Source organism: Schistosoma haematobium, chromosome 3 (genome assembly GCF_000699445.3).
Source record: "Schistosoma haematobium chromosome 3, whole genome shotgun sequence".
Taxonomy (NCBI): Eukaryota; Metazoa; Platyhelminthes; class Trematoda; order Strigeidida; family Schistosomatidae; genus Schistosoma; species Schistosoma haematobium.
This window is the reverse complement of record NC_067198.1, coordinates 3,337,402-3,478,372: the sequence shown is the minus strand read 5'-3', so window position 1 is coordinate 3,478,372 and position 140,971 is coordinate 3,337,402. Positions and strand designations below refer to the sequence as shown.

General features: G+C 37.5%; 6 protein-coding genes across 10 annotated transcripts; 2 read left to right on the top strand and 4 right to left on the bottom strand.

Moving 5' to 3' along the window:
• Positions 1 to 204: 204 nt before the first annotated feature.
• Positions 205 to 20,005, bottom strand: RTDR1_1 (Radial spoke head 14; the record flags this gene model as incomplete). 3 transcript variants are annotated; one of them, XM_051218932.1, is made up of 9 exons in its annotated part: positions 205 to 528; positions 2,222 to 2,284; positions 5,391 to 5,502; positions 9,172 to 9,288; positions 16,795 to 16,943; positions 16,983 to 17,197; positions 17,232 to 17,318; positions 17,363 to 17,468; positions 19,868 to 20,005. In XM_051218932.1, the coding sequence occupies 9 exons, from the start codon at positions 20,003 to 20,005 to the stop codon at positions 445 to 447; spliced, it is 1,071 nt and encodes a 356-aa protein (XP_051068706.1). In that variant the 3' UTR covers positions 205 to 444. The 3 variants fall into 3 exon arrangements, with proteins under 3 accessions (XP_051068706.1, XP_051068707.1, XP_051068705.1); XM_051218930.1 differs by lacking the exon at positions 5,391 to 5,502; XM_051218931.1 differs by lacking the exons at positions 205 to 528; positions 2,222 to 2,284; positions 5,391 to 5,502 and adding an exon at positions 8,050 to 8,225.
• An 8,031-nt stretch (positions 20,006 to 28,036) lies between these two features.
• UBASH3B (Ubiquitin-associated and SH3 domain-containing protein B) lies at positions 28,037 to 54,766 on the top strand. Its single transcript, XM_051212791.1, has 12 exons — positions 28,037 to 28,158; positions 28,191 to 28,444; positions 28,480 to 28,533; positions 28,561 to 28,744; positions 28,777 to 28,978; positions 30,568 to 30,791; positions 35,839 to 36,227; positions 38,670 to 38,736; positions 44,788 to 45,274; positions 45,596 to 45,819; positions 49,268 to 49,505; positions 52,122 to 54,766. Exons 2-12 carry the CDS (start codon positions 28,332 to 28,334, stop codon positions 52,391 to 52,393), a joined length of 2,454 nt encoding a protein of 817 aa, XP_051068704.1. The 5' UTR covers positions 28,037 to 28,158; positions 28,191 to 28,331; the 3' UTR covers positions 52,394 to 54,766.
• Positions 54,767 to 61,391: 6,625 nt separating this feature from the next.
• Positions 61,392 to 133,755, top strand: XPO7_1 (Exportin 7). 2 transcript variants are annotated; one of them, XM_051212787.1, is made up of 21 exons: positions 61,392 to 62,915; positions 62,946 to 63,252; positions 63,289 to 63,368; positions 63,576 to 63,722; positions 63,760 to 63,853; positions 63,896 to 64,062; positions 76,647 to 76,724; positions 82,674 to 82,823; positions 85,179 to 85,409; positions 91,233 to 91,637; positions 95,052 to 95,492; positions 98,543 to 98,735; positions 98,859 to 99,115; positions 101,059 to 101,277; positions 102,869 to 103,073; positions 106,636 to 106,947; positions 109,930 to 110,147; positions 113,640 to 113,778; positions 120,306 to 120,787; positions 123,472 to 123,599; positions 131,008 to 133,755. In XM_051212787.1, the coding sequence occupies exons 7-21, from the start codon at positions 76,707 to 76,709 to the stop codon at positions 131,174 to 131,176; spliced, it is 3,567 nt and encodes a 1,188-aa protein (XP_051068701.1). In that variant the 5' UTR covers positions 61,392 to 62,915; positions 62,946 to 63,252; positions 63,289 to 63,368; positions 63,576 to 63,722; positions 63,760 to 63,853; positions 63,896 to 64,062; positions 76,647 to 76,706; the 3' UTR covers positions 131,177 to 133,755. The 2 variants fall into 2 exon arrangements, with proteins under 2 accessions (XP_051068701.1, XP_051068700.1); XM_051212786.1 differs by lacking the exons at positions 62,946 to 63,252; positions 63,289 to 63,368; positions 123,472 to 123,599 and adding an exon at positions 128,698 to 128,825 and having other exon boundaries at positions 61,392 to 61,426.
• On the bottom strand, positions 66,190 to 67,942 carry MS3_00004824 (uncharacterized protein). Its single transcript, XM_051212790.1, has one exon. The coding sequence runs from the start codon at positions 67,489 to 67,491 to the stop codon at positions 66,613 to 66,615; it is 879 nt and encodes a 292-aa protein (XP_051068703.1). The 5' UTR covers positions 67,492 to 67,942; the 3' UTR covers positions 66,190 to 66,612.
• Positions 126,065 to 128,473, bottom strand: C1QBP_3 (Complement component 1 Q subcomponent-binding protein, mitochondrial; the record flags this gene model as incomplete). Its single annotated transcript, XM_051218929.1, has 5 exons — positions 126,065 to 126,211; positions 126,281 to 126,354; positions 127,904 to 128,127; positions 128,163 to 128,307; positions 128,344 to 128,473. The coding sequence occupies 5 exons, from the start codon at positions 128,471 to 128,473 to the stop codon at positions 126,065 to 126,067; spliced, it is 720 nt and encodes a 239-aa protein (XP_051068702.1).
• C1QBP_1 (Complement component 1 Q subcomponent-binding protein, mitochondrial) lies at positions 131,194 to 133,755 on the bottom strand. Of its 2 annotated transcripts, XM_051212784.1 has the most exons (5): positions 133,572 to 133,755; positions 133,391 to 133,535; positions 133,132 to 133,355; positions 131,507 to 131,580; positions 131,194 to 131,464 (listed from the first exon to the last, which is right to left on the bottom strand). In XM_051212784.1, the coding sequence occupies exons 1-5, from the start codon at positions 133,699 to 133,701 to the stop codon at positions 131,438 to 131,440; spliced, it is 600 nt and encodes a 199-aa protein (XP_051068698.1). In that variant the 5' UTR covers positions 133,702 to 133,755; the 3' UTR covers positions 131,194 to 131,437. The 2 variants fall into 2 exon arrangements, with proteins under 2 accessions (XP_051068698.1, XP_051068699.1); XM_051212785.1 differs by having other exon boundaries at positions 131,194 to 131,437; positions 133,132 to 133,535; positions 133,572 to 133,727.
• Positions 133,756 to 140,971: the final 7,216 nt, after the last annotated feature.

The window sequence follows — 140,971 nt, the reverse complement described above, 5'->3', positions numbered from 1 at the left end:
CTTGATGAATACTCAGATTTGAAACAATCTTATCGTGGATGCGTACTGCTGAAGAGTCCCATACTGAGACGAAACAACCGTTTAATCCTTCCAGGTTTTCCATGATGATCTATCTTTAATTGATTTATGATCTCAACTATTAAATCACTATAATCTCCACAAACCCTCTTTCTGATGATGGTGATAATAATAATCTCATTATATCACATAAAATGAATTATATTATTATAGATAATCTGATGCATACATTAATGAAGAAATATATTAGACGGTATTTTACTCTCATTAGAACTGTATTACCCTATAAGAGAGATCTCACTATATGATAAACGAAATATTATGAAAGTATACGTAAACATTCCGTTTGTTTTTTGTTTTTTTTTTCATTGTGTCTTATTAACTATAGTTTTTTCGGGGGTGGGGTGAGGCGGTGTGGAAGGGGAATTAAGGTTGCCAAGTGATAACAGATAGAGCTATTTTTGCATGTTTCGCTACAGCAGCATTCATATCAGTTACATGTGGTGATATCTGAAAACAAAACAAAAAAAGAATTAAAATGAAATGATTATTTTAAAGAGTTTTGTGGAAATTAGTTTTTATTTGTTACTGATTCATTTCAGTTGGAGATACTATTGAAAATCAGAGAGTTGTGGACATTTGTTCTGTATGACAATGATCAAAAATACCAACCAATGACTATAGGGTCTTGTAGTGAATGTTTAACTAATAGAACCACTAAATCAGCTTCTGACTGAATAATTTCAGCGTCATCCAGTTTATGAATAGCATGCAGACCAGATTGAAATGAAACAGCTAGATGATCGTAATGTGGTGTATGCTGCTTATACTGACGGATATAGGCCCCTTGCAACGGTGTCCTCAGGACTGCACTAAATGTAATGAACATAAACTTACTTACTTACTTAATTACGCCTGTTACTCCTTGTGGAGGAGGATAGGCCGCTCACCAGGATTTTCCATCCAACCCTGGGGAAAACCAATTTATTGTTTCCGTAAAATAGGAAAATCATACATTACATTCATTATTTACACATCTGTCATCAGTTGTCTTTTACATAATTTATCATTCTTCTAATTCTATTGTTATCCCAATTGCTTTCCGTTTCCCTTCCTGGTCTCCTTAATTCAGTCTTCTGGCGACAGACATTCTACTTCCGATTGCTCCCACACACTACTTATATCTGTCAGCGTAAGCAGTATACACCACAGTAACGCTATAACACACAAACTTAATAAAGTTGAAATTACATCATTGGATGATGATTTACTGGTTTTAATGGCCAGTAGTTCTCTGCGAGACCTGAAAGTTATTAAGTGAGTCCCTCACAGAGTCTTTGGGAAGTGGTTTCAAGCAGCCTTAAACCAAGACAAATCATCTATCTACTACTTCGTGATTTTTAATGGTAGTCCATACGAAATTAACCAGTAACGAATGTAACTCGTGAGCAGTATCAATAGTTGAAAACGTTTTCAAATGTTGTACTCAATTATTTTCAGAAGAAACGGTAACTGTTAAGAACAATTGATAATCTCTGACAAGTTTATAAACCTGACTGCATAGAATGCGTACCGTACGACATAGATGTGAAGGCTTGGTTTAACGGTTTTGAATTGAAGTTAATGTTAACACCTCTGAATATCACTATGGACGACGTAAATTCAAACCTCATGATGAGAACTAGTCTTCTGAATATTTTGCGTGCGTTTTACTGATGTGTTGCAACTAAAATGAAACCCAAATATAGGCTACTCGGCTGTTTTACCCGATAATGTAACATTAAAAACTTGAAGCTTAAAACAAATGAGGCAGTTGCCCACTGAATACAATGGTGGACAGTTGCGCGATTTCGTGGGTTGATTGAAGTCAGACATTAACACCATTGAATGCCGACCGGCTCAGTGGTCTATAGGTTAAGTGCCGCCGCACGAGACTTATAGGTACTGGGTTCGAACCTCACAAGCAGGCTTGTGGATGTGCACTACTGAGGAGTCCCACACTAAGACGAAACGGCCATCCAGTGCTTCTAGGTTTTCCATGATGATCTATCTTCAATTGACTGATGATCTTAACTATTAAAATTACTATAATATCCACAAAACTCCTTCTGAAATATTACAATCACTAATCCTAACGAAAATATACATTCACATAATGATAGAATGAAAATTTTATATTAAAAAAACAAAATATGAAACACACTTTATTTAAATGATCCAATAGAATCCTTCGACCTTCAGGTGTCTCAGATAAACAAGTTAGAACCTAAAATGAATGAATAAGATTTTCAATCCTAGAATGTTCAAGTGGAATGCGTAGGGAAATTCACTTCTATCAAGAATCAACTATATAAATATTCATTTCTATCATAACTATAGGTTAAATAAAGATTTGAAGTAAACAAAAAAAAACTGTGAAATAAACAGTTTAATTTTACTGTATTTTGGTTACGAAGAAGAAAATGCTCCACACACTCAGGAAGTTGTTGTGATGCTGTTTAAAGAAGCATATTGCTAGGTCCCGAGAAACATAATGAATGGTAACTTTGGGATCTATTGATGGATCAGTACTAAACGTATATTTCTACTGCATAATTATTAAGTAACTAAACTATGCATATTCATATTTCTCTTATTACAAGCTTTATTTTGACCTATAAACTATTATTATACGTTTTACCATTCTTGAGTTATACCCAGTATACTAATTACTACCTCCCTCATTCGCAACCACATCTGGGTAATTCTTGTACAAATGTTGTTTCATATTTTATGGGTACGTTGTGGTCTGCTTGATTGGTATATAAACAGAGTATGTTTGAAATATAATGATTCATATTGCAGAGGCTGGAACTGGCGTTCTGGACATAACTGGTTGGGCTAGGCGGAAAGCAGAGCCAATCAGACTATAGACTGCTCGCACGTGTTTTATGCGTCATTGATCCGATCTATGTCACAAGTTATAGCATATATGAAACACTTATAGGATGGAAATCTCATGGATTCAGAATCATCAAAACATCTTTTATGTGTGATTTTACTGCTAAATTAGTCAGCTATAATTAATAATGTAAAACTAGATTTATATTGGATCGGAAATAGAATAACTGTCAAAAAAGATACGAACGATATTCAGCAAGATCTATGATAAGGAGTGTTATTTAAAGGAACTGATATTCATTCTGAGTCACTGAAAACAAAATACTGAAATGAAATAATGAACAGTGAATAATACTTTAATTTCAACCCATAAGATTAGTGACCTCATCAACCACTCAAACATGTTTATCTAGCAGCCCAGGTTGAAACTTAACGTTGGTCATTGACTTGTGAATAATGTTCCAAGGTCATATATGATCAAATACCCCACTGCACAAGCTAGTGGCTACTTGGACCAAGTAGCTAAATGGATAATGCAATGGCGTTTGAAGTGAACAGTGCTGGATTCGAGTTCTAGAGTGAACGTCAATTCTGGGACTCAGGTACATCCAATCGACGAGTGCCGAATAGGAAGAAACGTGCTTCATGGATTCCACTGCTAGCCACTATCTATCTTGACTTATATTACTTGGCAATATTAAGGCAATTTGTACAAGTTGCATATATACCAATAAGTGACTGATCAATGGGAAGATTCAAACAACGAATACAAAAATGAATCCACAAACATTCTTTATTTCTCAACCTTAAAAACAGACAGAAAGACATCTTCTATACATCACACAAGACTCGACTCGACAAAAGTAAAATATACTTTCTAAACTGAAACCATCAGATATTAACCCAATAGGGATAATGAAAATTTCAAGATCAATGAAATGGTCATTCCGCTCAACTATTGCATATCATTGTGAAGGAGTGAAGTTAAATTTAAGCTCTATCTCTTACTGCTTTGTTTGATCAACTTTTTTTCTGATTAGTTATTGTTTGATTTAGGGATTGTGTCATTATTTGGTTGTTCCCCTTTTTTATGAATAAGAAATTAAATGAATACTGTAATTAGCTTAAGAATCACTATCTCAAACATGTTAGTATAGATTGTTAATAAGTTTATAGGTATCAATGTTAAGATTTGCCTTGATAGTTTCAAATAATTATCAGTATAGGATGTTAATCTTAACTCAACAAACTTCACAACCCTATACTGATAATTATCATTTGCTCACTAATGACTAGCTTCAAGATAGATTTCTTGGAATTCCAGTGAGAAGCTGTGATCAGTGGAGTACAACCATGTCTGTTGTGAGATAGTAACCCCCTGAAGACAATGGGGAACAGTCACGCAACATCGTGGAGTGATTGAAGCTGAACACTGACACCGTTGGATGCCGGCCGACTCAGTGGTATAGAAGTTAAGCATTCGAGAGCGAAACCGAAGATCCCGGGTTCGAGTCCCATGTGCGCATTGCCGAGGAGCCCCGTACTAGGACGAAACGGCCGTCCAGTGCTTCCAAAATTTCAATGATGATATTAATCTAAAGTCTCAAATGAATTGAGCATCGGGCAGAAAGTTTACTCTGAAGAAGTGACGTACATTAAGTGACGAAACATCAGAAATAAAATTTCTCTTCTTATTAGGATATAACAGAGCAATATATTTATTATGTTAGTATAGAGTTATATATAAATAAATGAACAATATTATTTTTTATTACACTTACATCTAGGATATACTCTAACATACAGCAATATTTGTGTACATATATGGAATATATCAGACTAATCTAAGCAATATATGAATGGATATTATAGTGACTTCAATGGTTAAGATCATCAGTCAGTTGAAGCTAGACCACCAAGGATAACCTGGGAGCACTGGACGGACGTTTCGTCCTATTGTGGGGCTCCTCAGCAGTCCGCATCCACGACCTCGCCCCGTGCGAGATTCGAATCCCGGTGTTCTAGTGAGAAGTAATGACCAGTGGAGTTCAATCAGGTTTGTTGTGAGATAGTAACCCACTGAAGACAATGGGAGATGTGTCGATCGATTTTGTGAATTAGTTGGAGTTAGACATTAACACCTTCGGATCCCGGCCAGATCAGTGGTTTAGATGTTAAGCGCTCGCGCACAAAACTGATAGATCCTGGGTTCGGATCGCTCGAGGTGGGATCTTGGATGCGCACTGCTCAGGAGTTCTACAATAGAACGAATTGGCCCTCTAGTGCTTGCAGATTTTCCATGGTGACCTAGCTTCAAGTGACTCATGATCTTAACTATTAAAATTACTATAAGATCCATAAAACCCCTTCGAATATAAACTTCATTGATTAATTGATTATCTTAGAGGAAAGCCTGACTCTCTAAAATCAGTCATCAATAGCAATTAATAATCATTAAATTTCATCTGAACTAAATGGATAATAATTCTTACCTTGAAAGTATTAACTCTTACTCGACTACATTTATCATCAATCAGATTAAGAAGTAAAGGAATAGCACCAGCATTTAAAGTAGTATAACGACCATGATTTGTTGTACATATACTTGAGAAATAATATTTTAAGAAGAAAGAAAGAAAATACAATCTATCAATTGTACTCTTATTGTTGATGTTTGTTAGCGGGACATAGACTGTATTAAAACATACTCAATGTACGATTGCTTTGATGTACGCTGATTGGCTAATTCTAATCTAATAAGCATTAGTCGATACTTGCAGAATACTCTGGAATCTTCCCATGTAAAAACTATAAATATACTAACGTTTTCCCTATTGTGATACTTACTTGCTTCTTACTTCCATCTAACCTTGTTATTTGGAATATAATCTCTTTCCTGTTCAACCGTGTTCTGATTTGGGGACTTGTCGAGTGAATCGGTGTCCGAGAATACTAAGCAATAGGAATAGCTGGGACATAACCGTAAGAAAGAGATTATAACAATGTTATCATCAAAAACTGGAGGATTTTATCTATTCTATGTTAATTTTCTACAATATGACATAATAATTGATGGTAGTGTCAGCTACTTATGTTGTCAGATATAAGTAGTATATAGTATCAATCAGAAATGAAATGACTAGCAACAGAAGATTAAAAAGATTAAATTGAAAACAATAAGAATGTAAACAAAGAGTAATTGTAATAATAACAGGTGAATGAAGGAACTATAAAGTTTATAAGAGAAAATTTGATGGACTATATACAAATGAAGTATTTCATGTATGGTTTTCATATTTTATGAAGACATTCTGTAATCTTGCGCTAAACAATAAATTATTCTTATATGCAAAGATGGATAGTGGCTAGCAGTGGAATCCAAGACATACGTTTCGTCTCATCTGGGACTCGTCAGGTGGATGAATCTGAATCTTAGTTGATGTTGACTTTGGGACTCGAACCCAGTACTGTTCACTTCAGACGCCATCGCCTTATCCACAAAACGCGCGCCCTGGATTCAATTGCTAGCCACTATCCATCTTTACTTGTAATGCTTGTAAATTAAGGCAATGTCGAGGCAATATGCACAGTATGCCAATAAGAGACTGATCAATTGCAGTCCTAAACATCAGTGGAAAGATTCAAACAAACAATACCAAATGAATTTAAGAAATTAGTCTTCCCACTTGAGTTCTCAATCATTACAGTTATAATCATTACATTTAAAGCAATTAGTCCCTTTGATAAATTTTGATAACGTAATAAAAAGACGAAGATTATCAGAACTATGTGACGATATAATAGCGTGATACATTTCGAACAATCCTATCATTCATAATATACTTGTTAAGAAGTCAACTAGACCAGAAATGAAGGGTAAGTGGGAAACAAAGATAATAAACAAAACAATGTGAAAACAATTTGAAACCTCATCACTTTGGATAATAAGATAATATTATCAGGTCACATATACATAGAGAGGGGGAATCATGATCTCAAAACTAGGGTGTGTGTGAACATGTACCTAAATGGTTGCAGAAAAAAATAGAATCAAATGATCCAGTAAGAGTAGAGGGTGTTTAAATTTTCGTATGGCCGAGCCTTCAATAAATCTTAGTATACACTCTTTTACACTTTTTTGCCATTTGATCACACAAACAAGGCGGTGAAACTGTTTAGAAAGTGAAAGTTAGTGATACGCCTATTTGTTTAGTTATTCAATTACCTGCGTAGACTGTTTCACTCGATGGCCAGAAGCAATACCTACCAAGGACATCACCACTGAAACAGTGGCCCGCACCTTCGTCGAACGATGGGTAGCAAACTTCGGCTGCCCTTCAACCGCAGACGTCAGTTTGAATCTGAACTTTTCCGTTGTCCGACCACACTTTTAGGAATCACTCGCTTCCGAACGACCGCCTACCACCCACAAGCAAACGGGTTGGTAGAACGCCTTCACCGACAACCAAAAGCTTCACTATCAGCTACAAACATTTCTCAGTGGACTGACGCTCTTCCACTCGTCTTACTAGGTATTCGCAATGTATTGAAAGCTGACATTGGATACATTGCGGCTCAACTGGCTTATGGAACGACACTTCGACTTCCAGGAGAATTCGTGGATTCTTCATCTTCTTCAATGAAAATGCATTTAACCTCCTGCACGAACAGGCTTACAAACGCAATGCGTTCAGTTAAACCTGTTTCCACTCGACCTCAATCAACTGATGTTTTCGTTCAACCTGACTTACGATATAGTACACACGTCTTCGTACGTCGAGACTCACATCGACGACCTTTCGAATCAGCAAACGAAGGACCCTTCAAAGTTGTTCAACGCGAACTCAAGCACTATATAATCGATAAGAACGGAACCAACGATAACATCAGCATCAATCGCCTCAAAGCAGCGTATTTAAAAGAAAATCCTATTCATGTTGATTTCCCTTCGGTACAATAATACTTCATTCGAAGGCCAACGCGCATGATGATACTTCGGCAGTATCAAAAAATAAACTTAAAACGACACATTCTGGAAGAAGAGTAAGATTCCCAGAACATTTGAACGATTATTGAACGTAAGATATTAGTTGACATTTTATATCATCTCGATTTCTCTTCGTACTATATGTAATATGGAGAAAAAAACAATTTTAATATGTTTATATATTTATATTTTTATTCCAAAAAAAGCCATTTTGTAAAAATCCTTTTTGCGTTATTACGTGTGCAAGAGTTTATTTTCCTTTTTCGCCCGCTTTGTGTTTTTACGCACGTACGAGTGTATTTCGACATGCACTTACATATTTTTTTCTTTTCCAGGACGGCTGGAAAAGATGATAAAAAGAACGATGAAGTTTATGATGAACCGAAAATTTCATTGTACCTTTTTTATTATTAAATTGTGCTTCATGATCCCTTATAGTAAGGAAAGACGACCAGACACTGCTAAACCCAGCAAGCTATCAGAAGAGTGCTTACCAACGACAAACTTGTTGGGTTTAAACTTTAGGCTGGCCACATCTTAGGGTTATCACTATCCCGCTAAGGGGGGGAGTGATCTGTAGCGGTAAATAAACCCCCAAAATAAATAGCTTTGTAAGTTTTCGACATTGGATGCTAACCACATTAGTTTTAATGGACTCACCTAGCTGAAGGCGCTCGGTCATGCATCCACACCAGATCACGAGTGGGAACGCCGTGCTCAACATCTCCTGCAATTGCTAGCCAGAGTAGATCATACGACTCTTAATATATTGATAACCTGTCAAATATATCTTCGAACCTGCTCGCTTCTGTCTTTTGATTTCACTTGGTGGGTACAATTCATAGTAGAATATGTTACTGATTAATACGTTGTCAAACTCCAAATACCTGTGCCATCTTCACTTACATAATTGAAATTTCACTAACTAGTCATGATTGTAATTAAAATGAATTGGTTAACTTGAATTACAATTAATATTGGTGAGACTATAATTTATGAACGACCTTTGAGCGACGCTTGACTGACCTTGAGAGTGTTCACTTAATAACCACGACCAAATCAGTGTTATAAACTTGTGTGAGGAATCAGAATTATGATTTACAGTTGGTGATTAAGGTTAGGAATCGGATATAGGGTTTTCATAACGAACTGATATCAGCTATAATGCCAAAACTCTATTTATCCAATTGAAGGAATTAATTTCGCACCATAATTCAAGATCTGTTATCCATAAATTATAGTCTCTCCTCAATATTCATTTACAAATGATAATAATTATGACTTACAAACCTAATGCTCCAGCAGAAAATGCTTTCAAATCTTCACTTGGATCGTTTAGCATAGAAACTAATGCAGGAATTGTTTCATTATCCAAAGCTTCTTGTTTACCTCTTAGATTTACACTGTGATTTAAATGAAAAAAGAAAAAAGAAATATAAATTGAAATAGTGAAGATTTGTAGCTCATGTGGATGATTTTAATGGAGTTTTGTTCAGAAGAACGATGAAAGCTCCACGACCAAACCATCCAGCTCACAAAAGAAAACTCCATCAATATATATATTTATATATATGTTATGCATTAACAACATTTTCTTGAGTATTACTATTAGAATGAATTCAAATTACATTTCACACAATAATTATTCTCAATTTAGGGGTTGCGGAGATTGTTAAGTTTTTGATTGAGATCATGAACCTATTGATGTTAGACTACCATTGAAAACCTGGAACCACTGGACGACCGTTTCTTCCTATTGTGGGACTCAGCAGTGCGCATCCACGATCCCGCTCGCGGGATTCGAACCCAGGGCCTTCGGTCTCGCGCGCGAATGCTTAACCTACTGAACCACTGAGCCGGAATCCAATAGTGTTAATGCCTAACCTGAACCAATCCACGAATTTGCGCGACCATCTTCCATTGTACTGAGGTAGACACCTATTTCTACCCGACACGGATTAGCTCCACTGGTCTACTCATTTAAATAAATCAGTAGTATATTCATAAATGAAATTTTCTAAATTTTGCAATTGATGTGTTTTTGTTTATATGTTTACATTAATATGGAATTTTGTACAACAGATTGCTCCATACAGATAATGACAATTTGTTAACAGTTATTATTTCATAATTACTGTATTTGTAAAGATGATTAGGTTCTAATATTAAAATATAAAGGAAAAGTAATTACACTAGTTGAAATCATGAGTCAATTGAAGCTGTACCACAATGGAAGACGGGTAAGCACTAGACGGCCGTTTCGTCCTAGTATATGACTCCTAAGCAGTGCGCATCCACGATCCCGCCCCCGCGAGATTCAAACCCATACTAGGACGAAACGGCCGTCCAGTGCTTCCAGGTTTTCCATGGTGGTCTAGCTTCAATTGACTCATGATTTCGACTAGTGACATTTCTAAAATCTCCACAAAACCTTTTCTGAAAAGTAATTGTTTCCTGTACAGTTTCTTACAATTATTGAAGTCGCGAACCAATCTAACTTAAACAATCGTTAAAAAGCTGAAAGCACTAGGCAGGTGTTTTGCCTATGTATGATACTACTTAGTATTGCGTATCCAAAGCCCCACCACTGTGGTTCTATACAACCTCTATACTGGTAATTATTATGTGCTAACTGATGGATAATTTTGAAACGAAATTCTCAGAGTTTTAGTAAGAAATCATAATCATGAGTCTAAAGATTATGGGTTCGATTCCTGTGAGTGGGATTGTGAATATCCACTAAGGAGGTCCAAAAATAGAACGGAATGGCTATTCAGTGCTATTAAGATTTCAATGTTTGTTTAACTTAGGTTGGTATATGATCTCAATAATATTTAACAACCTCCACAAACCCCTTACTGATACTTTGATATTTCTGCGTCAAATTCAACATACGTTTGACGGAATATATTTGTTTTATGATATATCTCGTTATTTGTGTATAATTATCAATCGACTTATACTATCACCACTTTTGGTATATTATTGACGACCTGTTTGAATATTTGGGCTATCTGTTTGCTGTCATTTAGATATTTCAACAAGTTATCTGTTTTCTTGTTCAATTTAACACATCCTTATGCCTATTGATTCCATAACCTATTCAGATGCGTTTCTGAAAAGTTTACAAACTTTCACTGTACAAGTTACAAAAAATCCTAATCAGAGACATAGTGGTTGCTGGTAATAGGTAGCGAAAAAAAAGTGAACATTATTCAGATGTTGATTCCTGAACTGCTAACATTTAACTGGCGATCATCAGGATCGATCAAGAAATAAGAAACGGAAGCTTGTTGAAATAATTTATGTTGAGAATTTTATATTATAGCAAAAAGATAATATTGAATAGAGCCATTAATAATAATAATGAGTATGAACTGGAATCACGAGCAAATATAGAAATTCGAACAAATTTCTGAACTGACTGAAAGACTTCCTTCCTTTCCTAAACTGTCTATTTCATCATATAATAAGCGCTTCACATAAAACATTTGGTGCTGTTTATCTGTAGTTATATAAAATTAAGTTCAGTAGATTTTACTTATGCAGAGTGCATTATATGAACCAAATAATTCTAAGAAAACTAACTCTTGCTCATCACTGGTGTCATAAGAGACTGTTATAAAATCAATTTCAATGGTATCTTGGTTAAATGCTTGGAATGAAGTGTTGCTATCAGCAACATCCTAGGAATTGTTTATAAAATTCATGAGAAAATCAATAAACTAAATTATGGAGGAAAACAAATGATATAAAGTGTTGTACTTCCCCTCTAGCCTGTTATAACTACGTGATACTTAACTCACATACTTACGCCTGTTACCTCGCATGGAAGATCATAGGCCACCCACCAGCATTTTCAATCCAACTCTGTCCTATAAATCCTTTCCAGTTGTTTTTAGTTACTATTCATCTTTTTCATTTCTGCTTTCGATTCTCGTGTGTTTTTGGCCTTTCTTTTTTCGGTTTACCTTCAGAATTTTAAGTTAGCGCTCGCTTCATTAAGCAGTTTGGTGATTTTTTAAATTTATGACTTGTCCACTTCCAGTGTCTTTTCCTAATTTCCTCTTCAGCTGAAAACTGGTTTGTTCTCTCCCACAGCAGACTGTTGCTGACGGTATCCGGTCAATGGATTTTGAATATCTTGTGTAGACAACTATTTACAAATACTTGTACTCTTTTGATTATGGTTGTGGTAGTTCTCCGCGTTTCACTTCCGTATAGTAGGACTATCTTGAAGTTCGTATTGAAGATTCTCACTTTGATATTGGCTGACAGTTGTTTTGAGTTCCATATGTTCTTCGACCATAGTGATGCTGCCATTATCTTTCCAATCCTCACCTTTACTTTGGTATCCGGTCCTCATTGTTCACCGATGATGCTACCCAGGCGCGTGACTGTTTCCACCTCTTCCAAGGTTTCTCCATCAAGTGTGATTGCGTTGGTGTTCTTGGTGTTGTATTTGAGATTCTTGCTTTCTCCCTTGTGCATGTTAAGGTCTACTGATGCAAAGGTTACTGTTACATTAGTTATCTTGACCTGAATTTGTTGCTGTATATGAGATAGAAGGGCAAGTCATCTGCAAAGTCCATTCATCTAGTTGCATCCAATTCATCTACTGTATCACGTGGTTCCCCTGAGTTGTGGGGGTTTTGATAATCCAGTAAACCATCAGAAGAAAAAGAAAGGAGGAGAGTAAGCCCAACCCTCCTCTTTTACCCGGGCTTTGGACCGGCAGTAACTCTAGAAAAGCTACATGCGGAGTTTTGATATTTAATTAGTGTGTTGTTAACCCTAAACCTATTTGACCCTCTAACCTGAGATAGTTTTACATAAATTATCCAAAACATATCCATATGGATTTAGCAGATCCGTTTATGATCACGCTTAATGGAAGTTAGCGACAAAACTAAAGCATAGGTTCCCTTCTAGTGTGTTGGTTATTTCGCAAAATGACTTACTGCACAGAACAGTGTAGTAAATACTACACTTATTTTTTTATTTTAAAATGTCAAGATCACCTCTAAATGCTGCGATTTAAATACGAATACGTGCATATAACTGGTGTTCATTATTTCATTGAGGATGTTAATTCTCACTGACTGGTTAAAATATTTCAAAAGTGCAGTTTGTTTATACCGGCTATCTTGTTTTAGTTAAAGCGACAGTTTGATAGGTTTAATTTACCAATTATTTTGCTTTCATTTTGTTAGTGTTTGATGAAATCCTTCAGCAAAACACTGCAGTCAGCTGTATGCCATGAAGCCATACAATTAATCTATTCCCTACTTGTTAAAAAGCACGTAAACTAATTCCGCAATTTTATACAGTAATAAATTAGGCCAAGCTTATAACCTCCAACTAGGAAAACAGGGCGATGTTTATACATACTGTATACTAAATACAACTGAATTCAATATTCACAAACAAGTGAGCGTCACCACACAAAATATCTGATCTATGGAGGTATCAACTCCGCCTGTAGCTCTTCCAGAGTTACTGCCGGTCCCAAGCCCGGGTAAAGGAGGAGGGTTGGGCATGGAGTTAGCGTCCCCAACCCGTAGGAAACTAACTCGCCGAAAAAACGATTACCAGAAAAAATAATTCAAACCATATAAACTCTGCCCTGAAAGTTAGGTCTTCATTTAGACGAATTATGACGCTTCATGGTGAAAGCCAAGTTCCTTCGGAAGCCACGAGGCCGATGCACCTTCTAACAACCAGAGCGAACATTTTTATAGGTACATGAAACGTCTGAACAATGTGGGAGATTGGGTAGACCAGTCAAATAGCAACGGAAATGAGGAGATACAACTTGGGAGTACTGGGAATCAGCGAAACCCATTGGACCCAAGCTGGACAACAAAGGCTAAATAAGGGAGAGATGCTACTATACTCCGGTCACGAAGAGGAAAATGCTTCACACACTCAGGGAGTTGCCCTAATGCTGTCCAAAGTAGCACGAAATGCACTTGTAGGATGGGAATCTCACCAATCCAGAATAATCAAAGCATCATTTTAAACAAAGAAGGAGGGGATCACAATGAATATTATCCAACGTTATGCACCCACCAATGATAGCAACGACGACATTAAAGATCAATTCTACGAGCGGCTGCAGTCAATCATAGAGAAGTGCCCAACAAAGGACCTCACAATTCTGATGGGAGATCTAAATGCCAAAGTTGGAATAGACAACACTGGACATGAAGATATCATGGGACGACATGGACTGGGAGAGAGAAACGAAAATGGAGAAAGATTTGCAAATCTGTGTGCATTCAACAAATTGGTCATAGGAGGCACAATATTTCCACACAAACGTATACACAAAGCTACATGGATTTCACCCGACCACACAACAAAAGACTAGATAGATCATATCTGCATCAATAAAGAATTCCGAAGGACAATGGAAGATGTGAGAACCAGAAGAGGGGCTGATATAGCTTCAGATCACCACCTAGTTGTAGCCAATTTAAAACTAAAGCTAAAGAAAAACTGGACAACTGGACAAACAGCACCACAAAGGTTCAATACACCCTTCCTTCGAGATACTAACAAAATCAACGAATTCAAGATAGCTCTCAACAACAGGTTCCAAGCCTTACAGGATCTACTGAAGGAAGAAGAAACTACTATGGAGGACAACTGGAAAGGCATCAAAGAAACATTAACTTCAACGTGTCAAGAGGTTCTGGGCCTAAAGAAACACCATCATAAGGAGTGGATCTCTAAAGAAACTCTGGACAAGATCAAAGAAAAGAAGAACAAGAAGGCAGCAATAAACAACAGCCGAACACGAGCAGAGAAAGTCCAAGCACAAGCTGAATACATAGAAGCAAACAAACAAGTGAAGAGGAGCATTAGAGCCGATAAGAAGAAATACGTGGAAGAACTAGCAACGACGGCGTAAAAAGCTGCCAGAGAAGGAAATATGAAACAACTTTACGATACAACGAAGAAACTATCAGGGAAATATAGTAAACCAGAGAAACCGGTCAAGGACAAAGAAGGCAGGCCAATCACTGAAATTCAAGAACAGAGGAACAGATGTGTAGAATACTTCGAGGAACTGTTGAATAGAACAGCTCCATTGAGTCCACCGGACATCGAAGCAGCGCACACAGATCTTCCTATAGATGTCAATCCACCAACGACGGAAGAAATCAGAATGGCCATCAGACAAATCAAGAGTGGGAAAGCAGCAGGACCCGACAACATACCAGCTGAAGCACTAAAGTCAGATATCAAAGTAACTACAAACATGTTCCACCTTCTATTCAAAAAGATTTGGGAGGAGGAACAAGTGCCAATGGACTGGAAAGAAGGACACCTCATCAAGATTCCAAAGAAAGAAGATCTGAGCAAATGTGAAAACTACAGAGGAATCACACTACTGTCAGTACCAGGAAAAGTCTTCAACAGAGTGTTGCTGAACCGGATGAAGGATGCAGTAGACGCCCAACTTCGAGATCAACAAGCTGGATTCCGTAAGGATCGGTCGTGCACCGACCAAATTGCAACACTACGGATCATCTTCGAACAATCAATTGAGTAGAACTCGTCACTGTATATCAACTTCATTGATTATGAAAAGGCATTTGACAGTGTGGATAAGAGAACGTTATGGAAACTTCTTCGACACTACAGAGTTCCTGAGAAGATTGTCAATATTATCCGGAACTCATATGACGGACTACAGTGCAAGGTCGTGCATGGAGGACAGCTGACAGATGCATTCCAAGTAAGGACCGGAGTCAGACAAGGCTGTCTACTCTCTTCCTTCCTCTTTCTTCTGGTAGTCGACTGGATTATGAAGACCTCGACATCTGGAGGAAAACACGGAATACAATGGACTGCTCAGAATCAATTAGACGATTTGGACTTCGCAGATGACCTAGCCCTCCTATCACGTACACACGAGCAGATGCAGATGAAGACAGCCAGTGTAGCAGCAATCTCTGCATCAGTAGGCCTCAGCATACACAAGGGGAAAACCAAGGTCCTCAAATTCAAAGCGGAGAACAGCAATCCAATCACTCTTGATGGCGAAACTCTGGAAGATGTAGAATCCTTCACATACCTGGGAAGCATAATCGATGAACAGGGAGGTTCAGATGCAGACGTAAAGGCGAGGATCGGCAAAGCAAGGACAGCATTCCTACAGTTGAAGAACATATGGAACACAAAACAACTTTCAACCAATATCAAAGTGAGAATCTTCAATACGAATGTCAAGGGAGTTCTACTGTACGGAGCTGAAACTTGGAGAACTACAACAACCATCATCAAGAAGGTGCAAGTATTTATAAATAGCTGTTTACACAAGATACTCAACATCCACTGGCCGGATACCATCAGCAACAGCCTTTTGTGGGAGAGAACAAACCAGCTTCCAGTTGAAGAGGAAATTAGGAAAAGACGATGGAAATGGATAGGACATACATTACGCAAATCGTCAAACTGCATCACTAGGCAAGCCCTAACTTGGAATCCTGAAGGGAAGCTGAAAAGAGGAAGGCCAAAGAACACATTACGTCGGATAATAGAAGCAGATATGAAAAGCATCAACAGGAACTGGGACGAACTGGAAAGGATTGCCAAAGACAGGGTTGGATGCTGAATGTTGGTGAGCTGCCCATGTTCCTTCACGAGGAGTAACAGGCGTAAGTAAGTAAGTATGGAGGTATCGAAAGACAAGTGATAATTACAGAAATAAGTAATAGTGAGATAAGTGGTTGTTATACGAAAAGTTACCCTATGTGATGAAAACCGATAATTACTTTTTGTCAAATAACTTCTAATGAAAAACGTATGTACTGTGCTCGACACACAATTTAATTGCAGTGATTTAAATCGATTAAAGATATCAAAAAGCATACTTCAGAAAACATCAAAGCACTTACCATAAACGCAAAATATTTTGAGCTGCACGTGTTCTGATTTTTGTGTTTGAATGAGTGAGAAGTTTAGTAAACAGTGGTATCCCGCCAGCGTTTAATCCTTCTTCTGTTTCAAAACTGAAGCAGTGATATAAAGTGTTCAACACAATAATCTAGATTTAGAGGAAAAAACATTATTAAAATATACTAACCTTAATTTCATCCACTTCTTTCTCAACACATTTCACTAATAAGTCAATGTATTTTGCTTCAATGATTGCCTGTACACCTGTTAAATTCGTAGTCAAAAGTTCGATAGCTCTGTGCGTATTTAGTCTGATTACATCAGGTTGGTTAAAATCTAGAAGAGGCTCGAAAGACTCCAAAATATTATGTCTCAACGCAACGGTTCGACCTATCGCGTGTTCTATTTTGAAAATGAAAATTATTTCACAACCTACGGCAAATGATTACAAAACATTCTGTTGAATATCCCCTACAAGGTATGTCGGGGTCTTTTAGCAAAAAGCTCAACAAACAAATAGTGCCTATATAAAGTAGTTTTATTGAGAAAGTAAAGTCACAGTATTACCTTCATTAACTGCTTCTTCGATATGCTCAGGATCATGCAAATAATCACATAAGGCTTTAACAGCGCGTTGGCGTGTTGTTAGATCCGTATCTTTCAATTCTCTATTCTTTTAAATGTTAATAAAAGTTAAATTGCTAACAAACAGTACATACGGATATTGCTTGGTAAAAAGTATGCATGGTATGCATGAATTTATTAAATAGGGACAGGGTTTTTCAAATTAAATGAAAATTGATTAACTGAAGGAAATTATGTCACATTTTACATCTAGATTCACTTAACCCTATAATGAACATTTCGAGGATTATTTTCCACAACCTTAGGGGTAATATAAATATCAATCCTATAACGATAATAAACAGCGACAAAGATGTTTGATTCCGGCAGAAATTGAAATTAGGAGAAGGCTTGATAATTAAAATTCTTTACGTGGTCGAAATCAAAATTAACAAACTAAATCCTATTCCTGCTCTGACTTTTATTCCATCATATAAATTGAACCTATACAAATCAAACTGATCCTACTTCTATACTGCTGGTTGTGTTCTTGTATACTTCCGCATGATTTAAAAAAGCTTAATTTCCGCTTTCACATTAGTTACGAGTCTCAAGAAGCATTTGATTCAACTATCACAACCCGATTTAGACCTAAACAGAACTTCTTTCTACAATTTTATCAGTTGTCTGCAAGCTGAGATTTACGTTTTGTGAATTTTTAAACAACAAGTAAAACACTCAGATTCCATAGTTGGAGATTAAATATGTTTGTGACTAGGTCAACAAAAATTATATGAATACAAAATTTGACTATCAAGCAGTCGGTCGCTCCAAATAGTTCAGGATTACCCACCTCCGTGTTTTTAAAGGCAGCTATTCTAAACACTGACTGGTCTTAAATTCAAACTGGAACGTTTCGGAACCCACTATACAGCCTTAGATTGAATAAGTAACTTTATCCATAACAGGAGACAAAGGGTAAGGGTTAATGGAGCTCTGTTCTCGTGGGTACCTGCAAAAGGTGGAGTTCTTCAAGGTACAACTCTCGATCCTCTTTTCTTTTTACTTTATGTAAATAAATTACCAACTGTAGCAGTTATCCGCTCTACTCTTCACCGATGACATGAAAATTTGGAAACCCATACATGATATGTCGGATAGAATAGTATTACAGGATGACCTTAGCTCATTGGTGGCATGGGTGGACAGATGGTCACTAGAAGAAAATCCTGATAAGAGTGTAGTGATGCAAGTAAATAATCATGATGATTCGTATCACTACACAATATGTGGATTCGTGTTACCCAAAGTAAGAAACTAAAGATTTAGGAGTAATATTAAGCAGCGACCTCAAAACTATTAGTTACCGTAAGGCTGCTGCTGCAAAATGCCATAAGGTATTACGAGTTATTCATAGGTCTTTTCAGTATTTGATTGATGAAGTGCTTAGATTATTATACCCAATTTACGTGAGATCACATTTGGAATATGGGATTCAAGCAGCGAGTCCTTGTTTCAGGTATGAAACAGATATGCTGGAAAGAGTTCAATGCCAAGTTACTAAGATGGTAAAAGGTCTATCTGGCCTATCTTATGTAGACAGACTGAGACACCTCAACGTATTTCCATTATCTTACCGTAGAATACGTGGTGATCTCATATTGGCTTATAGTACACTGAACGATGACTTTGCTACTAACATGTCTTATCTTTTTCTTCCGTCTAGGACTTATCATTTGAGAGGACATTCGAAGGAAGTTAGAAAACCGAGATCAAATCGTCCACATCTGGAGTTTCATTTCCCGCACCAAGTAGTCAATTACTGGAATTCTCTATCAGAACACGCAATATCAGCACCTTCTGTTGATATATTCAAAACGAGATTGGACACCCACAGTGTTAAAAACTGCAAGGATTAATATAGGTCGATAACCTTCTATCTTGATTACTTAAGGCTGGTATGGCATAGAAAACCACAAAAGTATATGTGAACTCAAACTTCCAAATCTTACAAAACAAACCAACGGTTTTTTTTCAAAATGTATATGAGCGAACTAAGTTAAGAGGTATTTAACAATAAAACCAAAAGCACGCGTTTTTCAATGTTCCAGGCTTATCATCTAAGTGTGTCTACGAGAAAATACAAACGCCTTGAACAAGCATAAATGAAAAAGGAACGCAAATTTGCTTCAAACTACAAGGCAGTCAGACCAAATCAACAACGCAGAAGTTTTTGCGTATATATAGAGTAAAAACAGTAATAATAGAAGTAAAGCCCAAAATCCAAGACCTGTTTTCTCATATCTGATTGATTCGTCCCCAAATTATATTCTCGACATAAATCCCCAGACACTTAAATGTTCTTTACGAAGCCTAATAATCTACTCTCCCATCATCATGACCTAATCCATTTTACAATATCTCGTACAGAAGAATTGTTTTTTTTAGTCTATATAGATATGGGAATACAAACATTATCCAATAGGAATTTTGAGTATTGAAACGTACAATTCTTTTTATGGCTAACCTCCCGTAGGCTAAAGTGGCCTTCGTTGGATCAACGTTTGGAGGAGGTTTCAAACTTATTATCGCCAATGCCATTTTGATTGTTCGCCACAGGAAACCATGGTGAGAATGTAAAGACATTCAGTATCCAATATCCAATAAACCAATGTACTTGTAACGAGCTTCAAATCTCACATCTTTTTCACTAGCTTATATAAACCGAGTGATTTCTTTAACACCGCTTCCTGTTGTTTTCGTACAGTTCCATGTATTTTATTGTGTCCAAATGGTTGTAGTCTAACCATCCGCACCTGTCCCATCTTGTGGAGCCACCGACATATCCAGTTAGCCTTGAACTTCTCATGGCTGGGGCAAGTCGCCTATAGAACGACCATGTGGGTGTTACATCCTGCTAGCTGAGGCTTATAGATAAAGTACTGAATCCTCCAGCTAGAGGTGTCTGGTCAAAACCCAAGTGTGATACGTTTAGCATCACCTGTATTACCTCACCTTGTTGGGTGTTAAAAGCTGTTAGTGACCTCCAAACCAGTACTCTGTGCGGTTCAAGCTGAAGCATCAACAGTATGCTCGGGTCACCTTGGTTATTTCGGTACAGTGTAGTGTTGCGATTTTGAAGTGACCTTTAATGTATACTACCACTTCGCCTCCTGTTTTTGTGAACTTAGCTTATCTGTAATGTGTCATGCCTTGTAAAGTCACTTCTTCAATAAGGATGTCGGAAGATAGCCATGTTTCAGTAGGGACTAAGATTTTCACACCTAAATAAAAGCACGTGTTTTTGATTTTTTTTTCTAGTATACGTTTTATCCTTCTTGCGTTGCTGTAGAAAAACATGGTGTTTTCGCCTGTGACTCGACGTCCGTATATAGCAGCATCTGTCCTCTGGCTTTTGAGCAGATTGTTGTTTAGAGCGAGTAGGTCAGTCCCTTGAGATCTGGCTGCTTCAGGTTTTATGTCTCTACACCGCGTGTCACTAGCGAGAATGTTGTCTTTGTGTTCTTTACTGTGAGTGGAACATAAATGTCAAAAGACACCAGGGTTTGCCTGACGGGATGTTTAGTGGCTGCTTCACCAAACTAATTCTCATAACGTGAGAGAAGAGGCCGTTAATATAATTAAAACAAGTCTAAAGGGGGTGAGCTAAGTTCATCCTTTCCCAAAAATTAAAGTCTATCAAGACCGAAAATTGATGTCGTGAGGTGAAAGGGACTAGATAACATGAACATGTTAATATTCAAAGCACAATGACGACCTGTGCTACGTGGTAGCAAACGCTAATGCTGTGTACCTTTTTTCATAGGCCTCATCCCTACTACCAATTACCAGCTCAGCCAGCACACTGTACAGCATTTTTTCCACTGTTCTTTATCAAATGCTTCCCTACTATCCAACAAAGTAATCTGCAATACTGGGACATTTAGTGAAACCAGAAAGATTTTTCTAAATTATTTATCCCCCGTTTTCAGTGTGTTACCACTTGCCTTCCAGATGCCCACCCACTGTTCCTTACTGTTAACAGATACTGAGATATTAACAACAGTAGGTGATTTCGTTGGTTTATACGCTTGGTTTGTGGCTCTCATGGTCACGTATTTGGTTGATCCTGTGTTTGACAATTTGGATATACTGATAGGGATAGCTGCAACTGCTTCCAGTAGGCTATTATGCTTCGTTTTCTTTGGTTCTGTTAGCATACTTTCCTACACAATTGGCGAACATACTAGGACCACTGACAGGGGTAATTAATCATAAACCTGTATTTGAAAAAACAAGTTACAGTTCATCCACTGCCGCGTGATTCAGTCCATGGCGTGCAAGTGATTAATTCACGTTCATCATCGTGCGTTAGAACACGCTGATCATGTCTCCACATTAATCCATTAAATGAGGAGCCTGTAACCACTTCGGTCGAAGGGAAAATTCAAAGACTAAGGGAAGACGATTGTTCGAAGAGGCGAAAAAATTGATTCGCTAATTAGTAATGTAGACAGAGTGAGGAAATGGAAATGGAGAAATAAGAAAGACTGAAATAATTTAATGACACGTGATAATTGCAGCATAAGGTTAGTTGCGAGACATCCATCAGGCATTGTGTTGTCAATAGCCTTACAATTCATAGTCAGGTAAACAGCTCGAGTGAACAGAAGACTGCAAGCAATGTCTCCTGCAATATGTTTCTCCCAAAACACCAGCTGATGTCTCCTCAGCGACTATAATAATTACCTCCCAACTTCCCAGGAGCTCAGCATATTTGTGCAGGTTTAACTTATTGCGCAACTGATGCATTAGTAAAAAGGCCCTGACCTATGTTAAGCATTTTATTTACGCGAAGTCACGATTTGGTTAGTTATTTAAAAAAAGTGATCATTTGTAACGCTACGGATTTTTAAGAACTGACAGAAGAGGGTTTTCTCCACTAATTGTGAGTGAATAATTAAACAGAAATCTCGAACCCAATTTAAACAATACTTCTGATTTTATCGCGTGATGTTTGGACACCTGTTGATCCTCGTTAAGTGCTTTGTTTCTGCACATATTTTTCCTCATTTGTTTGTTAACCGTTCCTTCCATTATCTCTTACAGTATTAGAAGTAATACATTCGGTCTACAGCAAATTGAGTCTTTCTTATATAATCTCCCAAATTCTGGGGAGAGTGCATTCTGTTGTTAATGATTAGGATCCTGGTGAATCCCTAAGTAAATAACACACCTATAAATTCGCGCACTGTTCAAGGATTATGCAATAATCTTGATTTCATTGCATGTTGTTTGGATGTCTGTTGATTAACTAGATTCCCTTGCAGTTTGCAAAGTATTGGATACCTGAACAACAACCGCTAAATGTTTATTTTACAATATAGACAAATGAAACGGGAAGATTTTTTAAAATATTATCTCATGTCGTACATATGAGAAGCCAAACAAGCCACTTAGATGAACAGCAAATTAAAATGCAAATCAAAACTTATACTTTACAAAAATATCTGGTAAGCAATATTATTTAGCATTTTGTAATCTAGTGACCACTATTCGACAAAGTTCTAGTTCCCATAGATAGTCGCTATATTTCAGTCGCTGTGATTTCGACTGAAATAGTCTCACTTTAGTATAAATAAACACCTCCTAACGTATTTAGTGGAGAACAATTCGATTGAATTCGGACTAACTTCATCGTACAACTACTTTCGTTTATATGATCTATCCAGTAAGATTTTGTCAAAGTCACAGTTTTTATGGACTGTCAGTTTTGAACAGATTACAACATCTGGGTACACATAGTGACGGAAAGAAAACGTTGAAAATCTCTCCACAGTACTTCATTGGGATTTATTGTTTTTTTATCGAAATCTTTCTCCAGGTCTCTTTTAACCTCACTTTATGCTCTTCTGTCTTCCCCTTCTGAGCATTTATTACGTGGTTTTGGTTAAAGACATACCTTTTGTCACTTAATTTAGCTGATACATGACGCCGGACCATTGCTAATAAGGTTGTAATTGACCAAACTCAAGGTCACAGCGTAGTCCAGTATATTATTGTTAACCTTTGACTGTCTGCTTAGAAAGGTGCCGGAGCCTTCGAAGATGTATAACTGTCACCATCCTGTTGGAAGTACTTTTATCGATTCTCAGGTATCGAACTCTTGCTTATTAACGCGTTAGTTTATGTTAGAGAAACCATCGAATGTATAACACAGACTGTACTGTCTGAGGTATTTTGCACCTTATTTAAATAGAACGGTTTGAATTGAACACAATGTGTGCTCTGATATAAATAAATACGAGTCACTCAAAAGGCTTTGTAAGATATACATAAGAACGTGCTTTGGTCTAATCGAGTACACTTTGGTTCCCTTGTTCTAGGTTCAAACCGAATATTGACATTTCTGTCGTTACACTCATGGTGCAAAACTAACTTCAGTGGATAGCCCATATATGTACTGTACAATTGAACAATTTGTGTTGGATGAAACCTTTCACAACAATATAATACAATTTCAAACTGCATATCTCGAATGCGATTTCATGCTTCTGACGTGTTAAAGTTTTAGACTTATTACCATCAGCATTATTTCTTCATATTATGTTGAATAAACATCTAGTATGGTGTTACAAATGGACTAGGGAAAATCGGTGAAATCGAGCATCAACACTTTTCGTCAGGAATAGAAGATTAGTTAGAACGTTTCGATGCCCAATGGTTTTCACATATCTTTAGGAGAAGTAGCATTTCAACCCATTCTAGTAATGCTATTGATAGGGAAGCCTATAGTTAAATAAAAGATTTATGCCCCGAAAAACCTGTTCAGCAAACTAAAGATATTACTTACAGATCATTTTCACGTAAAGCACAATTCAATAAATTAGTTCGTGCTCTGAACCAGACTGATAGAGACCTCATACTTCAGCTTCACACACAAAGTCTCAAGTGCAGTTTCAGTGAACAGCTGCATAACCAACCTAATGACTGTCTGGTTACTGGTATAAACGACCCTCAGCAAAGGAAAGTCTGAAAAAAACCATTCCTGCACTTTTCACATAGCTAAAAAAATTTTGTTTTACTAATGAAGATGTTCCTAATGACCCCTTTGACGCTGTTAAGAAATAACATGATGTTTTATCATCGAGTGTGAATAAATCTTTCTTAGTGAAGAAACATCAGACTTCTGACAATAACAGTTCCGATTAATTAAGACGAGAAAATTATTTTAATAGCAGTTCTTTCGTATTTGAGTGATAAATTCTGCCTTTCATGTGGTATGCTACAAGTTCTTAGTCCATGTCGATTTCGTCACGTTGTAAGTGTTAGAAGTTTACATATACGAGACGTCTGTCAAGAAATCCAAGTAGTTTATTACCAAAACACTAAATGATGTCGGATCAAGATCAGAAAATTTGGACCGATGAGTGGATTCATCGTAGCTCACTACAGCCTGCAGCAGTATTTCACATTTAATACGGAAATTAATTGAGAACAGGCAATTCACATTTATTTACCGTTGATACTGGTAGCATGTAGTCAATTGTTTCCAGGGCAAACCACTTGTTTCTCTACAGTGATGTCCATTTAAAACCTACAAACAGTGCGATTACCATCGTTATTGACCGTAGAATACTCATCATTGATAAATTTTTCATCCCATTGATCGAAGAGAACAGTTATATAAATAGTCTTTTCCTGGTTAGTGCGTAAGGGCCGACTGTGCTTGTGCTAAAGGGCCTGCGACTTCTGAACGTGTCTGAAGACCTGGTAAAACGATAACGGATTCTAATCAATCTCTCATATTCATGAGCCTTAAAGACATCTCTGAATTTATCCTCAGTCTTGGGAACAAAAATAACAGGACGTTGTGCGGAGAGTTAAACAGGAAGCCCGAATTTCTGAAAATAGAGCCTCTGACGGTCACATGGCTCACTCAGGGAAAGGACCGTAACCATCAAAATCACCAAAGACTTCGTGTGACGCTCACTAACGCTGCCGAGGTAGAGGATGTCCTATTGGCTAGTCACTCAGTGAAATCAGATAAAAATGTAAGCATATCGTCTGATATACCTTATTCTGAGCTTAATCTCATTAGGAACATCCTAAGAAATCTCGCTAGACGACTTTTCGTGGAGGAAATAAAAACATATAAAACATATTGAATAAACAAGTGAGGAGACTGGCAATGAAGGGGAAGGATTTTAGACCCCGGTTGATGAAGATAAACTTCCCATCCTCATACATGGAGGCCTTAACTCTCGAAGCATTTCGTGCCAACAGACACTGATTACCAAGTGGAATCCATATGCATTCGGATAAGCCACATGATGCTAGGATCAAGCATAAAGGCAAATTGGAGCTGACCATTACACTTGTGTGCTGTCAAGACCACGAAAACAAACTTAGAAAAAACAGAGGCGACGAACTCGGGAAACCCTGTGTAGGTAGATTACCTGTCCATACACATAAAGCTCATACAGATAAAAACGGAGGAGAAGCTCACGCGTTCCAAATTTAAAGCATGAACTGCTTGCATATGAGCGCCGCAAGATTATCGAATAAAAAGGATGAGCTTCGTGAACTCAGTAATGATAAGACACTCATCTGATAGTAATGTCTGAAACATGAATATCTTCTAAATTTACGGACCAAGAGCTAGTAATACTCGGGATTTCTCTGTTTCCCAAAGACAGAAAAACAACAAGGAGAGGGCGGTGTATCCCTATACTTGCGATCTTGATTTGGGGTACATCAAGTGTACAAACGAGGGCTTATCAATCTTGATGAATCCATATGGTGCTCGGTAAGATTGTCTCCCACCTCTAGGTATCCAGTTGTAGTAATATACAGAGTGCTCACTGCTGACATTGAGTACGACAATCGTATGCTGGAAGCATTATCCTGCTCTACTCGTCTCGGATTCATGCATATCATGATTCTAGGGGACATCAATCTTCTCAAGGTTAATTTCGTGGAAAACTCTACTGAAGCTCGGATTTTAAACCTCACTGAGGATCTACGATTATTCGAAAATGTGACGTCGGTAACTCGTTGGATAAACGGTCAGACTGGGTATTTACAAACGAAGAATTTTTAATTGACAACCTCCTCATTTTTGCTCCCCTAGAGAAAAAACGATCATTCCGTCATAGCCCTAATTTTTATGAGCGAAACTAATCTGAGACATCCTGTCGACAACAGGCGCTGAAATTTCAAATGGTTGGATGTGTTAGTTTTACAGGACGATCTACAACAGGTGGACTGGGAGGTTTACCCTCAACTTGACGTGGATACTCATTGAGATTTCTTAATACCATCTGTTCCGCCAACAGTCTCCAAAATATACAAGCACCCTACAGTCATCTGGAATCGCACTGCCTCAAAAAGCACTACTGGGAGGAATACAAACGAACTGGTAACAACAATGCATACAGGCAATCAAAAAAAGTAAGTAATGTATTCACAAAGGCGATAAAAGACAGGTTTCAGTGCCAGAAAAAGCTTATGGATAAATTTGTCTCCAATTCGAAAAGATTATCCCATCATGCAGCCTCTCTTCGACAAAATAAAACCACAGTTTCCAACTGCTAGATCTTGATGGCCCGACCAACGACAGCGGTGACGTCGCTAACCCTCTGGCAGAACAGTACTCTCGGAAAATTCAACAGACCCGCACCAACGTTATTGCTGAATACTTCACCTGCAACCTCACAGGAATTCCAGAAGTAAGCCTGATTGCTGATTTGTTGTACCGCAAAAAGTGGCTTTTAAGAAAGACCCTTCTCCTGGCCGAGATATGGTCCATTCTACTACGCTGAGGGAAGTAGCTTTAATGTTGGCAACTCTGCTTGGAGTGATGTTCTCAAATTTACTAGTTCAAGGCTGGCTCACATCACACCAATTTTCAAAGGGGGTCGACAGGGAAAAACTTCAAGTTATGGACTGGTAGCACTTCTCTCTATACCCTCGAAAATTCCGTAGCCCCTGATATATGACGGTGTACACGACTACTACATAAACTTCTTTTCACTCCAACAGCACGATTTCGAAAAAGGTCACTCTTGTATAACTAACCTGCTGGCTGCGGTGGACAGCTGGACGACCATCCCTGGTTGCAAGAGGAAGGTTGACTCCATTTATCTTGACTTCTGAAGGCTTTTGGTGGGGCCAATCATATATGTCTTACCAACGATTAGGTACCAAATCCCATTTAGTGGAGTGGATCACTTCATATCTAAGAAGTTGACATTTCAAGATCAGGTTAATTTTCGATTTCCCTCAGGCTATGGAATGTCCTAGTGGGGTCCGTCAGGGTTCAGTACTAGGACCTCTTCTTATCATGATTTATATATAAACGATCTTCCACAGGAGTTATCGTAGGATTTATTAATTTTCTCTGATGTTTAGGAACTCTGGGGATAAGTATGCAGCTAAGAGGCCGGACTTTACCTTCAGGTGGATCTGATTCGACTTCAAAGGTGGGCAGATAACAACGAACTTACCTTTCACACTTCAAAGTCGTACACATGTTGCGGACTATAAATACAACTTAGGTGACCCCCCTATAAAAATATCTCTTGTTGAAAAAGATCTAGAAGTGTTTGCACCCTACGATCTAAAGTCTTTCGCTAACTTACGCAAACCTCATCATTTGCAGTATCTTAAATGACCCTTTGTAGGTCGCTCATGGCGCAAGGTTTCGTTGTTGTCGGTCTTTGCTCTCAGTTATCTGACTGCTTAACTATAGCTGCTGTGTTATTACTAATAGTTGTCAATCCTTTTCACTAATAAGCGTAAGTCCACTTTGTGCCTGCTCAGTTGTCAGCTTACTTAAAACTCACTGTGCTTTCGTCTTCCAGATTCTCTCACGCTACGTAGCGTGAGTGAACAGTACTGTTCACTCTTCCAGTGCATAACATACAACCACGCTAAACGCGAACCTGCCAAAGACCTAACTTTACATCGGATGGCTGATGAAATTCGCGATCCACCTCCCGGCCTTTCAGACTTAGCGGTTATTAATAGAGGTCAGAAAATTATTGATGAATTAAAAAAGTCAGACTTTCCTTCGAAATACGCGTACGTTTCCAAATTCCTCATATATAGCACCCTAGACTCTATGCTGCTGTTTTTACTGGCTTTCGTTCAGTTCGTCTGGCAGCTGAATGGTAATTTAAGTCTTGTAATTGTTTCAGGATATCATCCCGCTTAAATGATCCACTTTTCATCAAAGATTTTGAAGTCGATTTTCATGTACTCCTAAGTCTGGGAGGAAACTTTGAATCGGACGTCTCGTCCTTTTTGTCAGCCGCGCGAGTCGCTTTAGGATGGGACTATGTTTGTGATCATCGGGCGCAAATTCCTTTGCTTCATCTGAGAGTAAGTATACTAGATTGAATAGTGATCTTCAGGTCAAACCCCATGATGCACTTCATTTAAAATCCGTTTTCGTGAAATCGTTCGGTCTGTCGATTCCTCTTCTAGTGACTGATGACAAGCCCCTGGAGTTCTTAGTAAATACGGACACCTCTGTTGTATGCAAATTTTCCGACTCCAGGATATATACTCTGCTTCAAAAGCTTTCAGAAACCTTTCTTGAAAACTTGAAAAAAGGTAAGAAGGCAGAGGATATCTGAGTATTTCTTCATACTAGTAATCCTTTATAGCATTTGGAACCCTTGATATTTTGGTTCATTAATTTGCTGGGGCTATCAAAAAGAGCTTCTAAGCAACTGTTCATCCGATAGAAGCTTCCAAAATCCAGAGAAGTCCACCAGACTTTCTATTAGAATCGCCATTATGTTACCGATTTCGTGGTTGTTTGGCGAACATGCCTTGCTGTGTCGAGACAGACTTCCTCCTGTATAATTATGTCCATGAAATTCCTGTCCTCAAGGTGACCCAAAGGGGTATTTTACCTACAGTAATATTCAGAGAGTAGTACTTAGAGAAAATCAAGGCTGAAATTAGGAAACGTCCTTCAGTAGAAATAGTAGTTTTAGCCCATGAAACCTTTTTACCGACTCAACACAGGGTTTGAACATTTCTCAGCATGCATTTTGAACCTGAACTTCAGGCAATCAGGAATAACACTCATAAAAACGTTTTTTGAGTTGTCCTCCTTACGTTAGCTCTGTTTTTCAGACCTGTCGGTCTAGAAACTAGTGAGCAATAATGTTATTTCTGTGGTCGAGTTCCTACTTTACTTGTTTTTACTTGGACAACATTACTGGAGGTTCAACCTAACCATGAGATTAACCTTAGTAAAGCGACCAGCACAACTTTGTCCTCTGACTATAATATTTTTGCTTTTGGTTCCTCATCTCCCCAACCAAATTACCTTTATTTTTAATGTAAAAGTTCAGAATGAAAGGGCACCAAAAGCACCAAATCGATTTAAAATAATATTACTGTAAAGAACAAGTGTTTCATCCAATGTGGCTCAGTCGGGTTGTCGCGATAACTAAGTTTAATCATCAGATAAAGATATTAGTTGTGCTTGTAGTACCTAAATAAACAATGGATTTTAAAGGATACCGCCTAAATTTTGCGAACAAGCTTCATAACTACATAATCGTGTTGGAAACTATGCACCTTAGCATTGCTAACATATGAACGACGCTACAGTATAACTAGTAATCAGTCATTCGTACGCCATATACATTTAAATTCAGTAGTCATGCTTTAGTTACAAAGTAGAATTGAGAGCAGCCGTTTTGCTGAGTATAGTTAACATTTAATAGGGTTTTCAAAGCGACAAAAGTAATTTTTGCTGTAACCTTCTTTTACTTTCTTCATAAAAAGTGGTTGTGTCTCCCTTACCTGAAAGATTTCTTCTGATTGTACCTCTTCGTCATTACTCTCTTTTTCTTTTGCGTTCCTTAGTTTTTTTTTCTCTTTCTACTTCTCTTCGAATTCCCATTGTTTTGTGTGGCGCATATATATTGGCGCTCTCTTGTACCAATATTTATGTGTTCAAATAAATAAATAAATAGGGTTTTGGTTGGTTCAAGTGGTGCACTTTCGTACTTTTGCGTTTGGTTATGCTTTCTAAAAAACTAATCTTTGTTTCATATAACATTAACTATGCTTATCGACCTAAGGTACCTCGTAATAACAGTAGGAAAATGACCCAGTAAATTTTGTTTACTTTTGTGACACTAAGTGTTTGGTTCTTCCCAATTCTATCCCATCTTTTCTAGCTGACGTAAACGTCTGCGTGGTTTCTAATCCAGGCAAATTAAATTATCCTTTCACATTAGTCAGTGGTATTAATAATGCTGAAAAAAATTCGGTTTTGATTCAACTAAATGAAATGTATTTATCTAATCATTACATTATTAACGAATTCGACCAATCGGTTAATAATCAGTCAAAGTTCTGTTTATACTCACATGATCCTCGTCTGAGAGATCCAAGTTATGAGGTACGTTCATTGTTTCTGTCTTTTTTATACACTTACATAAAAATTGAGAACTTCACACTACTGGGTTTATTATCAAATTTCTTTACCAGCAATATATTTATTTGGGTGGTCATTCTTCTTTGCAATGAAATATATCAACAGCTTGATTAGAAACATCTAGATGAGAGAGTCGATTAATCAGCAGTATAGTGTTTTGGGATACATTTATTTGTTTCTGATCAAAATCGTGACTCCATGTTACGATTGATAAGCGATTAGGTCGCTAAATATGACTCCAAATTTAGTCTGTTGTAGATTGCGTTTTATTAACGTGATATCATATATGAATATCTTAAACACTAAAGCTATCAGTTTACTGGAATTGTGATTGCCACTCCAAATGTAGACTTTTTCTGTGCACTATGGGCACTAATTCAGGATTATCTTTTGTTTGTTCAAACTTCTATAGACTTAACGAACTGCAAACTGAAGCTTAGTTATTCAGTTATTTAAAATAGATGTTTGAATTAAGTTCAACATGATCACAATGTGGATCTAAATAGCATAATCTTCACGATTCTACCTACCCAAACTATTTACTTATTTAAACAAACATTGGTGCAAAGAGGTGTCAAACAGATATGAGACACATCATTCGATTTGTATTAGGGCTGGGATACTACCCAGACTCTCAGACCAAGGCAGGATTTACCCGAACACATACAAGTGATATTTGAAGCAAGTTATCTTGAGTCTTAGTTGGTAGAGTTTATATGTAATAAACTATAGAAATACAGCTTTTGATGTATGCACTGTTGCCCTCTGGTGATTAAGTTTTTCAGTCAATGTGCTAATGATTTTTGCCAGTTTTGATAGAATTATGGGACTTGATTTTCTAATTGGCCATTGTATTTACCAACATTCACATACTTATTTTTAAGCTAGACGTGGGATCTTTCAAAATACTAAATTTGTATCTTGAGTAAGTGTTACAGTGAAATCTCTTCTAAGGCATCAATATATACTTTTTTTGCTACTCAAATGCACTAATTATCTCATCTTTATATGTGTATACCTGCGTACAACTATTTGAGCAATGACCCCATATTTTAAATAGGTGATTCTGTTATATCCGAGCGAAGATTAGATCACGAGTAACGACTGAAACCTATTAATGAACTAATATTACTTATATGTTCTCATGGTATAAATATTCAGTAATTAGATTATGTATATTTACATTCCTCTTATTATAATTTTTATTTTGACCTATAATTTATTATTGTACGATTTACTGTTCTTACGCTATGTTCAGTTTATTGACTACTGTCTCCCACGTTCACAGTCACTTTTCGGCTTTATTGTGTACAAATGTTATTTCCTATTTTATAGTGCGTTGCAGTCTGTTTGGTTGATATATAAACCCAGTATGTCTGAAATAAATGATTCGATTCGCATAGTGGAAGCTGGTATTGGTGTTCTGGACTCAAGTGGACGGGCTAGGCGGACATAGGACCAATAAGGACTCTAGGCTGCTTATATCGGTCGAACGTCGTTGGTTTGACACAGTGCTAAGATTGTATAAGTCGTATTTTGATTGGTGGGTAAATTACATGATAAAAAGCTGGACATCAAGTCATAAAAGACTTTAAATCCAAAATTTCCAAATGTTTACTCAGATTTACCTACTGTGATGTAAAAAGCCCGATAATCTGTTTTATGCCAACATATCACTCACAGTTCACAGTCCATTAATGTATCTGTACTTAGTTATTGACTTTGCTTGTTGTCATTAAGGTACAAAAAGGACTTGTGGAAATAAGTTCCATGTTGTTTGATTTTTTTCTCTGAGCGGGATGGTTTTGTCTTGGAGCTTTCATCGTTATTCTGGGCGACATCATTAGCAGAAACTTTACTCCTACCTGAAGTTTGTGCTGATGATATCGTTTAAAATAACAATGAAAGCTCCACAACCAAACCGTCAAGCTTAGAAAACAATACGAAAATCATCCACTTGAGATTCAAATCTTCACCATCTCATAAATTCAATTTGGAAAGAGTTTCTATCAAATTGGTATCTGCTAAAAAACAGGTCTTTTTTAAATGAACCACTTATCATAGAAGTATTATGATCTTCAGTCCACTATTGATTTCTAATCGAATCGGTCTGGGCACCCGGGCAGTATCCCAGCCCTCACACAAATCGAATGATCTATGTGGCGCATATTTATTTGGTGCCTACTTGTACCAATGTTTATGTGTTTAAATAAATAATCAAATCAGAGGATAAAGTCCAGTAAACCCATGTACGCTTTACACCTATCAGATAAATGACACGATTTGACTGACGACAATTGGCTGGTTAACGTTCGACAAAATCTCCGTTCTTATCAGCCCACCGAAATTCTCCACTTTTAACAATCAGTTAAAATGCCAAGATCGTCAGATAAAGTATTCTTTATTCTAATCTATTCATCATAACTCAGGACACTGCAACATACATTAAATACCTGATTTTACTGAAACATAAAAAAGGAATCCCAATGTGCACACAATTAGGTCATCATTAAAATAGAGTAATAAATGCATAATTATTTAACGACAATGTAGGAACGGCAAAACAACGATAGTTGGTGATTGAGATAAGAAAATACCACAACCCAAATGTTTAATAATTATACGTTAAAAATTCGCATCATATTTCTTCGTGGAATGGTTTTAAAAGTTTAACTCTCCCAAATATCCTCTCTTACGTACCAATATGTGCCGATACCCTGTAATTTTAGTATTTCTAATCATAGTATAATTTATAGATTTTTGGTAAGCTGTCTTTTGCGAACGTGACTTGGTTAAGGTAACGCGTAAGTCCCCAGTCAATTGGCTGAATGATCCTACCTACGGTCTCATCCATGTTTTACGTTTACCAGCTGTGTACATAAAATAAGCAATTTTATGGATTAGGGTGTTGTAAAGTCAACTAAGTCAAAAGTTAAGTAAACATGAAGTGATAATTGGAAGTTCTCAAAGAACCCCTATCTAACAATACTGTCGGTCGGTATCCGGTCAATTGCTTATACTATTAGAGGTTTACGATGACCCAACTTCAGTGGTATGTTTCCTCAGCTCTATTCATTATATAAGTGAAGATATATTGTGACGTTTGCCTGATAGTTATTAATAATAAAGTACACAAACTGGTAATTGATTAGTGGCTTGAGTTACAACCATCGATTGATGCCAATTTTTACTCAAGTAAAATATTGAGTATCCTCACTGGCTTTCCATCGCTACAATATGTGCCGATGCGGATCAGTTTCCATACGACCTTTTAGATTTGAAAGTTCAGAAATGCATCCCAAATATCTCAATCCAAAATGTCATGAACGCCAATCTTTCCAGTATCATTATCTGGTAATACTATCTTATCTTTATAACCTTAACCGGTTTAAGATATGTCTAGAGATGTGGGTATAGTCATTTATGTACAAGTATTCCTACGCTCTTGAACCGACGGAACATCGTTCAGATACGAAACCTCCTATTATGCTATTCCATGACCATTCAAGTGTCAGATATCTTTGAAATATAAGATTTGAGAGTTTATTAACTTAGCTTCTTACTTTATAGATAATAGTGGTAGAATAATAGTACCAATCCCAATCTGATTTACTTACCAAGTACAGGTTTATGTATCTGTCTTTGAAAATTAGTGATCTTGTCCTGGTTGCCAAAACAAAAGGGAAGTAGAGTGCGAAAAACGAACTGTTGGTTAAAAGCTGAGTGCTTTAACCAGAAAAAATAATCAAACTAGAGTAATGGAAAGCAGTCGGTAGGAATTATATCTGGCTCTCTTACCTAATTGGACACTTTAGCTAGTTAAAGCACTTCGTTTCGTGTTTCTCATGGACATGACTAACATCCATTTAAAACCATTTCAATTCTAAGATATCAAAAACCGGTTCTTATATTTAGTAATTTACGCCAATTTTCGTTCCATCGTAGCAGTGAAATACTTAGTTTGCGAAATATGGATTACGCCTCTATAGTGGAAGTGATTTAACTTCTATATTAAGTCTAGGCTTTCAAAGAGTCCTAAACAACATTTGTTAAATTCATGAAGATTTCTAAGTAATCCCTATTACCTATAGGTCTCAAAAGAACTTGATTGTTTTCTAGCTTGTTATTATCTCGATTCCTCAAGTGTTTCATCTCACGTTAATAAAGTCGTGCATCTGTAGCTCAGTTACTTACTTATTTCTGTTATCCCTCGTGGGAACATAGTCAACTGACCAGGATTCTCCAACCAACTCTGTCTTGGGCTCTTCTTTCCCAGTTGTTTCCAACTGCTACTCTTTTGATGCCTGCCTCCCATTCCCAACGTAATGTGTTTTCTAGTCTTCCTCTTTTCCTTTTCTCTTCAGGATTCCAATTACTTTCTCATAATCAAGGAAGTTGATGTATAGTAACGAGTTCCATTTAATTGATTGTTCAACAATAATCCGTAGTGTCGCGTTTTGTTGTGTACACGACCGTTCCTTACTGAATCCAGCCTGTTGATCTCGAATTTGGGTATCTACTGAATCTTTCATTTAGTGCAACGATTGCGTTGACAGTTTAAGTTCTGTATTTTAGTACTCATCCTTATAATACCACCATTGACATTCCTTTTCATACTACAGGCTATTTAGTATTGTAATATGGTTGTTCGGCTCTTCTGAAAATTAGAACATGTGTTCTTCTGACATTACTTAAGCAAGTATTTTCAGATCTTTAATAGTCTATAGATAATAGGATTTAAGACAGCTGTATAGAAAATTCTAATGAAAGATATAACTTTCTCTAGTTGGACAAGTACTGTGTCATGATTAGTACATTTGATCATTAATAATCGTTATCGTTGTATCATTACAATCTATTTAAATTAGGAGTTATCGGTGGCGATTGTTTTATTAATGCAATTTACTAAGAATCTTAGTAAGACCACTGTAAATGGAATAATTCTGAAGATTTTAACTACAAATGAAATATACATGTCCTTAAATTCCGTATTTATTTTCTTTTTTGATAGGTATTTGAAATGTTAACAGATGTAGAATTCTATCCATTTTCCCCACTAATCAGTTCACATATCACTAATGATTGTAATAAAACCGGTGATCAGAAATCTTCAACTTTTATTGCTTGTGATACTAAATTGACAGATAGTTCTAATGACAATCACTCGCAATGTGATGTATCTTTGAATCAAGTCCCTGCTTGTGTGATCAATTCTCCTGGATGTCGAGAACGTTTTCTAGAACATTACGTTGGTGACTACATATTACTGTTTGATTCAGTTTCTCTTACTGAACGACAAGGATGTCCAGTAGGAATTAATTTGTGCACTGGTGAGTCTGGTTTGTTTAACATATCTGCTGGTAGACGTGTACCACAAAGTCAAACTTGGACATTACATTGGTGAGTTAAATTTACATATCATATTCTTGTGTGTAGTTCTACCTAAAAATATTATTTCATGTTTATTATGAGGTTGGAAGTCTTACTAATTTCAACACCACTGATCCATTTGTCTTTAGAAGTTATGTATAAAAATTGATGTATCATTTCTCACTGTAAAACAAATTGGGTTAAGTGACCAATTAACAGAATACAGATTGAAATCGTTTATCGTTCAAAAAATTTTCCTTCATTAAAATGTTTTCTTGGTTCCAGTTTATAAGAAAGGGCGAAAATCCTCTTCTGGCAACTTCTTAGGGATCAGTTTAACTAACATAGTCTGTTAGTCTCAATAATACTTCAACTTATTTTATTTATTTATTTAAACACATAAAAATTGATATAAGGAGGCACCAAATAGATATGCGCCACAAATCAGAAAAGGGAATAGACGAGTGACGCAATATACAATAAAAACGAGTGTTACCAAATAATTTTGAACGCAATTTGTCAGAATGCAAATTGAAGCTAAAATAATTCTTTCTATATGTAATCATTCGATTTGTGTTTGGTTTGGGATACTGCCCGAGCACTCAAACCGAAGCAGGTGGTTCACTTAGTAAGCCACTCCCTAAGCCTTTGACCCAAAGGTCTAACCCACAAGGAAATCGAGCGACGTTAGGAGATGTAGTCTCATGGTAACCATTGATCAATAATGTATTCATACGCCATTTGTTCCCACAGGAACTTGGATTCTATGTGCTTCGTAGGTTTGGAACCAGGGTTCTACAAGTCCCCTAGGTGGATCCTCTGTTCTCACCAACCCTGTCAAGGCTCTAGACGTTCGCTTCTCATCTTCCTAATCTTGTAAACAACGCTCTTCCCATGAGAAGGCAAGGAGTGGAACTTCTCTGTCAGTGGTTGTATACGTGTGGCCATATGTGAGCACTTCGTGAGGGGAAGCAGACTCTCAACCTTCAAGCGTACCAGGGCATTTGAGAGCAAAGCTGCTCCCCCCAGGAAGGACCGAACTCTCAACCCCTGGTTTGCAAGACTAGTGCTCTGACAACTGAGATATTTATGTATATGAGGGCCGTCGAGAGTGCGTTGGGTATTCACTTGTTGACTAAGTATACGCAAATGATATAGTTCTGTTTGGCGAGGACGTTGACAAAATAGAACCTTCTCGCCACCTTAAGCAACAAGATTAGCATGTTTGGGACGCGATTCTTTCTCGCTAAGTGCAAAATGTTACTTCGTGATCGACCTGAACCATCGCTTGAATTTATGATAAGGAGTGAAGTAGTTAAGCGTGTCAGTTACTTCATTCATCTCGAGAGTCATATCAGTCTCAATGGTTTGGTATTTGATGAAATCTGGGAACAGATTCGAAAGATTCTTTTGGCCTTGATAACTAGCGTCACTTGTGGCGTAGGTGATATATCCGTCTACTAACCAAAAGACAAGTTTATTGCCCAGCAGTTCGGAAAACAGTGTGAATCACAACACACTGGGTTATAAATCAATATTACTAGGGTAGGTTTAGTTTAAGCAAAATCTCATTGAATATTCCCATTCAGGGATTAAAAAAAATATTTCTGAACACGTAAATGAGGGAGTTAACTTCTGTATGCCTAAGTTTTCAGTAAATCTTAGTATGAGCCTCTAGGCCCCTTTATACAACACCACAAAGGCTAATTGATATCAGTCCTATGAAACATCTCAGCCAAATGTTCGAAGCATTACCTGTCATCTAGGGTCCATTGAATGAGCAATATTAAGGTTAGACGCAGGGAACTTGGCGAAGATGGCAAGTTGGTTGATAAAGCAATTACTCCTCATCGAACTTGATGGTCAGAACATCTGTTACGTATGTTTAACCACCGCCTAAATCGAGCGCCGATGTTGGTTGATCTATAAATGGTTTAGAAGAAAGCTAGAGGTGACCAAATCAAGATGCGGTATCAGTCCATTAAATTACTGAGTCTGAGTCATGTTATTGAATGTAGACCACCTTATTTAGGTTCCGGATGATCAGGCGTTATAGACTGAATGATATGGATCAGAATCGTTCACTATCTAACAAATCCACTCTTCTCGATCTTGAATTTCAGTATTCTTATCTTTCCACTCTGTCTGTTCAAAACATATTCTTAATGCTCATTCTTTCTGTTTATGATTGCTATTACATAATTTCAATATCTTTTGCCTCTCATCTTGTTAATTCCTATCTCGCTGTACTGATGCGGTGTAGTAACTTGGGCCAACATCTATCTGTTTAAACTCTACATTGATGATAAGTTACATCCTTGTTACTACATCTTAGTTAGAACCAAAATAAATTTATTGAAATGAAATCTAATGCTTTATTTGTCATGTTTTCATCAATACATTATATGTGAATTATAATAATACAAGGGTAATCTCTCTTTATTTGAATTTTTTCATGTTTTTGGTTTAAAGTTCCGTCCCACTAAACTTTACTTCTTCAGCTAAATCATGCTTCAAACAACATTGCCCAACTAGTACAGTAAGTGATCCATTATGTAGTAAACAATTTATTTAGAATATTACTTATATTATCTTATTTTTTCCATGTCCTGTCATGTTCTTTCTTTTAGTTAATTATAGTTTTAACGTCTTGAATTTAGTCTTCACTTAAAAATTTTAATTAAGTTCACTGAATGTCTCAAACTTTCTGACTAACTCAGAGATATTTTTAGTTCTTCTATGAATATCTATGCACTTTCCACTATTTTTATGCATTTTAAATTATTACCGCTTGTTACCAGAGGGTTATACAGGATAGTACAAATTTCGATAATGTAATTAGAAGACAAAGATTATCAGAACTATGTGATATATATAAAAATAAAAGGTCAACTAGATTGGAAACGGGGTAAGAGAAGATAAGGCTAATGATAAGAGTAATAATAATAATAATGTGAACACAATTCGAAACCTAATCACTGGATAATAAAACCAACATGGACAGGTCAATATCTTAGTTATTATAGTTATTGCCCTGTGCAATACAAACGTGGTTTGATAAGGTGTCTTTTCAACAAGCTCGATCGTATTTGTACAAACGACGCCATTGATGATGATGTTAATTTGTTAAATAAAACGTTAATAGAAAATGGCTATCCTCTGAAATTCATAAATAGATAGAAAGTCCATGGTACAACGAAACCTACTGTAGCCTCTGTAGAGAAAAAGCCTGTCTACATCACCTTACCGTTCAGAGGTGATTCAAATAGCCTTTAATTGAAACAAAGACTTAAATCAGTCATCAATAAAACGTATTGCGCAGCAAAGGTCATCATCAAAGAAAGAACAAGGTGCATGCTTCTTTCAAAACCTAAAAGGCATGAAAACGATTGTGTCACATCCCACTGTGTTTACCAACTTAAATGTGTGTGTGGTCACACATACATAGGGAGGAGCGATCGTGATCTCAACATTAGGGTGAGTGAACATGTACCTAAATGGCTGCAGAAACAAACAAACAACAAATCGGGTTGACATTAAGTGACCGGCCTATATGATTCCCTACCACCCCTTTTAAAAAAATTGTGGGGTGTGAATGAAAAATTTAGGTATCGTTGATTGGTGGACTTGTTTTGCAAGTGTGTGCTCAAGTGATAATGAACAAACATTGTGTTACCTTTAATAATTTTTTGATTGGTCGTAAACGGTTCATCTTTGTAATCTGATTAGTTGAAATCGAAATCGCATCTGGAGCTGTGATTGGATGTCAGAATTTTCATTTTTGACATTTGAAATTTAATGATAATGAATAATTTTTTTTGTGTAATCTTAGTCTTGAAAAAAATTTAGACTTTTGAAGAAAAAGACACCAACTTAATTGCATTACCATGCAATCCTACTGTTAGTGAATGTGTATTGGGATCAATTTTTGTTTTCCGATCAAGTATACCTTGAATTGAAGTCGTTAATTATCTGAACACGAATAATTATATGTATCTCAGTAAAAGAAAGTTTTTGGGAAAAAGCCACCGAAAACCGGTTTGAATATTTGATAATAAGGATTACTGAATGAGGTCAGTAGTCAAATATTTAATACCAAATTAATAAACAAATTATCACCAAAGTGTGTGCACAGGTTTTTTGTAACACATGGTGTGTTAATGGGAAAAAGAAATCATTATGATAACTTACTGGTTGCAATATGTATAATTCAGGTGAAGCAATCATAGACCATCATTTAATGAACTGACTTAGACAGTATATGAAAGTAGTAATAAATTTTCCGAAATAGACACTTAATATTTAGTAAACGATTATTTTGTAAATGGTCATTCATAATGAGAATTAGACAACGTTAGATTTCAATGCGGTTAATTTGGAAATCCATTGAAACACGGTTCATTATTTTCACTTGTAAATTATTTGTAGTTCTGTATTTTAAAATTAATTTTTTGGTTGTAATAAAAACTAGTGTGTGTTTAATCAGTCATGTGTGAATATTGTCAACCGCCGTAATATGAAACCTGAATTATCTAGACATTATGAATGTAACCATTTTTGACAAGCATTTGAAATATCAGTTTCATGAAGTGTAAATGAACAAGCCTACGTCGTCTGACTGACTCAACAAATATTTATCGACTTTAAACGTATAAATATGAATAAGGTCAACTGTATCAACGAACATTTACAATGTTATTATTATTTAATTTCCTTATTATTATTATTATTATTATTATTATTATTATTATTATTATTATTATTATTATTATTATTATTATTATGTCAATTTACAAGATTCAATTCTTGTACTATGTATTTCATTGACACAAATTTTTTTGCATTTTCAATTTTCCTATTATGCTTAGTCACTTACTGTGACTGAACACTTTACTGCAAATCATCCCGATCTTTAGTGAATGTCCTTTTTAATTTGTAAACATATATATCGTTACAGATGTAAACGTTAACCATTGTTAACACATTACATTGTCAAGTTCATTAATGCCATGCCTTATTTTTGGACTTTATAAAATATTAAAATTATGGACTAATAACTGTATAGTGTGATGATGAAGTTAATGAAAACGATTGTTTGCTAAATTATTTTTTATTTTTGAATATTTTAAGGGAATTTTTAACTGGTACAATGTGATTGTACCAGTAATAAATAGTTGAAGAGGTGTGCAAATGAATACGGTGATATAATCAGTAGTTATGAATAACAATGGAGGCTTAGTTTACGATCAGACGTACTTCTTACGTACGCATAGTTCTGGTTTCAGTAACTTTTATTATAAAACAAGAATATGAAATTCTTGTTTTTTGTATTCATGAAACAGCTAATATTCGCATTTCTTTTTACACTTACTATATGACCTTTTATCACATGAATCATTTCAACGATGATGGTTTCAACTTGTTTTCTAATGTCATTATTTTATTCCTAAATAAGTTAATTTTCTCAATTTTGGTTACTTCTCTATGAGCTTTAATCACATTCATCTTTGTAATAATATTCACTAATAAATGTCATCATAAATTTATTGACCTAACGACATCATTACGATTTTCACTATTTTAAAATATTCCTATTAAAATGTACTCAAAATGTACTATTATTAGATAGATTTCAAATGTGTTACTAAAACATGAACGGTAATCACATTATTTTAAATATAAAATTACTAGATTAGTCTTTATTAGATGACAAAATCTTGTCTAAGTTTTCTTAACCTTCATATCTAATAAACGTTAGAAACAAGTTTACGAATACATGAGCGACAATCGCTTTTCCATTATTAACCTCTAAGGGATATCTAAATTCATGAGACACTAATAAGTGCTTAATCACTTGACCTTTGCCGCGGAAAAGTAGTAGATAAAAAATAATGGAAATCAAATTGTGGGTGGCCCTGAAAAGGGCCTTTACTCGTTCTCGCGGTCGGACGTCGTCACTATTAGTTTGTAATGGCGCCACAGATAGGACAGTGCACTGCTCGTACGTTCGGCGATGGGTCGTAGGCACAGAAGGTATGAAACATTGCTTCACATCTACAGAAAACCCAACCAACCGCATCACCGGTTTCACATGGAGGCTGCGCAAGATTACAGATGTCGCAGAGTCGATTCTCGTCATCCTGTTCTTCATTTTCGATGTCCCGTTCAGTTAACTCTTCGGAGTTAATAGAAATTACTTCCTCCTCATCGTTACTGAGCGTTTCATCCAAATCAACAGTTCCTCGTTGTATAAACGGCACTGCTACGTTAGTCGAGGTTCTTGAAAGGGTGTACGAATGCTGTTCTACATGCAAGTTTACTGGCGTTGTTGGTAGTCTACCGTGAACTATGAAGTCATGAAGTGAACTGCATTGTTCCTCCGACATTCGCCTGATTAACGCTATCACCGCATTCTTCATGCTTGGCTGACTCAATTGCATTGGGAAATAATTTTCAACTGCAATATGAGTCAGATAACCATCATAGTGTAACCACCTGTCACAAATTGACTGTACGTTCACATCGGTGTTACTGTGTGTGCAGTAAGCCAATATGTGACGGCATGGTAATCCGTTTTCAATGAAGAATGGACACGAGCACCGGCTAGTATCGACGTGTACGTAGTACGTCCCCGTGGCGTCCATAGCGGTGAATAAATCTTCCGTCAATGCAGACTGCGTTATAGGAATGCGAAGGTGTCGCTTCAGTAGTTGACAGGCAACTGGTGTCAGTCGTTCCTGAAGTCGACGTACTTCCGGCTCCTCACCAATATCGGCTTTCCCCCGACAATCCATTGAATATTTATGTAATCTTGCTTCCATCCAATATCCAGTACGAAGCAGCACATTGAAAATGGATCTGAGAACCGGTGTTTTTCGACTAAGGTGATACATCTTCAAGACTCGGTGACTGGTCTCGACGAAGTTAGTATTGCTCAGTTCAAAGAGAGTGGATGGCGGTCGAAAAGCAGTGGACCATTTGTGTTTCCGTGGTAGAAGGTGGTCTCTGACGTATCTGCCAAATGTTCCGTCCGACATTTCGATTAACGAAAGTACGTTGTTAAAACTACAAAATCATGTTATGTAGATTTTGATTTACCTTTCAACCGTTCGAGTGAACATGAGGCGGTACCGGAAATCAGCAGCGGTCTCACAGTTTCAAACTCCCCATCCGTTAACCTGCGCACCCATGAATTACCCTGGTACCTCAGGGAATTGCACTCGTGATTGTGATGTACATTCCCACGTACAACAGTCCAATAGCCGTCTATAATCTTACAAAACATAAATGCTGGACATTGGGTGTTCATAGAAGCCCTTCGTTCAAAAAATTATAAAACAATTTACCAAATTACCTCCTCCGTCTAATACGTTGTGACGAACCGCTAGATCTTATACGCCCATTTCGCCAACACACAAATTTAATGTAGGATTTTTGATCTCTGCCAATATGCGAATCTCTCACTACATAATGACTGTAAGTCGATGGAAACGCAACCAGAAACAAGGTAGTCAAAAAGACTTCCTCCATTTCCGTTACGTGAGAAACACCAGCGCTTGTACTCGGCACGTTACTCTGCTCCATAATGACGATTGAGATTGTGCTTCGTCGACAAGTACTGATAATTTATAACAATTTTCAAGACATAACTAACCAATTAAATCTAATTTTTGAAACTAGCCATTTCATTGGACGAAACACGGGATGAAAAATATTGTAATTCTGGGGTGGAAAATTTTTTTTTATGGGGTGGGGTTTTTTTTAAAAAAAAATGGCCGGTCGGACAATATTATTCAACAAATCGGGTGACCCAATAAGAGCAGAGGATAAATATCCATCATCCTCTGTTGCTAAACATATAATTGAAACAGGTCACAAGATTGATCTAAATTCAGCTTTTGTAGTGCTGTATAAAAGTGTAAAAGGGCGTATACTAAGGTTTATTTAAGCCTTAGCCATAAGAAAATTCAAACTCACAATTGATTGATCACTGGGTGGTGATCAATCTCATGCTTGTCTAGTCCTTATTAGTGCAGATCGAATGCTATCGATCATGTTGCAATGTGGCCACCAGTCTAGGTGACTCGACACTGCGGGCACTATGTATTGTGTGTTTAAAAACAGTTTGTTGTTACCTTAAACCTACCCTGGTAATATTGACTTATTATCCAGAGTGATTAGGTTTCGAATTGTGTTCACATTGTTATTATTATTATTACTCTTATCATTATCCTTATCTCCTCTTACCCCATTTCCAATCTAGTTGACCTTTTATTTTTATACATAAATGCTCTTAACAAGTATATGTGTGACCAGATTGTTCGAAATGTATCGCGCTAATATATCACATAGTTCTGATAATCTTCGTCTTCTAATATCATTATCGAAATTGTAAAGATAATCGATGCTCTCTCGATTGGATACACACCATTTTGAAGAGTGATAGCTAACACAAAATTGATGATCAAGGCTTCCTGTCAATGGCTTACCACCATTTAACATGTATTCTAACCATATTGTATAACTCAAAGCTTTAAACAATTATGTACATATTATGAAATAATTTCTTTTTCTATACTTCTCTCATTAGAATAATGTAAATTATAGTGAAGAATTTAAAAAGTTAACAAGTCAAAATTCAAGTCTTATTGCAAAAAATACAAATTCAACTTGCCATGTCCTATCACCATGTCTTTCAAATTCATCGGAATATTCCTCTTCCTTTTTTTCATCATCATCATCATCATCTAGTGATCCTGTAAAGAGTAAATCAAGTGTACAAACATCCATAACAACCAACAATAATAATAATAATAATACAGACAAACACATATCTGATAATCGATGTGATTCATACTTCACTAGTGGTGCAAATTCAACTTGTCAAAATGAATTTCAATTATCATTAAATAATGATGAATTAAATGAAGCTAATTCTAAATATACTAATAATTATCAATCAACAGTTAAACGTCATACTCATAATAAATCAAGACAAATCTATGTTATGCGACATGCTGAACGTGTAGATATTAGTTTTGGTCATGGATGGATTACTCAATGTTTCAATCATAAAGGTATTCTATATTCATCTTCATATTAGTTTCATTATATTTTAATTAAGTTTCTATCATGTTTGTTCTAGTACTTACTTACACCTATTACTCCCAATGGATCATAGGCCGCTGACCAGCATTCTCTAACCTACTCTGTCCTGGGCCTTCCTTTGTGTGTCAGCTCTAAACAAAATGTCATCCGCCTAAAAGAATTTCTTTGCTAAATCTATGTAACCTCATTTTGATAGCATTGCCTTCAATGATTTCTTTAGTCATCCTTCTTCATCATATCTTTAATTGTTTGAGTTCTTTTCAAAATAATCATCTTTTTTTTCTTTGTAGGAGTTTATCGTAGATTTAATTTAAACCTCCCACCTTGGCTACCTACTCGGACGGATTGTCTTGAATATATTTTAGATTCACCGATTACCCAAATTGGTTTATTTGTATCAGCTGAAACCGGTCGCGCTTTGGCAGATGCTGGAGTTTATTTCACAGCGTGTTATTGTTCTCCAGCGTTTCGATGTGTTCAAACTGCTTGTGAATTATTAAGAGCTATGGGTCGTGTAGGTGTCTTCTTGTTATAATGTTTAAGTTCATTATATACTTACAATATGAGCCTTATCTCGTTATGCTTTGATGTATATATTTATATATTTAATTCTTATATAATAAATATTTGGTACAGTAATCCACTAAAAGGCTAGAATCATTATAATTAGGTTTTATATATTGCGCGCATAATCACGTAGAGCAAGAGAATGTTTGTCCTTTTAAACTTTACATTGTTATTAAATAGACTTGTCTAAACTTCTTAGTTACATTTGTCGATTAAATAATATCACTTTTTGTAAAGAATAGTAGTGCTTGAAGTCACTAACTTTTAGTCTGAGCGATGTTGGGAGATGCAGACTTCGTGGTTGAGATCCGTGTGACTATCGTAACCAATGATTGGAGACTCTTGGTAACATGGCTCAGAATCGATCACAATGGCGTCGGTGTATACACTCTCTGTCTTCCCCTAAACTAAGAGATTAAAATTACTTTATACCCTTCTTTCTACCAACTAATTCTTTCTTCCTGTACTATATCCTTATTGCAATCTTTCTTTTATACATTACCACCACTGAATTAATTACTTTTATGAATCCGGTGTTCATCTTGTTGTGTTAATAAGGTATGGCAACTTGGACCGATGCATATATGTGCCTGGTCTTACTTTGTAGCTAACTGACTTATCCATCAATAGATCCTGTTTTACCTATCACTTCATAAAAGAATAGTAACTCGCATCACACAAAGTCAAGTTATGTTTGATTGTGTCTTATTCTAAGATTATTCCCCAAAATTGTAAAATATAGTGCTTTGTGTTAAATTCGCGTAAACTATTAAATTGTTGAATTTTTCATTTCGATGTCATTGAATATCTTAGTGCTACTTGTTATATACTACTGATTTATACTCTTTCTGCTATCACACTATGTTCGATTATAGCTTTTAATCATAATGCATAATAACTTGATTCTTAATATTCATGAATTACTACTTGTTCTACGTACACACTATTATGGAATTTTTTTATCCCTGCTAACAGTGAGTCTCATGCCGTTGATACTAATACCCACTATTTACAGATACGATATATACTTTGATTAATCCACACGAATTCATCTCCCCTTAGTCTCCCGATTAAGACAAAATGAAGGTCACCCAATACACCTTTTATTGCATAAATCAAAAACACATTTTATCTATCAATCGCAAGACACCGGAAATTACAGTATGTTCAAAACTAGGTCTTCTAAAATACAAAGCTGAATAACAGGTACACACTAAACGTATTGTAAGATGGTGGTTGGACGTAGCCAACAGGAATCGCTGAACCTAAGTTTCGTGCTACTTGACACTCTTTAGCAAGATGTGTCTATAATCTTGAGGGAAATGATGCTCTCTGATGGATTCGATCCCGTTTCACCCAGCTTCACAATCAGAGACGTTACCACTGAGCTATCTCGATCGCGGTCGATCTTTCGTAGGACTGAGGTGTGACACAGTATTGAATCCGATACTGTTATTTTGCACAATGCAGTCGATTTCTCCTGCCCAAGTCTTCGTTCACCATATATATAATACTCCACCTTTGGATTTAAATAAATTATCTGTTGTCTATTGAGAATATCTTATATTGTAATTTTCAATTATGCTGATTTATTAATTTACTAAAACATACAAGGGGCACCAAATATTTATGCGCCACACAAACCATTCGATTTGTGTGAGGTCTGGGTTACTGCCTAGGTCCCCAAACCGAAGCAGGTGGCTTTCTTAGGAAGCCACTCTTAGAGCCTTTGACTCAGAGGTCTAATCTACAAGACAACAGAGGAACCTTAAATCTAGTCCCATGGTAAACACTGATCAATAATGGGTTCATGCGCCATCATGTTCCCTCAAGATCTTAGAGCCCATGTGCACCACTGATTTAGAATCAGGGTTTTAGAACCCCCCTAGGTGGATCCTTTATACCCACCTTCCCGGTATAAGCACCAGACATTCTCTGTTCATCCTCTCGACTTCGTAAACAACACACGACAAGAAGATAGTGATCAAGAGTTCCCTGGTACGTGTTAATACTTATTCTTTTTGTTTTTGCGACTATACATATAAAACTGAGAGGAGTATTGTGATTTAGCCGCATTTCTCACACTCATTCTCATTTTGTTTAAATTTGTTAATAAATGGACTACTGAGAATTCATCTGTCTGTCCTTTTATTCTATGAATTCGTGACTTATTGATTCAAACATTTGTCTTTGAATCATGTCATCATAAATGTGTTCTTCACTGTGTATACGGGGTCGGTTAGTATGTATAGCTAAAAAAGACAAAGTGATAAAAAAAAGAGTTTATTATTGTGATTGTGAATTAATATACACTATTTTATATGGCGGATGAATTAAAATATCTTCCTCTCTCTGTGGTATACCACTGTACTATGGTAATAAGACTGAACTGCGTTTATAATACCGCTAGATTGAATACTCGAACGTTAAACTATAAATAGACTAGATCATGTCAAACCAGATATACTATTTACGACCGTGAAGAGAGAACCGGAGTAACGCAAGGTAATAATTTACTCTATTTATTTATTTTTATTTATTTTAACACATAAACATTGGTACAAGGAGGCCCCAAATAAATATGCCCCACATAAATCATTCGATTTGTGTGAGGGCTGGGATACTGCCCGGGTGCCCAGACCGAACCAGGTGGTTTTCTTAGGGGGTCACACCCCGAACCTTTGACCTAAAGGTTTGACCCACAAGGCAATGAAGCATCGTGAGGAGATGCAGTCTCATGGTAGCCGGTGACCAACGATTGGTTCATACGCCATTTGTTCCCGCAGGATACTGGAGCTTATGTGCACCATTGGTTTGGGATCCGGTCAAAGCGTCGGACATTCACTTTTCGTTCTCTGGATTTCGTAAACAACATCGATGCCACGAGAAGGTAGTGAGTAGGACTTCCGTGACAGAGGCTGTATACACGTGGCCGTTTGAGAGCATTTCGGGAGGGAGGGAGGGCGGACTCACCCCACTCTCGGCCATACCAGGGCATTTGGGAGCAAATAGTCACTTACAGTGAGTCCTAAGTAGAAATCAATAAGAGGTAAGAAAATCACATATTTTAGTTGTCAGTAAATTGAGTGTTTGTTTATACACACTCAGTAACTGATCACATTTACTCCCTACTAGAACACATCACTATTACAGTGTGAGTTTATATACTTTAATTCGATGTAAAACTCAAAATAACAAACAATACAATCAAGACTTAAAACTTTTTATTTCCCATTGAAATATAAGTCAGTTTTTGAATATCTTATATAATATACTCATAGATCTTTATTATTGTTGTAATCATCTTTAAGATTCAAGAATTCATGTTTATAAATATTTTTGTCTATGTATTTGATCTTCTTTCATCGACTTATAATTTTGTTATCACTTTATAGTCGGATTTATCAATTCGTATAGAACCACATTTATTCGAATGGTATGGTTGGTATGTTGGTGGTTGTATACCAAAAATGATGACTGTACATCAATTGAAACAAGCTGGTTATAATGTAGATACTAATTATACATCACTTAGCTCATACAATGATAATGATAAATATGAATCTATTCAAGGTTATTGTGATCGTACAGCTGTGTTAATTAAGCGTATTTTAAATGTTCATAAGTCGAAAGGTATGTTTTTTGTTTTTTAATAATTTTTAAGTGTATTTTTATGTATATGTATATGAACTAGGCTGAATTACCTTCCATATATCACATATCTAATGTATGTTTGGTATTTGGTATCTGTTCGTTTCCAAGGTATATGTACTAAAAAGGATTACATATTGTTAGATTTATATTATTATAATATTTCAACTCTAGTGGTAAGAACATGTGGATTCAATCAGTCGATTATGGTAAACTTGAATGAATACTTGATAGTATGGCTTAAAGAAAAGTTAGACATTAACACCGTTGGATACCGGCTCAGTGGTCTAATGGCTAAGTGCTCGCGCGCGAAACCAGTAGATCTTAGGTTCGAATCCAGCGAGGTGCGGGGTCGTGGATGCGCACTGCTGAGGAGTCCCGTAGCAGGACGAGAAGGCCGTCCAGTGCTTCCAGGTTTTCCATGGTGGTCTAGCTTCAATTGACTCATGATTTCAACTTGTGAAATAATACTAGGTATATTAAACATAGCTTTATTTTCGTGGTAATCTAGTAACGGGACTAGGTTGTATTCAAAGCATTTCGATTGCTCCATCATTGTATCAGATGGGTTTTTGTGGAGATTGTAGTAATTTTAATGGTTAAGATCATGGGTCAGTTGAAGCTAGACCACCATGGAAAACCTGGAAGCACTGGACGGCCGTTTCGTCCTACTGTGGGACTCATCAACAGTGCGCATCCACGACCTCGCCCCCCGCGAGATTCATTTTCTTTATATCCTGTTAATTCATTCAGAACATTTGACGGTAATTCTTTCGCGTATTTATTTCAGAATAAGTAGTGACATTCGAATTATTACTGATACTATATACAATTATTGTAAAACTAGATTGAAAATGTTTTTCATTCGAACCAGTTACATGTCTTCATTTTTTCGATAGTATTTGGTCTACTATGAAATAATCCTTTCCAGAAATCACTCATATACATATATAATTTGAAAAATAAAAACTACTGGAGATCAAAATAGCGTTGGTCAGTTAGTTCGTCCTATCTCAGGACTCTTCATCAATGAACGTATATAACCGCTAATGAGATTTAACTAGTGTTGGAGATGGTTTGGAAGAAAGTTAAAAGGTGATCAAGCCAAAACGTAGCGTCAGTCATCGAAGTCATTAACTTCTGATCTGAGCCATGTTAGTAAATGCAGATTACTTGGCTGCAGTTCGCATGACTATCGTAACCAATGGTTGTAGACCCTGTGTGAAATAGCTCAAGGTCGATGACAATGGCGTAGGTGTATACACTCTTTGTATTTCGTTAAACCGTGAGATTATAATTACTGTATACCTTTCTTTCTACCAACTAGTTCTTTGTTCCTGTATCATATCTTTGTACTCAATCTTTGTTTTATATATTACTACCATTGAAGTAACTACTTCTATAGATTTGGTGTTCATGTTGTGCTAATGAGGTGTGTCAACTTTGGTCGATGCATATATTTGCCTGATCCTACGGTGTAACTGATTGACATTAACTCAGGACCTATACATTTCTCAAGGAACATGATTTGTCCACTAAGTTGTAGTTCAGTATTCCATATTTTGAGCTTTTCATGTAGCAATAATTTCACTTTCTCATTAACTCCATTAGAAAAATAACACAAATTACTGTGTTCGTTCTCAGAATAGTGAAAATTTATTATGACAATTTGATTAAGCTATGAGTTTACACTTCTTTTTTCTTTCAGAAATATATTTAATAAGAAAATACTTACTTACGCCTATTACTCCCAATGGAGCATAGGCCGCTGACCAGCATTCTCTATCCCACTCTGTCCTGGGCCTTCTTTTCTAGTTCTATCCAACTGTTGTTCATGCTTCTCATATCTGTCTCCATTTCTCGGTGTAATGTGTTCTTTGGTCTTTCTTTGCTCCATGTGAAGGCTTGCCTTGTGACGCAGTTGGGGGCTTTCCTCAATGTGTGTCCTGTCCACTTCCAGCGCATCTTCCTAATTTCTTCCTCCGCTGAGATCTGGTTTGTTCCCTCCTATAGTAGGTTGTTGCCGATACTGTAATGTGTTGCCAACGGATCCGAAGCGTTTTGCGTAGACAACTATCAATAAACACCTGTATCTTGTGGATGATACAGTAGAACTGCCTTGTCATTATAATTAATTCTTGGACTAAACTTTAAACACGGTTTATTAATCAACCCTCTTTTTTAAGCGTTCGTTTCAGTAGTTTTTACATCAAGTTATTAAATATTCGATGAGACTATAATTTATGGACGACCTTTAGGTGACGCTGAGGGTTATCAAGCAGTTAGAATTCTCATTTACAGTTGATGGTTAAGGTTAAAAATTAGATTTAGAGTTTTCATCACGAACTGACATCAGCTATAATGCTAAAACTCTATTTAGTCAAATGTATGTATGAATTCCGCGCCTAACTTCGTGACTTTTTATTGTATATCTGATTGGTTCATCCATAAATGTTAGTTTCGCCAAATATTCAATTATAAAGTAATAACATGACTGAGTACAAAAGCTTATTCATTATGAATATTCCTGTTTCATCCATACAATTCATAATACTCTATTCTACTTGTAATTTTGATTCGTTTTTTTTTTCTTTTTAGATACTTGTTTATTAATTGTAGCCCATGCATCATCATTAGATACTTGTACACGTCATTTAGTATGTCATAAATTTAGAAATAATTTATCATCAAATGAATTTCATCATCGTACATCAATTGTACCATATTGTGGTTTATTATTAGCACAAGAAAATCGTCGATGGAATTTAATTAATCCACCAATACCAAATTCATGTTCATATACAAGAAATATTGATTTTGATTGGAAACAATTACTTGGACCATCATTATGCAATTTTAAATTACGATAAATAATAATAATGAATTTTTTTTCTGGTTAGCGTTTTTTTTTTTAGCGAGTTAGTTTTCTACGGGATGCGGCCGCTAACCTCATGCCCAACTCTCCTCTTTTATCTGAGCATGGGACTGGCAGTAGCCCCCGGAAGGACTCCAGGCGGAGTAAATAATAATAATAATACTAAAATGAATTATAGAAAATAGAATTTAATTCTTTTATTCATTTATAAATCTGCATTTAATTCAATTTCTTCTTAATTACCATTTTATCTCAAGGTTTTACATATCGTTTTTTTTCCTTTTCTTTTTTTTTGTTTTCAATTTGGATACAGCTTCATATCTGTATTGTTATTTCCTTTATTTTGTTTTTGTCGTTGCATTTATTCATTCTTTTTGGTGTATCTTTTATTTTTTTCCCCAATATTTTCAATTATATGGATCTTAATGAATACCTTTGAAATGAGAATTATACATGAGTAACATTCTGTGTATACAATTCACATATTATTTGTTTATTGGATCTGTATAAATCTGATTGTTTATTATCAGAATATTATTCAATAACTTGACTTATAGTTTACAATATATAGTACATTTGATTAGATGAAATGTATTTACAGTTATAACTATGTAATTTATAATGTTTCTTTTGATACTTGACAAATCTATTTAAAAAGAAAAAATGTATCTATTTAATAATTTATATTTAAAATAACCGCCAATTTCATTTGTTCAAAAATCAATTTTATTCCAGGTATTTGAAAAATGAAACAAACTATTTAGCTGAATTTATTTAGCAGAAATAGGGATTAATATATTAAACGAAGAATATTCAAATGCCCTGGTACAGCCGAGAAAGAGGAGAGTCCGTTCTCTCTATCGAAATGCTCTCACATGGCCACGCGTATATAGCCTCTGCCAGGGAAGTCCTACTCACTACCTTCTCGTGGTGGTGGTGTTGTTTACGAAAATGAGAGGACGTAAAGCGAATGTCCGGAGCTTTAACCGGATTGCAAACCAAATCAACGGTGCACATTGGCTGCAGAATCCTGAGGGAACAAATGGCGTATGAACCAATCGTTGGTCACCGGCTCCCATGGGACTGCACCTCCTTACGTTGCTCCACTGCCTTGTGGATCAGACCTTTAGATCGAAGGCCCCAGGTGTGGCCTCCTAAGAAAACCACCTGGTTCGGTTTGGGCACCCGGGCAGTATCACAGCCCTCACACATATCGAATGAGATTTGTGTGGTGCATATGTATTTGGTGCCTCGTTGTACCAATATCTATGTGTTAAAAATAAATTCTTTTCAGGTTCCTATAATTCATATATCCAAATGAATAATCCGGAAAAAAAGGTAGTCAGGTTAAGGAGTGAAAGTACGTCGTTTAAATTATGTGAATTTATGATTGTGATAAACAAAATACAATAAAATTGTTAATGTTGATATTGACTCAGATAAAATGTTAACTTGAATCTGCATATATTTATGAAGTGAAAATTTGAAGATCCATGATCAGAATAAATATTGAGTCAAATAGGTCTGAGAGAAATAATAATGAAATTACAATTCGATCAAATGTTTAATAGAAGGCTGTACTTTATACTTTGCCTTTAACCCGACCATTTTTCGGATTATTCATTTAAATATATATATGAGTTGTAGAGAACCTGAAGAGAATTTATCGAAAAGAATATTCTTTATTCAAATATGAATCTTTTAATATGATGGGGATCTTTAAAGTATTAATATTAATCTATTACAAGAAGAGTATAACTTTTCTTTTCACTCAAATGTATATGCAAATTCCTACCGTTGTTATATTTCTATTCTCTTTATTTTCAATCTATTCCAGATTCATTTTTGCTCTTGTTCCTCTTCATTTATGATCAACGTATGTATAATCACATAAAATATTTCTTTTTTTATTGATGAAGATGTAACCTGTTGTATATTCCATAAGTGAATGGTTTTGTATTCCGTTAATGAATAAGTCAATAAATCAACTGTTTATCTCGGTCCCTTTTAATTTTTTTTTGTTTTTAGTTGTCCTATGTGTGATCGTTATCATTAGATTTTTGAAGTCCTGTTTTCTTTGTGTGTATGTGTGTATTCGCCTGCTTACAGTTCTACTGTGTTGTTTATCATATCTGTTTTTATTACGGATCTGTTCCTGGATTGTATACCTATATCGTAGTTTCTTGATTTTGTTGTATGAATGATACAGAAATTTTAAAGTGTATTATCAAAATTTTCCTACTGATTATTTTATACTTTATTCTTGCTAGAAATCGCTGGAGACCTATTCTCTGTACCAATAATTGTAAAGTATTCATCTTGGTTAGCGGAAGGCTGACGTTATTAAATAAACAATCTGGATGAACGAATCAATACAATTCCTTTCTTGTATTACTCTCTATCACATATATTTTTAACTTCAAATAACTCTACTAGTTACACTAGGTAATATGGTAATACTATAGCGAGCTTACCTAATACCAAACTACTTTAGTATCGAAGTTTGCTTGTTAAACGTTAGTGGCAATAAAGTATTTGAATAAATATTAATACAATATAGACAAGCTTCGAATTCAAACCAGAACACTAAATCTGATTCAGAACAGTTTTATTTATACATGTCGACTTCATCTGGATTGTTTCTGAAGTTGATCTAACTGGAGACTTATGATCGCTAGAAACAAGCTAGAGTTCAGTTGTACATTAGTATCATTGTTATGATACTTTGAACCAGATAGCACAAGATAGAAGTCGCCTATAAATGCTAATGGTGGTTTTTTCTCAGTATACTATCACCTGTAAACGAACCAAATGGCCAAATAATATTGTTTGGAGCTAATCGAGTAACTGTTGACCCTGGACATAAAAAATCGCGACTGACTAACGTGCAAATTGGGACCTGTAGAACTCCGATATGTAATTGATACAGAACAAATATTATAATTGAGATGTATTGTAGCTTGACAACAATACCAAATAATCAACTATTTTGAATCGTCCTGAAATGTGTAGATGGATGGTACGTCGACTGCAGTAAGTATTCATAAATGGTCATACAACTGTGGAAAGAATGTGAGTAAAGTTTTATACGTGTAGCACACAATTCAGGGCAAACCACCCTTGAACATTATATAAATGGTTACAAAAATGTATGAGTATAGAGTAAGTAATTTATATTTCACAAACAGAATATAATTAAGCAAAATAAAATTCTGAATAGGAGAGGAAATGTAAATAACTAGGCAAGTATCAGTAAAACAATAACTGGTCTTTATTTCCTAACAAAGCCATCCTAAAAACTTAATGAGGCGACGAGTATGAGCGCGCAGGTATATACGTATCGAAGTATTTTTATATTCTTTGTGTTTATACTCGATGACCAAGAACAAATGAATTGAATGAAAACCATGGTACGAATGTCCCTAAATATATATTTAAGTGATTGAAAGTTCTAGCATACAGAATAGTAATAAATAACCAGACGATTATAGAACTGAATGAACCAAACTGAACTGAAATAGCAATAGGACTGGAATAATATAACGATCAGATTTTTTGGATTTCTATCGATAGTGGCACCAAAACTTACCAGCAAGTGTATTAGAATAGGAATGAAACTGAGAATAGAAAGTCTAGCAACTGCCTTATAGTAAATAAAAATCCAGTACTGCATTAGGCCGGCCTAGTGTCAATTGCATTGTCATGAATTTAAACTGTCCAGAATGTTATCTGGTCAACGTTTCTCAAATATTTATTAAGAAGTATAATGAAATGAAGGGATAGAAAGGCACATCTATACAAGGTGATATAGGTAGCATGTAAATGAAAGCTATTCGAATTGTTTACATAATAGAACATAATATAACCGTTACATGTAAACCGTCATTTACTCAGTCAGATATCGTTTTTCAAAATAAATACGCAATTATGCAGATTTTACATTTCAGTATTAAACACCAGATTGGACAAATCATAAACCATGCTGAATATCTGAAACTTCGCCAACAGCCCTCCGAAGGCTACTGTCTATCCCAACCCCGGGTAATTGGAGATTGTTGTGCATGAAGTAAGCAACCCTATGCCGTAGAAAAAACATTGCTAATAAAGCTTTAACGTGGAAAACATTTTAAACCATTCAAAATATGTCCTGTGAGTTGAAAGATCTTCATTCATGACACTTCACCATGTAAGCTGAGACTCCTCAGATATCACATGGTTGACCATTCTTCTGACAACAATATATCAGTTTCAGTTTTGAAAAGGCAGGAGGCTTGATGGCCTGTGTTAGTCCTGGCAATGGTGGTCTCTCAGTTGATCTAACTTTCTTTTGAAAGAGTCGACGGATGGGGCCTCAATCACGTGCTGAGGTAATGAATTCCACTCGTTGATGATTCTATGGGAAAATCGATAGCCAGCTGACAAGTGATTTGTTCTCGGCTTCCGAACTGTTTTGCAGTGTCCTCGTAAATTCTCTGTTTTAAAGGACAAGTAAAATGAGAGCATATCAGCTGCGAATTTGGCACTAAGCAATTTGAAGACTGTGATCAAGTCGCCTCTAGTTCTGCGATATGACAACGGGAAAAGGGTTAGCTTGGCCAGTCGAGCATCATACGGAAGCTTCGCTATTCCAGGAATCAGCTTAGTTGCTGTTCTCTGAACCTTTCTAGAAGCTCACTGTCTTCTAAGCAGGAGCTAGCTGCTCGTGTGCAGCACTCCAGTTTAGGACGTATGAGCACTGTATACAAGATCAAAAACTTTTTCGTGTCGACATGACCACCACCAACCAGATGACCTGAAGCCCTACGTATTGACCATAAGTTTCTAAAACTTTCGGCGCTATTGCACGGCAGTGTGCAGTAGTCTTTAAGTCTTGGCTAACGATGACTCCTAAGTCATCATGTGTCCGGACGGCAGGTAGCTCAGTGTTATCCATCGTCTATGTATCTGTACCTTGATGACCGATATGCATCACAACACACTTGGAAGTATTTATCGGCAACTGCCATGTTCGAGACCATTCAGATAATTTCTTCAGGTCATTTTGAAGTTCTAAGCTATCACCCTCACATCGTATCGTTCTCCATATCTTGACATCGTCAGCATATAGCAAGACCGATGATGATAGGAGACGAGGAAGGTCATTTACATACAAGAGGAATAGCACTGGCCCCAAAACTGTACCCTGGGACAAGAGTAACCTATTCTGAAACCGTGCTGCTTCTCCGAAAGGACCTGGTTTTTATCGAGATACTTAAACAGCTCCTTCCGAATAACCTTTTCTAAGATTTTCACAACCATACTACTTAAGCTAACGGGTCGTTAATTCTCAGGTTTGTGTTTCGTACCTGTTTTGAAGTCAGGGCTTACTATGGCGTTCTTCCAATCTTTTGCTAGACGACCCTGTGTTATGGACACACTAAAGCATATACCTAAAGGGCTTGGAAGGAAGTTAGATAATTCCTTCAGTAGCCCAGGATGTAATTCATCGGGCCTCGTGGATTTACCTATGTCAAGCTTATTTAGCAGACCAAAGACATCGAGTTCGTTAATGGTCACGCTATCCAGCGTATGTATGGGGGGACCTGATGGGAAGGGCGCTTCTATGGTATATGCATTGCTAAAGTATTTCGAGAACACGTGAGCCTTACCAAAGTCGTCCTCCACTAATGATGCGGCAGAACTGTCTCCCTATAATTCAAGAATGTTTCCTATTCTTTTTTGTCCTCTGATTTATATAAGAATACAAGCGTTTGGGACATTCTATGGATTCCTTAACAAGTTTTTTCTTCGTACAACTTTCTAGACTTACGGAGGATCGAGGCACAAGTATTTCGAGCTTTTCGATACTGAGGTTTTATCTCATCAGCCCCCAGTAACCTAAATCTATCTCACATTTTTCTTCTCTTACGGAGAAGGACGCGGACCTCCCTACTGGACCACGGTGGAGAGTTCCTCAGCCCCCTTGGTGTGGTCCAAAGGACGTGAGGTGCGGTAACTTTTAAGTATGATTTTCGAAATGCGTCCCAGGCCGTTTCAATTGAGGACTCTGGGTCTATTTTCCAATCTACTTACGATGCTGAGTGCATGATATCTGGTATGTTTGCCTTCCAGACGTTAGGTCTGGACTGGACTGATGCGTGCTCGTGACTGACAGTTATATGGAAGTCAAAAGTTAAAACTTCCTGATCACTTTTACCTAGGGGTGGCATATAATGGAGGTTCGCAACGTCATCCTCATAGTGAGTCAGTATGAGATCTAGTAAGGATGATTCAGTGTCCGGGTCGTACCTAGTCGCTTCTTTCACATGTTGCACTAGGGCACATGTGATAACCGCATCAACTAGTTCCTGCTCGAAGGAATTTTCTGACGATTCGGTTCGCAGATTTTCCCAGTCTACCATAGGTGCATTAAAGTCCCCTAGGATTTGACATCGACCAATTTGTGACCAAGTATTGAGACTGCTTAGCAGGACCTCATTTACTACACAGCTTGGACTGCGATAGACCAAACCAATCAGCAGCTCTTGTCCGTTGCATTTCAAGCGGCAACTAACTAATTCACACGTCCCACTCTCATGGGATACACTGTCGATGACGGCAAATGGGATAGCATTCCTAATGAATAGAGGTGCTCCCCCTCCTTTACGCTTTTGTATTCTGTCGGCTCCTACTAACGTAAAACCCTCGAAATCAAGTTCCATACTATCTACGGCCTGTGTCAGCCAGGTTTATGGAACTGCGATTATGTCTGGCTTTGTAGAGTCGATCTGTACACCTAGTTCCAATCGCTTATTGAGTAAGCTTCGGGCATTGGTGTAACAGATCCGAAGCCTATTTAAATGACTTCCTGCTTCACCCATAGTGGCTTCGGCATCATTCTCTGTCGAAGTCTTACAACCCGAAAATTTACAATTTTTAGGTTTTTTTCGCTAGCGTCTAACCCAAGTTGTAGTTCTTTTTCGGCTTCCCGTCTTTTTACGCGGTCTGTCAACGGCAAGTCTTTACGGATAAAAAATTCTGGACCCTTTAATTTGTGTCCATTCCGTAAAATTAAGTCGCTTTCATTCGAAGATTTGAATACTACTTTGAGTAGTCTGGATTGATTAGGCTTGTACATGGAATATCTGAACGGCAGGATCAGTCAACTAGCTGAGAAAATGAGAAGATACAACTTAGTGGCTCTCGGAACATGTGAAACTCATCGGACTTAAACTGTACAGAAAAAATTAGATTCAGTAGTGATGGTACCTCTGATCACGAAAAAGAAAACGATTTATGCACAACGAATAACAACGATGTTATAGAAATAAGCGCGAAAAAGAACCACAGATTAGGAATCTCACAGATCTAGAATCATCGGAGCATTCTTCAAAGCAAAGAAGAATGGGACCACAATGAATGGTATCTGATATGCGCACTCACTAATAATAGCAATGGAAACATTGAATATCAGTCCAATAGAAGACTGCAACCAATCGTAAAGGGGTGGCCAAGGTTGAACTCGACTGTCCTAATGAGGGAACCAAATCCCAAGGTCAGGGTGGTCAGCTCTAGTTATGAGGATATCATGTAACAGCATTTACTATGATAACAGAACAACGATAGTGGGAGATTTTCGAATTTATACGCTTTCAACAAAGCGATTATAACTGGTATTATATTCCTGCACCAACGCACACACAAAGCTAAATGGGTGTGTGAGGACCACCTAACTGAGAATATGATCGATAATATTTGTATCAATAAAACGTTCAGATGAACCATGAAGGGCGAGAGAATCAGGAGAGGAGCTGACACAGCTTCATATCATCACCTAGTTGTGGCCAAGATGAAACTGAAGCTGAAGGAACACTGGACAGCTGAACAAATGGCAGTACAAATGTTCACTACAGCCCTCCTTTGACCTATTCACAAACCTATCAGATTCAAGACAACTTTCAACAGCAGGTTCAAAGCCTCGCAGGATCTCACACAAGAACGAACTACTAAAGAGGACAACTAGAAAAGGATCAAAGAAGCACCAACTTCAAGGTATCAGGAGGTTCTAAGTCAAAAGAAGCATCATGATAAGGAATGGATATCTGTCGAAATCCTGGGTAAGATTTAAGAAAGGAAGAACAAGTAGACAGCAACTAGCAAAAGCCGAACACGAGTAGAGGAAGGCACACACTGAATACACGGAGGCAAACAAGCAAGTGTAAAAGAGAAAAATTTAGTCGACAAGCAGATATATGTCAGATATCTAGCAATGACAGTGGAAAAGTTCATAAGGGAAGGAAATATGAAACAGCTATATGACACGATGAAGAAACTAACAGGGAAATATATTGTAAACCAGAGAGACCGGTCAAGGACAAACAAGGCAAACCAGTCACTGAGATTGAAGAACAGAGGAACAGATCGGTAGAACACTTTGTGGAACTCCTGAATAAACCAGTTCCACTGAGTTCGCCGGAAATCGAAGTAGAATCTACGAACCGTACCATAAATGTCACTCCACCAACGATTGGAGAAATCCGGACAGCCATCAGACAAATCAAGAGCGGGAAATCAGTCGAACCAAACAATATAGCAGCTAATGCACTGAAGTCAGACGTTGAAGTAACTGTAAAAATGCCCCACGTTCTATTCAGGAAAATATGGGGGGAATAAGAAATGCCAACAGACTAGGATGAAGGATACCCCACCAAAATAAAAAAGAAAGATGTGAGCAAGTGAGAGAACGGCTGTCGGTACTAGAAGAAGTTTTGTTCATAGTGTTGCTGAACCGAATGAAGGATTCAGAAGATATACAAGTCATGTACAAACTAAACTGTGATCCTGTGGGTCATTGTTGGAAAAGCAATTGAATAGAAATGATCACAACCACCAACCGTACGTAACCAAATACACGTAACTGTCTCGAAACAGCAAAAAGTGAGCACAAATAAATCAATCGGCTTATTCAAGTTTGTGACAAAGATCTTGGATGTGTTGGTTCTTGTGCAAGTGCGCACATTGTAAATAGGTGTGCTACTAGGAAATGAATGTGAGTTGTGTAGTGTCTGTGTTGCTCCCACAACTATAAAATAGTTAAAATAACTCAGTACCAACAAATTATCTGAATGTTTTTCAAAGGTTTATAACACTCAGTAGCCTTGGCGTGTTCTCATTTTCCAAATGAATATCGCATATATATATATATATATATATATATATATATATAGCATAGCTTATTATACTTAAGACGAAATTTTCAGTTCGCTAGCAATGTGTAAGGAATGGTCTGTGCTGCTGGATGAGTATTCATGCTCGACATTTCCTGTTGTATTCCATACCCTGTGATTAAGTAACTTTATGCTACCACAAAGTTTATTTGGTAACTTAGGTAGGGAAGTTCTTGACATTTCCTGCAAATTCAACCCTCAAAACAAACGATTCTCATTTTTTATAAAGTAGATTAGTGTTGAGTTGAATATAAATTAATAATATGACACAAATCCTCAAATGTCAGCTTATCAGTCAGTTATATGCAAATTAAAACATAAGGCATCTGTATACCAGTCCAAGTCGCCACACTTCACGAACACAGACAAGTGGAATTTTTAAAAAATCCTAGGTTGGTGGTGGAAAAAATTATTCATCTTAAACATTATTCTAAAAAAAACCTGATTTTTGGTGGGTTGAAAATATAGTTTTCTGGCCATATCGTCAACTACGCTAATGTGAATACCTTCTGAAATGTGGTACAAGCGGAAATTAAGAAGATATATATCAGACGATGATGATCTGTTAGTAGTAGTAAGTTTGTGTATTTGGGTAATTGTGTAAATACTGGCAATGGAGTGATTAGTGAGATTATTCTACGTGCAGTGAGAGCTAGTGATTTATGCTAGTCCCAGCCATCTTTCGTACCGTTGTGTAGTTAGTCTGGGTGTAAAATGTCAGATTTACAAAGCTTTGGTTTAAGCAGTTTTGCTGTGTTTGTAAAAATTGACCCCTTAGAGTTGGAGATGTCAGAAAATTTTGTGTTTGGTGATCGTTGTCTCCGGAGCCTTTGTACTTGCTAACTGATGGCTTTATGTGCTATTGCGAACCAGTACTGGTAAGCATCCTGAGTGAGTGTTTTGTATGAATCGTGCTATATTCCTGAATTTAACTTCAGATGTTACTCTAGATCGGCATATGTTTGTAGTTCGGTTGTTTTTTGAATGAAGTATACTTAAGTGGGGTCTTTATATATTGACTTAACAAAGAAACTTGCTCACAAATATCGTTCTCAAGGTCACGCTAATGTGAAGCACAGTTTAAACAAATGCTTCTGCTAATACATGATAAATATATCTTTTATCAATATTCACAAGGGAAAATTAAAATCCGGAAATATAACGGAGTGTGCAGCAGATAAATAACACTTAATGGGGAAGCTTGGAAGAGGTGGGAGGTCTTATGTACTTGGGCAGAATTGTAGATAAACAATATAATCTAATGCACATTTGAGGGCATGGACTGGCAAAGCAAGGATAGCTTCTACAACTGTAAGTTAACACCAAAGTTAAGATTTTTAGTGAAAACGTCAAGACAGCTCTACTTCACGAAGCTGAAACTCGGATAACTACGATAATCATTGTCCGGAAGGTACAGGTATTTATAAGCAGACATCTACACAAGACACACCAGATCCGTTGGCCAGATACTGTCAGCAACAACTCGTTGTAGCAGAAAACAAACCAACTTCCAGCTGAATAAGAAATTAAGAAAGGACGCTGAAGATGGATAGAACATATATTGCATCACAAGGCAAGCCGTAACTCGGGATCTTGCACATGGAAGGAAAAGAGGACACCTAGGGTAACATTGCATTGCGAATCGGAGGTATATATTCAAAAAATAAATAATACTTGGCGACAGTTGTAAAGGAGAGCCCAGGATAGATTTGTTTGGAAATTCCTGTTTGGAGGCTTGTCCTCAACGAAGGGTAACAGGCATAAGTAAGTTTATTGATTTTAAGTGATCTGAAGTCGCATTCTTTTCATTACTACTGACACTATTAGTCCTACTATTCTAGGATTTGTTTTGATAATTTTTTTCTAGTTCTGGTAATGTGGTATGTGAACTTGAATGGGACCGCATATGTTCTTTATTTCCAGAATCCTCACTAATTACCACTAATTTGATTTTGTTTACCTTTGCCATAGGAACTTGAACAGCTGGAATACTTTTGCAGAGAACTATATACAACTAGTGATCCGGAAATCCGTAGTCAAGCAGAAAAAGCTTGTTCTTCCTTATGTGAACGGGCTGATTGTCCTTCTATATGCCAGTTACTTTTACAGCATTCAACTGTAAATATTTCATTATCATTGCTTTTAATTTGTCTAGTCGTGCTACTCACAGCTTATTGCTTCTACAGCTTTGACTAAATATATTTCCAATCGAGATGCTATAATTTCACATTCATCACGTTTAGCTATTCGTGAGTTTTTTACTCCATTCATCTTATATGTTTCTTAAACAGGAGATTTTGCCTTAAATTATCTAGCTGCGCATGCTGGATTGGAAAAATTTGTACAACAAGCCTTAATCACACTTATTTGTCGGCTAACAAAGTCGGGATGGCTGGATTCAGTAGACGGTAGTCCTGGATTTTGTGATATTTTGGACTGTGCGTCAAAGTTTATTGAGGTAAGTAAACTCTTTTAAGCTGCGGACATAAATTTGAAACAGTTAGCATTTATTATTAGCGGAAAGTTGTTTAATTCGAGCTATCGTTCTTCTTTTTGAAACGATTACTAGTGTCTTATTAACAGATTCAGTAGTTAGCCCAACACTGCACATATACTGTTGTGTTTTGTTGACTGCAGATAAGAGCGAAGCGAATTATCGATCGGATCAACGACACGTAAAACACGCACGAACGGCCTAGAGTTCTGATTGACCCTGCTTCCCTGTCTAGCCCAGCCAGTTGAGTCCAGAACGCAAGTCTCAGCCTCTGAGATATGAATCATTATATTTCAGACATACTCTGTTTATATACCAATCAAACAAACCACATCGTACCATAAAATAGAAAACAACATTTGTACAATATTTAACAAGTGAAATAAATACTGACCGATAGGGAGTGTACATTTAAAGTCCAAGGACACCATTAGACTTAACCTGATAATTATTGGTATATTTTTCTGAATATCCCAACAATACGATGCAATTAGGACTCAGTTACAGAACCTGAGGTTTCTGAGCAATTATTTGGTTCTTAAAGCATTCAGTAGTGATTGTGTAAAGTATATTTAGACCGAAGCCATTATCATGGCGCGACGGTAGGGTACTGTCTGTCGTGAAGAACTAATCGAGTTACCAAACGAACAAGGTTGGTTGGATGGGGTGGATAAGACTGCAAGCAATAAACTCAAAATCCGAGGGTGAAGTCGTATTCCAACTCCACAGGAGTGTAACGTCGGTAAGATATTTTCATCACACAGTAGAAATATGCAGTTATGCTTCTTTCTCAACACGAAAGAAACGGGTTAAAAACGACCATCTTTTAAAATATGATGTAAGCAGTTCATTTTAATAAAAATGCACCCATAAATTCTTTTCGTTGGGGAAGTTTATCTCACCTAATGGAGAAAGTAGAAGAAATTTACACAGGACTCTCACCGGCTGAGTGATATCTGATAATGTCTCAAGGTACTGTGTTCCAATATCTCTAGGACCCCAACCATAAAGCATTAAAAAACCTACGGAAATTAGTCCTGTTTAGCTTTCCACTGTACCGCGGCACCACGTCATACATTGGCCACCTCTCTGCTTTCTCGAATCAGTCCCAGCTTCGGCACATAAAACACGATATAGATTTTTCTGGGACGACATGCTTAGTACATCTTCAAGCCTCTAATGTTGGTGTTTCGAAATTGTGACAGTCGAATTATCGTCACTGCGCTCGTACACACGTTACCGAATCTCAGCATCTCTGACAGTGTTCCCACTGAGGTGTTGGTATATAGGGCCTTCGAGATGTTAGTATACTTCTAAGACACACCTTTCTTCAGCAAATGGTCCCAAATGACAGTTTTCCAGCGAAACGAAGCTGTCCCGATGCCGCGAAACAACGGTTATTGGCCTACAATAAGTATGGCGGCTTCCTAACACTTGATGGAGAGTAAAGACGAGATCAATACATTCTCGAGCAGAATGAAAAGTAACCTGCTTCTCGCGAGTCAACCTTTTATTGGGTTCCAACAGCCTGCAAAGTATGACGAAAGCCAATAATTTGGATGAAGTCGAAAGTAGACTTAACCCTCGATAGTTGTTGCATAGATGACATGGACCCTTTTTAAACATTGTGACGACCACCGACTCGTTCTAAAATGTCAGGACTCTAATTGCGGAACTTTTGCAGACAGCTCACTCCTACGTTTAGAAGGTTGCACCATGTTTAACAATCGCCTTAGGTAAGTCATTTGGGTTTGGTGATTTGTGGCGTATCAGGAGTTGGACTTCTGCCTCGTTAGATGGGTCAGTCAGTCAGTAACAACGTAGAAATTCGTACGTACGTACATCAGTTCGAGTTGCCACACCACATTAGCACAGAGATGCAGTGGTCGATTCAAATCCCGTAGTGGTAGTGTTATGACCTTGGATGTCTGACTTTTCGATCACACGACTTATCTACCAATCCGAATACGACTTATACGAATCTTCACACTAGGCCAACCAATGACGTTCAACCGGTGTGGGCAGTCTAGCGTCCTTATTGGTCCTATGTCCTACGAGCCCTTCCACTTGAGTCCAGAACACAATACCAGCTTCCGAATCAGAGCAGATCAGACCAGATCATTTATTTCAGACATACTTGGTTTATATATCAATCAGACAAACCGCAACGTACCATAAAATAGGAAATAATATTGTACACAAATAAGCCCAAAAAGTGGCTGTGAATGAGGGAGGCAGTAGTTAATAAACTGAACATAACTTAAGGACCGTAAATCGTACAATAATAAATTATAGATCAAAATAAAGCTTATTATAAAAGGAATATAAATATCCATAGTGTAATTGTTGAGTAGTTATACAATAAGAATATTTATAGAATATTAGTCCATGAATAGTCCTTGGAATTTACCTGTAGTTTAATCTTCACCGGATATAACACCTCCCCTTTTTTTTTTGAAAATTCCAACTTTAGATTCTGATTAAAAAAAAGAATCATATGTTACTTTAAATTCCTCAACATTCTCCTCCTCCTCGAAATAATGTTGGGTCCTTATGGCTCCAAAATACAACTAGTAGGACTTTATTTAAACCATGTTTCTCGTATTGACTGGAGAAGCCACTAAAAATGACTAGATGATGATGAACGACCTTTGACCTGAGTTCATTATTTTCAAATTCATTATGAATCTCGTTAGCAGATAACGAGTCATTAAGAAAGTCAACGTCTAACAGAATTAAATTAGATTTTTGGCCATCATTCGACTCAGCTGACATATTTCCCTCATTGTTATAAGAAGTTTCATCAAAATCATATGCATTATTCTGAGAATCAATATCTGGCACACTGTCATTAGAAATGGGATAGGTTGACTCAATATAAAATTCTGTCTTCCGGTGATTTTGAGTAACATCTGGTACAATTTGGTTCATCGTGTTGCTCCAGTTATTTTCTGAATACGAGTCACCATAGCTTTCTCGACTAATAGCACGTGGACCACAATTTTGTTCTAGCTGGAGTTTATTTTCAGAGCTGGACAGAACCAGTAGCGTTTCATTTAATTCTGGACTCTGGGCTTCATCTACAGGATCTGGCTCCTGATCACCTGGTATTTCCACAACTTCATGTGCATTTAGCACAATATTTTCTTGCTCTGAGCTGGACACGTTACCAATATTACGTTTTGATTCAGGTATAAAAGGATTTGAATCCTCCGCAGGATATGCTTCTGAAATGTCCATTACTGCACCATTATCTGCATCATGAATAGATTTCTTATTTTCTGCTTGAATGCAAAGTCTGCCCAAAACTGTTTCAAATAGCTGTTGTTGGAAGGCCAACATCTTCTGCTGGTGCTGTAATATTAACCGCAACTCTTCGAAAGAAATCGACATTTTTTTTTTTTTTTTGCCAATAATATTAGCTCCAGAAATCACCGGCAATTATACAGCTAATTTATTTCCAAAATCTGAGTCACCACTTGTATTATTATTATTTATTTGTTGCCAAATTCCCCGTCGCCAATTGTTATGACCTTGAAGTTGAGGGATCAAAACTTTTCTCCACCCCGTCGCCAATTGTTATGACCTTGCGTCTCCCAATTATTTTGTTTTTGCCAAAATCCCCGTCGCCAATTGTTATGACCTTGGATGTCTGACTTTTCGATCACACGACTTATCTACCAATCCGAATACGACTTATACGAATCTTCACACTAGGCCAACCAATGACGTTCAACCGGTGTGGGCAGTCTAGCGTCCTTATTGGTCCTATGTCCTACGAGCCCTTCCACTTGAGTCCAGAACACAATACCAGCTTCCGAATCAGAGCAGATCAGACCAGATCATTTATTTCAGACATACTTGGTTTATATATCAATCAGACAAACCGCAACGTACCATAAAATAGGAAATAATATTGTACACAAATAAGCCCAAAAAGTGGCTGTGAATGAGGGAGGCAGTAGTTAATAAACTGAACATAACTTAAGGACCGTAAATCGTACAATAATAAATTATAGATCAAAATAAAGCTTATTATAAAAGGAATATAAATATCCATAGTGTAATTGTTGAGTAGTTATACAATAAGAATATTTATAGAATATTAGTCCATGAATAGTCCTTGGAATTTACCTGTAGTTTAATCTTCACCGGATATAACAGGTAGAGGTAATAAGAGTATAAGCAGTAATCAGGAAAATTAGTGTTTGGAGATGTTATTTAAAGAGTATAATACAGTGAAATAAATTTGGGAAGAGAAAAAAAGAGACAAGGAGGAATAAGGAGATCAAAATTTGAGAGAACACAAATAGTGGATGCACCTGCGCCATTGCAAACGATTTTGAGCCATGTCATTCAGGGTCTCTAACCATCGGTTGCTCGGTACTGACCAGTGAGAACAGAACAGTCTTGAGATGATGGAGAAGATTTGTGTTTCAAGTAGATGACCTCAGGTAGCTGAAGTTTGCGCTAATGATGTCGTGTTGAAGAATGATGAAAGCTCCACGATCAAACCATCCAGCTCAAAGAACAAAACTCCATCAAAAAAAGAACGGTCTGATTGATTCCTTCGGAGCGACAGATTAGCTGAACTGTTCCCTGAAAAACTTCAACCATCGTCCGTGCAGTGTGTGGATGTAATTGCTTAGCGTTCTATCAGCTTCACACGCCAACAAAACGAGACGAAGATGATGTTACGGCGACTCCGGATCAATACACATGAAACAAGCTCTTCGAATCAGCAACTGGAGAGCTGGTGTGTAGTACTTGACTAGAGTGTTGAATGCGAGTTTTGGATAGATGAGTTATCGATGTTAAAGCTCTCTCAAGATATAGCCAACCCTATCTGCTACACGATGTCCGTGAGTGTGCAAACACTGAAGGAGTCCAGTTTGAGTGGCATACGAAGTTTATGAAAAGATGTATCAAGAATTGTATTCGGTGATAGCATTAAACTTCCAACCGGTCGGTGACTTCAGATCGTTTAAATTGGACAGGATTTCTACTATAAGCGAGCTGTTATGTGGAAAAAAGGCGTGAAGTGAGCTTGTGTGTAATTAAGTACTTGCAGTAGTCGTTTATGTAGACAGTGATAGTGAATCTTAACATACTCTTTATTTTTAATTATCTTGTTAGTTGTGTGGGCTAGGATATTGCACTGGTGTAAAGACCGAAACAGATGATTTTCTCGGGGGGCACTCTCTGATCTTTCGACCCAAAATGTTTAGTCCATAAATCATTAGAGCAACGTTGTGAGATGCGATCCCAGGGTAGCTTTTGACAACTTGCTTCGCTTGTGGCGTTTGCAAAATGTCCGTCTGCTAACGTAGGAGCAGGTGTACTGCACAGCGGTTCACTTTATTTTCATTTGTGGCTGTGAAACAGCGTTTAAAAGTCGGGGACACTAGTTATCATCGTTGATCATATGTTTCTTCTAAGCATATCCAGCGTATTGTGTGGTACAATAAACAGTGCTGTGGTTAGACACAAGGCAATAGGTAAGGATGAAAAGTGGTTGATGAGGTAAATCTTCATCGACTGAGGACACATGTATTACGCATGCTCGATCACCGTCTACTTTGATGTCCTGTGATGGTATGTGTAGGATTAGATCGGAGGAAGGCTAGAAACTGTCCAACTAAAAGATTGCATCCGTTTATGAATTTACTGACTCTTTAACTTGATTGCGTAGCTAGGTCCAGACTATCTGATTGTAGTCTTTGAGGTAAATTCGATCAGCTTTTGCAGATGTTGAATGATTAAGTTAATACTTAGTCATTGACTCAGATTCTTGCGCTTTCTATCTTCCTACGGATCTTGAGTTTCAGTATTAACTTATGCGTATTTCTTTATTCCTTCTCCTCAAACTATGTTCTTATTGTTTAGTCTTTTCAACCTTCAGTACTAACATAGTTGATTTTCAAACCCTGACTTTTCATTTTGTTCGTTTCATCCTATATTTCTGATGTGATTTGGCTAATTAAAATAATGCACATTTCTCATGCTCTACATTCATTATACACGACCGTTGTTGCTACCTTGACGTGGTGGTCGGGCTTGCCTATCGTGATGAAGCAACCGAGCTATACTAGATGGAACAACCGTTCCTCGAGGTCCTACCATGTCAGACAGGTCGGTTGAAGAGCGGTAAGACTAAAAGCAACAAACCCAAGGTCCGAAGGCGAAGTCGTACTGCTGACTGTACAGAGGTGTGACAGCAGTAAGGTGTTTCCTTCAGACAACCAGCATGACAGCGATGCTGCCTTCCCACAAGGAGGGGTGGGGTTAGAAAAGGTCGACTCTAAAAATGCACACCTCGCCTTATCTCACGGATTTCCGTCTCCGGCGGTAAGGCCCTTTGAAGAACGGAGCTAACACGTCAAAAACCTCCCACGAATAGGCCGTGCACGACCGGCCTCAAGCAGTTGTCCCTTGGGCACTGCGGTCACGCTCTCAGGTCACTGAGACCGCCTCTAATCCAATTTCCTTTTCAGGTACTTCCAGAAGAACCCTTCCTCGGTGTGGGCAACCGGGAAGTGATAACCGCCCTCATACCTCTAACAGCACCCAAGACCACTGTATTCATAATCGACCTTCCTCTTCAATTCCTATTATTCCTCTTACATCGACTTTCAACTCTAAACTTCCTCTTTCGGCTTCCTCCTTAAGTGTCACCATAGCCAACGATTCTAGTGCTCAAAACTCTGTCCCAGGTCTATTGAAACCTCGCTCCAAACTACACATTGGAGCCTTCAACGTACGAACCGTATGTCAAATTGGTCAGCAGGCTTCCTTGGCTAAAACCCTAGAGTCTCTTTCCATTGATGTATGCTGTGTCTCCGAAACACACATACAGGATCCCAGTGTGGTCATTCACTTGACCTCACCTCGGCAAAACGGAGAGCCAACGAGATACACCCTCCGTGTATCTGGAGACCCGATGGCCAGTCCTCGTGGACTGGCAGGTGTAGGCATAGCACTAAGCATGAGGGCCGAACAAGCACTGCTAGAGTGGATCCCCGTCAACAGTCGTCTATGTGCTGTTCGGCTAAACGGCTCCGTAAGAACTCGGAAGGATAGGGACACACGTCGTTGCCTTTTTGTCGTTTCTGCCTACGCTCCCACCAACTGCGGCTCAGATGATGTGAAAGATGAATTTTACAGAAAGCTTTCTGAATTTCTTCAGAAAGCTAAACGCTCAGACATAGTACTCGTAGGGGGTGACTTTAATGCTCAGATAGGTAGCTTAAACCAAACAGAAAGGCATTTAGGTGGATATTTTAGCATTCCGGCACAGCGAACAGATAATGGTGACCGTCTGCTGCAACTGTGCTCAGACAATCGCTTATTTTTAGCAAACAAAAATTTTAAGCATAAGGAGAGACATCGTCTAACATGGCGGCCCTCTACACCAAACCAACATTTGACTCGGTAGACCGCGAGATTCTGTGGCAGTGTCTGTCATTGAAAGGCGTACCCCAGAAGTACATAAACCTTGTAAAGGCTCTTTACTCGAACACTACTAGTCGAGTCAGAGCTTATGGCGAACTGTCATCTACTTTTGCAACCTCAGGTGGTGTCCGTCAAGGCTGTCCACTTTCCCCATTTTCGTTTAACTTCATCATAGATCTACTGATGGAAATAAATTTCTCGTCGACTGAGTTCTCGGGTTTATTTATCTATTTATTTGAACACATGAATATTGGTACAAGAGAGCGCCAATATATATGCGCCACACAAAACAATGAAAATTCAAAGAGAAATAGGAAAAAAAACTAAGGAGCGCAAAAAGAAAAAGAGAACAATAACGAAGAGATTGGTGTAAGGTAGTATGGTAGAAATGAGGGAACGGAAAGGCACAATCAGAAGAAATCTTTCAGGTAAGGGAGACACAACCACTTTTTATGAAGAAAGTAAAAGAAGGTTACAGCAGGATCGCCACTGGCTTCTATTCTGAGCCATATCTGATAACGTCTCTAGCCACTGTGTAGCACCATCTCTCGGACCCCAACTAGGGAGCCGTGAAGGACCAACACAAGCCAGTCCTTTGCAGCTTTCTTTCATACCACGACACCATGTCATGCACTGACCACCTCTCCGCTTCTTCCAACCAGTCCCAGAGTCGGCAAATAATGCACGACGTGGAATTCTCTGGGACGACATTCGTAGAACATGTCCAAGCCACCGAAGTCGGTGTTTCAAGATGGTGACACCAATTGAATTATCATCTCTGTGCCCGAACACACGATGCCGAACCTCTGCATTACTGACATGATGTTGCCACTGAATGTCAGCAATCCTTCGGAGACAGCGATGATCGAACACAGAGAGTCGTCTAACGTCCTCAACTCGGAGACCAGGTTTCACAAACATAGAGCAAAACTGCTCTCATCAAAGCGTTGTAGGTCCGACCTTTTACAGCCGGACTGACATCACGAAGGCGCCAATGATGACCCAGATTGGCATAAGCCGCTCTGCCTTTCACTATTCGTGCAATAATATCATCACTCACACCCCCACCAGCACTTATGCAGCTACTCAGATACACGAACTTCTCGACTACGTCTATCTGCTCACCATCCAGAGTGAGTACAGGATTGGAATCCTGCCAGTCTTGTAGAAGTACTTTGCACTTCGAAGGTGCAAAGCACATACCATACCTACGGACACTGATTGCCAACTGATTAAGTGCGGATTGCATGCCTTGGGCATTATCGCACAGTAAGACAATATCGTCCGCATACTCAAGGTCGAGAATTCTTTCTCCAGGCAACAGATCCACACCACCATTACTTACATTCATCAGAGCTGTTTCCAGAATGTCATCGATGGCAAAGTTGAAGAGGAATGGTGAGATTGGGCAACCCTGCCTAACCCCACTACTCGAATGGAACAATGGAGAGAGGTGGTTGTATGCCCTCACTCTGCCTGAGGTGTTTTTATATAGGGCTTTTAGGATGTTAATAAACTTCTCAGGCACACCCTTCTTCAATAGACAATCCCAGAGAACAGTCCTGTCCAACGAATCGAAGGCAGCCCTGATGTCAAGAAACACTACGATTGTTGGCCTTTGATAAGTATGGCGGTGTTCTAACATTTGGCGGAGGGTGAAGATATGATCAATACATCCTCGACCAGAACGAAACCCAGCCTGCTCCTCGCGAGTCAATCTTTCTCGGGTTTTGAACAACCTACGAAGTATGACGGAAGCCAATAGCTTGGACGCAATCGGAAGTAGACTTATCCCCGATAGTTGTTGCAGGAACGACGTGAACCCTTTTAAAGATAGGGACAACTACCGACTCATTCCATGACGTTGGTACACTCTCTAGTTCCCAAACCTTTGTAAACAGCGTCGTCAGTCCCTTAGTCAGGAAGTCACCACCATCTTTAAAAAGAGCCGGAGGTAAGTCATCTGGGCCAGGTGATTTGTAACGCTTCAAGAGTTGGAGTTCCTTGCGGACTTCCGCCTCATTTGGTGGATCAGTCGTCACCGGCCACGTTGGGCGGGACAGTCTGACCGGTGCTGCTGGAGCAGCAGGCCAGTTGAACTGCCCTTCGAAAAATTCTGCCCATCATCCAAGACGTCGATGGATGTTAGTGATTGGCATCCCATCATCCTCGCAGATTGTTTCACTCACACCACACTTCTTGCTGCCAGTGGCTCGGATGAGTTGGAAGAGCTTCCGGTAATTGCCAGATGCAGCTGCTGCTTCCAGCTCATTAGCACGCTTCGACCACCAGGCTTCTCGGTCCTTACGCAAGCTTTGCCCAATTTCCTCACGTAACATCCTTCGTTTGTGGTCAAACTCATGGTCACCCGGAGTAGACCGACGGGCTTCAATGAGTTGTAAGGAACCTGAAGAAACCCAGTACTGAAAAGCGAGACGTTTCGCAAACCCACAACTGACTGTACCCGCCATTTTCATGGCGTCATGCAATTGCAACCAACGCTCATCTATACTTTTCGGTGGAATGGTAGCTAGCCTAGAAGCTAGCTCGATTCGATACTTACTTGCAACAGGAGTTGCAACCAGCTTGCTAACATCAATCCGTTGGTGGCGGTCACTTCGTTGGCCACTGAAAAGTAAGGTAATATTGGCGCAGACCAAGGCATGGTCAGAGTCCAGATAGGTACTCCAAAATGAGCGGCAGTCTTGTACACAACCACGCCAGCGGTAGCTGATCGCGATGTGATCAATCTGAGTCCAGGCTTGAAATGCAGAGGGAGGACGCCAGGTGGCACATCGGCGATGACTGTGCCGAAAGTTAGTGCTAGCCAGAAACAGGTTGTGGTCTGTGCAAAGTTGCAGTAGACGGTCCCCGTTATCTGTCCTGCGACCAACGAGTCCCCATCGGCCACCTAAACGACCTGAGCATTCAAGTCTCCGGCTAGTACTACAATATCTGTCGAACGCACTTTCTGGAGAAGGACAGATAACTGGTGGTAAAACTCATCCTTGATTGCATCCGGGCTGCAATCTGTCGGGGCATAGGCGGAGATGACGAAGAGACATCGTTTCTCACGCCGATTTCTCCTCACTTTGATGGAATTTTCTAATCTAACAGCACATAACCGACTCTTAATGGGGATTCAATCGATTAGTGCTGCCTCAGCTCTAGTGCTTAGTGCGACACCAACGCCAGCAAAACCAGACGAAGATGCCACAGGGTCCCCGGATAAACGCACGTAAAACAAGCTTTTTGAAGCGACAGATGGAGATCGAATTTGTAGTACTTCACCAGAGTCTTGAATACGGGTCTCGGATAGACAACAAACATCAATATTAAGACTTTTCAAAGACATAGCCAGCCCTATCTGTTGTCCGACCTGCATAAATGTGCGAACGTTGAAGGCAGCCAGTTTGAATGGTGCACGTGGTTTCAGAAAAACTGCTTCAGTTCTCGTATTCGGTGATAACATACAATTTTCAACCGGACAGTGACTCGAGAACGTTTAGATACAGTGGAATTTCCACCAAAGACGAGCCGCTGTATAAGTATAAAAGAGGGTGAATAATGACGTAGTAAATAATAATAATAATAATAATAATAATAATAATAATAATGACAATAATAGTAATAATAATGATAGTATTAATAATGACAATAATTGTGATGATAATAATTTGAATCAATTGATTGTTTTTCGAAGCGAGAAAAGTAATTTCCATAGACATAAAGAGTTCATCATTTGTGTGTGGGCTGTGATACTGCCCGGGTGCCCAAACCGAAGCAGGAGTTCTCGGGTATTGATCTCCATCCAGAAGGTCCACTTATCGACTTAGAATACGCAGATGACATAGTCCTGTTTGGTAAAGACGCTGACAAAATGCAGAGTCTTTTGGTAGCACTAAGGAACAATGCCAGAATGTTTGGAATACGCTTCTCTCCCTCTAAATGCAAGTTGTTGCTTCCGGACTGGTCTGCGTCAACACATGAACTAAGGATAGGAAGTGAAGTAGTCGAACGCGTCGACAACTTCACTTATCTTGGAAGTCTGATCAGCCCTAATGGGTTGGTGTCCGACGAAATCTCAGCACGGATCCGAAAAGCTCGCTTGGCTTTTGCCAACTTAAGTCACCTATGGCGAAGGCGAGATATCCGTCTATTAATAAAAGGACGAGTATACTGCGCGGCAGTCCGTTCTGTTTTACTTTACGGCAGCGAAACATGGCCTTTAAGAGTAGAAGACACTCGTAAGCTACTAGTATTTGACCACAGATGCCTTAGAAATATTGCTGGCGTCTGCTGGGATCACCGGATAAGTAATAGTGAGGTTAGACGCAGGGTATTAGGGAATGATGGTAAATCAGTTGATAAGGTTATGAATCTTCATCGACTGAGATGGTTGGGCCACGTGTTACGTATGCCTGAACACCGATTACCACGACGTGCAATGCTAACCGGTGTAGGGGATGGTTGGAAGAAAGTTAGGGGCGGCCAAACCAAAACGTGGCATCAGTGCTTGAAGTCACTAACTTCCAGTCTGAGCCATGTTGGTAGATGCAGACTACTTGGTTGGGGTCCGCGTGACTATCGTAACCAATGGTTGGAGACTCTTGGTGACATGGCTCAGAATCGATCACAATGGCGTCGGTGTATACACTCCCTGTCTTCCCTTAAACTAAGAGATTAAAATCGCTTCATATCTTTCTTTCTACGAACCAATTCTTTCTTCTTGTATTATATCTCTATATGCAATCTTTCTCTTATATATTACCACCTTTGACCCAACCACTGCTATGAATCCGGTGTTCAACTTTGTTGTGCTGATGCGGTATGGCAACCTGGACCGATGCACATATGTGCCTGGTCCTATGTTGTAGCTGACTGACTGACTGACATTCATTATAACTGACTGATTAGTAATGTTACTTGATCACTACTTGATCCCACCCGTTTATTTTCTTATTGCTATATTATTTAATCAATTCCAATCAAAAGTCCGTTTTCATTTCTTCCTGAGAAAATCATTATTTATTAGCGTACTTGTACAATATTTATGTTTATTCATGTTAGCTCTTTTTGCTTTTAATCGTTTCCAGTGCGGTCAAACAAGCGCAATTCTTACTGGGGTGCAAATACTCAATAATTTAGTTTCGGAAATGAATCATGATTGTGAGGTAGGTTTTTGTTAAAATGTATAGAAGTATGTTTCATTGTTGTTGCATATTACTCCATATTATATCTTACCAGTAATCAGATTCAAGTCCTCCTAGTTTCAGAGCGACCCCATCATCTTTAAATCATTGGATCGGGATCTAGTGGTTCACAACGCCAACTTCCAATCTGTTTGTAATAAAGTATGACAGTCATCCAATGCCTCCGCATTTGACTAACCACCGTCCGATCCCTGATGCAGGAAATTCTCTAACTAGGTCGAACCAATGTCCGCTTTCCAAAAGCTCTATCCCATGTCATTCTATAATGGAAACAGTTAGCAATTAACGTAGATTTTCTGCATCTATTTTCAACTTTCGGTTTGTAGATTTATCGAATATTTGGCATTTTTTCAATGATATAACGCTGCTCTCAGTTGACAAGTTTTAGTTAAATATTCTGGTAATGAATATGAGTTGTTCCCTGCTGGTGTACTAGGCAGTTTTTTTTCACAAAAAATTTAAATCCTATGGGAAGATAACATATGTATCTGAATTCGAACTCATAAGTTTCTGTATACTTTCAAACGATGCTTTGGGAAATCATTTTGATTAATGAATGAATTACGTGCTACTAGCTGACAAGCCCTGTTTAGATCACTTTATTATAAATGTAACCTTTTTAACTGTGAAAATCACACGATAAGAAATGTATAGTCATATGTTAAAACGAACATCTTAGTATCTGTCACTTTTGATCCGGAAGTCAGTCAGTCAAAACTTAGAAGCTGTACGCATGTCCATGAAGCTGTCAGATGGAATCCATGAATAGTCGAGGTAGTGTAATGAACGAAACTCAGGTGCGGACAAACAATTTATCATTTAATGCCGAATTACAGAGTTCTTTCGTAAAATGTGAAAAGCCATACATTGAATACTTCATTTGCAAATCTTCCATCAATTGTCTCGAATTTCAATGTTCCGTCATTGCTATAACGATTACTCTTTGTTTACATTCCCGTTATCTTCAATTCGGTCTTCTCAACCTTCCGCTGCCAGGTATTCCGCTTCTGACTGGTGTTACATACTGCTCATGTTGACAGATATAAGTAGCACACATCACAGTAGCAACAGTGTCAGTGGTAATAGGAAAGACTAGGTATCGACGGTACGGCTCGCAAAAGATGTATGGATTAGTAATATTCGTAATATTAGCTTATTATCCAGTGTGATGAGTTTTCACATTGTTTTTCATATTATTTCCTTCATTATCTTTGTTTCCGCTTAACCTCCATTTACTTAGTTGTCCGTTTATTTTTATATATAAATGTTCTTAAGAAGTATACGTGTAATCAAGTTGTTTGTAATGTACCTGCGCTAATCTATCATATAGTTTTGGTAATCTTCGTCTTCTTATTACGCTATCCAAATTTATCAAAGGGACCAATTACTATAAATAAATGAGGGAAATAAAAACCAAAAGAAGTTATGGGGAATTTAGAATCTCAAAATTTGGGAGAAGACAAAGAATGGATGCACCTGGGCAATCGCGAACGAATTTGAGCGATGTCATGCAAGGTCTCTAACCATTCGTTACGATAATCATGCCGCCCACAAACAGGTAGTCTACACGTATTAACATGACTCAGTCCAGTTGTCAATGACTTCATGGTTTCGGTTTGAGAACCCTTCGCTGTTTTCCAGCCTACTCCTAAACCAGAAAAACATCACACATCAAGGTCGGACATACGTAACACTTCCCAACCACCACAGCTGATGAAGATTTACTAACTCGCCAATCAATTTGCCGTCCTTATATAGTACCCTATTTCTAACCTAGGCATTGCTTACTCCGTCACAAAATACACGAGCAATGTTCCGAAGACACCTATAATCGAATACTAGTAAACTTCTAGTATCCTCTATTCCTAATGAGCACGTTCCATGTTCATAAAGTAGAACGGAGACAAATGCTGCACAGTAAACCCATCTTTTGGTTTAGAGACGTATTTATCGCCTACTCCACAAGTGACACATGTTGGGAAAAGCCAATCGAGCCTTCTGAATCCGTGCTGAGATTTCGTCAGACACCAGCCAGTTAAAACTGATGAGACTCCCAAGATAAGTGTAGTGGTTGATGTGTTCAACCACTTCACCACCAATCACTAATTCAGGCGGTAACACAAGCCAATCCTAAGGTAATATTTTACATTTGGAGGGAGAGGACTGCATGTGGAACATGCCCGCATTGTTGCTTAAGGTGGTCAAAAGACTGCATTTTTTCAGCATCATCAAATAGGACCACATCATCTGCGTATTCTAGGTCAGTAAGTGGATTTCCAGGTAGTCGATTAACCCCCTAAAAGTCAGACGACCAAAGCGTTGTCTCTAAAAGCATATGTATGACAAACTTAGATAAAAATGAAGAAAGCAGAAAGGCCTGATAAACAGCCGTGGCTTTTTACATCCAGTAAGACGCAGACAGATACGTTTTTGAGCTAGAGCATGATCTGAGTCTAATCAAGTGCTCCAGACAAGGTAAGAGTTATATCGAGCCTTTCCATCAATGGCTAGTTACAATGTGATCTATTTGAGTCCATCGATGAGTAGATTGTTGAGGTTGCCACGTCAGACGATGTTTTTCCTTATGTTCAGAGTTGATAATTACTAGGAATAGACAGTTATCTGAGGCTAATTGCAGCAGATGGTCACCCTTGTTTGTTGGCTGATCCGCAACACCATAAGATCTGTCTAAGTACCTTTCGTTTGCGTTTAGCTTACATACATGAGCATTAAAACCACCTGCCACTATCACTGTACCAGAAGTTTTTGAAGGATTGGATAACTTCCGATAAAATTCATTTTCAACTTTGTCTGAGCTACAGTCAGTGGGAGCGTAAGCATAGACAACGAAAAGGCGACGACGCATGAGCGACTTTTTATTGAGATCTGCCTAACAGAGGCTGTTATGCTTTCGGAATTAATGCTACCCCTACTCCAGTAGGATCTCCAGATACTCGAAGGTTAAATCGTGCCAGTCCTTCATATTGACAAGGTGAGGTCAAATAAATGACTGTACTTGAATCCTTTTTGTGCGTTCCAAAGGTGCAGCATACATCGATGACGCAAGATTCTCGAGTCGTTGTCTTATCTGACGCAAGGTTCGGACAGTAAAAGCTCCAACATGTAGTTTAGAGCTTGGTTTCAGAAGACTAAGAATAACATTTTGTGAACTCAGACCATCAATACTGGTAGTGCATGGTAATAAAGATGTGTGAGAAGGTTTAGTCGTGTGGATGAAATAATTATTAAGAGGTGAGTGATAAATTTGGTCGTCAATAAAATGATCTCGTGTTTTGTTGGATGTATGAGGGCGATTTTCCCTTCCCGGCTGCCCATACCGTAGAAGCATATTTCTGCTTGAGAAACCTGATAAGAAGCTGAATTAGTGGTGGTCTTAGTGACGGAGGCGGAAATATGTTGGGTAAGGCGTGACATCCTCAAAGTCATCCTTTTCTGACCCGACTGGCATAGTAGGACTTAAAGAGCATACGTTCCAACCAATAGACCTCGGTTGCGTTATCGTGATTGACTTCTTCAAGGTATCATCTACGGTCGGGAACCGGAAGTATATGAAACGTTCTTCTATGAATTATAATTCGACTTCTAGCAATAGCTGAAATAATCTGTAAAGGAACTACAAACAGCGTTTTGCAAAAACTTATCCAAACTGTCACGAACTTTTATGAGAAATTACTTACCCGCATGTTTTACTTCAAACTGTTGATACCTATCTAGGTTTTGATAATCTTGTTATCATTTCAGAGGAACGTTTTTCGAAATGTTCTAAATCAATTTTCGGAAGCACTTTCTGGTTTAAATCACGTTACTGTACTTACACTAAATAATGTTAGCTAACAATGGATCGAAAAATAGGTACATCTCAGTTGTTATCCACTCTTTATCTCGTAGTAGCTAGTTGCTTGAGTACCATTTTTGTTCTTTGTATCCTGAGAAACTGGACACCTGCACATACAGTCATTAATACAAGCGTGTCAACGTAATGATACGCCTTTTTCACTAAGGCTTTTCTCAAGCTTCATTTGATACGGTTGTCTAATTCTTGTCTCATTAGGTCAACCGTGATAATTTTGTATCGGTTTATCAGTGCCCTGGCTCAGTTCAATAGAGCATCTAGTTTGAGTAAAAATGGTTGTGTTTTGGAATGATATTAAAACCTTCTCCATTAATCCATCTTGAAATATTTTTATTTGGTTTCATAACAGCAATAATATGTCCATCCACTACCAAACAACCATCCGACTTTGAACTCCAATGTTATTTTCATGTGTATGGTTTAAATTCGTAATCGGTTACATCACATCCAAAGACTTTACTTTTTCATATAATTTGATCACTTACTACACATTTAAATAATATCCTGTATTTTCAATAAAACCAACAACTCTTCATAAGTTATGGTTTGCAAAGCTCTATTTACAGACTTCTATCATGTTTTACACCACGGTTCAAATATTACATTTGGACTGAGGTTGTGCACTTCAGTTAGAAATTATGCATTTAGACTATTCTTCCGTGAAATACAACTGGGGCTCAATTTGTTGTAAAATGAAATGAACATTTCTGACAACTGTCAGGTAGTTTCGTTCAAATTGAAGCTATGGGTATTTGTAATCAAAATAAAACCCAAGTAGTATATATGCTCAGTTGCATAGTGGTCGGGCTCTTCATAGGTTATATATTTTTTCCATCTCAGTTAATATATTCATATCATTTAAACTTTTATTGATATCAAATTGACAGTAAAGCCTTGCATAACCGATAATATACTCCGGTTAAATTCAATTTGAAAGTTTTGTGCTTTCTACCCTAAAGTTCTGACAAATTATAAACGTGTTGCTTCAAACTCATTTTGTTGTGAAGTTAAGATACTTAGCACCTTTGCAGTTATTTTAATCATTTCTATGCGAATTCCCATTCGCTAGTTTTCTAGTTTATCTACTTAATCTCATCTTATAATATCATAATGAAATAGACATGTAGTGGTTGTAAATAACCCGAACGTTGTTGCTATCTTGGGGTGGTGGTCAGGCTTGCCTATCGTGGTGAACCGGTCGAGCTATACTGGTTGGAACGACCATTCCCCAAGGTCCTACCATAACAGACAGGTCGGTTGAAGTGCGGTAAGACTAAAAGTAACAAACCCAAGGTCTGAAGGCGAAGACGTACTGCTTACTGTACGGAGCTGTGACGACAGTAAGGTGTTTCCTTCAGATAACCAGCATGACAGCGATGCTGCCTTCACACAAGAAGGGGTGGGGTTAGAAAGGGTCGACCCTAAAAATGCACACCTCGCCTTATCTCACAGATATACGTCTCCGGTGGTAAAGTCTCAACAAGTACGGAGCTAACACTAAAATTACTCACAGAAAGATCGTGTGTGACCAACCTCAAGCAGTTGTCCCTTGAGCACTGCGGTCACGCTCTCAGGTCACTAAGATGATCTTCAATCCAATATCCTTTTCAGGTACCTCTAGAAAAACCCTTCTACAGTGTGGGCAAGCGGGAAGTGATAACCGCCGTCCTCATACCTCTAACAACACTCGAGGTTATCAACAATTAAATGAGTTCAAATGAATAGAAACTATCTTCATATCATGAATCTCAACAGAAATTATCTGACTTAGTTAATAAGTGTATGCTCTTATACTAGGTTTCAGGTCACACATAATCATCAGGAGATGAAGATTAAGTAAAGCAAATTAAGATAGATTTTCAATTCACGATTTATCAAGTTAATACAGATTTGTTATTTAATCTTACTTCCTTAACATCGAAACAAACTTACACAATCACTTAATAAATGTTATGTAATAACTATTTTCTAAAGTGTTTTATACTATTCATATGCTAAATTTTAATTCATTTATTTTTAATAATTATTATATTTAGTGTGATGTTACTCGTGCAATTTTCTTACAACGTAAAAGATCTTCATCATTTCGTGATCTACTACTTTTGCCTATATTTCGACTTAGTTTGAACTTACTACGAGATGCTGATCAAAATTTAACTTCTTTAGATTTGAATAATCCTGAACAAGTAAGTAAATTGTTTTATTATATTTTTTAATTTCCTTTGAATACATGGACTTTATTTAAGCTGATGAAAAAGTATTTATTTATTTATTTTTATTTAAACACATAAACATTGGTACAAATAGATATGGGCCACATAAATCATTCGATTTGTGTGACGACTGGGATACTGCCCGGGTGCCCAAACTGAAGCAGGTGATGTATAGTTGCTAGCAGTGGAATCCAGGATGCGCGACACTTCATCCTATTTGGGATTCGTTAGCTGGATGTACCTGCATCTCAGAGTTGATGTTTACTCTGGGACTTGAACCCGGTACCGTTCGATTCAAACGCTATCGCGTTATCCACTTAGTTACTGAGTCCTGATAGCCACTTGCGTGTACAATGGGGTGAAGTTTAAATTCACTTAGGTAAAGCTTTAAAAATAAATACGTATTATCTTTATTTTGTTAAATGAAGTTTAAAGTTTTACAATATGAAGTACTATCTGGATAATAATTACAAACATTCCATCCAAATAAGCAATGATGAATAGTGGCTAGCAGTGGAATCCAGGATGCGCGACACCTCATCCTATTTGGGATTCGTTAGCTGGATGTATCTGTATCTCAGAGTTGATGTTTACTCTGGGACTTGAACCCGGTACCGTTCGATTCAAACGCCATTCCAACTAGCTGCTGCGATAATCTTGCGGACCTCAACCATATAGTCTACACCTAACATGATTCATTTCAACAATGGAAGAAAGTTAGGAGAGGCCAAACCAAAACGTGGCATCAGTCATTGAAGTCACTAACTTCCAGTCTGAGCCATGTTGGGAGATGCAGACTACTTGGTTGGAGTTCACGTGTCTATCGTAACTAACGGTTGTAGACTCTGTGTGACATGGCTCAGAATCGATCACAATGGCGTAGGTGTGTATACACTCCCTATCTTCCCTTAAACCATGAGACTAAAATCACTTCATATCTTTCTTTCTACCAACTAATTCTTTCTCCATGTACTATATCCTTATACACAATGTTTGTTTTATATCTTACTACCATTGAGTTAACTACTTCTATGGATTTGGTGTTTATGTTGTTGTGTTAATAAGGTGTGGCAACTTGGACCAATGCAAATATGTGCCTGGTCCTACGTTATAGCTGACTCAGCAGTCAGTAAATTCATCAGTGGATGCAATCTTTTAGTTGGCTGGCGTACATTGATGGCATGAGAATCAAGGGTCTTAGTTTGTGGAGACTGTTATCTGAATAAACACAGGGCTCGGTTGTTGATAGCCCAAACATGTAGTTTGAAGTGCGATTTCAAAACATCTGTTACAGCATTCTGTGGACGTCAGTCGTTATCACTGGTAACACAAGTTGAAGAATTCAAAGATGGAAGATGAGGTTTGATAATGGAAATGGAATAAATATTGATAAATGAAGACGAGGTTGCACTATGAACAAAGTCGTTTTGAAAGCTACTTGAAGTATGAAGATAATCGTTTCTTCCTGGTTGTTCCTCACACCATAGAAGGAAACTTGTTTTGGATGAATTTTGAAAGAATGTTTGGTTGAGGGTGAACTTGGTGACCTAGGACTATAGGTGTGTAGTACAAAGTGCAAATGCTTTAGACAAGTCACGAATGACCTTTCTTTATGTAGTTCTTAAGATATAGAAGTTAGACCTTTGACGCCAGGAAACAACTATATTCCAGAGGACACCAGATACATATGCGCCACACAAATCTCATTTGATTTGTGCAAGGGCTGTGATACTGGCCTGGTGCCCAAACCGAGGCAGGTGGTTTTCTTAGGGTGCCATACTCGGAGTCTTCGACCTGAAGGTCTGATCCACAAGGCAGTGGAGCATCGTAGGGAGATGCATTTCCATGGTAACCGGTGACCAGCGATTGGTTCATATGCCATTTGTTCCTTCAGGATAGTGGAGCCAGCCCATGTGCACCATCGGTTTGTAATCCGGGTTTTCCAACTTGTCTAGGTGGACTCTCCGTGTCCACCAATCCGGTTAAAGCACCGTATATCTGCTTTTCGTCCTCTCAATTTCGTAAACAACACCCGTGGTGCAAGAAGGCAGTGAGTAGGACTTCCCTGGTGGAGGCTTTATACGCGTGGCCATATGAGAGCATTTGGAGAGGGAGAGTGAACTCTCCCCACTCTCGGTCGTACGAGGGCATTTGGGGGCATATAAATGAAAAGCTTTCCACTAATAAATTAAATAGATATTTAACTCTCTCAATTGAATGATTTTCACCTTTTTTATTACCTTAACAACACTTAAATGTTCACACCAACAGTAATGTTGTTATGATTGTTTCAATTGTTTTTTTTTCTCTTTTCTATTTTTCTTATAGCATGGATTATTTTCTCAAAGTTTACAATTAGTTTATTCTTGTCTTTCATATGATTTTATTGGAACATCTGGTAGTGTTAATAGTACAGTATGTGATGTATCTTCAAATGGTATGGATGATTTAGTTGTTGTACAGATTCCAACAAGTTGGCGACAAATTTTTCTTGATTCAGAGACTGTACCATTATTTTTTCGATTATATAAAAATTTATCACCTGATTTATCTGTTCTCGTGAGTGATTTATTTGATAACAAATAGTTGGTTTCTTAATATCTTTTTTTTCTCTGTCCAATTTTTATTTGTTTTTGTTTTAATTAATTAACTAATTGTGATTCTCAAGCTTTTCATTGAAAACCTGTGTGAACTGGATGGCCGTTTCATCTTAGTATGGGGTTTGTCGTGAGTGAGCATCCACTATCCTTCATGTGGAACTAAAACCCATGACCTTCGGTTTCGCGTGTGAACGCTTAACCTCCAGTACAGTTAACCAGTATTCAACGGTGTTAATGTCTAACTTCAATCGATTCATGGTTTTGCGCAACCCTTCATCCATTGTCTGAGGTGAATAGCTATCTCCACGCGACATGGATTGCACTCCATTGGTCACGGCTTATTAAAATTCCAAGGAATCCATCTTAAAGCTAGTCACTAGTGAGCATATGATTGATATCAGTATGAGGAATTCAACTGTTGAAATACTACAATCTTCACAAATCCCCATACTGATACTAATTTGTAATTGGTTTTCACGTTATCAGTGCTTTTTGTATTATACCATCTGGTACAATTGCGTATGAGTTCACATGTAATATGGACATGGTGAGAGAGAAAATTAGCATAATGAGTAACAATGGAGTGGAAATAATATCAATTTTAATGCAAATCTAAAAATAAAATGCAATTCAAAAGAATCAAATGAAATCGAAGTATGAGCGGTTGGAATTTACGCTGTACTTAGTATTTAAACGAATAGTATAAATGAGTGCTACTGTTTGATAATGTCCAACTATTAATTAGCGTTATTATGCTTGCTTTAACAAGGATGGTATCTTATCAATATGGCTTTGAATAGTAGTTAATGATTTCAGCAATCTTTTTATCCCTAACTTCTCTCAATCATTCTCATTTCAGATAGGAATGGACGTTAGAATAGATGGTAGTTATGTAAAAATAACTGATGCCTTAATCACATCAATCGGCAAATGCTTATGATCTCATCAATCCATTGGGCATCCTTATCTGATATCCTACGCGTAACCTTCACTTTACTGACTTGATGTTTGTTCTGTTCGTGAGTAGTGCTCTAAGTCACCATTAATTGAATCCTGCCAGCGTGTGCATATCTCTTACATTCATAGGCCATGTTCCACGGCCTTAATGCGATACACAAGGAACTGCTGTGTATCATACTCACCCCTTGATTGCCAAACTGAAATCTAGCTTAAAAATAAGGTGTAGTCTTGTCAGTAATAATTATAATCGTGATATAATAGGCGTAACCTAGGTTTTTTGTGGAGTGAATCATTCCTAAAAAATAATTCCAAAAAATATTTACTGAGTGCATGTTGATCTACGCGGCTCCTAGCCACATTTCAGTTGTGTAAGCGTTAACAATGTTACCTGGATATCAACACTGAAATAGTTCGAGGGCGTTCCGAAACTGTAAGCCATAGGTTGATTAACAATTGTTTCAACCATTAAGTCCTCTACCCTTCAAAGGTAGACTGACAGTTGTCCTTGAATCTAACTTCGTTTGGAGTCTTATTTGGAGCACTGTAGGGCGTTTTTTTAACTAATATATGTTAGGTTCAGGTTGTATTTGATATCCCAAAACATAACCAAAACCTTGAATAACACTTGATAAAGAATAACAATTCTATGTAGATTTATTCCATGGATATTCGATTTTGATATGAGTGTACGTTTTACAAACAAATTTAAGTGCCTAAATGCTACCTCGTGAATGGATGTTAATAGAAGTTATTGGAAGAGGATATCTTTTCTCATGCAAATTAAGTTTCAAATATCAAGAGTAACTAGCTTGCCCTCAAGTCAAATTATGTGACTCTTTTGTCAAATATCGATACATGTACTCGTCTTTGAATCATACTTTTTGTATAAAATCTATTAGGTGACCAAAACTAATGTAGCTGACACAGGATTCGAGCTTGTGATCTACTAGTTAAATATGAAATTCTTCAATCATTAACCCACTACTACATAGTTCCATTTAAAACTATTCAACTGAAATAAACAGATTAAACAATCTTGTCATAACATATATTAAGTTCATTTTTGTATTAAAATACTGTTTCATTCTTTCAGTTTGAGTTTGGAAAGGACAGGAGGCTTGATGGCCTGTGTTAGTCCTTTATTTCAGTTTGTTATAATTTGAGTGTAGAATATATCAAACTAAGTGATTTTTCTGTTAACGAAATATGGTTGACATATTAGTGTTTTTGCGAAATTTCAGAACACTTCTGTACATATTTAAGTTTTCTTACCTTCCACATAAGATCTACATACCTGTAAATTCAAGTTATATATATATATCTAACATTTACTTTTACCTTATCCTTTATTTAGGATTATTTTCATTACATGAAACCAGTAGATGGGACTTCCAGAAAAAAACCAATAAAATTCTTATCTAATGATAACACTACCCATTACGTTATTATATTATTATTTAAACAAATGAACATTGGTACAAGGAGGCATCACATAAATCATTCGATTTGTGTGAGGGCTGGGACAAAGCCCAACTCCACCTGTAGCTCCCCCATAGTTAATGCCTATCCCAAGCTTGGGATAGGCAGTAAGTAGGACTTCCCTGGCAGTAGTTTTATGCACGTGGCTATATGAGAGCATTTGGAGAGGGATAAATGACTATCTCTATTCTCTAGGTGTCATTACCAAGGTTTGATTTGATAATTTCGAATAAATTGAGCATTGGGTTGATTGTTATAAATAAAAATAATATATTTGTAATATCCCAATGAGTAGAAAATTGGATTTTTCTGACGTTTCGTGGCTTAGTGTAAGTCACTTCTTCAGAGAATAAATAACCAAATTAAATTAATCCAAGTTTAAATAGTACAACGGAACAATGCAAGAATAATATTTGATCAATCAAAAACAGGTCTGAACAAGTTGATGTATGTCATTTCTGTCAAGGTGATTCATAAGTGATAAGTATGTAAATTTGTGTATGTATGTATGTGTGCATTGTTTAGGAAAGAAAACTGTGTGACCTATATGGTAAGAAAGGATAGAGTTTAAATTTGTAATATGATAGTGTGAAATTGTAAATACGATCAGACTGAATGGTTAGGATAGATGGTCCAAGTAGGATGTATGGTAAGACCTTCCTTTCTATTGAGAGAAGTAGGATTAAGCATTATATGGAACGCCTCAGCTACCCTCCTTTCTTTGTAGTTGGAAAAGCCTTTTTGCAATATTTTGATATTTTTAAAATCGATTTGGTGGTTGTTGAAAATGGCATGAACTGCTATTGCCGATTTAATTTGAAGTTGGTTCAATTCTACGGGATTGTTCGGAGGTTTCTTTGTGTACCTAATATGTTCTTTGGCTCTAGTCATGATTTCGCGGGATGACTCTCCAATATAATAGGCATCACAATCGATACAACCTAATTTGTAGACGCAGTTCTGTGTGGACATGAAAGGGATTTTTTCTTTCAGGCGAACTAAAGTATTACGTAGTGTGTTCGTTGTTTTGTAATACACTTTAATTCTGTGATGTTTTAAGATTCTTTGAATTTCTTCTGTTGTGCCATGACGGTATGGTAGGACTACAGTGCCAGTCCAAGGCATTTCATTTGAATCATTATTATAATGTAATAAACTGTGTTGTTTTAATATGCTTCTAATAATCTTCATAGGAAAATTATTAAATTGTAAGATGCTAATTATATTCATTTGTTCTTTTTGTTTGTCTTCCTCTGATGTGATGATCTTGTTAGCTCTTCTAAAAAGATTTAAGGCTAGCGAGATCTTAGCACTGAAAGGATGTGCTGAATGGAAGTCAATATAACGATTTGAATGCGTCGGCTTTCGGTAAATGGATAGGTTTAGACTTCCATTTGGACTTCTTTTTACTAAGCAATCCAAGAATGGTAGCTCACCATGTACATTTTCATTTTCATTCGTGAATTTGATGTGCGAAGAAAGTGTATTTATTCGTTTTGAAAAAGATCGTAGATGAGTCTTTTTTATAACAACAAATGTATCATCTACATATCTAAGCCAAATTCGTGGTATAATGTTGTGGGCGAAGATATTTGATTCTATGTATGCCATAAAAAGGTTGGCTACAATCGGGGACACGGGGGATCCCATCGCTACACCGTTAGTTTGTTTGAATAACATACCGTTAAAAGTAAATAGCGTTGAATTTAAGCAAAGTTTTAAGGATTTCATGATTAGACTGATGCTTAACGGACATCTGTCAGGAAGAGTATTGTCGTTCTCAAGTAAACCACTAATGAATTCTAAGCATTTATCAATGGGAACACTTGTGTATAAAGAAACGACATCAAAGCTTACCATGATTTCATTCTTCTCGATGATTAATCCGGATAATTTTGATTTAAAGTCATATGTGTCTTTAATTATATTATGTAAGTTGAGTTGTAATGGTTTTAATATATTGCTTAAATATTTCGATAGTGCATATGTTGGGGTGTTTGTGAAGTCTACTATTGGTCTTAAAGGAATATCTGGTTTATGAATTTTTGGTAAGCCATAAAACCGTGAGACATTACTCTATCCTTTCTTACCATATAGGTCACACAGTTTTCTTTCCTAAACAATGCACACATACATACATACACAAATTTACATACTTATCACTTATGAATCACCTTGACAGAAATGACATACATCAACTTGTTCAGACCTGTTTTTGATTGATCAAATATTATTCTTGCATTGTTCCGTTGTACTATTTAAACTTGGATTAATTTAATTTGGTTATTTATTCTCTGAAGAAGTGACTTACACTAAGCCACGAAACGTCAGAAAAATCCAATTTTCTACTCATTGGGATATTACAAATATATTATTTTTATTTATATCTCTATTCTCGTCTGTACTATTTGGGAGTAAAAGTACCATTACGTACAATGCGATGGCTTCATACTAGACTTTCTAACACATTTTGAATCAATTACTTCATTGAATGTTAATTTGTGTGTATGTGTGTAGTAGTAGTAGTAGTAGTTGTTGTTGTTGTTGTTGTTATACATTGTTTAATTAATTTCGTAACATTTCTTATTATAAATTAAACTAATAAGTCACTTTCATTAATATAATTATTAAAACATCAATGTTCCATTTAAACTCAAGATCACGTTACTTTATCAGGGATCAATAAAAACAAAAAGATTTGTAAATAGTCATCCATTGCGGCAATGTGTAACTCTACAAAAATGTTCTTTCTTCCAAAGTTCATACAAGTTCATATGTAATTCAATTTAATTAATTAGTAATACTAAAAATAAACAAAAAAATTTCAATCATTGAAATCACGAGTCAATTGAAGCTAGACCATCATAGAAAACCTGGAAGCACTGGATGACTATTTTGTCCTAGTATAGGACTCCTCAGCAGTGCGCATCCACGATCCCGCCCGCCCCCGCGAGATTCAAACCCAGGACCTAACAATCTTGCGTACGAATGCTTAACCTTTAGACCACTGAGTAGGCCGGCCGGCATCCAACGGTGTTAATGTCTAACTCCAATCAATCCACGAAATTTCACCACCGCACACTATTGTGCTCAGTGAGTTGATATCTCACAATAGACCTGATTGAACTCCATTGGTAACGGGTTCTCACTAGAACTTTAGGAAATGCCCTCTTGAAGTCAGTCACTAGTGAGAAGATGAGTTTTTTCATGATTTCAACTATTGAAATTTCTAAAAATCTCCACAAAACCCTTTTCTGATAAATATTTTTTTAATTAGATTTTAATTATATTTTCATGAAATTATACTAATTTATTGATAATTTGTTTATTTTTATTTACTTAGGCACTTTCTTGTTTAGTTCAAATAGCAAGTATACGTCGTTCATTATTTACAAATGCTGAAAGATCAATATTTCTTTCACAAATTGTATCTGGTTGTCGTGATATATTGTTATCTGTTAGTAATATAACACCATCATCATCAACAGCAACAACTAATACTACTGTTATTGGTTCTCCGCATAATACACTTTCTAATACTATTACTACTACTACTACTAATAATAATCATAACAATAGTATGAACAATCAAGATTGTAATTTAATCAATAATCCAGAAGCTTATCATGAATTTTGTCTTCTTCTTTCTAGACTTAAATGTAATTATCAATTAAATGAATTAATTACACTTGATGATTATTCTTCATTTATTGAATTACTAACTATATTCACTGTGAATAGTTTAAAAGTAAGTTGATAAATTGTGAAGACATTTTTCTCTCTCTCCCTTTACTTTGTACCTTTTATTTCTTTATTTATTTAACCACATCAACTTTGGTACATAGAGGCACCGAATACATATACGCCACACAAATCATTTGGTTTGTGTGACAGCTGTGATACTTCTCGGTCCTCCAAACCGAAACAGGTGGTTTTCTTACGGGGCCACACTCTGAGTCTTTTTACTTAAAGGTCTAATCCACAAGACAGTGGAGCAACATTAGGAGATACATTCCCATGGTAGTCAGTGACAGATAATTACTTTATAAGCCATTTGCTTTGTCACAAGATCCTGGAGCTCATGTGCACCATTGGTTTAGAATCAGCGTTTTCCAATTCCCATAGATGGATCCTCCGCATCCATCAACCCTCTTAAAGCGCCGGACATTTGCTTTTCTTCCTGTCAATTTCTTGAACAACACTCCTGCCACGAGAAGGCAGTAAGTAGGACTTCCCTGGCAGTAGTTGTATGTACGTGACCATATGAGAGCATTGATGGTTCTGTCTTAAAATTACTTTTGAGCAATACCCTTTAAACACAAATCGATTTTGTATGGACGCGTAATTTTCTTCTAACATTTCCAGTATGGGGACGAATATGCCTTGTTCCCTGCTCTTCTTGAACAAGCAATCATTCTTCCTCTATTCTTTGAACATATCCAAATGAGTAAAAAAAATGAACGTCAGAGGAACCGATATCTTTCGTTTACTTTTGATTGTACTTGAGATCCAAGCGGAAATGAATCCTTGTGACAGAACTATCGGCAGGTATTGTAGTGTTAAATGAAAAATTAACTTTTTTAAACTTTGTATAAAAAACAATCATATAGATGATGGTTGAAGACTTTTTGATCGTTGGAGAAATAACAGAGGCGTGTATTCTGAATCAAAAGTCATCAATCAGAATCCAGTTTTCATATGGTTTGCTAATAACTCTTTTCTTATAATCTTCCTCTGGAAACTTATTAGTGCAATCGTTTACCAATATAATTGAGCCTTTAAAAATGCCACTTCTTCCCTTACGTTCTTGCATTACTATAGTAGTCCACATAGTTATACTTTCGAGCATTTCTGTTTTATGGAACTATAGTTATTTCATACTCCAATTGAATATAAAAACGAAGTAGATTTGATGTTTCTAGAGTATGTATAGATAACCATTTAATAGTAGAAAATGAAGGAAGCATGAATAAATCTTGATTGCTATCTCAAAATGATCGTAATACCGGTTTCAAATGGAAACAACAACTGCATTCTTCATCTATCAAAATCTATTCCGCATCATCATGATTATTGACAACTAGGATAGTGTTAGCGGGATATAGATTGGATCAAAGTATGTTCTGTGCAAGATTATATTGGATCACGTTGATTAACCATTTTTTAGACAATCAGCGTTAGCGGATAATTGGTGAAAACTATAGAATTATGAGTATACTGACATTTTTCTCATTCGGAATCTTACTCCTATTTATTTGGAATACACTTACCTTCCGATTCAACTGTGTTCTCATTTAGGGACTAGCCGAGTGAAGCATAATGTACTAAAAATACTAAGCAATGAAGAGTAACTGGGTTGTAATAAAAGAGATTACAACAAACAGCAACTTAAACTTACTTCTGAATGACACAGGCTTTGATAAATAAACTTCCGGGTTTATTTCTCTTGGTATTTTAGTTGCTTGCTTTTTTTATTTTCTTTTGCCTTTCCACTGTCTACTTCACTATTTCCATTCATTTACACCTTTCTATTGTTATTCGCCATTCAACGACGTTTATATATATATATATATATATATATATATATATATATATATATATATATATATATATATATATATATAAAACAATTATACAACTGTTCAATGTCTTATTGTAGTGAACGAGAACTTAGATGAAGTAAACCAATTTATTGTGTACTGCAAAATTAAAAAAAGTGGCTTGGTAAAACATGAAAACCCTACATTAAATACATCATTTATACACCTTTCATCAGTTGTCCTGTATATACTTCATGATTCTTCCAATCCTATTATTACTCCAACTGCTTTCTGTTTTCTTCAATTCAATCCTCTTTTAACAAGCATTGCATTTCCGTTTGATGCAACATACTACTTATGTGTCAGCATAAGTAGTATGGACCACATTACGTTATTTTTGTCTGTTTTTTTTCCATCCAAATAAGTATAGTGGTTCATTCAGTGATTTGTATCAGAAACTTTGATTTTTAATAAATCCTTACTAATCATTCTTTCAAAAATAAAATACTTAAATTTGACTTACCTACCTACCGTTTCTATCTAGTTTTGTTTCCTCACAATCCTATTATTCTATATCATCCGTCTTTCCAAATAAGAAAAATGTTTTTTTTTAAAAAAAAAGAAGTATCAATAATAAAACTACAGTCGATTAAATAATGGAACTAAAAATCGAAGAATATTCGACGTTGAATGGTATCAATAACTTCAATCATTCAAGTTTTGCATCAGTTGAAGCAAATTAATGACTTTCAATATTCTTATTTTAATTCAAAATAACATCATTCTACACAAGATTTGTAATCCTAACTAAACTCATTCTTTTATACAACAGACAAGGTAAGTTTAAGTTAAAAGAGTGAGACTATAATTTATGGAGGACCTTTGAGCGACGCTAGACTGACCTTGAAATTGTCCACCTAATAACCAGGACCAAATGAGTGTTATAAACCTGTGTAAGGAATTGGATTTACGGTTTTTTTTTCATCATCAAGTAACATCAGCTACAATCACAAAACTCTATTCATACAAATAGATGAATGAATTTCACGCCAAAATTCGAGACCTTTTATTTTATACCTAATTGGGTCGTCCATCAATTATAGTCTCTCCGTTAAACGCTTATTTCAATCCAATAATAAATAAATAATTATCAGAAGGGGTTTTGTGGAGATTTTTTTTAGAAATTTCAATCGTTGAGGTAATAAGTCAATCGAAGCTAGATCACTATAGAAAACCTGGAAGCACTGGATGACTATTTTGTCCTAGTATAGGACTCCTCAGCAGTGCGCATCCACGATCCCGCCCGCCCCCGCGAGATTCAAACCCAGGACCTAACAATCTTGCGTACGAATGCTTAACCTTTAGACCACTGAGTAGGCCAGTCGGCATCCAACGGTGTTAATGTCTAACTCCAATCAATCCACGAAATTTCACCACCGCACACTATTGTGTTCAGTGAGTTGATATCTCACAATAGACCTGATTGAACTCCATTGGTAACGGGTTCTCACTAGAACTTTAGGAAATGCCCTCTTGAAGTTAGTCACTAGTTAAATGTTTATTTTAATTCAATAATAAATAAATAATTCATTTTTAATTATTCTAATTTATTTAATTTATAGGCATCTACAGATGAATCTAATCAAAATAGTTTACATTATTTATTAACATTATGGCAACGTTTAGTTGCTAGTATTCCATATGTTCATTCATCTGATACACATATGTTAGATACATTTACACCACAAATAATTAATGCCTATATTCAAACACGTTTAAATTCTATACCAAATTATATGAATCATACTACTATACATATTACTCGTGAATCTATACGTTCTGAAAAGAAATCAAAAGAATTTATTAATTTATCAAAATCATTCAATAATTCTACAACAAATGATACATTACATAATGATAATCATCATAATCATAATTATAATAATAATAATACTTGTAATTCTATAATTACTAATAATTCTAAATTAGTCAATGATTCATTATCTATAAATAATGAATGTTTACTTGATGATTGGATTACACTTTCACAACAATTAGATCAAGTAAGTGTTCAGTATCTTACTTACTTTTACTTACACCTGTTACTCCTAATGGAGCATAGGTCATCGACCAGCATTCTCCAACCTACTCTGTCCTGGGCCTTCTTTTCTAGTTCCATCCAATTCTTGTTCATTTCTGTCATGTCTATCTCCATTTCCCGGCGTAATGTGTTCTTTGGTCTTATTCTTTTCCTTTGGCCTTCAGGATCCCATGTGAGGGCTTGCCTTGTAACGCAGTTGGATGCTTTCCTCAATGTGTGTCCTATCCACTTCCAGCGCTTCTTCCTCCGCTGGGATCTGGTTTGTTCTCTCCCACAGTTGGTTATTGCTAATAGTGTCCGGCCAACGGAGTTCAGTATCTTAGTTTGTGTTATTTTCATTAAAATTAGATTCATATGAATTAAAAAGTAGGTGTAACTTGTATTAGGTCCCAATAAACATAATGAATGATAACTTTTGGGATCCTTTTTATGGACCAATACTAAAGGTATATACTTATCGTATAATTGATGAGTAACTAAACTATTCATATTCATGTTACTCTTATTATCAGCTTTATTTTGACTCATAAACTATTATTATACGTTTTACCATTCTTGAGTTATACCCAGTATATTAATTATTACCTCCCTCATTCACAGCCACATCTGGCTAATTCTTGTACAAATGTTGTTTCATATTTTATTGGTACATTGTGGTCTGTCTGGTTGGTATATAAACTCAGTATGTTTGAAATATGATGATTCATATCGCAAGGCCTCAGATTGTTGTTCTGGACATAGCTGGCTGGGCTAGGTGGAGAGCAGGACCACTCAGAACTCTAGGCTTCTCGCACGTGTTTTACGCGTCCTTGGTCCGATCGATAATCCATTGCTCTCTAATCGGCGATCACAAGTTATAACAACTTGATAGCTGTTTCATCTTTATTTAAAACTTTAACTTGGATTGGTTGACGTTAAACATTAACACCGTTTGATGCCGGCTCAGTGATATAAAGCTTAAGCATTCGTGCGTGAGACTGATATGTCCTGGGTTCGAGTCTCGCGGGAGGGCGGGATCGTGAATGCGCACTGCTAAGAAGTCCCATACTTGGATGAAACGGCCGCCCAGTGCTTCCAGATTTTCTATGGTGCTCTAGCTTCAATCGAAGTGTTATAACTTTCGGTTTTGTGCCCTCGCCAAATGTTATAACTTGTACCCTGCGTCCTATTAATATATATAACCTAATGATACCGCCAATTCGAAAACTGTATTATCAACCGGATCAACGACTCATAAAACCCATATGAACAGTCTAGAGCCCTTATCGGTCCTACTTTCCGCCTAACCCTGCCTGTTGAGTTCAGAACACCAATCCCAGCGTCTGCGATATGAATCATTTATTTCAAAGATACTGGGTTTATATACCAACCAAACAGACCACATCACCTAGTACTAGTTATTGTCGTTGATCAAGCATTTCCAGTGTATTGTATGACACAATAAACAATGCTGTGGTTAGACACAAGGCAATAGGTGAGGATGACAAAATGTTTAATGAGGCTGTTAATCTTCATCGACTGAGGGCACATATATTACGCATGCTCGATTATCATCTATTTTGATGTCCTGTGATAGTACGTGTAGAAGTAGATTGGAGAAATGCTAAAAACTGTCCAACTAAAAGATTGTATCCATTTATTAATTTACTGACTGTTGAACTAAATTGTGTATGTAGATGTATACTACGTATTTGAGGTATGCAAGATTATCATAATCGTTTCTTGGAGACTAGTGGATAAATCGCAGTGCGCAGACTCATTTACCCTTTCTTCTCTTAAATCCTAATTATTCTAGAATTTGTTTTTTGTACCATGATTCATTATTTTCCCAAATTATTTCTCTTATATCTTATATATTCTGCTTCCACTGTTACTATTACTGGGTCTCTAACTCAGACATATTCCTGCATTGATATGGTATCGCATCTTGGGTTGGTCCCTATATGTTTTTGGATTTACTAACTGACTGTCGATAAAATTCAACACTCACGGTATCTTCTTGTCCATAATAGAAAGTTTATAGATAATTTCGCTAAGAATGGACGAGAAACATGTTGAGTGTATAATATTAAATTAATGATTTGAGATACTCAACGCGTGTGTACCGTTATATCAAGTATGCTTTACATCACTGTGTCAACCATCAGTGACTTCTAACAATCATTTTAAGTCATATGAAAATCTAGAATTCTTGTATTGGTATTAGACAAATCGTTGAATCGTTCTTAGGACTATTCACTTCTCTTTTTAATTTCATTTACCAACTGAACACATAAGGTTGTATGTGTTACAATAAATTCAATTGATCGTTTGGCTTTTTTTTCATTGTTTAAACATCAATCATATGGATTTACTCTTGACGTACTGTACTTTCTTATGATGAGTTCTGTTTACCCAGTTACTCCAATTTAAAGAATAGTAGTATTTCAGTAATATAAAAATCCAACTCCAGTCTGACACTGCCTTAATTATTCATATCGATTTCAGAGTGTTTTCTCTGGTTACTTTGTGAGTCAGGGATAATCTTCTGTTCAGATTTTTTTTCGAAATTATTAGTATAAGTTTGTGGAGATTGATGAGCTTTAACTAAGATTATGAGTTGATTAATGTCAGAACACCATTAAAACCCGGAATCACTGGATGGACGTTTTGTCATAGTATAGAACTCTTCAGCAGTGCCCACCCACAATTCTGTACGCTGGATTCGGGCTCAAAACCTTCAATCTCGTACGCGAACGCTTAATTTCTAAATCACTGAACCAGCATCCAATAATTTTAATGTCTAACTACCATCAATCCACGATATTAAGCGACCATCTGTTGTCTTCGGTGGGTAACTACCTCACATCCAAAGTTATTGTTCTAGTCAAAACTTAGTATTCTTTGACTCAAGAAACGAATATCAACTGATATACAGTTTCATAGGTAAGTTGATATTTTATTTTTTTTGTGTGTGTTTGATTCCCCTTTATTAAATTTTTTTTAATATTTTCTACTTTTTCACATTTACAGTTTGGAACTATTGGACGTTGTGTATATGGTAAAACTTGCAATACTATTATTCTGTTATTTGATGAATATGCCAGTAGTTTAGAAAAAGCTTTCAATATTCTCACTTCTAACAATTTATCCGTAAATGATTCTCATCTGGAACAAGTTTTACGCTTAGAAGAACATCGTCTGGCATGGCTTGTTTATATGGTTGGTAAGTACATATATGTATATCATTTCGAGTTTTTTTTTTGTTACTTCTATCCTTTTTCATATCTTCATATTACTAACATTTCATTTCTCATTCTATTTTAACTCTATGAAATAAACATAAAAGGTGCATTAATCGGTGGTCGTGTAAATTATGCCAATGCAGATGAATGTGATGGTGAATTAGTCTGTCGTGTAATACAATTAACTCGTTTAATAACAAATTTTATCACATCAAATACTTCATCAACAGTATCGAATTGCACTAATACTTTGCTAACAACTCAATCACCAAGTATGATACGATTAGAGTTAGCTGTATTAAGTTTCTTTGAACAACTTCGACGAGTGTATGTTGGTGAAAATGTTGGCAGATTGTCTAAGGTAAGATTTGCCTATGTATACACTATTTTTCACTTACAGATATGCATACTTACCCATTAACCTGTATATTGAATCACCTATATTTCTAGGCTTCTATAGGTACATTTCACATTACTACTTTATATAAATATTTCTACATAATTTTGATATTACTTTTTAGAATGGTACATGTTATTACTAAAAATTTTGTGCTCATTCCTATAGCTTCCTAAATGGTAAAGTGGTTTAGCTAAATAACTGGCAATTTGTTCTCATTGTCTGTTTTCCATAAATATACGGTACGTTTTCTTCAACTTCATAGGATAAAAAAAACAGTATTTATTTCTGTAAACTCTGGTGTAATAATTTAGTCATTCAATTTTCATCCATTAGTTCATAGACCTGAACTGCGCAATCTAATTTAGATAAATACTATTGTAAAAGTAAGCAATGGGTAAAAGGAATGTATTTACATAGCCTTCAATCGTTCATTTGTACCTTCTAATGTTTTCTGCCTTCTAATCTGATCTCTAAGTGTTCTACAGACGCTGTGTTTTCTCTGTACTGAAACTCTTCATTCTGTCTGAAATTCTCGAGGTCACGTTCTGCAACAGACTCTTGCAGTTTAACATTTTAAAGACTAATTACATACTAACTTGATCATGTTTGTAAACTGGCAATTTTTCTATAATGATTCTAAGAAGATATATTTACTTTTTTATCATGTACTATCGACTTTCATGTTAATTATTGAGTTCAAAGACTGCAATTATGAATATTAGTTGAATGGTGGAATCATCTAGAACAGTAATGGATTTCCTATATACTGACTACCTTGACACATTGCTGACTTAAATAATTAGTTCAAAGAAATTCTGGAGGATGATCAAACGAAAACAAGATATTATTGAATGACAGTCTAAGCTGGTTTGGTAGTTTTAGACGCCTAAGTTCAGACATGCAGGATAAACTTAATCTATAGTTAAAAACATGTGCTAACACGATCATAATAATGCATTTGTATTCATGATTTGTACTACTTTAAATGATAAGTTTATCTTTATTTTATACGTTCATTCCTTAAAATTAGTCGAGTCTGTTGTGAGATAGTAACTCACTGATAACAACGGTGGATGTTCAGGCATACGTAACACGTGGCCCAACCATCTCAGTCGATGAAGATTAACAACCTCATCAACTGATTTACCATCATTCCCTAATACCCTGCGTCTAACCTCACAATTACTTACCCAGTGATCCCAGCAGACGCCAGCAATATTTCTAAGGCATCTGTGGTCAAATACTAGTAGCTTACGAGTATCTTCTACTCCTAATGGCCACGATTCGCAGCCGTTAAGTAAAACAGAGCGAACTGCCGCGCAGTATACTCATCCTTTTATTAATAGACAGATATTTCGCCTTCTCCATAGGCGACGTAAGTTGGCATAAGCCAAACGAGCTTTTCGGATCCGTGCTGAGATTTCGTCCGATACCAACCCATTAGGGCTGATCAGACTTCCAAGATAAGTGAAGTTGTCGACACGTTCGACTACTTCACTCTCTATCCTTAGTTCATGTGTTGACGCAGACCAGTCCTGAAACAACAACTTGCATTTAGAGAGGAAGAAGCGCATAACAATGGTGGATGTGTCGCTTAGTTTCGTAGATTAGTTAAAGTTAAACATCATTAACACCGTTGGATGCCTGCTCAACTGTCGAGAAGTTAAACGTTCGCACGCAAGACTGATAAGTTCTAGCTTCGAATCTTAAGAGGTGGGATTGTGGATGTACACAGCTGAAGAATCCCACAATAGGACGAAACGGTCATCCAGTGCTTTTAGGCTTTCCATGATGGTGATGACTTATGATCTCATTTATTGAAATTACTATAATATCCACACAAAAAAACCCTTTCTGATATTCATATTTATATACTTATTCTTATTTATTTTCTATTTATCTAGTTCTATCAATGTTTATCAGATAAATTAGGTATATCAGATGAAATGATGATCCTTGATGTATTTATTAATAAAATTTTAACAAATTTAAAATATTGGAGTAATTGTGAATCAGTATTACAAAGAACGTTAAATTTATTATCAGAATTATCCGTTGGTTTTAGTGCTATGCGTAAATTATTACGATTAGATAACATACAATTTATGCTTATCAATCATACAGTAAGTGTAAATAATGCAAAAAAAGTTATTTATTTTTTTGATCGTGTTTGTGATTTGTGCGACCGGTTAATAGATCATATGATATGATCGCTCATCTGAACACTATATCAAATCTATAATGTATTGAATGGTATGAGCAGTAGTCTAACCTAGTAACTTCAATTGGTCCCTTTTTCTTGCCTAACCCTCTTCCTGTTGAGTTTAGAACATCAGTCATCTGTTCTTATTATACGAATTAATTATTTTAAACATACTTGGTTTATATATAAGTAAAAATCAGACCGCAATATTAAACCAGTCCATATACTAAAGAGGATTGATCAATTCGAATGAACACAAATCTGTTATATTCCAGTGAAGATCAAATTATGGGCAACTTCTGGGAACTATTTATACATTGTTATTATATACATAACTAGATTATGTATATTCATATTCCTCATATTATAAATTTCCATTTGACCTATAAACGGATTACAGTCTTTTATAATCACAACTACTTTTTGAACTGATCTTCTGTAAATATTAATTTCCTATTTGATGGTATGATTTTTATTTTATTTTAACACATAGATATTGGTATAAGGAGGCACCAAACACATATGCGCCACACAAATCGCATTTGGTATTTGTGAGGGCTGTGATACTACTCGGGTGCCCAGACCGAAGCGGATGGTTTTCTTAGGGGGCCACACCTCGAGCCTTTGACCTAAAGGTCTGATCCACAAGGCAGTGGAGCAACGTAAGGAGATGCAGTTCCATAGTATCCGGTGACCAACGATTGTTTCATACGCATTTTTTCTTTCACGATACTGGAGCCCATATGCACCATTGGTTTGGAATCAGGGTTTTCCAACTCCCCTATGTGGACTCTCTATGTCCACCAACCAGGTTATAGCGCCGTATCTTCGCTTTTCGTCCTCTGAATTTCGTAAACAACACACCCGCCACGAGAAGGCAGTGAGTAGGACTTTCCTGGCAGAGGCTATATACGCGTGGCCATGTGAGATCATTTGGAGAGGGAGAGTGCACTCTCCCCACTCTCGGCCGTACCAAGGCATTTGAGGGCTCATACTTGAATACACTATTCAGTTGCCAAAAACCTATATAGTTTCTGTCATTTCATTTACTTATCCACGGTTAATTATTTAACGGAATTTAGATGTTTCTTTTAGTAATCAACAGTATAATATGAGTTATTATCATTGAGCAATTTTAATAATAAATGTAATATGATTATTATAAAAACACTCCTTTTTTAAAATAGTTGAATTCATGAGTTAATTGGAGCTAGACCATCATGGAAAACTTGGAAACACCGTTAGATACCGATTCAGTTGTCTAGAGATCAAACGTTCACATGCGAGACCTATTGGTCCTAAGTTCGAATCTCGCGAGGTGGGATCTTGGATCCGCACTGCTGAAGAGTTTCATACTGGGACGAAATGGCCGTTCAATGCTTCTAGGATTTTTATGGTGATGTAGTTTCAATCGACTCATGAATTCAATCATTCACATTAAAATAGAATATCCGTAAAACCCTCTCTGATTATACTGTCTTTTTTTTTTGTTTTCAAAAATTAATTATTAGCCTGAATATTTTCCTTTTCTATCATCCAATACAACAATTGAACTATCTCAATTATCAACAATTTCACGATTACGTACAACATTTTATGCTTCAATTTCACGTTTATTAATGGTTGAATTAGGTGAAGATGATGAAAAATTTCTAAATTTTGTATCTCCATTAACAAGAGTTACAAATCAATTAATTATAGCATTATTATTTGGAGGTTAGTAATCTTTCATTGAATTAAATATATCTTTACATGGTAGTTAAGTGAATAACACAATGGTGTATGAAGTAAACGGTATCAACTCAAGGATTCAAGAGTACATCTAGTTGACTACTCTCCATTACGATATATATAAGAATATCTCTATTAACCATTTGTTTAGAGGAGTTACTGATTCACTAATTTGTAATTCAGTCAATTTCTGATTGTATTATTGGCTTCTTGATTAGATATTTTGATTATGATTTTATGAGTAAGTTGATTAAATATGAGGATTGGAAAAAATACAAGACCACAATAATAATAATATCATACTCCTTGAACAAGTCAGTAACTATTATGACTTAGTCACATAATAATGAATAGCATAGTCATATTTGTAACCATTGGTGAACATCAACTGTTAGAGGAGGTCAGTCAGCTACAACGTAGGACCTCACTATTACTAACCCGGTGATCCCAGCAGATGTGAGCAATATTTCTAAGGCATCTGTGGTCAAATACTAGTAGCTTACGAGTATCTTCTACTCCTAATGGCCACGATTCGCAGCCGTTAAGCAAAACAGAGCGAACTGCCGCGCAGTATACTCATCCTTTTATTAATAGACGGATATCTCGCCTTCTCCATAGGCGACGTAAGTTGGCATAAGCCAAACGAGCTTTTCGGATCCGTGCTGAGATTTCGTCCGATACCAACCCATTAGGGCTGATCAGACTTCCAAGATAAGTGAAGTTGTCGACACGTTCGACTACTTCACTCCCTATCCTTAGTTCGTGTGTTGACGCAGACCAGTCCTGAAACAACAATTTGCATTTAGAGAGGGAGAAGCGCATCCCAAACATTCTGGCATTGTTGCTTAGTGCTACCAGAAGACTCTGCATTTTGTCAGCGTCTTCACCAAACAGGACCATGTCATCTGCGTATTCTATGTCGATAAGTGGACCTCCTGGACGGAGATCAATACCCGAGAATTCAGTAGATGAGAATGTTATTTCCGTTAGTAGGTCTATGATGAAGTTTTACAAAAAAATTGGAGAAAGTTAGAGGAGGTATTCTGAAAGTATTATTATTGTTATTTAAACATAAACATTTGTACAAGTAGATACCAAATATATATATATATGCGCCACACTTCATCATTCGATTCATGTGAGGGCTGGAATATTATCCGTTTACTTAAACCGAAGCAAGAATATTCCTAAATCTATTACTAGGTACCATTTAAAAATTTACTTAATTTATTCTTCGAAAATAACTAGGAGAATTGAATAGCTCCTTTTTTATTTTATAAATTTTATCAATTGTATATTACCTTTATTGAAAACATCATATTTACCATAAGTCATAATCATTCAATATACAATTCTCTGTTAATTTACAAAGAAAAAAAATCTATGCTTTCAAGTTTCACATCATCAACTGACTCTTATTAGATAAATATTGACAAACCAGAAAACAATGAATATCAATAACCGTCTACTTTCAATGTTAAGATTATTCAAGAGTTGCTCATCTATAATACACTTTACTAAACTATCAAATTGTTGAAGCTTCAGATGGCACATTAAGTAAGCGCTAAACAATAAATCCTCTATAAATAAACAGAATAGATTTGTAGATATCTCTTAGTTATATATAATATACTCTTGTGGGTCAGGGTAATTTTACATTGGTTTTCAGGAGAACCAGTCAACATCCAGACTTTCATGAGACAACCCAAACAGTACAGCTCAGTCCCGTTTAACAGGAGAGCCAGACACCTCCTATGCTTAAATTTTGTAACCCAAGCAGTACAGCACAATACAGATTCACAGGACAACCAGATACACTATATAGGCTTTAACGCTACGATCTGAATAGTACAGCTCAAACCTGTGGTGCAACCGCACAGTTACCAAACACCCTGGTGGACCATTCGCACCATTCATATACACATTCAAGTCATATGTATAATTTTTCCGATCAATGGTCGCGTGAATCAATTATGCACAGCACGAACAGGCCAAAGTTGACCTATTCCGCTTACACGACAGTCAAACTCATTAATGTTAGCAATGGCGACGAGTATTACAATGTCCCAATGACAATGGCTCTTGAGAACACTGAAAAGCAACCACCAATATGAATAAAATCGGTTAACCAGCAGATGTGCCAAAGTAATGCCGAACCATCCACAATATCAATGGCGAACCTACTGTCTCATATGTGACCTTCACTTCTAGATAGCAATATAGTTTATACTGCATACAACACATATGAAGATAGTAAATGAAATAGCGCAGACTGAAGCGTTAGGGCTTAACGAACGCTTAAAACGCATTGTCTCGTATCGAAATACAAGATCAAGATCGAATTTGTGAAATTTTCATTTTTCCGACTTTTCAGACCCTACCTAAATTAAGGGTAGTATATCCCTATGTACAAGTATAAAAATGAGATTTTCTAACATTTCATAACTCAAATTCACTTGGTATTGTTTGGCTGGTATCTTCCCATTAAGGTTTAAGACTGCAATTGATCAGTCTGTAATTGACATATGTGCGTACCGTGCCTATGCCTCGATATTACCTTAATTCACAAGCTTTTTGTAAGCAATGATGGATAGTGGCTAGCAGTGGAATCCAAGACGCGTGTTTCGTCCTATTTGGGATTCATCGACTGGGTGTACCTACATCTCAGAGTTGATGTTCACTCTGGGACTTGATTCCAGTACCGTTCGCTTCAAACGCTATCGCGTTATCCACTCAGCTACTGAGTCCTGGTAGCCACTTGCTTGTGCAATAGGAACATATGGAACTCAAAACAACTTTCAACCAATATCAAAGTGAGAATCTTCAATACGAACGTCAAGGCAGTTCTACTGTATGGAGAACTACAACAACCACAATCAAGAAAGTACAAGTATTTATAAATAGCTGCCTACGCAAGGTACTCAACATCCACTGGCCGGATACCATCAGCAATAGCCTTCTGTGGGAGAGAACAAACGAACTTCCAGCTGAAGAAGAAATTAGGAAAAGACGATGGAAATGGATAGGACATACATTACGCAAATCGTCAAACTGCATCACGAGGCAAGCCCTAACTTGGAACCCTGAAGGGAAGCGAAAAAGAGGAAGGCCAAAGAACACATTACGTCGGATAATAGAAGCAGATATGAAAAGGATGAATTACAACTGGACGGAGCTGGAAAGGATTGCCCAGGACAGGGTTGGATGGAGAATGCTGGTGAGTGGCCTATGCTCCTTCACGAGGAGTAACAGGCGTAAGTAAGTAAGTAAGTAATTGTTTTAAGCGAATGGTACTGGGTTTAATTCTCAGAGTGAACATCAACTCTGAGATGCAGGAACATCCAGCTGACGAGTCCCAAATAGGACGAAATGACGCACTTCCTATATTCCACTGCTAACCACTATCTATCATTGCTTACAAAGTTCATAACTCAGTCTAAGTCACTTCTTCAGAGTAAATAAATATCCTTTAATTTTTTTATTTATTTACTTTCAATTATTATGATTGTTCGGCATTTTTTTTCTCTCTTCACCAATTCTATATAAGATTCATCTAATTTCAATGAAAAATTAATGAAAATCTCAATTATTGGCTTAGCCCGAGATATACGTGGTATATTATATAGTTTAAATAATAAAGCATCATATCAAATGTTAATGAATTGGATTTATCCAAATGGTTTATTATTATTTAATCGTGTATTAGAACTTTGGCCATATGATTATACAATAACAATACCAATATTAAAAACAATTACAGAATTAATTAATAATCGTAATGGACGTTTATTATATGATATCACTATACCAACTGGTTATTTATTGTTTACATATGTTAGTAAACTTTTATGCAATTTTGGTATGTTATTTGTAATGATTTTCTTTTTTGTTTTTTTTTTGTTTATTTATTTATTATCAGTTTAGGTGTTGTGGAGATTGTTAACTTTTTGATTGAAATCATGAGTCAATTGAAGCTAGACCACCATGGAAAACCTGAAAGCACTGAACGGCGGTTTCGTCTTAGTATGAGACTCCTCAGCAGTGTGGATCCACGATTCCGCACCCACTGCGAGATTCGAACCCAGGACCTATCAGTCTCGCACGCGAGCGCTTAACCATTAGACTACTGTGTCGGCCGGCCGGCATTCAACGGTGTTAATGTCTAACCTTAACTAATCCACGAAATTGCGCGACCATCTTCTATTGTACTGAAGTAGACACCTGTTTCTACCTGACACGGATTAGCTCCACTGATCACCGCTTCTCAACAGAACTCCGAGAATTTTCTCACGAAGCTAGAGGATTGGTTGAGTTTAGACATTAACATTATTGGATGCCGACCGGCTCAGTGATCTGGTTGGTTAAGCGCCTGGCGCAAGACTGATAGGTCCTGGGTTCGAATCTCGTGGATGCGCACTGCTGAGGAGTTCCATATTAGGATGAAACGGCCGTCCGGTGCTTCCAGGTTTTCCATGATGGTCTAGCTTCAATTGACTCATGATTTCAATCAAAAAATATTTAATTATTGTTATGACTTTTCCTTTTCTTTTCAATTGTAATATGATTTTACACAACGATAAATGACAGCAGTGATAAGTACTAAATTCATTGTGTATTGTTTTGCTTGAATCTTCCCTTTGATGTTTAGGATTACAATTGATCAGTCTCTTGTTGGTATATGTACATCCTGTGTGTATTGCCTCGATATCGCCTCAATTCACAAGGATTATAAACAAAGATAAATGATGGCTAGCAATAGAATCCAGGATGCGCATTTGGTTCTATTTGGGACTTGTCTGATGGATATACATGCATTATAGAATTGATGTTCACTCTAGGACTGGAATCCACTACCGTCCATTTTTGCTTATAATACTTGTGAATTAAAGCAATTCGCATAAGATGCATATATATGCCAATAAAAAGACTGATCAATTGCAGTGCTAAATATCAATGGGAAGATTCAAATAAACAATACAAACTGAATTTAAACTTCACACTATTTCACAAGCTGGTGACTATCAGGACTCAGTAGCTAAGTGGATAATGCGATGGCGTTTGAAGCGAGTAGTTATGGGTTCGAGCCCCAAACTCAACATCAACTTTGGTATGCGTATGTATATCCATCCGAGACGAGAAGCGCGTCCTGGATTCCACTGTTAGCTACCATCCATCTTTGCTTATATCAGTTATAGGTGTGTGTTTTTTATATCTAGATTTTTATTTAGTCTTATCTTCAGAGTTGCCTTACCCTGTAAAAAGGTTTTAAAAAATATCCATGAATAAATGAGACTCTATCAGATGTTTGAGAACAACAGTGAAATGACCATGGGAACAAAAATTATTCAATGATTAATTAGTTTAAAATAAACTGTACATATATATATTAATCACAACTGTCTATTAAAGAGAGAATGAGTTACAACCATTCACATTATCATGATTTTATTTGGTTTTATATATGTAAATGTTACATAAATCATTATCGTTTAAAGTAACTTATTAGTTACTTGATTGTTTTATCAAGATACCGGACAATGTTAATGTAGTTGTCGATTCAAATCCCGTAGTGGTAGAGGTAGTGAGAGTATAAGGAGTAATCGGAAAGACTAGGGTTTGAAGATGTTATTCAAGGAGTATAATCTAGTGAAATAAATTTTAAAAGAGAAAAAAAGGGACGTGAAGGATTTGTGCGAACACAAAGAGTGGATGCACCTGCGCCATTGCAAACGATTTTGAGCCATGTCATTCAGGGTCTCTAACCATCGGTTGCTATCGTCTCGCAGATCCCAACTAGGTAGTCTACACCTACCAACATGACTCAGTCCACTTGTCAATGAATTCATGGATTTGTGTCATGTTTTGGTTTGGCGGCCCCTACCTTTCTTCCAACCTACCCTTATACCATTGAACATCACACCTCAGGGCAGTCGGTGGTGAGGCATATGTAACACATGTCCCATCCATCTCAACTGATGAAGCTTCACTACTTCATCAATTGATTTGTCATCCTTATCTAGTACCCGTTTCCTAACTACTGTGTTATTTACTCGATGGTCCCAGGATAAACGAGCAACGTTTCGAAGACACCTATGATCTAATACTAGTAACCTACGAATATCTTCTCTTACCGGTCATGTTTCACTGCCGTAAAGTACAACGGAATGAACTCCATTATCTACATAATTCTTTCTAAATACAGTAAACAGAGAAATGTCATAATTATTACCATTAGACGTTTATAAAGACTATTCATTTGAAGGATAATAAATATCATCAAATGAATAGTTAATTTGTTCTAATATAGGATTCTTGTACAATACAATGAAAATGTTATCTGTTGACTTCTGATTTCCGACAGTGTTCATCGATAAACACCACTGATGACAAATATCATATTTAGACTAAACCACAACTTGTTTAGATAAAATCACTCCTGCAGCAATTTGGAAGACTCTCTCGCATTGTACGAGCATTCTACGTACCTTATTAAATGGTTAATCTGGTTGTTAGAAGGAGTATCAGTCTCATGACTTCCGAAGGAACTCAGCTTTCATCATGAAGCGTCATAACTCTTCTAAATGAAGATCTGACTCCCAGGGTCAGATTTTAAATGGTTTGAATAATTTTCTCTGGTCAGCGTTTTTTTAGCGAGTTAGTTTTCTACGGGATAGAGTCGCTAACCTCATGCCTAACCCTCCCCCTTTATCCGGACTTGGGATGGGCAGTAACTCCCGGAGGGGCTCCAGGCTTCTAGACTTCATGTATTATCCAATTATTTTAAATTTAAAGTAAACTTTGTTTTGTTTTTTCTTTATTTTATTCTCAATTTTTATAAAAGGTCTTCAACTGCTCTCTAATCCATGTCAAATCCCAAAAAATTCATTATATCAAATTAAATTAAAACCAATTATGACATCATTGAATTTATTAAAAATATGTCTTTCTGGTAATTTGGTTAATTTTGGTGTATTCAGTATGTTTCATGATGATTCGTTGGAAAGAGTAATGGAAATGAGTATTCAATTATTATTATCATTAAGTAATACTGAATTACATGTAAGATTCTGTTATTGTTATGGTGTGTGTGTGTGCGTTTTTTTTCAATGTTTCAATATATCATGTTTCATGAGTAAATAGTTCATATTTAGATTAATTAACCCGGCTAGCTCAGTCGGTAGAACATGAGACTCTTAATCTCGTCCCCAAATGCCCTGGTATAGCCGAGAGTGAGGTGGGCCCGTCCTCCCTCTCGAACTGCTCTCACACGGCCACGCGTATACAGCCTCTGCTAGGGAAGTCCTACTCACTACCTTCTCGTGGCGGGGGTGTTGTTTACGAAAATGAGAGGACGAAAGGCGAATATACGGCGCTTTAACCGGATTCCAAACCAATGGTGCACATGGGCTCCAGTATCCTGCTGGAACAAATGGCGTATGAACCAATCGTTGGTCACCGGCTACCATAGGACTTCATCTCCTTACGATGCTCCATTGCCTTGTGGGTTAGACCTTTAAGTCAAAGGATCGGGGTGTGGCCCCCTAAGAAAACCATCCGCTTCGGTTTGTGCACCCGGAGAGTATCACAGCCCTCAGACATATCGAACGAGATTTGTGTGGCGCATATGTATTTGGTGCCTCCTTGTATCAATGTTTATGTGTTTAAATAAAATAAATAAGATTATTAATTATAATCTCTACTGGATATTATACATTCACTCAATTCTAATTTCATAAGTAAAACAACAAATAAGCTAATCAGTAAGACACCCTCTGTATAACTCTTTATGACTAATTATATTGAAACCATTGAACATTTTTTTCCCACTTTGTTTGATATATTTCGCTGCATATAGCCTCATCATTTTATCAGTCTCTTCGACAAACTTTAACTATTACTTACTTACTTACTTACTTATGCCTGTTACCCTCAACGGAGCATAGGTCGCCGACTAGTATTCCCCAACTCACTCTGTTCTGGGTCTTCCTTTCTAGTTCTATCCAATTCTTGTTCATGCTTCTCATATCTGTCTCTGTTTCTCGGTGTAATGTATTATTTGGTCTTTCTCTTGTCTTTTAACTTTAAGAATTCCATATGAGGGCTTGTCTTGTGACGCAGTTGGGTGCTTTCCTCAATGTGTATCCTATCCACTTCCAGCGCTTCTTCCTAATTTCTTCCTTCGCTGGGATCTGGTTTGTTCTCTCCCACAGTAGGTTGTTGCTGATAGTATCTGGCTAACGGATCCGAGGTATTTTGAGTAGACAACTGTTAATTAATAAACACTTGTGTCTTCTGGATGATGGCTTCCGTAGTTCTGCAGGTTTCCGTCCCATACAATAAAACTGTCTTGACATTTGTATTGGAAATTCTGACTTTGGTGTTGGTTGACAGTTGTTCTGAGTTCCAGATGTTCTTCAATCGTAGTATATGCTTGCTCTAACTATTAACTAAATCTTAATACCAAAGTTATTCTAGTCTAAAATTATTATTTCAAGCATATCTATGTAAAGCTAGTTTTTATTAGTATTTAGCTTCAAGTATTTCCACTTTTAGCTCTACATGATTGCTTTACTTACTTACGCGTGTTACCTCTGGTGGATCATGTGACTCCCTACAGGGTTCTCCTAACTACTCTGTCCCGGACTCTCCTTTCTAGTTGTTCCCGACTGCTATTCATTCTCTTGGTATTTGCCTCTAATTCACAGAGCAATATGTGTTATGGTTTGTCTCTTCTTTTATCTTGAGGATTCTAAGTTAGGACTTGTTTTGCGTCTCTTCTTTTTCTCTTTAGCTGAAAGTTGGTTTGTTCTCTCCCACAATAGGTTGTTCCTGATGATATTAGACCAACAGATATAGAATATCTTTTGTAGATATGATAAATTATTATAAATGTAGCTCACTAGATTTTATTTGTTTCATTAACATGTTAATTCCTGGATGATTTATCAGCGCGATAATATAATTATTTCAAAATAGTGAAATATTCATTTTTGTAGATTAAAAGTTCAGAGTTTTTTTCTCAATTGAAGTTTTGTCAGTCAGTCAGTCAGCTACAACGTAGGACCAGGCACATATATGCATCGGTCTAAGTTGTCATAATTAAAGTTTTGAGTAACTTGCAATTTATAAAAGTATCAGACAACTGTCCAATACTTATTGATATATGATTTCACGGTGAGACTCTAATTTATGGATGAGCTAATCAGATGCGTTTGAGGGATTTCAAGGTCACGGCGCCAATTTCAGTACCTGATGCTCACGTACGATCGGTTTACAGCAGATTTTAGAGAAGACTTGATAATTGAGCGACCTCAACAGATGGGACTACGAAGAAGTTCCTTTATTTGTGACTGCGGTAATAAAATGACTGCAGTACCGTGTTCAGACTATTGTGATGACATTGTGTTTCGATGTTCTTTATGTTGGAGAAAGAAGTCTGCTCGAACGGGTACTTTCTTCGCTCGATCACGATTGAGACTGAGGTAAATCATGATAATTGTCGCAAATCGGATAATAAAAGCACCAGTAACACTGGTTGCAGCATTTGCAGACGTTACTGAGACTTCAGCTGTCCGATGATATGATTATTGCCGGGATATATGTGCAAATAAAATGATACGTTTACACGAGTCTTACGGAGGAGTTGGGAATATTGTTGAAATAGATGAAACAGCAGTACGGAAGCGGAAATATAACAGAGGACGTAATATTAAGGAAGACTGTGTTAGTAGCACTTCTGTAAATATACCTCAGGTACTTGGAACTTATGATCGATCAACGCAAAAGGGACATTTTCAAAGGGTCAGAAACCGGCAAACAAGCACAATAATACCAATTATACAGGAATATTTGCAGCCGGGCACTACGATATATACAAATGATTGCAGAGTGTATAGATACCTACACAGACTTGGGTATGTGCATCATGTCGTAGTGCACAAGCGCCATTTTGTCGATTCTACAACCGGCGTTCACATTAATAATATTGAAATCATGTGGTCCAGACTAAAGGGGTTTTTAAGACCGTATCACAGCTTCAGAGGTCGACTATTATGGAGCCATATGAATGAGTTTCTATACCGTATGCACTATGATTTCAGAACCTTTGAACCTCTATCAAACCTTAATAAGTTTTTGAATCATGTAAAAGAAGAATATCCACTTGAATTTTTTTAGTTTTTTTCTATAATATTTTCATTTTATACTAAATGTCTTCTGATAATTGTCAAGGTGACTTAAGATTCGTTCAAAGGTCGTTCATAAATTAGAGTTTCACTCTTGTTTCATTTAGTTTGGTACTTTTCAGCTGGATATTTGAACTCATCTATTGTAAATAATTTATAGCCTAATAGTTATAGTAAAACAATTTTTACATGATACAAGTATACGGTTCATAATGAATAACTAAAATTCAACCTTGTATATCAACAACAGAATAATTACAAACCTTTACTAATCATAATATAAATACTTTGTTATATCATTATTTCATTCTTTTTTACATAATATATTGTTTTACTATTCCCTTTTTTTTTTCTTTTTCTTTTAAAGGATCATCCAAAATTAGCATTGTGTCATTTTGGATTATTGGAACATATGCTCAATGAACATATTATCTTTGTTGCTTCATTGGGTACACCAATTTTATTGCATTTTTTAGAAACTATAGCGAATAATATAATATCATTAGGTGGGTAAGCTATGTGTACTATGTTTCTCTTCTTAATTATTATTGATCTATATACAATGTATGTGATATTTAATATTGTATATTAAATATTGATACCATCAGTTTGTTCATGTTTTCCCACTTGTCTGTATTATGGGTTAAATGTAAGGTAGGTGTCTTTTGGTTGTATTCATTATGAAAAACATTGCAAAACAGCAAATAAAGAAGTACTCATGTCAAGTTTAAAGTTTTGGGCACTTGATGAGGTAGTAAATTCCTATCAATTAGTTTGGTTGGATTACCTTGAAATCATGAACCGATCTAAGTTAGACCACATTAGAAACTGGAAACACTGGACTGCCATTTTATCATATTATATGTGACTCCTCAACAGTGCACATCCACGATCCCACACATGGCAGTTGAATTCAGTATCTTCGGTCTCGATTGTGAACGCTTAACCTCTAGGCCACTTAGCCAGCATACAGCGATGTTAATGTTTAACTTCAATCAATCCACGATATTGCGCGACCATCTATTGTCTTCGGTGAGTAACTGCCTCAAATCTGACATAATTTGAACTCCACATGTCACTGCTTCTCACTAGAATTCCAATTCATAATTTCTATGAAATCCAATAATTTCCACAACCACATACTGATAATTATCATGAGTTCACTATTTACTAGCATCGGGGGAAATTTCTAGTTATGGTATGGATTGATTGAACTTAGACATTAACAACATTGTATGCTAGATCAGTTGTCTAGATATCGAACGTCCATGATCGATGTCGAAGGTGCTGGATTTGATCCCCTTTGATGGGGTGTTGTGGATGCCTACAGTTGAGAAGTCCCATATTAGAACGAAACGGTTAACTTTTGCTTAAAGTGGTGGTCCAACTTAGATCGGTTGGTGGTTTCAATGAAACTAAACCATCTCCACAACCCCATACTAATAATTGGGTTGGGTTGTTTTTTTTATCAACATCATCCTACATAACAATGGGAAGATACAAGTAAAACAACACCAAGTGAATTTAAAGCTCACCCGATTGCACAAGCAGGTATCTATCAGGACTCAGTAGGTAAGTGGATAACGCGATATCGTTTGAAGCGAACGGTACTGTGTTCGAGTCCCAGAGTGAACATCAACTTTGGGATGCAGGTACATCCAGCTGACGAGTCCCAAATAGGATGAAGTGACGCGCATCCTGGATTCTACTGCTAGTCATTATCCATCTTTGTTTATAATGCTTGTGAATTAAGGCAATATCGATGCAATACGCACATGATGCACATCTGCCAACAAGTGACTGATCAATTTCAGTCCTAAATAACATTGGGAAGATACAAGTAGAAACAATACAATGTGAATTTCAACTCATCACTTGATTTAATATTCATCTTTACTTGAAGTAAATCATCATAAATTCATTCAATTTATTAGCGAAATTCAAATTTATCTACTTAGATTTTAGTCAGTATTTGTGTGATAGACATGATGTCCATAATTCTTACATATCTAGAATACTTTAATAATAATAACATTTACTGAAGGCATTACATTAAGGGAAACACAATTTATTGTCAACATGATCATTTCAAAGCTATAGATATACATATTGGATCCTTACATAAAGTATACTTTGTATTGAAAACAATTAGTCGTGAATTATCTGCACTGCTGAGGAGTTCTATACTGTGATGAAATGGTCGTCCAATGCTTCCAGGTTTTCAATAGTGGTCTAGCTAAGATTAACTCGTGATTTAAACAGAAAATATTTGCTTATTCAGTGTTCCCATTTAAAACAATTAGTCCCTTGGATAAATTTCAATAATGCAATGAGAGGACGAAGTTTATTAGAATTATGTGATATTTTGCGCAATACATTTCGAACAATCTGATCACATATAATATACGTGTTAAGAACATTTATATATTTCACTGATTGAAATCATGAGTCAATTGAAGCTAGACCACCATGGAAAACCTGGAAGCATTAGACGGCCGTTTCGTCCTAGTATGGGACTCCTCAGTAGTGCGCATCCACGATCCCGCACCCCACGAGATTCGAACCCTGGACCTATCAGTCTCGCACCAGGCGCTTAACCAACTAGACCACTGAGCCGGGCGGCCGGCATCCTGCGGTGTTAATGTCTAACTTCAACTAATCCACGAAATTGAGCGACACATTCACCATTGTCATCAGTGAGTTACTACCTCACAATTGATCCGGTTGAACTCCACTGGTCACTGCTTGTCATTAGAACTCCAGAAGTATATATGAAAATTAGAAAGGTCAACTAGACAGGTTAAAGGTAAGCCATAACAAAGAAAACAAAATAATATTAAAGTACACAAATGCCCTCGTATGGCCGAGAGCATGGTGGGTTTGCCCTCCCTCTCGAAATGCTCTCACACGGCCACGCGTATACAGCCTCTGCTAGGGAAGTCCGACTCACTGCCTTCTCGTGACGGGGGTGTTGTTTACGAAAATGAGAGGACGAAAGGCGAATATACGGCGCTTTAACCGGATTCCAAACCAATGGTGCACATGGGCTCCAGTATCCTGCTGGAACAAATGGCGTATGAACCAATCGTTGGTCACCGGCTACCATAGGACTTCATCTCCTTACGATGCTCCATTGCCTTGTGGGTTAGACCTTTAAGTCAAAGGATCGGGGTGTGGCCTCCTTAGATAACCACCTACTTCGGTCTGGGCACCCGGGCAGTATCGCAGCCCACACGCAATTAATGAACTGAACTGTCTATGATCATGGGAACTAATTTTCTTGCTTCGATGAACATTCAAATAATTCAATTATTATTATTGCTATTATTATTATTACTATTATTATTATTATTATTATTATTATTATTATTATTATTATTATTATTATTATTATTATTATTTACTACGTCATTATTCACCCTCTTTTATTCCTACTCTGTCTATACTTATTTTTTTCGACTTATACTGCAGCTCGTCTATGGTGGAAATTCGACTGTATCTAAACGTTCTCGAGTCACTGTCCGGTTGAAAATTGTATGTTGCCACCGAATATGAGTACTGAAGCAGTTTTTCTGAAACCACGTGCACCATTCAAACTGGCTGCCTTCAACGTTCGCACATTTATGCAGGTCGGACAACAGATAGGGCTGGCTATGTCTTTAGAAAGTCTTAATATTGATGTTTGTTGTCTATCCGAGACCCGTATTCAAGACTCTGGTGAAGTACTACAAATTCGATCTCCATCTGTCGCTTCAAAAAGCTTGTTTTACGTGCGTTTATCCGGGGACCCTGTGGCATCTTCGTCTGGTTTTGCTGGCGTTGGTGTCGCACTAAGCACTAGAGCTGAGGCAGCACTAATCGATTGAATCCCCATTAAGAGTCGGTTATGTGCTGTTAGATTAGAAAATTCCATCAAAGTGAGGAGAAATCGGCGTGAGAAACGATGTCTCTTCGTCATCTCCGCCTATGCCCCGACAGATTGCAGCCCGGATGCAATCAAGGATGAGTTTTACCACCAGTTATCTGTCCTTCTCCAGAAAGTGCGTTCGACAGATATTGTAGTACTAGCCGGAGACTTGAGTGCTCAGGTCGTTTAGGTGGCCGATGGGGACTCGTTGGTCGCAGGACAGATAACGGGGACCGTCTACTGCAACTTTGCACAGACCACAACCTGTTTCTGGCTAGCACTAACTTTCGGCACAGTCATCGCCGATGTGCCACCTGGCGTCCTCCCTCTGCATTTCAAGCCTGGACTCAGATTGATCACATCGCGATCAGCTACCGCTGGCGTGGTTGTGTACAAGACTGCCGCTCATTTTGGAGTACCTATCTGGACTCTGACCATGCCTTGGTCTGCGCCAATATTACCTTACTTTTCAGTGGCCAACGAAGTGACCGCCACCAACGGATTGATGTTAGCAAGCTGGTTGCAACTCCTGTTGCAAGTAAGTATCGAATCGAGCTAGCTTCTAGGCTAGCTACCATTCCACCGAAAAGTATAGATGAGCGTTGGTTGCAATTGCATGACGCCATGAAAATGGCGGGTACAGTCAGTTGTGGGTTTGCGAAACGTCTCGCTTTTCAGTACTGGGTTTCTTCAGGTTCCTTACAACTCATTGAAGCCCGTCGGTCTACTCCGGGTGACCATGAGTTTGACCACAAACGAAGGATGTTACGTGAGGAAATTGGGCAAAGCTTGCGTAAGGACCGAGAAGCCTGGTGGTCGAAGCGTGCTAATGAGCTGGAAGCAGCAGCTGCATCTGGCAATTACCGGAAGCTCTTCCAACTCATCCGAGCCACTGGCAGCAAGAAGTGTGGTGTGAGTGAAACAATCTGCGAGGATGATGGGATGCCAATCACTAACATCCATCGACGTCTTGGATGATGGGCAGAATTTTTCGAAGGGCAGTTCAACTGGCCTGCTGCTCCAGCAGCACCGGTCAGACTGTCCCGCCCTACGTGGCCGGTGACGACTGATCCACCAAATGAGGCGGAAGTCCGCAAGGAACTCCAACTCTTGAAGCGTTACAAATCACCTGGCCCAGATGACTTACCTCCGGCTCTTTTTAAAGATGGCGGTGACTTTTTGACTAAGGGACTGAGGACGTTGTTTACAAAGGTTTGGGAACTAGAGAGTGTACCAACGTCATGGAATGAGTCGGTAGTTGTCCCTATCTTTAAAAGGGTTCACGTCGTTCCTGCAACAACTATCGGGGGATAAGTCTACTTCCGATTGCGTCCAAGCTATTGGCTTCCGTCATACTTCGTAGGTTGTTCAAAACCCGAGAAAGATTGACTCGCGAGGAGCAGGCTGGGTTTCGTTCTGGTCGAGGATGTATTGATCATATCTTCACCCTCCGCCAAATGTTAGAACACCGCCATACTTATCAAAGGCCAACAATCGTAGTGTTTCTTGACATCAGGGCTGCCTTCGATTCGTTGGACAGGACTGTTCTCTGGGATTGTCTATTGAAGAAGGGTGTGCCTGAGAAGTTTATTAACATCCTAAAAGCCCTATATAAAAACACCTCAGGCAGAGTGAGGGCATACAACCACCTCTCTCCATTGTTCCATTCGAGTAGTGGGGTTAGGCAGGGTTGCCCAATCTCACCATTCCTCTTCAACTTTGCCATCGATGACATTCTGGAAACAGCTCTGATGAATGTAAGTAATGGTGGTGTGGATCTGTTGCCTGGAGAAAGAATTCTCGACCTTGAGTATGCGGACGATATTGTCTTACTGTGCGATAATGCCCAAGGCATGCAATCCGCACTTAATCAGTTGGCAATCAGTGTCCGTAGGTATGGTATGTGCTTTGCACCTTCGAAGTGCAAAGTACTTCTACAAGACTGGCAGGATTCCAATCCTGTACTCACTCTGGATGGTGAGCAGATAGACGTAGTCGAGAAGTTCGTGTATCTGAGTAGCAGCATAAGTGCTGGTGGGGGTGTGAGTGATGATATTAATGCACAAATAATGAAAGGCAGAGCGGCTTATGCCAATCTGGGCCATCTTTGGTGCCTTCGTGATGTCAGTCTGGCCGTAAAAGGTCGGATTTAAAACGCGTCGGTGAGAGCAGTTTTGCTCTATGCTTGTGAAACCTGGTCTCCGAGTTGAGGACGTTAGACGACTCTCTGTGTTCGATCATCACTGTCTCCGAAGGATTGCTGACATTCAGTGGCAACATCATGTCAGTAATGCAGAGGTTCGGCATCGTGTGTTCGGGCACAGAGATGATAATTCAATTGGTGTCACCATCTTGAAACACCGACTTCGGTGGCTTGGACATGTTCTACGAATGTCGTCCCAGAGAATTCCACGTCGTGCATTATTTGCCGACTCTGGGACTGGTTGGAAGAAGCGGAGAGGTGGTCAGTGCATGACATGGTGTCGTTGTATGAAAGAAAGCTGCAAAGGACTGGCTTGTGTTGGTCCTTCACGGCTCCCTGGTTGGGGTCCAAGAGATGGTGCTACACAGTGGCTAGAGACGTTATCAGATATGGCTCAGAATAGAAGCCAGTATCGATCATGCTGTAACCTTCTTTTACTTTCTTCATAAAAAGTGGTTGTATCTTCCTTAACTGAAAGATTTCTTCTGATTGTACCCTTCTGTTCCCCTAGTATTACTATTATTATTACACTACCTTACACCAATCTCTTCGTTATTTTTTTTTAAATATTTTTTTTACGTTCCCCACTGTTTTCTCTTTCTTCTTCTTAAATTCTGATTGTTTTGTGTGGCGCATATATATTTGGTGTAATCCTGTACCAATATATATGTGTTCAAACAAATAAAACACAAAAACAAATGTGATTACCACTCTGGATAATAAATCAGTATTACCAGGGTGGGTTAAGGGTTAGAACAAATTGTTTGTTTTTTTTGGAACACATAAAGAGAGTTTCCATTTTCGTATAGCCAATGCTTCAATAAACCGTAGTATACGTCTTTGAAGACTTTTGTACAATACTACAATTGTTGACTTGATGTCAATCTTATAACCAGTCTTTGTATTATTTTTTTTTCTTCTAGATTCTGGTATCAGTGAAGTTTGTTGTGTATGTTTAGATTATTTTTCAACTCACCTATTTAAAATTGTCCAACGTGAACAACGTTCAAATCGTACAACTGATGGTAATAACTATAATAATAATTCATTATATCTAATTGATGTAAACAATTCGAATTTAGTGAATGGAGACAATCATAATAACAGTAATGATAATAATAATAATAATAATACTAGTCATTTATTCGTACCACATATAGTATTAGATCAAGGTGGTGCATCCAATCATGCTGTATGGTCTACACGTACTATATCAGCAAAATCAAATCTATTGAATTTATTAATGCCAACAACATCAAATTCACAAAATGTAGAAATGATTTCAGGTGTAAATCTACTTCGACGTATACTTATTACATTACTTAGTTCAGTAATACAAGAAGAATGTCGTTGTCAATGGTCTATGTCTAGACCATTATTACCTTTAATTTTATTAAATCAACAAGTATGTAATCGTTTATTGAATAATTTAATTCTTGATCTATTTTCTTCTATTTATTAATTGTTGTTGTGTATATTTTTTGTTTGTAACCAATAGATCTTTACAATTCCATTTTACAGATTGAAATCATGAATCAACTGAAACTAGACCATCATGGAAAACCTGGATCGTGAATGTGCACTGCTGAGGAGTCCCATACTAGGACGAAACAACCGTCCAGTGCTTCCAGGTTTTCCATGGTGGTCTAGCTTCAATTGACTGATGATTTCAATCAGTGAAATTTCTAAAATCTCCACAAACCCCTTCTGATAATAATCATCTGCTCACTAGTGACTGACTTCAAGAGATACTCCTGGAGTTCTAGTGAGAAGCCATTACCAGTGGAGTTCAACCCCTTCTGATAATTCCATTTTAGTGAATAAAGTTGAGACACATTATCCTTAGACTATATCATTCATGCTTGTACACAACTAAGGAGATGATATGTCTCTTAGATAGCGAAATAAATAAGTCTCATAGTTATTCGTCAATCGATATGATATTTTCAAATAGTGTTTAATTTAAAGTATATATAGTCAAATCTTACTTACTTACGCCTGTTACCCCCAATGGAGCATAGGCCGTCGACCAACATTCTCCAACCCACTCTGTCCTGGGCTTTCCTTTTCAGTTCTGTCCAATTTTTGTTTATTTTTCTCATGTCTTTCTCCATTTCTCGGCGAAATGTATTCATTGGTCATGTAGTCGAATCAATGAGGTGAAAAGAAAAGTTATGGTACAAATATCAAAATTTTTAAGAGATAATGTTAAGAGTGAAATAATGTTCGACTACTCTTGAACAATGATGAGACGCTTGTTTGCTTAGAATGAACAATGAAGGATTTTACTTTTTGTACGTTTTGCGTGTTTTAAACTAAATAACCATTGAGGAACTAATCTACCATGAGTTAACGTAACTCAAATCAAGAACGCATAATTCGCCTGATTAGATGTGACAGGCGGTGTTTGGAAAATGATACTGACACATGGTGTGTTATGCACTAACCCCCCCCCCAACTGGCTACTTGAGCGACAATATAATGGTGAACTAAAAAGTATATTGGGCTACCGAGTAAAATGCACAAATACTCATTTTTATCTATACCACTCTCACCCCTAGGAAATTGATCCATTTCTTAGCCAATAAATTGCACTTGTCCTCTAGTTCATTTCTGATTGGCACCAATTGACCTTCTCATTAGGCTACTTCTGATTGACTTACCATATCACGTGGATTAATCAACAATCCAGTAAATGCAAAAGATAGGAATATAAGACACATCAGGTACCTATCAGATTATCTAATACCCAGTCCTTATTTATTTGTTTGAACACGTAAGCATTGGTACAAGGGGGAACAAAATACATATGCACCACTCAATAACAATGAGACCAGTAACAGTTATCATTATTTTGTGTAAGGGCTAGGATACTACCCGGGTGCCCAGACCAAAGCAGGTGGTTTCCTTATGTGGCCACGCCCAGAGACTTTGACCGAAATGTATATTCCGTAAGACAGTGAAGCAACTTTACGAAATGCAGTCCTATGGTAGCTGGTGACCAACAGTAGGTTCATTTGTTCCCTCAATATCCTGGAGCCCGATGTGCACCAGTGGTTTGGAATCAGGGTTTCCCAACTCCCTAGGTAGACTCTCTTTGTTCACCAACCCGGTTAAAACACCGGACATTTGATTTTCGTCCTCTCGGCTTCGCGAACAACACTACTTCCACGAGGAGGCAATGAGTAGGACTCCCCTGTCACTGGTTATATATACGTGACCGTGTGAGAGCGTTTCGAGAGGAAGAGCGGAATCTCCACACTCTCGGCCGTACCAGGACATTTGGGAGCCACTACCCAATCCGAAGACATTGTCCACTTTCGCCTACGCAACAAGAACTTAAGGTTAGGTGTTTGAATTTTTGTGACCAATTAACATCAGCTATAATGGAACAATCCTAAAATCATATCCTAATTCCTAATATAATAAGTCATTTGGTGATTTTGCCATCTCCTGATTTGCCAAATCGGTTAACACCCCAAGTTCGTTTGGCTGTATACTCTGAACTTACCTTTAGAAGTTAAAAATACTGATTCTGCCATAATATTCAATAGTTTCATCCTACCTATTGTTGATGAAGTTCATTGTGTTATGTCTTAGAACGCTAACCCATATCACCTGCTAAAGTCACTAATCAGAATTCTAATTTTGTTTATTCCAGGTCTACTACATCTACTAAGGCCTAGTGTCTCAGAATTGCCTGATCAGCACTTCTGACTTTGATTCGACACAGCTAAACTCCTACTGATCTGTTGCTCGCACGTTTTTCTTTATGGCCCTGCCTTGAGTTAAAAAAGTCATCAGCCAGCTGCTATTATTATATTTCAAACATATATGGGTTTATATGCAAACATACTGGACTGCATCCTCATCGTAATGCGGAAAAACAAAATCATACACAATAGTGGCTGCGAATAGTCGATTAGCAATAAAATAGGAATCATAAGCAGTGTAATCACAGTTAACAAGTTAAACAGAAGCTTATCTCGTTCCCCTTTAACACATTGATAACACTTGTCTCATTTTATTATTTAGTACCACTTTATTTCAAATACCTCATACTATATCCCCCCCCATATTATTTTGTAGTACTATACGGAATTAAAAAATCGTGTAATTAAAGAACTACCAGAAGAAAAACAAGAGTCTGCAACCAAACTCTTTGGTAAATTAATGGAGGACGTTGAATGTAACTTGACTGTTAAGAATCGTGATACGTAAGTTTAGTGACAATATAAAAGTTTTACATTTGTCTTTCCAAATGAAATACTCCTTATTAGGTAACAAAACAGTCCCATTCGTTCATTTCGTGGATAGGCTCGCCATAGCACAGTTAATTGTTTCATTTCCAATTATTTAACCACTAAATATATGGCACAGTAAATAATGTTGTTATTGTATCCTTGATACAGAGTTTACAACAATATTTCGCCCTTGCCAGTCATCTGCAACGTAAAACTTGATACACATATACATCGGTTTAAGTTGCTACACCTAATTAGTACGGACACGTAAAATTATTAGAACAAGCATAAGTTGTAACAGTGTTAGTGATAATAGGAAAGATTAGGAATCGAAGATACGATTCAAGAAAATATAAATTAGTAGAATACAGAAAATTTATGAGGAACTCGAAAGCGTAAAATCTGGAGGAAGACAAAGAGTGGATTCACCTATACTATAACAAACGATTTTGAGCCATGTTATTCATTCAATAACTGGTTACGCGGAATTCAACCAGGTAGTGTACACCTTTTTAAATGACTTAGTCCAACTCCATATGACTTCACGAACTGACGCCATATCACAGTTTAGCGACCTGTAACTTTCTTCCAACCTGCTCCTCCATTAGTCACCATCGCGCGTCGAAGTAATCGCTTGATGGGCGTTGGTATTACATGTCTTAGCCGTCTCAGACATAAGGATTAATTACCTCGCTAATCGACCGAGGTTGCCACACCAAACAATGTCTCTCCTTATGTTCGAAGTTGATAATTACTAGGAATAGACAGTTATCCGAGCCTAATTGCAGCAGATGGTCACCCTTGTTTGTTGGCTGATCCGCAACACCATAAGATCTGTCTAAGTACCTTTCGTTTGCGTTTAGCTTACATACATGAGCATTAAAACCACCTGCCACTATCACTGTACCAGAGGTTTTTGAAGGATTGGATAACTCCCGATAAAATTCATTTTCAACTTTGTCTGAGCTAGTCAGTGGGAGCGTAAGCATAGACAACGGAAATGCGACGGTATGAGTCCACACATTTTAAAGTTTTTGCTGTCCAGTTTAGTATAGAAGCGCATGACCGACTATCTATTTTGATCAGCCTAACAATAGCTGTTATGTTTTTAAGATTAGTGCCACCCGTACCGCAGTAGAATCTCTAGATACTCGGAGGTTAAATCGTACAAGTTCGTCATACTGACTAGGTGAGGTCAAATGAATGACTACTTGGGTCCTGTTTGCGCGTTCCGAAGACAGCATACATCGATGGCGCGAGATTCTCGAGTCGTAGCTAAAGAAGCCAGTTGTCTTATCTGACACAAGGTTCGAAACGTAAAAGCTCCAACACGTAGTTTAGAGCTTGGTTCCAGAAAACCAAGAATAACATTTCGTGATCTTAAATCATCAGTACTGGTAGCGCGTGGTAATAAAGATGCGAGAAGGGTTAGTCGTGTGAATGAAATAATTATTAAGAGGTGAGTGTGAAGTTTGGTCGTCAATAAGATGGTCTCGTGTTTTGTTGGGTGTATGAGGGTGGTTGTCACTTCCCGGCTGCTCATACCGTGGAGAAACTTGTAAAGGTTAACCAGTGCTGATCATAGGGGCCTGCGAGCGTAGCCACCAACTTAAAAGCACAATTACTTGACCTATCAACTATTCATAGTGAAGATCAATTGCCACCCAAAGTGGCGACATATAACTTTTTCCCCCACATCCCAAATGCCGTTTCAAAACTTTTCGTGCTATCAAAGTTCGTTTTCATCGCTTGAGAATCCCGTGGTTTATTCATTAAAACCTTCCTATCTACTAGCTAAATATACACCATCGTTTTCTGACGAGTAAGCGTATTTTGGAACTGTCTGACTAATCTTCGAAGCTAATAGCTACTCTTTAGGCCTATTTGTATTACATATAAGTAACCATAATAACACTGAAAGGTCGGAGGTTTGAAATTCTTAACGATTCACTCTGGAACAAAATGTAATACAATAATAACACGGTTTCTATGATGACAAAATATGGGTTGGTCCCACCGGTTGAACTAGTTTAAAGTTTATGTGTTATCACAGATAAACTTTAAACTAGTTATCAGTGCTGAATTCATACACTTTTTATAGTAAAGATTAACAGTATATGCACGGTGTCAATCAACTCTATTAATTTTGATTTCAGGTTCACCCAAAATTTATCTACCTTCAAGCATAGTTTGGGCGACTTCCTCAAAAAACAAGTACAAAACCTGACGATACATTTAGTCAAGCGGAAGGCAACAACTATGAAACATATGTTTGTTTAGGTAGTGCTATAGCACAAGCAGGCGAACAATTGCTGAATGCATAGGAACTCAAGATAAACTATTTTGTACAATATTTTGTAATTATTTAAATAAAATTCTTCAGCGTCAAATGCAATTATTTGAACAATTGTAGCTACTTTGGTGCGATTTTTCTGAAATTAGTCTTTGCAATAGTTCTGGAATTCATCCAAAAACTTCAAATATAACTTGTGCTCTTCTGAAGTACAGAAGTTTTGCAATTCTTCTTGAAAGTCTGCGTCCAGTCCTCGTTCTACCAGCAATTGCATTGTATGATTATACATATCCTAAGATAAAAGAAAGGAGTCATTAGGCTAGTCAAAAGATGTTGAACAGTACTACTGAGAGTCACTTACGTCGTCAAATAAATCAGTATACACGAAATAGCCTGGGATGCGTTCAATTTCAACTGAATCCACGGAATAAGTAGCTGTAAAGGGAAGAAATGTATTAGACTATAGAGCGAAAGATTATTGTCAAGACGTTTACCTAGAGTTTTCAAAAACCACCTCTGTTCCACGTAGACAATCTATGGATACCGAAAGTCTGTCAGTCAGTCAGTAACAACGTAGAAATTCGTACGTACGTACATCAGTTCGAGTTGCCATACCACATTAGCACAGAGACACAGTTGTCGATTCAAATCCCGTAGTGGTAGAAGTAGTAAGATTATAAGCAGTAATCGGAAACATTAGGGTTTGGAAATGTTATTTAAAGAGTATAATCCAGTGAAATAAATTTGGGAAGAGAAAAAAGAGACAAGGAGGAATCAGAAGATTAAAATTTGGGAGAACACAAAGAGTGGATGCACCTGAGCCATTGCAAACGATTTTGAGCCATGTCATTCAGGGTCTCTAACCATCGGTTGCTATCATCTCGCGGTCCCCAACCAGTCATACGTAACACGTGTCCCAGCCATCTCAACTGATCAAGTTTCATCACTTCATCAATTGATTCACCACCCTTACCTAGTACCCGTTTCCTAACAACCGCGTTACTTACTCGATGGTCCCAGGATATACGAGCAATGTTTCGAAGACACCTATGATCGAATACTAGTAGCCTATGAATATCCTCTACTCTTACCGGCCATGTTTCACTGTCATAAAGTAGGATGGAACAAACTGCTGCGCAGTAAACACGTCCTTTGGTTGATAGACGGATATCCCGCCTACGCCATAAATGACGCAAGTTGGCAAAAGCTAGTCGAGCCTTCTGTATCCGTGCTGAGATTTCGTCACACACCAGACCACAAGGGCTGATGAGACCTCCAAGATAAGTGAAGCGGTCGGCACGCTCGACTACTTCACTCCCTATCATTAGTTCGAGTGTCGATGCAACCCAATCCTGAAGCAATATTCTGCATTTCGAGGGGAGAATCGCATCTCGAACATGCTTGCATTGTTACTTAGAGTTGTCAGAACTCCCTGATGGTCAGATCATACTAAAATGAGGAGGGTAACCTTGTTGTCAGTTTCTGACAAGCTCATTTACCCAGAAAGTCAGTCAGCTGTACCGGTGTGGTGTGGGTATGACGTGAACTCAGGAGGGTCAAGTACTTTGTTCTTTCAAATATCACTAGATGTAGACTAAAATAAGCTATTTCAAGTGTGCTGAGCGTTATGCATATAACTAGACAACTCATCTAAAACACAACCTTATGGACACTGGATTTCCCAAGTGTCTAACGAAATTAATAGCGAGATAAAGGTCCGACTACCTACAAAAACTGCTAGATACGTTTAAGCTGTTTTCTCAACATATTCACAGCTAACACAAGCTAGCTACCTTCTCTTATGAAGCTTATTACAGGCCCAGGTAAACGAAGATTCACGGACTAGATTACAGAACAGAATCTCACCTTGCAACCACTGCTGTTTAAACCGCTACACTAAGAAGTTTTTATGGCATAAACCTTGTAACTTGTTAGATTTTATACTAAAATTTACCAAACGCTGACTACACAAGAAAACACTTACGGAGATCATTCGACTCATCTTCAGAAAGTTGTTTTTCAGCGTCATGGCCCGGAAGACTGCAGTTGAAAACAAGACTTCGACCACTAGGTTTTGTGAGTTTAATACGCAAATCAGGATGAGCCTCCAAAGCAGTATCATCCTCACTCTTTTCCGTAGTACTCATTTCATCTTCAGAAATACTAGGAGTAACACTACCAGCCAAATTAATCTCCACGTCGACGAAACTAAATCTAATATATTTAAGATAAATATTGTTTACACTCCATCTTGATATTCTTTGCGTATAACGACTTCACATCCATTGGTTTTTACTACTTTAAACCCTTCAGGGGGATCGCAGAAGAAAGCATTTGCCTTTTCTTGTTTAATCTCATTGGTCAGAAACTGGTTGAGCTGACGGTCAACTAGACTACATTCGTATAGACAACCGAAAATCTTACCTTGAGATGAACAGAACCAAGTTGAAGTAGTAAGATGTTTAATAGTACTTGGTTTACTTAAGATCTGGATTCCTTTACTTGCAAACGTTAAACGAGCACCAAACAAAACACGAGAAACAAGTCTAGACATCTCACGCCGAAATTGGAAGCTTAACTAAGACCCTTAACCCCGATTCACTAAAACATTCTCACAGGTTCCACTTTTCAACATTCAATTATTTTCTTCAGTTTCTAGAGGAAAAAGGGCTTGGAAAGACTGCTTTTGTCCTGAATATAGAGTTCTCTCTGTTGATTCAAGTTTATTTTAAGTGTGTTTGCAGATGGATCTTCAACCACTTCAGTAATATTTTGTAGTACTATACGGAATTAAAAAATCGTGTAATTAAAGAACTACCAGAAGAAAAACAAGAGTCTGCAACCAAACTCTTTGGTAAATTAATGGAGGACGTTGAATGTAACTTGACTGTTAAGAATCGTGATACGTAAGTTTAGTGACAATATAAAAGTTTTACATTTGTCTTTCCAAATGAAATACTCCTTATTAGGTAACAAAACAGTCCCATTCGTTCATTTCGTGGATAGGCTCGCCATAGCACAGTTAATTGTTTCATTTCCAATTATTTAACCACTAAATATATGGCACAGTAAATAATGTTGTTATTGTATCCTTGATACAGAGTTTACAACAATATTTCGCCCTTGCCAGTCATCTGCAACGTAAAACTTGATACACATATACATCGGTTTAAGTTGCTACACCTAATTAGTACGGACACGTAAAATTATTAGAACAAGCATAAGTTGTAACAGTGTTAGTGATAATAGGAAAGATTAGGAATCGAAGATACGATTCAAGAAAATATAAATTAGTAGAATACAGAAAATTTATGAGGAACTCGAAAGCGTAAAATCTGGAGGAAGACAAAGAGTGGATTCACCTATACTATAACAAACGATTTTGAGCCATGTTATTCATTCAATAACTGGTTACGCGGAATTCAACCAGGTAGTGTACACCTTTTTAAATGACTTAGTCCAACTCCATATGACTTCACGAACTGACGCCATATCACAGTTTAGCGACCTGTAACTTTCTTCCAACCTGCTCCTCCATTAGTCACCATCGCGCGTCGAAGTAATCGCTTGATGGGCGTTGGTATTACATGTCTTAGCCGTCTCAGACATAAGGATTAATTACCTCACTAATCGACCGAGGTTGCCACACCAAACAATGTCTCTCCTTATGTTCGAAGTTGATAATTACTAGGAATAGACAGTTATCCGAGCCTAATTGCAGCAGATGGTCACCCTTGTTTGTTGGCTGATCCGCAACACCATAAGATCTGTCTAAGTACCTTTCGTTTGCGTTTAGCTTACATACATGAGCATTAAAACCACCTGCCACTATCACTGTACCAGAGGTTTTTGAAGGATTGGATAACTCCCGATAAAATTCATTTTCAACTTTGTCTGAGCTAGTCAGTGGGAGCGTAAGCATAGACAACGGAAATGCGACGGTATGAGTCCACACATTTTAAAGTTTTTGCTGTCCAGTTTAGTATAGAAGCGCATGACCGACTATCTATTTTGATCAGCCTAACAATAGCTGTTATGTTTTTAAGATTAGTGCCACCCGTACCGCAGTAGAATCTCTAGATACTCGGAGGTTAAATCGTACAAGTTCGTCATACTGACTAGGTGAGGTCAAATGAATGACTACTTGGGTCCTGTTTGCGCGTTCCGAAGACAGCATACATCGATGGCGCGAGATTCTCGAGTCGTAGCTAAAGAAGCCAGTTGTCTTATCTGACACAAGGTTCGAAACGTAAAAGCTCCAACACGTAGTTTAGAGCTTGGTTCCAGAAAACCAAGAATAACATTTCGTGATCTTAAATCATCAGTACTGGTAGCGCGTGGTAATAAAGATGCGAGAAGGGTTAGTCGTGTGAATGAAATAATTATTAAGAGGTGAGTGTGAAGTTTGGTCGTCAATAAGATGGTCTCGTGTTTTGTTGGGTGTATGAGGGTGGTTGTCACTTCCCGGCTGCTCATACCGTGGAGAAACTTGTAAAGGTTAACCAGTGCTGATCATAGGGGCCTGCGAGCGTAGCCACCAACTTAAAAGCACAATTACTTGACCTATCAACTATTCATAGTGAAGATCAATTGCCACCCAAAGTGGCGACATATAACTTTTTCCCCACATCCCAAATGCCGTTTCAAAACTTTTCGTGCTATCAAAGTTCGTTTTCATCGCTTGAGAATCCCGTGGTTTATTCATTAAAACCTTCCTATCTACTAGCTAAATATACACCATCGTTTTCTGACGAGTAAGCGTATTTTGGAACTGTCTGACTAATCTTCGAAGCTAATAGCTACTCTTTAGGCCTATTTGTATTACATATAAGTAACCATAATAACACTGAAAGGTCGGAGGTTTGAAATTCTTAACGATTCACTCTGGAACAAAATGTAATACAACAATAACACGGTTTCTATGATGACAAAATATGGGTTGGTCCCACCGGTTGAACTAGTTTAAAGTTTATGTGTTATCACAGATAAACTTTAAACTAGTTATCAGTGCTGAATTCATACACTTTTTATAGTAAAGATTAACAGTATATGCACGGTGTCAATCAACTCTATTAATTTTGATTTCAGGTTCACCCAAAATTTATCTACCTTCAAGCATAGTTTGGGCGACTTCCTCAAAAAAACAAGTACAAAACCTGACGATACATTTAGTCAAGCGGAAGGCAACAACTATGAAACATATGTTTGTTTAGGTAGTGCTATAGCACAAGCAGGCGAACAATTGCTGAATGCATAGGAACTCAAGATAAACTATTTTGTACAATATTTTGTAATTATTTAAATAAAATTCTTCAGCGTCAAATGCAATTATTTGAACAATTGTAGCTACTTTGGTGCGATTTTTCTGAAATTAGTCTTTGCAATAGTTCTGGAATTCATCCAAAAACTTCAAATATAACTTGTGCTCTTCTGAAGTACAGAAGTTTTGCAATTCTTCTTGAAAGTCTGCGTCCAGTCCTCGTTCTACCAGCAATTGCATTGTATGATTATACATATCCTAAGATAAAAGAAAGGAGTCATTAGGCTAGTCAAAAGATGTTGAACAGTACTACTGAGAGTCACTTACGTCGTCAAATAAATCAGTATACACGAAATAGCCTGGGATGCGTTCAATTTCAACTGAATCCACGGAATAAGTAGCTGTAAAGGGAAGAAATGTATTAGACTATAGAGCGAAAGATTATTGTCAAGACGTTTACCTAGAGTTTTCAAAAACCACCTCTGTTCCACGTAGACAATCTATGGATACCGAAAGTCTGTCAGTCAGTCAGTAACAACGTAGAAATTCGTACGTACGTACATCAGTTCGAGTTGCCATACCACATTAGCACAGAGACACAGTTGTCGATTCAAATCCCGTAGTGGTAGAAGTAGTAAGATTATAAGCAGTAATCGGAAACATTAGGGTTTGGAAATGTTATTTAAAGAGTATAATCCAGTGAAATAAATTTGGGAAGAGAAAAAAGAGACAAGGAGGAATCAGAAGATTAAAATTTGGGAGAACACAAAGAGTGGATGCACCTGAGCCATTGCAAACGATTTTGAGCCATGTCATTCAGGGTCTCTAACCATCGGTTGCTATCATCTCGCGGTCCCCAACCAGTCATACGTAACACGTGTCCCAGCCATCTCAACTGATCAAGTTTCATCACTTCATCAATTGATTCACCACCCTTACCTAGTACCCGTTTCCTAACAACCGCGTTACTTACTCGATGGTCCCAGGATATACGAGCAATGTTTCGAAGACACCTATGATCGAATACTAGTAGCCTATGAATATCCTCTACTCTTACCGGCCATGTTTCACTGTCATAAAGTAGGATGGAACAAACTGCTGCGCAGTAAACACGTCCTTTGGTTGATAGACGGATATCCCGCCTACGCCATAAATGACGCAAGTTGGCAAAAGCTAGTCGAGCCTTCTGTATCCGTGCTGAGATTTCGTCACACACCAGACCACAAGGGCTGATGAGACCTCCAAGATAAGTGAAGCGGTCGGCACGCTCGACTACTTCACTCCCTATCATTAGTTCGAGTGTCGATGCAACCCAATCCTGAAGCAATATTCTGCATTTCGAGGGGGAGAATCGCATCTCGAACATGCTTGCATTGTTACTTAGAGTTGTCAGAACTCCCTGATGGTCAGATCATACTAAAATGAGGAGGGTAACCTTGTTGTCAGTTTCTGACAAGCTCATTTACCCAGAAAGTCAGTCAGCTGTACCGGTGTGGTGTGGGTATGACGTGAACTCAGGAGGGGTCAAGTACTTTGTTCTTTCAAATATCACTAGATGTAGACTAAAATAAGCTATTTCAAGTGTGCTGAGCGTTATGCATATAACTAGACAACTCATCTAAAACACAACCTTATGGACACTGGATTTCCCAAGTGTCTAACGAAATTAATAGCGAGATAAAGGTCCGACTACCTACAAAAACTGCTAGATACGTTTAAGCTGTTTTCTCAACATATTCACAGCTAACACAAGCTAGCTACCTTCTCTTATGAAGCTTATTACAGGCCCAGGTAAACGAAGATTCACGGACTAGATTACAGAACAGAATCTCACCTTGCAACCACTGCTGTTTAAACCGCTACACTAAGAAGTTTTTATGGCATAAACCTTGTAACTTGTTAGATTTTATACTAAAATTTACCAAACGCTGACTACACAAGAAAACACTTACGGAGATCATTCGACTCATCTTCAGAAAGTTGTTTTTCAGCGTCATGGCCCGGAAGACTGCAGTTGAAAACAAGACTTCGACCACTAGGTTTTGTGAGTTTAATACGCAAATCAGGATGAGCCTCCAAAGCAGTATCATCCTCACTCTTTTCCGTAGTACTCATTTCATCTTCAGAAATACTAGGAGTAACACTACCAGCCAAATTAATCTCCACGTCGACGAAACTAAATCTAATATATTTAAGATAAATATTGTTTACACTCCATCTTGATATTCTTTGCGTATAACGACTTCACATCCATTGGTTTTTACTACTTTAAACCCTTCAGGGGGATCGCAGAAGAAAGCATTTGCCTTTTCTTGTTTAATCTCATTGGTCAGAAACTGGTTGAGCTGACGGTCAACTAGACTACATTCGTATAGACAACCGAAAATCTTACCTTGAGATGAACAGAACCAAGTTGAAGTAGTAAGATGTTTAATAGTACTTGGTTTACTTAAGATCTGGATTCCTTTACTTGCAAACGTTAAACGAGCACCAAACAAAACACGAGAAACAAGTCTAGACATCTCACGCCGAAATTGGAAGCTTAACTAAGACCCTTAACCCCGATTCACTAAAACATTCTCACAGGTTCCACTTTTCAACATTCAATTATTTTCTTCAGTTTCTAGAGGAAAAAGGGCTTGGAAAGACTGCTTTTGTCCTGAATATAGAGTTCTCTCTGTTGATTCAAGTTTCTTTCAAGTGTGTTTGCAGATGGATCTTCAACCACTTCAGTAATATTTTGTAGTACTATACGGAATTAAAAAATCGTGTAATTAAAGAACTACCAGAAGAAAAACAAGAGTCTGCAACCAAACTCTTTGGTAAATTAATGGAGGACGTTGAATGTAACTTGACTGTTAAGAATCGTGATACGTAAGTTTAGTGACAATATAAAAGTTTTACATTTGTCTTTCCAAATGAAATACTCCTTATTAGGTAACAAAACAGTCCCATTCGTTCATTTCGTGGATAGGCTCGCCATAGCACAGTTAATTGTTTCATTTCCAATTATTTAACCACTAAATATATGGCACAGTAAATAATGTTGTTATTGTATCCTTGATACAGAGTTTACAACAATATTTCGCCCTTGCCAGTCATCTGCAACGTAAAACTTGATACACATATACATCGGTTTAAGTTGCTACACCTAATTAGTACGGACACGTAAAATTATTAGAACAAGCATAAGTTGTAACAGTGTTAGTGATAATAGGAAAGATTAGGAATCGAAGATACGATTCAAGAAAATATAAATTAGTAGAATACAGAAAATTTATGAGGAACTCGAAAGCGTAAAATCTGGAGGAAGACAAAGAGTGGATTCACCTATACTATAACAAACGATTTTGAGCCATGTTATTCATTCAATAACTGGTTACGCGGAATTCAACCAGGTAGTGTACACCTTTTTAAATGACTTAGTCCAACTCCATATGACTTCACGAACTGACGCCATATCACAGTTTAGCGACCTGTAACTTTCTTCCAACCTGCTCCTCCATTAGTCACCATCGCGCGTCGAAGTAATCGCTTGATGGGCGTTGGTATTACATGTCTTAGCCGTCTCAGACATAAGGATTAATTACCTCGCTAATCGACCGAGGTTGCCACACCAAACAATGTCTCTCCTTATGTTCGAAGTTGATAATTACTAGGAATAGACAGTTATCCGAGCCTAATTGCAGCAGATGGTCACCCTTGTTTGTTGGCTGATCCGCAACACCATAAGATCTGTCTAAGTACCTTTCGTTTGCGTTTAGCTTACATACATGAGCATTAAAACCACCTGCCACTATCACTGTACCAGAGGTTTTTGAAGGATTGGATAACTCCCGATAAAATTCATTTTCAACTTTGTCTGAGCTAGTCAGTGGGAGCGTAAGCATAGACAACGGAAATGCGACGGTATGAGTCCACACATTTTAAAGTTTTTGCTGTCCAGTTTAGTATAGGAGCGCATGACCGACTATCTATTTTGATCAGCCTAACAATAGCTGTTATGTTTTTAAGATTAGTGCCACCCCTACCCCAGTAGAATCTCCAGATACTCGGAGGTTAAATCGTACAAGTTCGTCATACTGACTAGGTGAGGTCAAATGAATGACTACTTGGGTCCTGTTTGCGCGTTCCGAAGACAGCATACATCGATGGCGCGAGATTCTCGAGTCGTAGCTAAAGAAGCCAGTTGTCTTATCTGACACAAGGTTCGAAACGTAAAAGCTCCAACACGTAGTTTAGAGCTTGGTTCCAGAAAACCAAGAATAACATTTCGTGATCTTAAATCATCAGTACTGGTAGCGCGTGGTAATAAAGATGCGAGAAGGGTTAGTCGTGTGAATGAAATAATTATTAAGAGGTGAGTGTGAAGTTTGGTCGTCAATAAGATGGTCTCGTGTTTTGTTGGGTGTATGAGGGTGGTTGTCACTTCCCGGCTGCTCATACCGTGGAGAAACTTGTAAAGGTTAACCAGTGCTGATCATAGGGGCCTGCGAGCGTAGCCACCAACTTAAAAGCACAATTACTTGACCTATCAACTATTCATAGTGAAGATCAATTGCCACCCAAAGTGGCGACATATAACTTTTTCCCCCACATCCCAAATGCCGTTTCAAAACTTTTCGTGCTATCAAAGTTCGTTTTCATCGCTTGAGAATCCCGTGGTTTATTCATTAAAACCTTCCTATCTACTAGCTAAATATACACCATCGTTTTCTGACGAGTAAGCGTATTTTGGAACTGTCTGACTAATCTTCGAAGCTAATAGCTACTCTTTAGGCCTATTTGTATTACATATAAGTAACCATAATAACACTGAAAGGTCGGAGGTTTGAAATTCTTAACGATTCACTCTGGAACAAAATGTAATACAACAATAACACGGTTTCTATGATGACAAAATATGGGTTGGTCCCACCGGTTGAACTAGTTTAAAGTTTATGTGTTATCACAGATAAGCCAAGTTGAAGTAGTAAGATTTTAAATAGTACTTGGTTTACTTAAGATCTGGATTCCTTTACTTGCAAACGTTAAACGAGCACCAAACAAAACACGAGAAACAATTCTAGACATCTCACGCCGAAATTGGAAGCTTAACTAAGACCCTTAACCCCGATTCACTAAAACATTCTCACAGGTTCCACTTTTCAACATTCAATTATTTTCTTCAGTTTCTAGAGGAAAAAGGGCTTGGAAAGACTGCTTTTGTCCTGAATACAGAGTTCTCTCTGTTGATTCAAGTTTCTTTCAAGTGTGTTTGCAGATGGATCTTCAACCACTTCATTAATAATGATAGGACATATTGTCTGTCCACTAATATGAATCCTTGCAGTTTGTAACACTGGTGTTCAATCTCGTTTTGAATATATGAACGAAAGTTGCTGATATTACGCGTTTTGATAGCGAATTCCAGTAATTGACTACTTGGTGCGAGAAATGAAACTATAGATATAGACGATTTGATCTTGGTTTTTTAACTTGCTTCTCAAATGATGAGTCCTAGACGGAAGGAAAAGATAGTACATATTAGTGTCAAAGTCATCGTCCAATGTAGTATTCTACGGTAAGATAACGAAAATAAGCTGAGGTGTCTCAGTCTGTCTACATAAGATAGGCAGATAGACCTTTTACCATCGTAGTACTTTGTCATTGGACTCTTTCCAGCATATCTGTTTCATACTCGAAACAAGAACTCGCTGCTTGAATCCCATATTCCAAATGTAATTGCACGTAAATCGGGTACAATAATTTAAACATTTCGTCATTTAAATACTGGTAAGATCTACAAATACACCCTAACACCCTATAGACTTTTGTAGCAGCAACAACCTTACAGTGACTGGTGGTTTTGAGATCACTGCTTAATATTACTCCTAAATCTTTATAGTTTCTTACTTTGGGTAACACGAATCCACATATTGTGTAGTGATACGAATCATCATGATTATTTAATTGCATCACTACACTATCATTAGGATTTTCTTCTAGTGACCATCTGTCCAACCATGCCACCAATGAGCTGGGATCATCCCGTTATATTATTTTACTTGACTTACTGTGAAAAGGTCTCCAAATATTTATGTCATCGGCGAGAATTATAGCGGATGACTTTGCTACAGTTGATAATTCATCTACATAAAGTAAAAAGAGAAGATGACCGAGGGTTGTACTTTGGGGAACGCCACTTTTTCCAAGTACTAACAAGGAGAGAGCTCCATTAACCGTTACGCTTTGTCTCCTGTCATGGATAAAGTGACTTATCCAATCTACGATTGTATAATGGATCCCAAAACGTTCTAGTTTGAATTTAAGACCAGAATAGGAGACCTTGTGGAGATAGGTCTGACAAGCTTATTTTGTAAATAGTTTTTAATATTATTTGTATTTATTTTGTCGATCTTCCACTGTCTGTATATTTATCATTAAATGATTGTACCTGTTGTTCTAGTAAATGACCTTGAACACTTTTTCCGTTGGAAAACTAACATAGCGTGACATACTGTTGCTGGCTAACAAATACACTACTGCTCATACATTCCTCGTTCTATCTTCGTTTGTGATTGAGTTGACTGAAGTCTAAACCAAATTTCGTCTACATTTATAGACAGTAATTGGAATATATCACATCCTACGTTGGATTATATCACTGGAGAGTTCATCGACACGTTTGGAATTACCAATCATTTATAATTGTGGATTTATTGTACCAGACTAAAGCTGAACACGCATCATTTCGGGTGAACTAATGTAAAGTCTCATTTTTATTGTATTTATAATAATTAACTTATATATATTAACATTTCTATTGATCTTTATTAACTTTGTTGATACGTTTTGCATTTATATGTCGTCTGGTCCACCACAATTATTTGGTGAGCCTCGTGTTTATCCTAACTGTTATATTGTCTACCATTTCACACGATATACTGGTTTATTTTTCTCGTGATGTCCTCTCCCACTAAACTAATTGATATGGCTTCACCTCCGACAACAACTTTTGTCACATTGTCTAACTCTACCGAAACTAATTTAAGTTCAGTTAATATTATCTCAGACGGTTTAGCCGACATGGCGGATAAAATTATGGAAGTATACCACGACAATCACTGTGTAAACTCTTTACAACCCGTTGAACCAGCAGATACCGGTCGTTTAGCCTCCTTTCAAAAGCAGTTAACGCAATTAACGAGCGTCACTGCAATCGACCATAGCAACCATCCAAGCTAGACAATCGAGATCCCCCTCCAAACGAAGATCTTTTTCCAGACAACGGTCTCGGTCACCAAAGTGAGCATCTGAAGTTTGTTGGTACCACCAAAAATACGGCACCGAAGCACGGCGTTGCACACGACCGTGCACATTTTCTGCAACAGACACAGAGAATCAGGGAAGCGGCCCGGCCAGACAGTGATTGCGGCGCCTGTTTCTGGCCAACATGTTAGCCGCCTTTTTCACATCAGGGATCGCATTTCTGGCTCGGACGTTTAGTCGATACAAGAGCAGAAATTAGCATTATCCCACTTCACCTCTCCCGAAGACAACAAACAACAAACACTAAGCTGTCTCTCATTGCGGCTAACGAATCAATTATCAAAACTTACGGAGAGCAATCTCTTATATTAGACCTCGGACTCCGAGGACGATTCACATGGGTTTTCATAGTTGCCCAAGTCAAACGACCCATCCTCGGAGTTGATTTCCTCAGTGCCTACAATTTGTTAGTAGATATGACCAAGAAGAGATTAATCGACGCAAATACACGTTTACAAGTAGATGGTACACCTTTCAACGACTATGAAATCCATGGTGTACGGATAATGAAACCTGCGAACAACGTTTTCAACGACATTCTGTCAGAATACGAATGCATCACGAAATCAGATTATCAAAAGGAATGTAATCCACATCAGGTGCAACACCACATCATTACCACCGGCGCCAGGGCGAGGAGACTACCGCCAAGCAAGTTGCAAGTAGCTAAAAGAGAATTCGAAAATATGATGCAACTTGGTATTATCAGACCATCCAACAGTCCTTGGGCCTCGCCGCTGCATATGGTTCCCAAGAAAGATCAAGACTGGCGTCCATGTGGAGATTATCGCCGATTGAATAACCAGACTATCCCAAACCGGTATCCGATCCCTCATCTGCATGATTTTTCTTTAAATCTACATGGAAAACAGATCTTTTCAAAGTTAGATCTAGTCCGAGCATACCATCAAATACCGATGGCACCTGAGGATATCGAGAAAAAAAAACGTAATCACACCTTTTGGCTTGTTTGAATTCTTGAGGATGCCTTTCAGACTAAAAAACGCCGCTCAAACCATTCAGAGATTTATGGACGAAGTAACTAGAGGTTTGGATTTTGTATTTGTCTATATCGACGATGCTTTAATCGCTAGTTCTTCCACTGAAGAGCATGTTCAGCACTTACACACGCTTTTTGAACGTTTCAAAAGTTATGGTGTTGTAATCAACCCTTCGAAGTGTATATTTGGCGCCTCATCTCTGGAATTCCTGGGACACCACATTGATTCCCAAGGAATTAAACCGCTTGAAGATAAAGTCAAAGCCATCACCAGCTACCCAGAGCCAACCTCAGTAAAATCACTACGTCGTTTTCTTGGAACATTTAATTTTTATCGACGATTTCTACCAAATTGTGCCGTTGTACTACAGCCATTGACAGATTTACTAAAAACGATAAATCAGGTACCAAGAAAGAAAAGAATCAAATATTCAAGTTACCTTCCGATGCCTAAGTAGCATTTGAAAAAGCTAAATCCATGATTACTAATGCTACCATGCTCCAACACCTAAATACTGACCCCACAACACTGTTGATCCTATGCACGGATGCTTCACAAAAAGCCGTCGGGGCAGTATTACAACAGCGGGTAAACAACACGATTACCCCCATTGCCTTTTTCTCCAAGAGATTATCGCCAGCACAAGAACGTTATAGTACTTTTGGACGCGAACTCTTAGCTATGTATTTAGCAGTAAAACATTTCAACTTTTTGCTACAGGGTCGTGATTTCATCGTTATGACAGATCACAAACCCCTTTGCCATTCTTTTAGCACATCGTATGACAAACACTCCCCACGAGAAGCAAGACAACTTGATTATATCTCCCAATTTATCACGGACATCAGGTTTATCAAAGGTCACACGAACATTGTCGCAGATGCACTATCTAGAAGGGATATCAATACGATGGTACTCAATCATGACATCAGCCTTGAAACCTTGGCTAAATTACAGGCAGACGATGCAGAATTGAAAGTCTGCAAAGAAAAGTCTAGCTTAGATCTTAAACCTGTACCAATTCCTCTTTCAGATGCATTCATCATGTGCGACACTTCAACAGGCAACAATCGTCCGTTTGTCCCACACGCTGGCCTACGAAAAATATTTCAGCACTTGCACGGTCTTTCACATCCAGGCATCAGAGCAACAACAAAGCTCATTACCGAACGTTTTGTGTGGCCTAAAATCAACTCGGATGTTAAACGTTGGACACGTAGCTGTCTCCAGTGTCAACGCAGTAAGACGCAAAAACACACCTACAGTCCAATTGGGAAGTTCCCTATCCCTGACAAACGCTTCCAGCACGTGCATTTAGATTTAGTTGGGCCTCCGCCACCATCAAACTCTTTCACACATATCCTCACCGCAATAGATAGGTTCACAAGATGGGCCATAGCATGCCCCATTAAAGACACATCAGCAGAGACAGTGGCTTCAGTTTTCCTTGACCGCTGGATATCCAACTATGGTGTACCAT

Excerpts from the sequence above, each read along its gene's own strand:
- UBASH3B (XM_051212791.1), top strand. The coding sequence starts at position 28,332 with ATGGCTGATGAAATTCGCGATCCACCTCCCGGCCTTTCAGACTTAGCG. Across the intron at positions 28,534-28,560 it reads GTTCGTCTGGCAGCTGAATG|GATATCATCCCGCTTAAATG; the intron begins GTAATTTAAGTC and ends TAATTGTTTCAG. Across the intron at positions 36,228-38,669 it reads CAAACTTGGACATTACATTG|TTCCGTCCCACTAAACTTTA; the intron begins GTGAGTTAAATT and ends TTTGGTTTAAAG.
- XPO7_1 (XM_051212786.1), top strand. Across the intron at positions 76,725-82,673 it reads AAATGAATCATGATTGTGAG|TGTGATGTTACTCGTGCAAT; the intron begins GTAGGTTTTTGT and ends TATTATATTTAG. Across the intron at positions 113,779-120,305 it reads GAATAATATAATATCATTAG|ATTCTGGTATCAGTGAAGTT; the intron begins GTGGGTAAGCTA and ends TTTTTCTTCTAG.
- MS3_00004824 (XM_051212790.1), bottom strand. The coding sequence starts at position 67,491 with ATGTCGATTTCTTTCGAAGAGTTGCGGTTAATATTACAGCACCAGCAG.
- C1QBP_1 (XM_051212784.1), bottom strand. The coding sequence starts at position 133,701 with ATGTCTAGACTTGTTTCTCGTGTTTTGTTTGGTGCTCGTTTAACGTTT. Across the intron at positions 131,581-133,131 it reads AGATGAGTCGAATGATCTCC|CTACTTATTCCGTGGATTCA; the intron begins GTAAGTGTTTTC and ends TTCCCTTTACAG. Across the intron at positions 131,465-131,506 it reads ATACTGATTTATTTGACGAC|CCTAATGACTCCTTTCTTTT; the intron begins GTAAGTGACTCT and ends TCTTTTGACTAG.